We start from the raw sequence: 144,179 nt of genomic DNA on the forward strand, positions 1-144,179 counted from the left end.
AACCTTTAGATCCCTCGGGAGTCTCAGCTCTAGGGGAGTTAAAGGGAACAAAATGTCTATTTCTGGACCTGGTATATAACCTGTCACGGATCCTGTTATCTATATCGATAAGATAGTCAATCAGGTCCTCCAGGGGTACAGGGAGGTCCTTAGCTGCTACCTCATCTAAGATAGTATCAGACAGACCTTCCATAAAGGCAGTAGTAAGGCCATTATTAGTCCAATCTACCTGTGAGGCAAGGGTCCGGAACTGAATAGCATAATCGGCTACAGATTTAGATCCTTGCTTTATTCTCATTAATGCCCTGGCGGCATTTTTTGACCTTTTAGTCGTGTCAAATGTTCTACGGAACGCTGTGAGGAAGCTATTGAAGTCGTGTATCATAGGCCCATTAGCCTCCCAAATAGGATTTGCCCATTCTAGTGCCTTATCCGTAAGCTGGTGCATAAGAAAACCCACCTTAGATCTGTCAGTGGGAAATGAACGTGGGTACATTTCGAAGTGGAATTCCACTTGATTAAGGAATCCCCTACATGTTTTAGCGTCCCCTCCATACCTAGGTGGCGGGGTTAGATGTGCAGAAGCATTAGACATATTAGCTGTGTCCGGTATAGGGTTTACAGGAGGCGTAGGTACAGGTACCGGGACAGATCTGGATAACAGTGTCTGGATGGCTTGAGCCATTTGATCCATACGGTGATCCTGTTCTGCGAATCTAGCCTCATGAGTGGCCATCTGTTGACCTAAACCTGCGGGGTCCATGGCCCTATCGTAATGTCACGGTAATATACCCCAACACGCAGGAATAGTTCACAGTCAAGAGACAAGAAACAGTGTTCGTCTTACCGGACCTTAGAATGGCCGGACTAGGACGAGAGAAAGACAGAGTCAGAACAAGCCGAGGTCAAGGGAACTGAGAGAAAGCGTAACGTAGAACAAGCCGAGGACTGGTACACAGAGGACAAAACAGCGGATAAGCAAGCAAGGATAAGGAGAGAGCGGAGTCAGGAACAAAGCCAAGGTCAAGCACCAAAAAACCAACTGAACGATACAAGCACTAAAGGGAACTGGACAGAAACCACGATAGGGCAAAGAGCAAGGGAAACAGGTGAGTATAAATACCCTTAAGGTTCACTTTGATTGGCCCCTGTCATATCCACGCCCCCAAAACGTGAGTGTATGGGGAATGTGGCCTGACAGGGGCCAATGGGAGACTGATTCTAATTTAGTCTCCCACTGTCCCTTTAAGAGCGCGCCCGAGACGCGCGGCGCGCTCTTAGTGTCGGGCGGGACATGTGACCGCTTCTCGCGGTCACTGCCCGCCTGACTGATCCCATCGTTGGCTGAGCCGCGCGCGGCTCGTGCAGGAGCAGGACCGCGCGCGGCGAGAAGGGAGGACCCCGGCCGGCCCCTGGAGAGGGTAAGTACCGCTACAGTTACATAGGAAATAAGACATAATGCAAAGAATTGTATAACATTGTAAAGACTATAGAAATTCTCTGTATCTATTGCCCACATAAGGTACCAATGACCAATCACCTTGCAAAACAATGCTCCAAGCTAATCCTGATAAAGGTAAGTCAGTTATAAAGCCACGTACTGAAACAAAGGTTGTTTACAGCGAGACTGGATCTTATAAATAGCTACATGGCATTGCAGCTATAGTAACCCAGCTACTCACCGCATTCCAGCTTAATCGACATGCGACATTGAGCCAGTTCAGTTCTTCAGTGTTTTTAAGTCAGAAAGTCTTGAAATCCTGACCTGAACTGACACACAGTGTATACGATGTGCAGTGTCTCCTTTCTCTTATTAAAGGGCCACTCCAGTGCCTGAAAAAAAAATACAAAAAAATTACACCCATTGAAAATAAATGTTTAATTTTGCATATTCCACCCCAATGAAAAAGTGCATGCAGTTAATTGTGTATATATTTATTGGTGTTATATCTAAAACCATCTTGTAAAAGTTGTAGGTCTCTTGTCTGCTGTCTTCTAACCCTGCCCAGACTTTCTGTGGCTGTCCAATCACAGACTTCCCAATGCAGCTCAATGAGAAGTCTTTGCAAGGCAGGTGCTCTGGGCAACTGCTGCCTCTTGACGTTTGCTCCACTGAGCTAAACAAACCAGGAAGTAACAGGATCTGTTGTCTGATTGACAGCCAGGGGGTGTCAATTTCTATTGATATCTGCATTTTTAAAAACATGTAAAAACGAGGACACACTCTTCACACATAAAGCACCACAGCAAACTAAACTGCTATAGTTGTGTGTAGTGTCCCTTTAACCCATTTTTAGGGGGTCACATTAATAATGCATGTGCCCCAGGAGTCCATTATCCATAGGCCTATATATAAGTTGTCATTCGTTTTAGAGTATATTTTGTTCTGCACATTCAACAATCTGCAGTTTTCTATACTTTTATTCTTACAAACTCATTCAAAACCTCATTTGTTCTGTACCTTAAAGTTCTACATCTGCTCATCCTGACATAGACATATTGTTAGCACATGGTAATGCGGCCAAATATGCTGTTTGTGATATAAGATGGTTATTAGCTTTGTCTTGATCTTCGATCACTTATCCTCATTTCCTAAAACTTCCATTAATTTTCCTCTCATTTATAAATGTCTCTGACCCATTAAACTAGTTTCACAAACATTAGTCACCAAACAGAATGGGCAAAATATAGGGTGAGCTCAATGCAGATAGAGGTAGGGGGTCAATGCCAGCTCCACATTGACAACAGAAATCACGTTTCAACAAAATCACTTACAGATTAATTCTCCAAAGTGAAAATTCAAGGTGAATTCAAAGCGAATTTGTTAAATTTAACGGCAAAAAGCCAAACTAGAAAAAGTTCTCTAATTTTAGCTACTCTGGCCTTAAATTAGAAACTCACTTGGAATTAACTTGGACTTATTATTAAATAACTGTGAAATGAAGGAATCCTGCATGTAAACGATCTGATGACTGTCTGTCTAATACAGCCAAATAAGTCTAGAACTATCATCTAAAGGTACATAAATAAAATACAGTATTTAATGTGCGCGTAAATTGGCCAATTGGGATACAAATGTTATTGTTTGTCTAGTATGTGCTTTATTCCCCCTCTTCCAGGAATTACCTTGTTTCTGAATATTTTTTGATAGCGAATCATGGATTTTCTGAGCCACTTTTACTGTTAGTGAGCAAAATCGCCTGAAATTAAACAGCAATATAACCCCCAAACCAATGCACTATTATGGGGTCTAGTGCCGTTCCGTTTAAGATGCGGTTAGATCCTTTATTTAATATAGGATGTAATGGGAAATAAGTTTTAAAGTGTCAAGCTCTTTTCAAATGAAAGTCTTGACTTTTTCAGACTAGTGCAGGCATGCATCGCTAGAGTGTACAGTATACCATGATATATTTGTCTCTCGCAGGCATCCTGAAAGTATGCAGATTTTACCTGACCGCACAAATAAAAATTTAGCTGCATTGTATTATCTGCAGATCGTTTTTAAAAAAAGTGTTAGTTCGAGGGAATATTTGCATACTGCCTTTTTACAAAAATGTTTCTCTGCTCAGTCCAAAAATATGCTGCCAGAAGGTTTTAAATAATGAAGGATAAAACAAGACTCTGAATTAGATGGGACGTATGATAGCCCAAGATACACACAGTCTACTTAACAAAGCAAAGACACACATTAGACCATTTTCTTAAATGTCTCGCAGCCAGCTTTGGAAACCCTTGGTGATTCTGCATTTGATTCGCAGTTATTGTCATAGACTGAAACACTGCACCACTGCTAATTGCTGCAGGCAAAAGTCAAGGAACCAAACACGGTATTCATTAAGATTTGGAAAGCAGCAGAACTTGCTGGGACTCAATGAGCAATACTTGGAAGGAAACAGGTGGCCAACGCAGTAAATAAGATTTTGCCTTCAATAAAATATGGAAGAAGATCCATTATTTCAACAATTCGTTCTGAAAATGAATGAGGCAGGGTGAGCGACTGGGGTGAACAATTCGCAAATCGGAATAGGCAATTTCTGGGCGATGATGAAACAGATGAGATGGTCAGGTATAATAAAGTATCAATGACATGGAACCGGAGAAAAAAATAAATATATTTTTTTTAACAAGATGAACAGGTGGACAAAGAGAAACCGAGGCGTTTGGAAAAAGCCGAAAGTATAAAAAGCTTTGAGGCCACGGAGGTCAGGACATGATGTAAATCACAGAATGGCCAAACTTTTTTATTAAACCGACAGGAAATGACATGGCAGATGTACTCACAGACTCGAAATGTCCTCGTTAGATTGCATTATTTATACTCTGGCTCTTACTAGAATGGAATGTAAATGTTATAACGGGAATTCACAAAAAAAGAATTCATGTGACCTGACTTAAGACCAGCATTTGTAGAAATGTATAATCACCCGAATGATTATGTAGAAATATTAAAATGAAAGGTCAGAGCACATTGCGCACATTTGTTACTGTACCTGTCGCTGTCCCTTTAGGCTTGATCTACAGGAATAGTGCCGGTAAAAGCGCTGAGGGAGGAACTGGTGTCGCTATGGGAAGGGTAATGAAACTTTAATAAAATGAATCAATCCTATCTCTTTCGTCAGAGTAACAGTGACTGCTACATGGACTTCTACAAAATGGCTTAATGAGAGCCCAAACTCTATATGGGGCAAATATTTCCTTATTAGCCCTCGCCTCCATAGCCCGGCTCAATCACTCACTTTCCACAGCTAGGTTCTTCCACATAGAACTTCGTAGCTTATTTCAACACAGGCATCTTATCCATCAATCCCTACTCCTTCTGACTTACTGTTATTTCTCCTGTGTGTCTTTACCCTTCCCCATAGATTGTAAGCTGGATTGAGCAGGGCCTCTTCACCTCTGGTTTCAGTTATATTCTGGATGTAAATTACTTGTTATCAAATTTCCCCATTCTATAAACCTAAAGCGCCACTGAATATATTGGCTCTATATAAATGCTACTAAAAATAAGGCCAAGATAAAAAAAGGTGCCTCAAATAGTATGACGAAATAGCTTCGGAATTAAAACAATTGCCACTTCTCACGGTTTAGTGAATAACCCTCAGTGATTCTTTGTTAACCTGTTTGCAATTCAGACATTCTGTTCGCTAACGATAATCATTGAGCATACAGAGAGATTTGAGGGGCATATGAATATATCAGTCCCACTAATGTCATCATACGTTGCTCTCATAGAGTTAATCCCAGCCCTGCAATGCTTGGAATACCTGCCTGACATGCAAGTGGTGGGTAAAGGCTTTTGTGTAATGCTGGATTGTGGGAACATGCCCAAGCACCACATGTTGTGATTAAAAGACAATAAAGGCCCTCGCTTGGCATTCTTCACTGAGCATCATCGTAGGTCTGTAAGTGGTCGATGCCAGACATGGCAGAGTGCCTGCTTGACCCACTCTTGGCATTTCACCTACGGCTGATTTCTGTAGTCAGAAGCCCAGCGGTGGCCCCATCACAGCTCCTGCTGTGCCCCTGCTGTTGTGGCTGTCAGTTAGCAAAGTCTCGCCTTCTTTGCCTGCTCTGTGTGTTCACAAACTATCCAGAAGTAGCTTTTCTGAGATACCCCTGAGGGACACATCACACTCATGCCGCAGGGCAGTTGCGCTTTTTAAATCAGCACTGCTTCCAAATACGCCACATTTCAACAGGGAATTTAAAGAGCCAGCATTGCGAGCCTCTTACTGTCACAATTTTTCCCAGCCTCTCATAATGAATAGTCTAGAAATAGGACGTTAAAGCCTGGCACAGCACAAGGCAATTAGCTGAATAGTGTAACCGATCGGATTGCCATATCAAGAATTCAAGGTCCCTGTTGCATCGGACTTGGCATATTTTCCTACAAAATATCCTTCATTGTTTTCTTCTTTAATCAGCTATTTGAACCGTGTTTTATTTGTATTCATGTGATAGTGGTCAGTCCAAGGCAATCTCCGTCCTGCAATACATTTGTTCTCATTATCTGCGGCATTAACATGAAGCTCGAAGGGCGTCTAGAGTGATTTCCGAAATATCAACTGAATACAACTCACCAAGGCTAAACTGTTTGTATCAGCAGTAAGTTAGACTAGAAACATGTTATATAACACACAGCTATCTGTCTGTCTATCTACTTTGTCTGTCCATCCGTTTAACATCCTGCATGAAATGTGCCCATCATTATAGAATATCACAATATCATTTTAATCATTTTAAATACCACTTTTGACATAATACAAGCTCTCGCCATCATATAACATTACATTATACTTATATGAAGTGTGACTGTTAATGTCACAATAGTTTTTAATTAATAAATAGTAACATTTTGGTCAGTGTGTTATGGTTTGTATGTGCCCAATTTAGTACCCCCATAATTACCTCCCCCCTCCACAGGCTTTGAATTGGTCCCTAGTGGTCCCGTGGCTTATCTCATAGGTTGTCTGACTTCTACAAGGTACAGCGTTAGGACAGCATGGCAGCAGATCAGTACAAGCACCTCTCCCTTTACAAATCCCCCTCGATGCTGTGCAATGCCTGATACCATTCCCTGGGTCAGACCTAACTAACGGTTACGAGAAGCTGCAGAGTGTCAGCCATCACAAAGTAACAGCCCTACTTCCTGCCAATCACTCTACCCATGGTCGTTCGTGGTGTGGCAGCTCCCCCCTGTGTATACACCCTGCAATTGCACAAGTCGCTCATCCCTAAAGACCAGCATTGCCACCAAGTGCCACATGGGTCTATTGATTTTTTTTCCTCACTACCGTTTGCAGCTATTGTTACCTTAGCTGAGTCGGGTTAGAGCAGACTTGCTCTCTTGCTGACTGGCCGAGACTATATGCATCATGTATTACTGTATATATTGAATTTAGCTTCCAACAATCATGCAAACAACGCGTATAAATTCCTGAATATATATCACAAGATCCATGAAATGCTATGACTGCTACTACTCATTATTGCTAATATTATAGAAGCAACGACACAGTACACATTAGTCTGTAGTAGTTAACAGTGATACAGTATTCGTATTAATACATTTACTTCTAATCTGTGCCTTTTTTATTTTTTTAAAGAAATTGCAAGTATCTTTGCTTTTCTTTTAGCGCCAAGGGTTAAGGGAGCCTATCTCTATATTGCAAAGAGTGTACCGAGAAACCGTCAGAATACCAAGATAATCGCAGGCGAATGCGTAGACACTCCCTGCCCCCCACCACCTACAAAGGCCAGCAGGTAAATCATTTGGGGATGTGACATTTTAGAGATAGCAGAATCAGAAAGGCTTGTTTGATATGACACAAGAAAAAGGTAAGAATATCTCTTGACACATCAAACTTCTCTCCAAACACCATTACTGTTCAAACCTTCAATGATCCAGGTATCAAAATCTTGTGAAGCCTTGCTCTGAATGAGGCAGGAAATCGAGCAGGATGCCCGCTCCGAGTATGGAATGTCACGTTTTTTTCAAAGAGAAGTGATATTGATGTGTTACAGAACCTTGTATCCTGCTACACAAAGCCTCCTATGAATCACAGAGAGACAGAATGCCAGTATAATTACATGCATATCACGGTAACGCATACTGTGCGACAGTTGTGTCGACTCTTACAATGATAGGTGTTTTTAAGGAAAGGTACAGATCAAAATTTAATTACCGTCTCCGAACGAATCTCGATACCTACCAAGAGTGGAGATTGAGATCTCAATTCGGAGACACAAGTAATAAAGGTGGGGATGGTATAGTCTTAATTTTTGGGCTGTTGTTGAGCTTACTGTATTTAGTGCTTGTGTTCCGCTCAGATATTAGGCTGGGATTTAACCTTCTGATCTAACTTCTCACTGTTCAGTGGACACCAAAAGGTCAAATCATTAAAGAATTAAGGGGGTGAAGATCTGTGAATAGGCGGTGGGCAGGAAAGAAAACGGGTCGAGCAGTGAGGAAAAAGGTGTGAATGGCAGTTTGCTGAGAGTAATAGTTTTGCAATTAATTGAATAATCCATCACCTTTATCACAGTGATTCTCAAATCACTAAAACAAAATCTGCATCTCTCTTGATTTATCCTCAATAATTTAAATTAGAAGAACTTCCCTTCTGTCTGGCCATCCGTCTGTTTGTCCAACTGCCTGTCTATCTATTCTATATGCCAGAAATGACCTAATTTTAATCTCGTATTATCTCAAACCACCTGTGCTGGATGATTACTCCATGTATTGTGCTGCAATAATTTCGATTGTTACGGAAATCTGATGCAGACAGATTTGGTAATATTATGTCTGCTCCATAGGTACAACTTTTCAGTTCCAAATATCCCCAAATACGCATATCTGCAATGAAATGCAATTCCAAAATATCTCAACTTTGTTTAATATCAAAGTTGAGATATGTTACGCACCTTACGTCACGCATTTGAGGAAGTCCCTCCCCCCGGAAGTTTTTCTCGGATACAGACGGTAATAACAGCGGCAAACAGAACAGAGGGAACAGTCGACACCCTGATGCTGCATACTACCGAACTTTTGATATTTGAAATTGGATGTGGAGGAAGGTGACTATTCTATGCTGTGCTGGGCAATAAATATTTTGAAGTATCTCCGTCTATGCAGCCCTATATTTGAAGAAGCTGTCAAAGCTAGAGCAGGCTCATTCTGCTCTACGTTTGTGAGTGCAAATTTTGGCATTTATAATTTATATTTTTTAATACGGTTTTACACTATTGTATTTTTTTGTGTCTCTCTTTCCCTTTATGCATATTTTCATTCGAGAGGACATAGGTATGTATAATATTTTATTAATATTACACATTTAAGTGCACTTTATAAACACTTTGCACTTTATTATATAATTTTGCACTAGTTGCACTTTGTAACATTGGGTCTTAAAGACACAGCGCACCTTATTATTTTAGTATATTCACAAGAGTGTTTTGAGGAGTTTTTACACTTATTTTTGGTGCAGCTTCATTATATGGTATATAACATTTATTGGAGACTATTATATTACAAGTGCCTACTTTTTACTTGTTTTCTGTGTATATTTTGTTTAATATCAATCAAAGTGTATTAATGGCCTCCAACAGACCGTCTTTATGATTGGCTTCTGTCTAATTGCAGGCACATAGCTAACAACGCCATGTAATATGTTCCATATAATAATTAATTTTGCATTTCAGAGTCTATAAGTTTCATTTACCTAAACCCTCGTGCTTTTGAAGCCATGGTTACAGAATATGGAATGGTGCAATGCAGTTGCCTTAGCCGAGGGGAAGGTTATATTTTGTGAGGAAGAAATTGTATCTGAAAGACGAATCTAAACATGTTGTCAGTTTCCTACAATTTCTCACAATACTGTACGCACAGGGGGCGAAAGGGGTGGGTTCACGGGGGGAAGATGAAGTGTGCGTGTGAAAAAGAGGATATTGTTAAAGGAAAGATGCTTCGATGAGCCGAGGCTGCATTCTTGAAGATTAGATATTAGGAATTTTTCAGGTGTGATGAGCTGGGAGAGAAGGATTAGTGGATTCCTCTTGCCTTATTGCAAGTCTGATATCCGACTAGTCTGCTTTGCAATAAGAATACGTAACCGATACCTGTCCACTAGCGAGATGTGCTTAACTTATTTGAGTAATTATTATTATTAAAGAGATATGAAAAGTTACCTCTCAGTGTTCCTAAAGGGTATCTTTACTGTATAAAATATATTTTCTCATTTGTATGTAATTGGTCTGTGGCACACTTACATCTGCCCCCCCTAACGATTAAAAATAAAATCTAAATAACCATTTACTAACCTTTTTTCACTCTAGAGTCCGGCTCCTTTTTCGTCAGCAATCATGCAGGTGTCTTCTGTCTTCGTGTCCAATCTGATGCTTATGTAGAGAAACATTGTGGTTGGGAAGTGCATGCTCTGTGGTAACAGCCACTGGAGGTGTGTTTAGACCTGCAATTCAAAGTGCCGTATCTCTAAAACAGCAAGGATTTACATTGCAGAAGGAAGACGCCAGGGGCACTGCACTGGGTGCCTATAACGTCCCTTTAAATGATCCTTTTTCAAAAGTCTTGTGTATTGTTCAGAAAATTACCTTAATGTTTTGTAATGCCTATCATATCAGTCTCGGTGACCAGACTCACTATGTGGGCAGGTTTTAGAGGGCCGATAAAATGTTATTCAGAAATCTAGAATTGTACAATTTTAACCTAATACGCACATTCGGCTTTCCCTGCTGAATTGTGCTGGATGTCCTTATGCATGTGTGAGAGACAACCACGAGAGGCATTCTTAACCCTTTAAAGTAAACATTGCAATTTCTCTGAACTAAAAGGGGGACAGGATCACTGCACCCAGACAACGTCAATGAGATTAAGTATCTTGGTGCCTATGATGTCCCTTTAACAAGGTCCTTCACCTGCAGAGCTGTCATTTACAGAATCGAATCTCCCTCTCTATTGACCTCTGCCCAATCCCAGTAAGGGCTTCTTTCGCAATTCTAGATTTTGTTTTCTATTCCCGAGTCATGAATAACCAGAGTGATCTGTCTGGAGTGTCATGGAGACAGCGCATTCTAGAAGTGGAAGCCTGTATTTCACAGATCATTGGACGAGGTCATGCGTTTACTGCCCACTGTAACAGTTTACTTTATTAGCATGCCAGACTCTGCTCATTGGAAATGGGATCTCATCCGATTAACCTCCTTTATAACGAATCTCCTTCCTGAGCTCACAATGCACATGACATGTGCACAGACGTTATTCGGCATGTGCAAATTCTAAATAAAACACAGACACCGCTTATTCTGTTGGAGTACAACGTCCACAGCTTTATTAATTATAAAATATTTAAATTAACAATTTAGGGTCATTGTCAACAGTAATAACTCCGTTCCTCTCGATCCCAAATACCCCTGACAATGACCCTACCAAAACAATACAAACATAACAATTGATACATAACGAATAATACCTGGCCTACCAAAGAGGCCCCAACATTTGTTTACCTGCAGGGGTGTACCCAGACACCCCTACACCCCTAGGTTTGTCGCCACCTACGGGCTAGAACCTACCAAACACTTTAACTTCCGTCCTACTCCAGACTAGAACTTGGCATAACACATTCATAACCCCCAAATAGCCAGTTTACCCAAGCCCTATTTCCCGCCGCTGTGACCAAACGGGAACTACCACAAAAAACCTAACATAAAGGGAGGGTGGGAGGGACAATTCACAGGTAAGGGCAGCTCAGATTAAGATGGCCTCAACCTAAAATGGCCGCTATTTAAACTACCCCTCTCCTCCCCACACTAGCTAGGCCCACCCCCTGACCTCCAATTCACCTGCCAACTTTCTGGCCCTGTCAAGGCCCACTCCCCCCCTGCGTTGCTCCGTGGGCTACAGGAAACATTTAAATGCCAGAAATTCTTTCAATGCATTTCAGTTATTAGACACATATGGCTAACGTTGGCACTCCAAATATGCACAAACTACATATCCCATGATGCCAAGTCAGTTAGTTCACAAAGTAGTTCACAAGCCTCTGCAGTGCCCAGGCCATCGATCACGAGTTCAGAGATTGTAAAGTGGTTCGGGGAATCATTCATACTTGGTTTAAGCCAAATGAGTAACTAGATTGATGTTTAAATGTAGCAAATTTCCTGTTTCGTTCTGTATTTTGTCAATATCATTATTTAATATTGAATTTCTGCAGCACAAAATGCTGGTAGTCAGAAAGACTCTCTGTGTTCTTTTATGTGGCACACTCAATGAATTGAACAAGCTGCAACCCTTTAGGTTGTAATGTCAGATTGGAAAAGAAGAATTGCTAATTATTCCCAATGCCATAGTTTTGGTGTAAATTTTGCAATCAGTTCACCAGAAAACGTTTATACACTATAGTGTCAGAAATACAAACATATTCCTGACACTGTATGTGTAAAACACGGTTTAGGTTACTTGACCCCCTCGAAAAAAGTATTTTACTAACCTTTTTCCAGCTGAGCCCCACCCTCTATTCACCTCCTTAGCTGAGATAATCAAATTTGAGAATCTTAGCCAATCCAATGCTTTCTTATAGGAAAGCATTGAAAGGCTTTTGTGCATGTGTGGCAAAATACTGCTCCGCACCTATCACCATCTCCTCATAGATCAATGCATCTCTATGGGGAATGTCCAGTGTCTCCATGCAGAGGGTGGAGACGTTGAATGTCAGTGTTGCACACTGTGCAGCACTGACCCAGGAGTCACCTCTAGTGGCCGTCTGAGTGACTGCACCTAGAGGCGTTACTAGCCGGCAATGTAAACAAAATGGCAGAGTTTATATAAAATTTCCAGCAGAGACATACTATTCACACCAGAAGAACTACATTAAATTGTTCTGGTGACTTTAGTGTCCCTTAAAGTGATTACATCTGTTATTGCTCCAAAAATCCATATTTCATAGTTTAACTCAATAGTTTTCTTTTTAATGTTTATGCGACTTTAGCACATTGTTCCATTGCTTTACTAATGGCACGCTTTACCATATGTGTCAAAGGGCAATAAAAATTAAATCTGGAGTTTATCAACTAAAAAAAGGGAAATAGATGAATATGACATTTAAGCCTGGTGCATGGATGAAAATACTGTAAGCAGATTTATGTCCAGAAAATCTGTACATAACATTTACATACCTGTATATTTGTAAAATCTATCCAGAATATTAAGCAATTAATTTCAATTGTTCTTTCTTTAAATAGTGGAAAAAACTGTTATACCACACTTAACACCCAGGTTATTGTGTTATAAAATACCTCCCAAGTGTCCCTATTTAGGAGGGACAGTCCTTATTTTGGGCCAAAATCTCGCTGTCCCTTTGGTCTCTCCTAATGTACCTCTTTTCTAGGAGCTCCATATTGTTAATGTGTCTGAGTGTATAACAGAGCTCCACAGTAATAATACTCCCAGTAGTGTGCCTGAGTGTATAATAGAGATCCACAGCAATAATACTCCCAGTAATGTGTCTGAGTGTATAACAGAGCTCCACAGCAATAATACTCCCAGTAATGTGTTTGAGTGTATAACAGAGCTCCACAGCAATAATACTCCCAGTAATGTGTCTGTGTGTATAGCAGAGCCCCACAGCAATAATACTCTCAGTAATGTGTCTGTGTGTATAACAGAGCTCCACAGCAATAATACTCCCAGTAATGTGTCTGAGTGTATAACAGAGCTCCACAGCAATAATACTCCCAGTAATGTGTCTGAGTGTATAACAGAGCTCCACAGCAATAATACTCTCAGTAATGTGTCTGAGTGTATAACAGAGCTCCACAGTAATAATACTCCCAGTAATGTGTCTGAGTGTATAACAGAGCCCCACAGTAATAATACTCCCAGTAATGTGTCTGAGTGTATAACAGAGCCCCACAGTAATAATACTCCCAGTAATGTGTCTGAGTGTATCACAGAGCCCCACAGCAATAATACTCCCAGTAATGTATCTGAGGGTATAACAGAGCTCCACAGCAATAATACTCCCAGTAATGTGTCAGAGTGTATAACAGAGCTCCACAGCAATAATACTCCCAGTAATGTGTCTGAGTGTATCACAGAGCTCCACAGCAATAATACTCCCAGTAATGTGTCAGAGTGTATAACAGAGCTCCACAGCAATAATACTCCCAGTAATGTGTCTGAGTGTATCACAGAGCCCCACAGCAATAATACTCCCAGTAATGTATCTGAGGGTATAACGGAGCTCCACAGCAATAATACTCCCAGTAATGTGTCAAAGTGTATAACAGAGCTCCACAGCAATAATACTCCCAGTAATGTGTCTGAGTGTATAACAGAGCTCCACGGCAATAATACTCCAGGTGATGTGTCTGAGTGTATAACAGAGCCCCACAGCAATAATACTCCCAGTAATGTGTCTGTGTGTATAACAGAGCTCCACAGCAATAATACTCCCAGTAATGTGTCTGAGTGTATCACAGAGCTCCACAGCAATAATACTCCCAGTAATGTGTCAAAGTGTATAACAGAGCTCCACAGCAATAATACTCCCAGTAATGTGTCTGAGTGTATAACAGAGCTCCACGGCAATAATACTCCAGGTGATGTGTCTGAGTGTATAACAGAGCCCCACAGCAATAATACTCCCAGTAATGTGTCTGTGTGTATAACAGAGCTCCACAGCAATAATACTCCCAGTAATGTGTCTGAGTGTATAACAGAGCTCCACAGCAATAATACTCCCAGTAATGTGTCTGAGTGTATAACAGAGCTCCACAGCAATAATACTCTCAGTAATGTGTCTGAGTGTATAACAGAGCTCCACAGTAATAATACTCCCAGTAATGTGTCTGAGTGTATAACAGAGCCCCACAGTAATAATACTCCCAGTAATGTGTCTGAGTGTATCACAGAGCCCCACAGCAATAATACTCCCAGTAATGTATCTGAGGGTATAACAGAGCTCCACAGCAATAATACTCCCAGTAATGTGTCAGAGTGTATAACAGAGCTCCACAGCAATAATACTCCCAGTAATGTGTCTGAGTGTATCACAGAGCCCCACAGCAATAATACTCCCAGTAATGTATCTGAGGGTATAACAGAGCTCCACAGCAATAATACTCCCAGTAATGTGTCTGAGTGTATAACAGAGCTCCACGGCAATAATACTCCCAGTAATGTGTCTGAGTGTATAACGGAGCTGCACGGCAATAATACTCCCAGTAATGTGTCTGAGTGTATAACAGATCCCCACAGCAATAATACTCCCAGTAATGTGTCTGAGTGTATAACAGAGCTCCACGGCAATAATACTCCCAGTAATGTGTCTGAGTGTATAACGGAGCTCCACGGCAATAATACTCCCAGTAATGTGTCTGAGTGTATAACAGAGCCCCACAGTAATAATACTCCCAGTAATGTGTCTGAGTGTATAACAGAGCCCCACAGTAATAATACTCCCAGTAATGTGTCTGAGTGTATCACAGAGCCCCACAGCAATAATACTCCCAGTAATGTATCTGAGGGTATAACAGAGCTCCACAGCAATAATACTCCCAGTAATGTGTCAGAGTGTATAACAGAGCTCCACAGCAATAATACTCCCAGTAATGTGTCTGAGTGTATCACAGAGCTCCACAGCAATAATACTCCCAGTAATGTGTCAGAGTGTATAACAGAGCTCCACAGCAATAATACTCCCAGTAATGTGTCTGAGTGTATAACAGAGCTCCACAGCAATAATACTCTCAGTAATGTGTCTGAGTGTATAACAGAGCTCCACGGCAATAATACTCCCAGTAATGTGTCTGAGTGTATAACAGAGCCCCACAGCAATAATACTCCCAGTAATGTGTCTGTGTGTATAACAGAGCTCCACAGCAATAATACTCCCAGTAATGTGTCTGAGTGTATAACAGAGCTCCACAGCAATAATACTCCCAGTAATGTGTCTGAGTGTATAACAGAGCTCCACAGCAATAATACTCTCAGTAATGTGTCTGAGTGTATAACAGAGCTCCACAGTAATAATACTCCCAGTAATGTGTTTGAGTGTATAACAGAGCCCCACAGTAATAATACTCCCAGTAATGTGTCTGAGTGTATAACAGAGCCCCACAGTAATAATACTCCCAGTAATGTGTCTGAGTGTATCACAGAGCCCCACAGCAATAATACTCCCAGTAATGTATCTGAGGGTATAACAGAGCTCCACAGCAATAATACTCCCAGTAATGTGTCAGAGTGTGTAACAGAGCTCCACAGCAATAATACTCCCAGTAATGTGTCTGAGTGTATCACAGAGCCCCACAGCAATAATACTCCCAGTAATGTGTCTTTAAACTACAATACATTTGTTTAAAATGCATTTTGTTACATTTTAATTGTTTAACCCCTTAAGGACCAAACTTCTGGAATAAAAGGGAATCATGACATGTCACACATGTCATGTGTCCTTAAGGGGTTAAATCGTTATTAGTAAGTCACCTAGGAATTCTTAGAACAGCCCCGCCAATGACCACATCTCCACTCAGAACATCCCCGTCCCTGGGCAGCACACCTCCACTCAGAACATCCCCTCACCAGGGCACACTCCTACTCAGAACATCCCTGCCCATGGGGCACACCTCCACTCAGAACAACCCCCTCCCTGGGCACTCTCCCACTCAGAACAGCTCGTCCCTGGGCTACACCTTAACTCAGAACATCCTGACCCCTGGGCACACTCCCACTCAGAACATCCCTGACCCTGGGCAACACCTCCACTCAGAACATCCCCACCCCAGGCACACCTCCACTCAGAACATCCCCGCACCAGGGCACACTCCTACTGAGAACATCCCTGCCCATGGGGCACACCTCCACTCAGAACAACCCCCTCCCTGGGCACTCTCCCACTCAGAACAGCTCGTCCCTGGGCTACACCTTAACTCAGAACATCCCGACCCCTGGGCACACTCCCACTCAGAACATCCCTGACCCTGGGCCACACCTCCACTCAGAACATCCCCACCCCGGGCACACCTCCACTCAGATCATCCCCTTCCCTGAGCACACCTCCACTAAGAACATCCCACCCCTGGGCTACGTCTCTATATTTAGAAGATCCCCACCCCTGGGCACACATCCACTCAGAACATCCCACCCCTGGGCTACGTCTCTATATTTAGAAGATCCCCACCCCTGGGCACACATCCACTCAGAACATCCCACCCCTGGGCTACGTCTCTATATTTAGAAGATCTCCACCCCAGGCACACCTCCACTCAGAACATCCCCACCCCTGGGCATGCCCTCACTCACACCACTAAAATTAAAGGAACACTATAGTCACCCTGACTAGTAGGTCCCCATTACATTGGACCACGCTATTACTTTATCTATTACTGGCATTTATAAAACCCCAACATATTCCGCAGCCATGCCTCCTCAATGATGCCACGGGAGGTGGAGAGGTGAGCAGAGCCGATGTAGCTGCAGGAATAGGGAAACGGTAAGTAAATCTTTATTTATTCTAATTTTAGCTAGAGAGAGAGAGAGAGACAGACACTATAGCGTTAGAGTGTTACAGGTTTACATTTCTAATGTTACAGTGTTCCTTTAAACAGTGTCCCTCTTTGTCCATTTGAATTATTGTGAATAACGTATAAAAGGAAAATGTGAGGATGTCAGCTCTACAAATAGGCACAAGCTGAAAGATAAACTTGCATCTGTTATATATAAAAATAACAGAATCAAAACGAATACAAAGAGGGGAGGAAGAGAAATATAATCCCTTTTTACAGCCTCATGTGAGAAAGTGTGTCGTATAAATAGAATTCTTTCTACCTGAGCAGGATGCAGTGATTCAATCCCTGGGGTAAAGGCAGACAATAAATATGCACAATGTAAATAATAACACAAATACACACAATGTATTAAAAATGATATCCTGAAGATATGTTTAAATAAGTATAGTCACCCTGTCTGACTCTGTGTCTGACTCTGTGTCAGCATCGCATCATTTCTAGCTTAAAGTGGTACTGTCATGGCCGAATCCCGTTTTTTTTTTAAACCCTCCTCCCGACTCCACTACATTTAATTGTCCCCCTAGTAACCTCCAAATGCCCCTAAGCCCCCAATATTACCTATTTTTGCATCTTTATTTTGTGCCCGGACCTAGGTCCTGGGCGCAGCCATCTTTGTGTGGGTAGATGAAGGCCTTGTGGGACACGTCATTTGCCCACACTAGATAGCGCTGTGAAATTCCCGCGCATGCCCACTTAAACACTTGGGCATTCGAACAGGAATTTTATCTATTCATTTGTCAGAAAGACGAATAAATGAATAGAAAGACAAATAAATAAATAGAAATTTCAAACGAATGAATGAAGACTTCATCGTTCGGTTGGTTTATTACAAGGAGGGAGCTGCGCAACGGTAGCTTCCTCCTTGTAATAAACCAACTGAATGAAGAGGTCACACAGCTCCCTCCTTGTAATATGTAAAAATAGAAGCGTCAGGGAGCAGTGCTCCCCGCCACTTCCTAAGCCCCCCCCATGTCCTCACTCACTCTATGGGGGTCAGTATGACCCTCATAATAGCATAAGGGAGATTAAAATCTCCCGAATGCCCTTACTCGCTATGCCGCAAGTAGGGGCATGTCTACTAAACAGAATTTTCCCATGCTGTGTATTTTGACTCATAGCATCACTCTGATTGGTTGCTTTCAATCAACCAATCACAGTGTTATGAATCAAATTACACAGCATGGAAAAAATCCAAAGGACTTTCCCACGCTGTGTAAAATGACACAGAGCACTTCCAGACATTCTCCAGGCTTCCAGACATTCTCCTGAAAGTTACACTTTCCTTTGGTCACCTCCAAAATGGTACCTAGAGTGGACGTGTGAGAAATTAAACAGATTATCAAAAGCCAAGTTTAAAAGGTTCAGGTATAAACAGAGAAACTGAAAAACAGAACTGAATTAGAGTTTTTTGTTTTTTTTTACCAGTTTGACTGTTTTGTTAAAAATAAAAATGTACTTTGTATTCCCAAAAAATTACATTCACTCCAACCACGGACTGCTTGATATCACTTTACTGATGTAAGACTATGTCGTCAAGTTGACATGACTTGCAGGGAATCATGGGAAAGGTAAGTACATTTTCCTAATGATCTGAACAAATATATTTAATATTCAGCATGGCAGAACACATTTTAGCTGCATGATGTCGGTGGTGGTTTCACAAAAGACTGTTTTACTGGAAGGGAAACACGGTGGGGTTTATTTAATAAACTGAGTATTATGGAGACAAAACGGCCATGCTTGAAAAAATAGCCGAGCTGTGGAATTTTCGCTTTTCAATTTGAATTTCCCTTTTCAATTTTCCGCTGTTCTTGGTGTAGTAAATAAATCCCAGTGACATGGTGAGGATAGAAGCAGTAAAGATCCCCTTTCAAGTAACTTAAGAAAGTTCTTTCGATACATTTTCCAAATGGTTTCTCCAATCAATATGAACAAACAGAGAGTATGTGTAAAGCGGGTTTATTCATTCCAGACAGATATAAAGTGTGCAGCAGTTCCGTTAATCTACGGTACAATTCAGACCCATCTCATTTCCACTTATCTCCAGCTTCTCGGGTAATGGAAATTATGGATTATGTATCATGACCAACTCACTTCCTCGGATACTAATTTGTTACCTTGTATTCCTCAGGATGGAAGGATCAGTGATATCATGCAAGGGATTAGAAAAATGATCACACAGACAGAGCTGAAGGCAACAGTAATAAATCTGTTTTCCTTGTGGAATCTCTAGTGAGGTAATTATAGCACTAAGATATACTGTAATGAGAAAAAAATACAATTGTGTCCCTGCGTGCCACATTGGGAGACGTCAAGAGCCCAGACGGTGATTCTCTGCCTGGGGTAGACTTCTGTTGTGACCTTGTCTTAATTAGTTTGATATCTATCTGTGAGACAGCGCAGGATGTGATTATAAATGGTTCTTAGCATGAAAGGCCCACCTGGTATATTTGTGGTTATTTACCACTCATTTTATCCTGTCACTGGAATATCTGTGTACTTTTGATGAAGAGAGATGTTTTAAAGTGGTGAATGAAATGTGGGCGCCTACGGGTAACAAGGAAAAACCATATAGGTCTTTGAGGCCATATTTGCTATTTGACAGTGTATGTAGCTGCCCAAAGGCACCTCTCTGGTAAATAAATCACTTGAAAAAATAAAAGTATGCAGGCATGTGTATGTCTGTCTGTCATTGGATGAATGAATGGGTGGATAGATAAATAATAGACAGACAGATAATAGAATTGATAGATAGACAGAGAGAGAGACAGATAGACGAACAGACAGACACATTGAATCGATGTGACCATTTCTGAACCTGAATCTGGAATTATGGATGGACCCTAACCAATGCCAATATCAGGTATGGACTGAGGTTAAACGTGTAATTCTAATGTGTTATAAACTTAATAGGTTGAACTGCAACAATACAATACATTGAAATTAGAACGTTTCCATCTGCACTACAATACAACTTCCCCATTGACACACTGTCCTTAACTGTATATTATCAAAGTTATTCACATTCATTTACTATAAATAGAATTTATTAGCAGTAGCAGTCACACCTTGTCAGCAATGCTGCTCATAATCTGATAATCTCTACATTTGTAAATGTCACTTAATTTATTAATTCCAGGCAGATTCATTTCTATTCGGGTCTATATATATCCCGGTCTTCAGCGGTACGACATGATTACAACACAATTTACATTGAATACTTTTTACCCTTTGGGTTGACACAACCTTCACATTTTAAAAACAAAGTGCATTTTCTATTTCTCCTGACTTGCCTTTGATGCAAGTTTGTAGGAAAGGTCCTCTTAATCTTCTCTGCTTTTTTCTCCATGTCTGTAAATTACTGTAACACAGTACAAAGTGTGGTCAATTTATCAAAGTTGTGGTTGAGTTATTAAAATAGAGCAATTTCCATGGAAACCTGTGGATTATTCCTGTGGATTCCATTCATTTTCATGATGATGGCCTCACTTTTTAGAAATTTGCTCCAGTTTCTAATTGTGATATTTTCGTAAAGTTTCCTAAAGATATTAAACCGCGACTCTGTTCCAAATCTTTTCTTCTTGCAAGATCCAGTCAATATCACTGGTTCTTCATGGTATGGAAATATCTTACATTCTTCATTGTAAACATATGTGAAGGTTGCAAAATGTTCTCACCCATTGCAATGCCAACAATATGTGCTGTCTCAACCCTAAATTCATAAGAGCTCCCCAGAAACACAGATTCTTTAAAGCAGATCTTTCACCACCTGCGGTCTTCGCATAATTTGCATCAACCCCAGAGTTGTCATCGCTGCAGGGGTCCGGTGGCCAGAGGGAAAGACAAAGGTGAGTTTTATTTACCTGAACCTGATTCTCTTCAGCGTTACATCTGCCAGGAGCCGATATCAGTGCTGTCCTTAAATTTGAAATTCACTTCTAACACACTATGTATTTTTGATAATTCTCCCTTAAGTAAATAACCCTGAAAGAGTGGACCAGCCCAGGACCAACACTGCTGTGGAGACCAAAGTTCAGATATCCTTGGTTTCTGGTATTTAGAAACATGACACAAGTCTATTGACAACATTCAGGTCTGAGACAGCATTAAACTATCAGAAATCTTTACAGACTGTTTCAGGTTTCTGTTCTGCTTGTCGTTTGCTTGCTGTGATTCCAAAACCCCTCTATTCTTCAAGGTCTTTGCTGCAAGAGTTTAAATGAATGAACAATAGCATATTCTACTTCCTCACATCACTTTGTTTTATTTTGTTTTCTTTCAGAAAATGTCCTCATTTTTAAAGATAATTACATTTAGATGTTCTCTATTTAAGTGTTGTGCTAGTCTGCTTTCATCAACTAATACATAATATTACATTGTTTCTTCTGTGGACGGAGAGGAGCATATCTGGTACAGAGCTGGAATTGTAAAGAAGGTACAATACGACTCTAGTGAGGTATACGAGGACTAACAAACACAGGCAGTAAAGCAACGTGTCTGTCTGTGAGCATGTAGGGCATTCTTTTAATTATTCATCTTAGAATTCTGGAGGGCGTTATAACATTACGTCCAAGACGATATTTTTATAGACTGATCAACACCTGGACAGATTGGAAAATGCAATGTTAATTTCCTGATCTTTAGCTACAGGTTGGAGGCATTTCATTAAAGTCTGATCCTGGCTTCAAATCAATAGAAAGAGTTAAAGGCACACTAAAGTCACCAGAACAACTACAGCTTATTTGTTGTGAGAATAGTCAGTCCTGCAAGACTTTTTGCAGTAAACACTGTCTTTTCAGAGAAAATGCAGTGTTTACATTACAGCCTAGTGATAACTTCACTGGCCACTCCTCAGATGGCTACTAGAGGCGCTTCCTGGGACAGTGCTGCACAGTGTGACTGACATTCAGTGTCTCCCCACTCTTCATGGAGACATTGAACTTTCCTCATAGAGATGCGTTTATCCAATGCATCTCTATAAGGAGATGCTGATTGGCAAAGGCAGCGTTTGGTTTCACTCCCAGCCCCTTCCTTGGTTGAGATCTTCAGAATTGACAATCTCAGCCAATCCAATGTTTTCCTATTGGAAAGCATTGTGATTGGCTGAGATCATTGCTTCTGATAATGCCAGCCAGGGGGAGGGGTGGGGGGTGGGGGGTGCAGGGGGCTAGATAGTGTTTTTAACGCCATAGGGTGAGGAATACACGTTTGTGTTCCTGACTCTCGAGTGTTACTTTAAAGCTTGCCTGGGAAACCCCAATATGGTAAAACAGAATTGAATTGTAAGTAAAGGGCTATTAGGGGATAAGGGGCTTTATTATTTTAATAAAAAGTGTCATGCTAAGAATGTGGAGAACTTTAACTGAGATCTTAATGAACGAATCCAGAAAGGCACAACGTTTAGCTGAAAAGCTGAACTTCAGATGGTCTTCAGTTAATACAGACCAGAGACTGGTGACCCCTTAACCATTTAGACCCTGTAACGGGACCACGGCTAGATGGAGTACAGCAAATGTGAGCCAAACAAAATTCAGGTTTAGCATTAACAAGCGAATAAAGTAATATAAAACGTGTCGCTGAATTAAGAGTGACTGTCTGCCAGGCTATTGGAACACTCTCATTTCCTCTCTGACATTTTCACAGCGTTTTTTTTCCCTGAATATGTAAATGCAGATGGATGCTGACAAGGTCTGTGAAATGTATGTTCAAATGGCACAGGGATTTAATAAAGAAACCTTTCCTGGGTCAGGTCTTATAATTTAACAAAAAAACCTCTATTGCAGCAATTAATGGCCTTTTCGAGATTCCATTAACCGAGCAGAGAGCTCGTAAGTGAAGGATCATGGGCTGACTCATTGAAATGATCATTTTGTATTAATTTGCCCATTCACCAAGCACTTTTTGTTTTATAATAATAGTGACTGTTTTGTGCCATTGTTCACTTGTTGTTAGAACATAAATCTTTCCTTCCTTAGATTATGCCATCCAGATTTAGTTTAGAATTAATCTTTTTTTTTTAATTTATTCAATGCCAAAGAATCTTAAAAACATTGCCGATCATCTCCCGTCTCCTCTGTCCTGTAATATCGAATAGTGGAATAATTTTCTTAGTTTCCTCTTCTTATGATGTGGGTACCATTCACTGTATAGGAAATCATTCCTGTGGGTGCTCCTGGTGAGATAATGTGTTTCAGTGCCCTGTACCCCTCGCTCAGGCGATGTTCAGGGGGTGAATGCATACAGGGGCGGGTAACCATCGAAATGTGCAACACAGTGACCTTCTCTACCTTTAATGCTTAGATCTATTGACTTGGGGCTATTCTAAAGGCATGAAATGAGACTGACTGGTTTAATTTCAGATAATAACAAAAATCTGATCTATTAATAAGTGTGCGTTTGTATGCAGAGATTGATACATACTTAGATATTAATAATATTAGGGGTAAAACTAGGGGGGTTTGAAAACCAACTTGTTACAACGTATCAAACCCAGGAGAGGTAGGTAGTCATCTTGTGCATTACATGAGGTTATTAAGCTGCCTAGCACAAAGGGGTTCATGACATTCCACAAAGCTAAATGATAGAGAAAGTGATTGCTTTCGTTTGTGTCCGTAATACTTTCTATCTTATTATCAGTTAATTAAATTGGGCAACATATTATTATCATTATTATTATTATTATTATTATTGGGGATCGGGGGAAGAAGTGAAGGAAGGGGTAAACACAGCTACACTTACACAAGCTATGGCTAACATATAATAGATAGACAGACAACAGACAGACAGATAGATAAATAGACAGACATAGATACATAAACAGACATACAGACAGACAGATAGATAGATAGATCTATGATAGATAGATAGATAGATAGATAGATAGATAGATAGATAGGCAGACAGATGGATAGACAGACAAACATATAGATACATTGACAGACAGGCAGACAGATAGGTAGATAAATAGACAGACAGATAGATAGATAGACAGACAGACAGACGGATAGATAGACAGACAGACAGATAGACAGACAGACATATAGATACATAGACAGACAGACATATAGATACATAGACAGACAGACATATAGATACATAGACAGACAGACATATAGATACATAGACAGACAGACAGACAGATAGATAGATAGATAGATAGATAGATAGATAGATAGGCAGACAGACGGATAGACAGACAGACAGACAGCTAGATATATAGATAGATAGATAGAGACAGACAGATAGATACATAGATAGACAGACAGATAGATAGACAGATAGATAGATAGACAGATAGATAGACAGACAGACAGACAGACAGACAGATAGATAGATAGACATACAGACAGACAGATAGATAGATAGATAGATAGATAGATACATAGACAGACAGATAGACCGAGAGAGATAAATAGAGAGATGGAGAGAAAGCGATAGATAGAGAGAGAACATATTTTAGAGGATATATTTCTGCAAAAGGGAAAACAACCGGATAAAGAGAGTGATGTAGGAAAAAAGATGGGAAATAGAAGACGTGAGTCTTTAGTTTTTTTTTTAAAGTCTGTAAGGACGGTGCCTCTCTGATTGCGCATGGTAAGGGGTTCCAGAAGGTCGGGGCAGCGTGGCTGAATGCCCTGGAACCTGAGTCTGTCTTTATTCTGGCCACTGACCGGAGGGATTTGCTGGCTGAGCGAAGTGAACAGGATGGAATGTAGGGTGTCAGGAGGTCTTTCAGGTACTGTGGGCCTTGATTGTTTAAGGCTTTGAAGGTCAGCAGGACAATTTTAAAATCTGTTCGCCAATTAATTGGAAGCGAATGCAGGGAGTGGAGAACAGGTGTTATGTGGCAGGAGCGAGTTTGATTGGTCAGTAGTCTGGCTGCTGCATTTTGTACCGTCTGAAGGCGATGGAGTTCTTTTTCTGGGTGACCCAGTAAAGTACATTGCAGTAATCTAGCCCAGAGGATACAATGCATGGATTAATGTTGGCATATCATCCGGTGGCATTAAATGTTGTATCCTGGATACGTTTTTCAGATGAAAGTAGGCAGATTTTATTACGGAGGAAATCTGCTGTTTAAATGATCCAGAGTCAATCAGCATTCCAAGGTTCTTTATAAATATTATTTTATAACTCTTTCATTCACCAAATTCAGTTATCTAAACCATGCGAATGTGCATATTAAGCGTACTTACAGTACACGTGACGTTATATTATATTATATTTACATTATGCACATATAATGTTGAGATATAGCAGGAAACACAGTAAAAATGGCTGACACTATTAGTTAATGCAGCGTTTCCTTCTGAAAAGGATGCAAATGGAATTCCGTTAAATACCCCCCTTTATTACATTCTCAGGTAAAGCCGGGCTGTTCGCTGTAATTAGCCGGACCACATTATACTGCAAAAAAAGGAAAAAAAAAACGTTTCTTTTTTGTAGAAACTGGCAGATTCAGGTCATAGATAAAGAATTCCTGCCGGCAATTTCTTTTTCAGAAGACATTTCCACATTACTCCTAAGCAGCAGGGGCTTGGTCTGCCCGCAGCCAAAAGAAATCTATTAACATCTCTAAGAATGATAACTATATGCACAGAATGAGATCGAAATAATAGATACCCTGAGTGAGCGCCATTATATGTCGAGATCAGGAAATAAGGACGGCATAGAATGCATATACAGATCAAATGTAACTAGATTTCAAAATCAATTACATGTCAAATTCTCTATGTAATACTTATTTAGCTTTTTTTTCATGTTTTCCAAGAATAAATGAAGGTAACATGCAAATAATGGGTACATTTCAGACGTTTAAAAAGCCCATATGGGTGAGTATTGGTTTACTCTTTGTTTAATCGGTTTGTATTTAATAATTTTAGTCACACAATTCACATTGGGAATCGTCTCTTTCTCTCTTAGTATCTCCCTATTCTCTATGAGAATCTGCCTATTCACTCTGGGAATCTGCCTAATCACTCTGGGAATCTGCCTAATCACTCTGGGAATCTGCCTATTCACTCTGGGAATCTGCCTATTCACTATGAGAATCTGCCTATTCACTCTGAGGATCTTCTCCTTCACTCTGAGAATCTGCCTATTCACTCTGGGAATCTACCTATTCACTATGAGAATCTGCCTATAAACTTTGGGAATCTGCCTAATCACTCTGATAATCTGCCTATTCACTCTGGGAATCTGCATATTCACTCTGAGGATCTTCTCCTTCACTCTGAGAATCTGCCTATTTACTCTGGGAATCTGCCTAATCACTCTGAGAATCTGCCTATAAACTCTGAGAATCTGCCTATAAACTCCGAGAATCTGCCTATTCACTCTGAGGATCCTTTCCTTCACTCTGAGAATCGGCCTATAAACTCTGAGAATCTGCCTATTCACTCTGGGAATCTGCCTATTCACTCTGAGGATCCTCTCCTTCACTCTGAGAATCTTCCTATAAACTTTGAGAATCTGCCTATTCACTCTGGGAATGTTATTTACCAACAGGGTCATCCACTATAGTGAGATTTCAAAGTAAATTTAAAATCAGTTTCAAATTTAAGGTAAAAATAGACAAACTGGAAACATTCTTGCAGTCAGCTCTGCTTTCAGTTTGGCTACTCCGGCATTTAATCAGAAATTGACTTTGAATTGTAACTTTTGTAAATTACTCATTAAAGTGAGACTTGTCGGGTAACTCAGGGTTAACTCAATGTGAACTGCACATCGAAGGACAATGTAACGGATCACCTGGCACCCCGACTGGGTACCTCCGTTGAAGGATGCTCCTAGCGCTTCCTGAGGTCTCCAAGCACTCCAGCCGACACCATAACCACCGTAGACTCCTTCAGAGAGCGCGACAGGAACATGCAGAGCATAGCAATCCCTTGTAGCAGATTCCCCCAATAAGAGACAGGACTCCAAATTGAGGGTGAAGTAGAACTGAAGCTTTTAATCAAACACTCTGCTTTTATGCCCATTTTACAAACATAGTACCGCCAACAGTGTTTTGAAGAACAAACCAATCAATACATTAGAACACAGCTAAACACTCCCATTCATACCAGCAAATCCTCCCCTCTACCGGTGATACAATTTCTGAACACAATGGGCTAACGTAATTATCACAGGCAGGAAAATACACAGTTATACACAATATTCATAACTTTAAAAGTATACATCACATTTACATAAAACATTTTCAGAATCAGCATACTCCAAATACAAACATGTATCAAAATCTGACAAATTGGTCCAGTGGTTCAAAAGTTAGTTGGAAATCCCTTTTTGACCAACTGTAAGCATGGCTTGGGTGTGGTAAGCCAATTATCTCCAGCATACAGAAAATATCTCCATTTACAACAACAGCAAAAATACACAAAAATACATAATTCCTATCATACTGAACAGAACCCCCACATTCAACCTATCCCCAGATGGCTTGGATCTGAGCGCTCAATATATCCAAACAGCGCTCAGATCCCACAAACACAGTCAAATCGCCATGGGGTTTAAGTCTAGCATGAGCTGATGAGAAGGGCCATAGTCATGAGGCAGGAGGCTGGCAATCAGGCTTCTCCATAACCCAAAGGAGAGACAAAAAGAGGTTTTATTGAGAATGTAGAATAAAATGACACAATTGCTACTCAGACATTGGGCAGACTAGATGGGCCGAATGGCTCTTCTCTGCCTTCACATTCTATGTTTCCATGTTTTACAAACATTGATTGATACCTTTCTCTAACGGGCTTTAACTTATGCCATGATCTCGAAACGGTTATCTTTTATATGTGATTGCTTTTTTTCTCAATAAAATAATGTTACACAAAATAACCGGATTGAAGGTAAGGGATATAGGACTGCAGGCGTTACATGGTATTGGGGATTGGCCTTAACAAAGGGTTTATTACATTTTGATATGGGGTAAAGCCCACAGATCTCTATTTCGGGTCCATATCCCCCTGAGCTCCACAGCAATACTTCCAGTAATGTGACTTTAAATTACAATAAATGTGTTTAAAAATCAGTCTGTGTAAATAAGATACATTGTTCTTGTTCTAAATTACATTTTAGGCCTATTAATTATTTGTCACCTAAAATTCTCACAACAACCCTGCCCCTGGCCACACTCCCACTCAAAATCCTAAAATCAAAGTGTCCCTCTTTGTCCATTTGACATGTTGGATGGTATGAAAGTCCACAGAGGTTTGCAACTTAACCCCTGATATAAGCAATGTATCTAATTATAAGGAGTGCTTATGAGTCAAATCATCAATCTTCTTAATCACTTATATTAAAAATCAGCAGTTCCTGTGAAGGGGAGGTCTGAGTGATGTGAGTGAAATTCTGTGTTGGGAGCAAGGCATTTTTTGCTCCACTAATGACAATTTTCATATTGTGGAGTTAAATTAGATTTGTACTTTTTTGTTTTGCATAATTAATTATTCAATTCATCACCTGCTTAGTTTACTTGCTAAATTTCAAAGCCTTAAAACAAACAGTTTGTCCTGCGGAAGCAGCCGAGCACGATAACTTTAATTATGAATGCCCCGTACCACGGCTCAGTTAGCAGAGATAATATTACCAACGCTTGTTTTCCTTTTTAATTATTGTTTTGCTGTGTTTCCGTCTCCACCTTTATTGATAAATTGAACGAGGTGGGGAGAATTAATCCCTATGTGTTCCTCAGATGTAAACGCGGTAGGAGGGAACAAGGAGTTACTGTTATTGTTTTTCTTGTTTGCTCTCCGAGGGAGAAATTCTCCAGAAAAATATCAATCAAGGAAAGTGTATCAGCTAACGCAGCTTATTCTGGCTCAGTGATTGCGAGGTGAGCAAGACTCAGGTCAGACCTCACTGGGACACCAAACTAGGGAGGACAAGCACATGTCTTCATGCCCTCATACTCTTCATACTATAAGTTCTCTTCTACGACTGACAAGTTTGACAATCCTGTCTCAGATATATTTTTTCCGCCTTTACATGTTCACTGTCCCTCACTTGGTGCTATCCTTTGCTAACCAATCACATGTCTTTCTGTCCCTCATCTTTTCCCCATATCATTCTGCCCATATTGTTTTGCATACACGTACTACTAATCACCAGAGATTTTCAAATCTACTATTTGCCTATTGTCCCTCTTTCTCACATGTGCCCTTTCTGGTCCTTTCTACTTCACTTTGTTTTCTAATATCTCAGGATATCCCCTGCCCTCTCTACATCACCTCTACATTGCCCCTCATCCCATGTTCTTTCCGACTCATTATAATAGTAATCATTGATTTATCAATGCTCTCAAGACACTTTGACCTTATCCCCATGCTTTTCCTCTTTCCTTATGGTTCATGTGTTCCTCTCCCACATTCTGTGTGTCCTTTACTTCTTCTGACAATCCTTCCAAACTTCTCCTCATGTCTTTCTTTTCCAAGCTTGTTTATGTCTCACTTCTTCTCCTACTTTGCACTTATCCACATGTCTTCATCAATTCCAGGTGTTCTGCCCCCTTTCTCCTTTTGTAGGTGCAACTCTCCATGTTCCCTTCTTTATTTTATCCAAATGAGATCCTGGTGTGTTGGGTTGTGTTGCTTGTACATAATCTAGGTTACTGTAAGTGAAACAATTTATGCTTCAGTGGTGGGCTGCATGAATGTGATTAGACGTGTGGATACGTTGTGTACTTTATGTGCACAAGAGTCTTAAGCAGCTGGTTAAATAAAGTGTGTGCCTGTGTGGTATAAATTTATAACCGCTTAATTGAGCATCTCTAGTGCCAGGCATGCATGCTTGACTCATGAGTGTGCTATACGAACGAGAATAAAAAGCTTGGTTAACGGTGATGATAAAGTAAATTTTTCAAGCAATGCATATTTCGGTGGCAAGTAAAGTGAACAAATAAACGAGATTAACAACATGCTTTTAAGATACGAGCTGGGGAAGAGAGTAAACCCTTAATGGGGAGCAAGTAATTGCTAGGCAAGCAGGCAGGTGCCCCAACCCCCCCATGCCGGCATCAACACGGCAGTTTTAGAATCATATGGAGGCTACTGTTAGGCATCGCAGGACTATATATAAAGGAGAAGGCCCCCAAATCCATGTGGATATTGTCTTACCACGCAAAACATTGAACCCATACCGTCAGACTACATATTGTATCTAGTTTGTGTTCTTGTTAAGGCCTGCCCCATCTGTTTCTTAGTATAAACAGCTTGGTAAATATTTTCATTCCTCTCTCCACCAGTGTTATCTATTTTTTGCACCTTAACATGAAGCCTCTTTGGCTCCACATGGGTGATGGAAGAGCACTCACTGCAATCAGTCACTTTGACCGGTGAACAGAAAAGTGAAAATTATATCTGCAGATTGCTTTTCAGATATCCCTTTGACATGCAGAAAAAAAGAGAATAACTCTAATTTCCATTAAGCTGGCAGATATGAGCAATGTACCTTTTAGTATTAGCTCAATTTTAAGATCTTTCTCCAGCGAAATCTTTTCTACAAGAAAAAATAAATAAAAAATCCCATTTCAGATGGACAAATACAGAATGCAGGCTGAAGTTGTCCATTTAGTAAGAGCCATTATGAACGGTGATATAGGAGTCCGTTAGTGACAGAAGCGATTTCAATTGCAAAATTCACCAGAGAGCATTTGAGAATTCTCACATGCCTTCAGGGTAATACATGTATATCCATGTACTGCTGTCTTTGGCCAACTTCATCCATTAAAACGCAATATATTTTATATATTTTTACAATATGATATATTAGTCCTGACATTATTAGAGTGGAATAAAACAGGCATTAAATGGTTCGGCTGCAATGAAAGTCGAACTGTTAGCTTATACCATGAAAATGAACATTTTCACCTTTGCAGTATTTGAGAAAATTGATGGATTCCTATCATAATTTGTGGCGTGCGAGGCAAATGCAGATAAACCGCTCTAAGGTGTGTGTTTAGTGTTCATTTTCCAGTCTTTTAACTCACTCGTTGCCCTTCGAATAGGTCTACATTTACCAGGATGCTCAACCAGCCTAGATGTTGACCTTCACAAACCGTTGCAGTAAATGTGGATAATTCTCATTTCATTTACTGATGACAGGGTTTAATTATTTTTTTTTATATTGTCTTATTTTTTTTTTTACTTAACTCTTTCTGAGTTTATTCGCTTTACATTGAACTCCAGTGGATTGACATCATATGTATTAAAAGAGTCAGGGCTGAAAAATTTTACAATTCATTTATTTTGGACTGACATTTTTACACTTCTTTGTTAACTTGCTGAGATTCAACATTTGGTAAATACATTTCTAAATGTAAAAGTTTTTTTTTTATAATTAGTTTATTCTACCAAAGCAGCCGAGCACGAAAACTTTTGCTATAAATGCCCCGTACCACGGCTCAGTTAGCAGAGATAATATTACCAACGTTCGTTTTCTTTTTTAATTATTGTTTTGCTGTGTTTCTGTCTCCACCTTTATTGATAAATTGAACGAGGTGGGAAGAATGAATCCCTATGTGTTCCTTAGATCTAAACACTGTAGGAGTGAACAAGGAGTTACTGTTATTGTTTTTCTTGTTTGTTCTCCGAGGGAGAAATTCTCCAGAAAAATATCAATCATTGGAAGTGTTTTGTATTGGCTAACGCAGCTTATTCTCTCTCAGTGATTTCGAAGTGAGCAAGACACGGGTTAGACCTTACCGGGACATCGAACTAGGAAGGACAAGCACACGTTGTACCAGAATTTCACTATCTTATATTCTTCTGACATGGGTCAGACCTTGCCTGGACATCAAACCAAGGAAAATATGGTCAACCACGTATTGTACCAGAATTTCCTTTGTCATGTATGTGTGTACTTTGGAGATACAGAGGAAGTAATTTGTATTCATACCCCTTTTTCATTGTCCAGTTGTCAACAGCCTTTTCTAACCAAACAATGAAGTACCAGGTACAAAGTGTAAGGTTACATCAAAATTTAGACATATGTCCCAACCATTGTGGTTGTGGCCACACAGATTTTATCTGCAAACCCCTGTATGTTATCCCAGTTTTTCTGTGATGTTTCTGGAAATCACAAAAAATAACCCTGTAAAAATCACAGCAATTATTATTATATTATCACGTGTATAATCTGTAAATATATATAGGAAAATGCTAGCCATTTCAGAGTGCAAGGTTTGGGAGAAAGATGTTTGTACTTTCCAGACTTTGTGTGTCACCAGTGATACACTTTGAGTCATGCCTCTACTCTGTCCCTTTACCCTGTTGTTCCACCATCCTTACACTGTAAGGATGCACTTACTCCAACTAAATAAACGGTACCGTATTTATCGGCGTATAACACGCCCCGGCGTATAACACACACCTCATTTTCAGAAGGAAATTCCAGGAAATTTCCACCCCTCCCATAGTATTCCCCCCCCTCATCCCATAGTGTTCCCCCCCCCTTTCCATAGTATTCTCCCCCCCTCCCATAGTATTCTCCCCCCTCCCATAGTATTCTTCCCCCCCCATAGTATTCTCCCCCCCTCCCATAGTATTCTCCCCCCCTCCCATAGTGTTCCCGCCCTCATCCTATAGTGTTCCCCCCCTTCCATAGTATTCTTCCCCCCCTCCCATAGTATTCTCCCCCCCTCCCATAGTATTCTCCCCCCTCCCATAGTGTTCCCCCCCTCATCCCATAGTGTTCCCCCCCTTCCATAGTATTCTTCCCCTCCCATAGTATTCTCCACCCCCCATAGTATGTCCCCCCCTCCCATAGTGTCCCCCCCTCCCATAGTGTCCCCTAGTGCACTTTCCCTCTGTCCCATATTTACTTACCTGTCTTGAAGCGTGGGCCGGCTTCACAGCGCGCACCGCGGTACTGGAACTTAAATTTCAGGTTCCGGTTTCCGGCAGGACTGAAAGGAAGTGTGCACACAATAGGAAACCGGAACCTGAAATTTAAGTTCCAGTACCGCGGTGCGCGCTGTGAAGCCGGCCCACGCTTCAAGACAGGTAAGTAAATGTGGGATATCGGTGTATAACACGCACCCATGATTTTCTCCCTATTTTCAGGGAGAAAAAGTGCGTGTTATACGCCGATAAATACGGTATTTGAATAAAACCATTTATACTGGTCCCCACCAGAAAAAAATAAATACAAATATTCCTAAAACTTACCTCCGTTCCAGCGACTGTAGCCAAGTTCTCCCCTCAGACTGATCCTCCTTGACTGACGTCACTTGCCTCACCAGGGGGGCACTTGTTGGGGAGACGAGGTTGACATGGATGACATGGATAGCATTGTGGGCTGAGGGATAACTGTGCTGCTGTTGGCAGGGAAATGCTGCACATAAAGACTCCAGGTACCATGACCGCTTCACATAAATGTAGTGGATATGGTCCTTGGAGAAACCTATTAAGGGTAATAAAGCAGGGCAAAGATGGAAGCTGGAGAGCTAGGATTTAAAAAAAATGAACCATCAGAGTTTTAACTCTACAAATATTGCAACACTAACAATGGGACATTTTATGTAGAGAGTTTTCTATTTTTCTAATTCATTATAGAAAAAAAATCACTAAAAATGCATCAACCTCAAAACTGAAAACACGATGGAAAATATATGTTTACCTTTAATGCCTAAATTTTCTGCAATTCTGATATTTCTACAGGAAAAGAGAGGCGGCTGAGATTTTTCAACCTTGGCTGCCGACTATGTTTTTCAAAGAGAAATACATATAGTGTAGTTCAACACTCACCAGTTTTATTAAAAAGACACAAAGTTACAATGAAATCACGCATTTACAGAATAGCTTAATTCATGTTTTTCCCATGTATTTAGCTATTCATGGGTGCCCCTGCATGCAGCTGCTGTGTAGGTGCTCTCATGAGAGAATTTGTGCCAGTTGGAGCATTGCATAAATATAGAAAGCCTTGGCATTCCTTAGGGGAACTGGGAGACGCAGCATTATAAGCCCCTTTTTACGTGGCTGAGTGGCTGCACTGATTTCTGTAGTTTACATTTAACCACAATAGATTCTAGGGTTATTAGATTTCTGTCTGTGAAATTGATCTCTACGCATCTTTAGTTGCTAATTAATTAGTGCCGGATACAAAATAAGGAATTCGATATCCCGTTGTGGTAAAACGCAGAGATTACAGTTTTCCCAGCTGGGCTCTACTGATACTAGGAAGAGATACAATCTAACATAATACATATCCATCGTCCTGTTCATTGTCACGATCAATCACATTTCTGCACTCAATGTATATAATGAAGGAAAGGAAACACGTGAAAATGACTATGTTTAGTCTTTATTAATGTCGAGACATTTGGAATAGAGACAAGCTGATGGACCAGAATTCTCCAACACTCCTGAATCAATCCCCTGACAACGTTTGGACCACCCTCTAGACTTTCTCCATTACAAGACATTGACATTGGCAGTGCATTAAATAGTATAGTGAATTTATAGGTCACAAGAATTAGGCAATAACTGCACTTATCAGAAGTACCTGTAAATGCCACAGAGAGGAAGAGATTAAGTCACATAAATTATATTCTAAAGCCAACTTAAACAAAGAAAAATGCGTATTGGAAACACTTGATATTCTCCTTGGAATTTCTTATCGATGAAAACTAAGAATGATATGAGTTACCAAGTAAACATTTTTAGTGAGCATTTGAGGTAGGTCCAGTGGTTGGTGCACCCTTAGTAGATATTAATCGGGAATGTGGGCCTGATATACTTTATCACTACTGTTTCAGTATAAATGTTATATTGAGCTGATTTGCCACCAGGGTTTGTGCTCAAACTAATTGACACTAAACAGTGCAGCGATTGGCAGAGCAGTCTTATCGTTTATTTATTTGTCCTAATCAACTCTTTGAACTTCAGGGAAATGTTTATGTGAATTTCAGGCCATGAGCAGAAAGTTTTACCTTCAATTTTGAAATGTATTTTTGACAAACGCATCACAGAGCATCAGTTAAAGAAATAACATAAATAATTATGCGAAAATGAAGGGTGATACATAAAAATATCACTTTGCTTGCGAAACAGAGATCAAACTCATTTTCTTGAGCTGAACTTTTATTTCTAGCTTTAACCTCCTTGTCTGCGAACGGTCTGAACGTCTGATTAACGCAAAAACAAATTAATCTAGAAAAACACGCAACTCCTACCTGGAAGCTGTGTGCTGTGAATGTGAAATGAATGGAAGCTATTTATCACTAATCAAAATTTGAAAGAGTTAAAAAGGTTCCCATAAATACTGAAGAAAACACGCTGAATGATATTTCATAACACAGCTATTCTCCGAGGTGCTGGGCATTTAACGACTGCAATTCTGGTCACATGATGTCAAGGGTATTTTAATCCTGGCTCGACTGAATAGAGTTCGGGGACTCCTGAGCTGTTATAGAAATGCTATATTTTGTGCCATATTTAGTTCTTATATATTTGTTTTTAATGGAGCCCTTTATTTTGTTCTGTTTTAACATGTTTATTCAAAGGAAATATTTATCAGGGGATTTTAGAATAATCCTTCCTTTTCTCTCATTTCCCTTTTTTTGCCATTTAATCCTAATTCTCGTTGCTCTCACGCACTGCTAATACATATTTTTGTTCTGTCAGATACCCGCTACCTACTGCCAGTAACCATCTTCCATGACACCTCTTAGCAGTGATAGATGCCAGAAAGATTGAATTGGACTGATCGGTACTATGGTCATTGCTGCTGCTCAGGCGTAGTGGGAGTTTCAACGCAGGGGCTAATTTTGTATGTTTGTATTTGCTTTTGTATTGCACAGCCATGTATTTCTGTAGAATACAAGCAAAGGGGCCTGGTGTAGCGCCTGGGTGGTTCTTATGAGATACATGTAATACTAATAAGAAAAAATAGGAACTGATAGTGTAGTAAGTTGTAATGTCTAAGTGAGGAATGAGATAAATAAAATGTGCACTCACACGTTCATGGAGCTTAAATCCAGCTCCAACTCAATTTCTATTATATATGACAGTCAGTAAGTTATTTTGAAACAAGTAAATTATCCAAACCATGTTTAGGAAATATAATTATAATGCAAAAATATGGAGAACTGTTTCTAATTAAAAAAACAAGACCAATCAAACAAACTAACAAAAAATAAACAGCAAAATAAACTATACATATGCAACAATTTTATAAGCTATTCATCCAAATAAAATTCCTGGTAATTGTCAAAGGCTTTACATGTTGATTTACCTGTGGATAAAATTTTTTGCACAAGGCTAATATAAATGAAACAACACAAAATATATATTAAAAAACAACTATTTTGCTCTTTTGATTATGGGAGAGTTTTTAAAGAGGAAACCAAATTAATAACTGTTGTCGGCAATTTCAAGCTCTCAGAATGTAACTTATTGATTGTGGGCCCATCTATAAATTCATAACGGGCCGAAAGAGAGATTAACCTCTCGCAAAGACCTAATTAAATTTCTACTTAACCTGTAACCCTTTCAATCCATCTTCTATAAATATCCTGTGCTTGGCGAAATAAGTGATCTCTGTCATAAGGACACCTCTCCGAAATTCATCAGAATATCCAGCTAAATCATTTGAAAAGGATTAATTAGTTTATTAATTTTTAACAAGGTGTCTGCAAAGAAATCAAAATGTCTAGTTAACTTTGCAAATTTAGCATGGAGAATGCATAGCTGCTTTTTTTATGGTCTCTTTAATTAAAATATTTATCCATGGCATTCTGGCAGAGTGTAAAATCAATATCTACATGTGATTAAGGAAGGTTTAAAGTATCATTTCAAGGAAAGTAGCTAAGATTCTTTTTGCCTCTTAATTAACTACAAATTCTAGTGATATAATCTGACTTAAATCTAAAACTAAAATCAGGATTTTTCATATGGTGATTGCATTCGACGTTGTGATGATACACATCTAATACAATTATAAACAGTATGGAAATTACCTGTCACACTTTATTACCTGTGATCACCAAGATTGGACTCGGTAAGAATGCTGTGGAATCTGCAGCCTATTTAAATTTTAATGATAATAAAAATCACAAAGAGAAACGTGTGAAAGGCTCAACTTGATAGATGTGAGTCTTTTTGTAGCCTGTATTACCATGTCACTGTGTAATAAAGGGGTATTTGAATTTACCCCCCAAATCTCCTCAGGGATAATTTACTCTCCACAATACCCTCATGTGATAAAATAAAACAATATTCCCCCATAAATCATATTGCCCACACATGTGCTTCTTTATAAACATGTCCCCTATAACTCTTTGGGCCTGCAACACTTTTTCTCCTGGTGGAACCTGCTCCCAATTTCTCTACTGGGCAACCTGCCCACACTTTCTCTCCTGGAGAGCCTTCACGCCACTTTCTCTCATGTAAAATCTGCCTCTACTTTCTCTCCTGGAGAACCATCACCACATATCTACCGGAGAACCTTCGCCATATTTTCTATCCTGGGAATGCTGTCTCCACTTTATCTTCACCCCACTTTCTCTCCCAGAGAACCTTCCCACTTGGGGAACCTGCCTGCAATTTCCTCTCCTGGAGGATTTTGCCCCCATTTTCTCTCCTGCAGGATTCTGCACCACTTTCTCTTCTTGGGGAACCTGCCCTCACTTTTTCTCTTTGTGGAACTTGCCACACTTTCTCTTCTTTTTTCTCCTGGGAGAACCTGTGGCAAAAGTAACCTTGCCACGGGCTCTTGGAGGAGCCTGCTGGCCAGCCTCCAACCTCAGGACTATGACTGTAATAGACCTTGACCCCTACATGTTTAACAGGCTCTGTTCGTGCATTCAGACTACGTGCATTCGTGTTTGTATGGATGAACACGAGGTGGCGGCCACCTTGTTCCCGCGAACACATATAGTGGTGTTTGGTTGTCGAGTGTATGGAACTCAAATCGGACACTCGATGGTGCGAACACCGTATGTTCGGTGGCATTCACATGAGAAGAGCGGCGTTCGGTGGGAACAGATTGAGAGCACGTACGAACAGTTTCATTCGTATATATTGTTGTTTTGGGAACTCTTAAAAGAGACTGACCACACAATCTGATTTCATTGAACTCTTTTGAGCACGAGCCTCGTGTGCGGTCCGTCAAATTATGACCTCCATGGAAATATATCCTGCAGGATTCTGCACCACTTTCTCTCCTTGGGGAACCTGCCCTCACTTTTTCTCTTTGTGGAACTTGCCACACTTTCTCTTCTAAAGGGAGGTCCTTCCACTTTTTGTCTCCTGGGGGAACCTGTGGCAAAAGTAACCTCTCCACGGGCTCTTGGAGGAGCCTGCTGGCCAGCCTCCAACCTCAGGACTATGGCTGCAATAGACCTTGGCCCCTACATGTTTAACAGGCTCTGTTCGTGCATTCAGACTTATATGGTTTGATATATGGGGCTTACCGAACGGATCAGGAGTATTGTGTTTGTATACTGAACCAACTACCGAACAGTTAGACCACCCAGGGGAGTCGTGTGCTGCTTGTTGACGCTTTTGACCCCTATCAACACCTTAACCGCAACGTTCTAAGCGGTCGGCTGGGTGGCCACCGTTTGTATGGACGAACACGCAGTGGCTGCCATCTTGTTCCCGTGAACACATATAGTGGTGTTTGGTTGTCGAGTGTATGGAACTCAAATCGGACACTCGATGGTGCGAACACCGCTAGGACTTCCATCTCTGTGTATGTTCGGTGGCATTCACATGAGAAGAGCGGCGTTTGGTGGGAACAGATTGAGAGCACGTCCGAACAGTTTAATTCGTATATATTGTTGTTGTGAACTCTTAAAAGAGACTGACCACACAATCTGATTTCATGGAACTCTTTTGAGCACGAGCCTTGTGTGCGGTTCGTCAAATTATAACCTCCATGGAAATCCCGAACCCCTGAACGGATCTTGGTGATTTTTTGATATTTTGGTCCCCCAGATCGGGGCTATCAGAGGATGTGACTTTTGTGGTGTTTCTATGTGTTTTGGGGGTACTTTCGGGAGGTTGTTAAAATTTGTGTTTTCTGTGCCTAGAGATAATTGAGTTTAGTACAGTTTCTGACTCAATTATCTCTCATGCACAGGGGAGAGATTACCCTGTTTTGTGTGGGAGTATCCTGGACCTGAAAGGCAGTGTAAGTAAAGTGTGTACTTTGTCAAAGTCCCCTCTCTGGCCCAGTGGGGAATGCCCCTGGAATATGTTGTAAAAACCCCTTGCATGGGGACTTGCATATAAGGCCAGTTGTGGCTCCCATTAAACGAGTTCCTCTTCATTCTCAACATAAAGTCTTGTCTCATGTGTGGAGGGGACAGCTATATTCACTCTGAGGATTGCTATATCACTATACTCCCTTGGATTGCAACGCTAGCTCTTGTAAGAGCTATCCTGCTATACTCTCTGGAGTAGGAGAGGTCTACCCACTGGAAGCTGGATCCCTGACTTGGGTTAAGGGTGGATGGAGAACAGCGATACCCCAGCCAAGCTACGGCGGCTAAGTGTCTACGGTGGTTATGATGCTCCAGTGCGGTGCTTATGGTGCTCACAATTACTAGGAAGCAGCGATTGGGGGAGGCACCTAGTCGGGGTGCCATTAGTCCGTCACAGAACCTGCCCCCACTTTCTCTCATGGAGTAACCTCCTACCACTTTCTCTCCTTTGGAAACTTTCTCCAACTCTCTCTCCTGGTACAACCTGACCCTACTTTCTCCCCTGGCAGAAACCTTCCCGTCCCATATCTATGTTGGCATTGAAGAAAACCAATGTTCCTCTTTTGGATGATGTAAATATCTGCTAAAAGCTCAGTAAATATGAGTTATTAAATAAAAGGGTGTATTTATTTGTCTCAAAGCATCTTCTGCAATGTAATCTTCATAGGCTTTCAAAGTGTGACACATTTTGGTCTTCATCAGCCTCCTCCTGTCTCCCAGGCAGTTTTAAATGATTTGACTGCTTTTCAACTAAAGTTTCCTGGAAAGCTTGTTTTCTGTCTTGTCAGGGCGATACATCTTCCCATATTAAATTGAAATCATTCTTGCCAAATAAACGTTGGATCTCTTTTTTTTTCACACAAAGGTGTAATTAGATTCTAATGAGCCTGGTGTGCTTGTTCTGTGGGGACGTTTGTGCCATCTATCATGTGAAGGTGATGGCGAGTGATTGATTGATTGGATTCTATGTCTGTTTATTCAGAACATCAAATCGTTTATCAAGCTGGAGAAAGACAGATAATCTGCAGCATCTGCAGCGGCGGTTGTTTTACATAACATGTCTACAGATGTCATATACATTAACAGCCTCTAATAAGATTGTATGTAACAAGAGCCCGCCATCTGTCTATTAGGGATGGGGGGAAATTCTCTCCTTTCAACATGAAATGTAGGCAATTTACTTTGTAAACCTTGCCGAGTGAATAGGACAGATTTCCCTCCTGTGGCCTTATGGTTCTTATAATGCAGATTTGTGGCTGTACATAACCAGTGCATTTTTTTTTAGATAAATTAAAATTTTTCAGACTAAATTATTCTGATGTTAGTAAAAAATAGATATATTTTTAAAACTTTTTTACAACATTTACAGAATCATTTTAATGGTATGTTCTAGCGTTCCTATAGATATACCAGTTCCTTCTAGTAATCCTAGTGATATCCCAGTTCCTTCTAGTAATCCTACTGATATCCCAGTTCCTTCTAGTAATCCTAGTGATATCCCAGTTCCTTCTAGTAATCCTACCGATATACCAGTTCCTTCTAGTAATCCTACTGATATACCAGTTCCTTCTAGTAATCCTACCGATATACCAGTTCCTTCTAGTAATCCTACTGATATACCAGTTCCTTCTAGTAATCCTACCGATATACCAGTTCCTTCTAGTAATCCTACTGATATACCAATTCCTTCTAGTAATCCTACTGATATACCAGTTCCTTCTAGTAATCCTACCGATATCCCAGTTCCTTCTAGTAATCCTAGTGATATCCAAGTTCCTTCTAGTAATCCTAGTGATATCCCAGTTCCTTCTTGTAATCCTACTGATATACCAGTTCCTTCTAGTAATCCTATTGATATCCCAGTTCATTCTAGTAATCCTATAGATATACCAGTTCCTTCTAGTAATCCTAGTGATATCCCAGTTCATTCTAGTAATCCTATTGATATACCAATTCCTTCTAGTAATCCTAGTGATATCCCAGTTCCTTCTAGTAATCCTAGTGATATCCCAGTTCCTTCTAGTAATCCTACTAATATACCAATTCCTTCTAGTAATCCTAGTGATATCCCAGTTCCTTCTAGTAATCCTAGTGATATCCCAGTTCCTTCTAGTAATCCTAGTGATATCCCAGTTCCTTCTAGTAATCCTAGTGATATCCCAGTTCCTTCTAGTAATCCTAGTGATATCCCAGTTCCTTCTAGTAATCCTACTAATATACCAGTTCCTTCTAGTAATCCTATTGATATACCAATTCCTTCTAGTAATCCTACTGATATCCCAGTTCCTTCTAGTAATCCTAGTGATATCCCAGTTCCTTCTAGTAATCCTATTGATATACCAATAACTTCTAGTAATCCTAGTGATATCCCAGTTCCTTCTAGTAATCCTAGTGATATCTCAGTTCCTTCTAGTAATCCTAGTGATATCCCAGTTCCTTCTAGTAATCCTACTAATATACCAATTCCTTCTAGTAATCCTATTGATATACCAATTCCTTCTAGTAATCCTAGTGATATCCCAGTTCCTTCTAGTAATCCTACTAATATACCAATTCCTTCTAGTAATCCTAGTGATATCCCAGTTCCTTCTAGTAATCCTAGTGATATCCCAGTTCCTTCTAGTAATCCTACTGATATACCAATGATATGTCCTGTGGATTTGTCTGCTGTAAAGTGTAATAATTAATAAAGGTAAAATGGTAATGAAGACTTTGCATAGTGAAGTGTTGAGCCAAAGGTAGTAATTACAAAAATGCTATTAGAGAATGGCTAATTCAAATCCTGACCCTTCTGTCCCCATCTCTACCCATATACATCACCCCTTCCTGTCCTGTATAAACCCAGCCATGGGAGAGTGAATTTTTCAGGGCAGAAGGACATGTTAATCTTAATGAGGAAGGTTTGCAGAGTCTCCACTTGGCTGAATTTGAAGGATTTTGATAACCTCGGGAAATAGTGAACTTATTGCACTGGTGTTGCTGGGGTCTGTGAGTCCATTCTCCTTGCGATTATCCTAGTTCACCAATTGCTGGCCTTTATGTGACAGTTTGTTGTGACAATGTAACTCATTTTACTATAGTGAAGTAAAAGCTAAACATGACAAAACAAATGCTTGTGCACTACATTCCAGTTGAGCTCAGTAATCATCTAGAACGCTCGAGGTTTATGACCCGGACCCTTCATATAGACATTCATTGTTCTTCCGATCACTCCATGTGGCGGATGATTTGTCCGTCTTGCTTTGCATGATGGGAAACCCTGCTACATGTTACACCTAGAGCCACATACTTAAACTGGCTCATCACATGAGTAATAGTGAGCAACGTCTATGTATTTCTACAAATATTTATTGTTTTATCCTTTATCCAATGCGCCAGTAAGTGCTTTTACTCAGGCAGCTAGATGCATGCTATTCACAAAAACAAACACAATATTCTCCCAAATATACAACAAACTGGAACTGTTTGATAGGAACACATTTTGTTCCAGAATGATATTCACGTATTTAATGCTAAAACAACATCCTAAAACCCCTATGCATTTTTGAGGTATACGGCAGTAAAGAAAGGCACGCAGATCACACAACCAAGCTATTCTCTATTAAGGAAACTTTCTTTGGAACACCTAAGGTCTAAAAGCCAGTAAACTGTGCCAACTCACTCGCTAAATCCAACTAATGTTAGGGAAGGCATACATACAGGGAAGAGAGCACTCCAATCTTTACTGTAGAAACAATGCTGGATTTAAACCTTCACTGGTCAGTATGATCACTGTCGGTGTCCTCTACTTGTATCAAGGTACAAGATACAGAGTCACGACTCTACAAACAGAAATGTCTTGATACAAGGACTTAAAAAAACAGAAAGAAACTAAAAACAAAGGTGGTATCTTTAAATCATTTGTAACATTTAACTAATTGTAGTAGTTAAAATTAATGTGAGTTTCATTCAAGTTTTTACATTGAATTATTACATTTATCTGAATTGTTGATGCATGCAATTAAATAGATTACTAAGACAGACATTCCTAAGAGGTGATACATACTGAAACGACATGCTGCAAATAACTGGTTATTCCTTATTACGTTACGTATGGCAGACTCTAGTCCCACCATTTATGTTTGATATTCTCTGACATATCGCAGTCTAGTTTACATAACAAGAAGGCTCAGACATTGAGAAACATGCAACAAAAAGGGTTAAACAAAACAAACAATGTTACAGGAAAATGTACATAGTTAAATTGTTACACAGACTGAAAAGAGAAATGTGTCCATCAAGTTCAGCCTTTCTCACACCTGTTTTTGCAGTTGATCCAAAAGAAGGTTAAAAAAAACAAAAAACAGTTTGAATCACTTCCAATTTTGCTACAAACAGGGAAAAAATGCTTCTTTGTCCCAGAATGGCAGTCAGTTTTATCCCTGGATCAAGAAGCTATTACCCTACAACTAAAAAATGATATCCTTGATTATTATGTTTTTGCAAGTATGCAAAAAGGAAATATGGCAAGATCACTTATTCCCAGTGTAAGATGTGAGTCTAAAATGTCATTAATATTTAAAATAACTTGGCACAAAATCCCATCTATTTCTAGCTGAGTGCTAACATTTTCAGTTTTTGGTTTTAAGTTTCAGTTCTTCCAAATTAATTTGGGAGAATTTCGGTAAAAAAAAAAGATGTATTTTTGGTTTAAAAATTTGGTTTGGCTTGAAAAGATTTTGCTAAATCTGAATACTGCTGGGTAATCCCTAAAATGAAGGAGGAAAAAACGTGTCTATAGCAGACTTTTAGCAACAAAAAAAAACAAAAATTCTTAAACTGTAAATGAGTGATTTGCTGGTTGTTAAAGGTATACTATAGTGTTTTAAAAAAAAAAAACATGCATTCCTAACACTATCGTGCTGGACTATCTTTTAGGGTCCCTGCCCCCCTCTCTGTGGAGAATTAAGGTAATTAAACTTACCTTTTCTCTCTTGCTGCACTGGTCTTGCCATGGCTAGACCTTTGGGCTCTACCTCAATGGTCGAGATCAATCTCAGCCAATACAATGCTTTCCCATAGGAAAGCATTTGAAGGCTATTGCACATTCACGGCAAAATTCACAGCTACGCTAATCAGCATCCCCTCATGAAGATGCATCTCTATGGAGATCTTTCAGTGTCTCCATGTAGAGCGGGGAGTTGCTAAACGTAGGTGCAGCACCTCTAGTGTCCATCTGAGTGACTGCCACTAGACGTTTTCCTAGGTAGCAATGTAAAGACGGCCTTTTCTATGAAAAGGCAGTGTTTATAGTGCTAACACTGAAGGGACAAACTATAGACACAAATACATAGAGGTGTAGTGGTGCTAGTGACTATAGTGTCTCTGTAAGTTACATAAGTTGAAAAGAGAACTGTGTCCATCAAGTTCAGTATTTCTCACATCTGTTTTTGCTGTTGATCCAAAAGAAGGTAAAACCCCAGCTTTAAGCGTTTTCCCAATTTTGAAACAAACTAGGAAATAAATCCCTTCTTGACCCCAAAATGGCAGTCAGGTCTCTCCTGGTATCAAGATGCTATTTCCCCACCAATTAGAAACACGTTTAAACACATGTGCAGACTCTGATAAAACCACCTCTTCAGGCAGAGAATTCAACATCCTTATGGTTCTCACTGTAAAAAAACCCTTGCATTTGCCCTAAACTAAATCTTTCTTCCTATCTAAATGTGTGATCTTGTGTTTTATGTACAGTTCTGTTTATGAATAGATTTTCAGACATGTATTGGCCCCGAATATATTTGTATAATGTTATCATATCCCCTCTGAGGTAAAATTTTTCTAAACTTACCTTAGATTTGTTAACGTTTCTTCATAACTAATTTGTTCCATTCCTCCATTAATTTTGTAGACAGTCTCTGCACTTTTTCTAGTGCCATAATATCCTTCGTTAGAACAGGTGCCCAAAATTACACAGCATATTCAATATGTGGTCTTACCAGTGATTTATAAAGAGGCAAAATTATATTTTCATCTCTAGAATGAATGTCCATATTTCTATTATTATTGGTAGTTATATAGAGCCAACAACTAATTCCGCAGTGCTTTACCTTATTATTATGGGGGGAGGGAGATTTAAAAATAAATAAGACAATTACACAGTGACACAGGAACAATTAGACAATTAGTAGATGAGGACGCTGCTCAAACAAGTCTAGAGGAGGTGGGGTACAAAAACATAATAGGGCAGTAAGGGTGACAGCCACTAAACAAGGTGGAAAAGTATCAGAATTAGACGGGAGAGAGGAGTGTGGCTCTTTAGGAGAGCAAGAGACAGATATGGGTAAGTAAAGATAAGTTACTCTGGGAGTCCATAAGCATCTCTGAACATATGTGCTTTGAGGGACATTTTAAACAATTAAAGACTAGGGGAGAGTCTGATGGCGGTAGGCAGGCTGTTCCAAAGGAAGGGAGCTGCCCGCGAGAAATCCTGCAAGCGCGAGTTAGCAGTAAGGGTGTGAGAAGGTCACCAGGAGACAATACCTTTCTGGTCTTAGCAACTGCTGATTGACATTGCACAAATGCATGTATTTCTAATATATTTTACCAGGAAAGATACATTGAGATGTCCCGATTTCACAAAACATTGCATTGATACAATAAAATACAAAAACAATATAAATACACAATATATACAACATTTTACATAGAACAGGTAAGAAACATATAATCAACCATGACAGGTGCATTCTGTTTTGAGGTATGTAGAGAGGGATCTCTTAAATTATTTTAGTCTTGAGGAAGATTTGAAAGTGTGCGGGAGGTCATTCCTAATTGCGCTGCTCTGAAGGAGAAGGAGGATTGAGACACTTTCTTTTTTTTTAGAGGAGGTGGGAACAGCCAAGGAGAGCATTCTGCTCAGGTAGGGTGGGAGCTTCCCAGAAAAGCTCTTAAACACAAGGCTGGAAAGATGAAGGGTGCGTCTGGAATCCAGCGACAGCCGGTTTAGTTCTTTTAGCATGTCACAATGGTGGGTCTTGTAATTACATTGTAGCGCAAATCGGCAGAACGAGTTATACAATGTATTGCGTTTATTAATGTGAGATTGCGGTGCCGGTGCATATACTACATCCCCATAATCAGTGATTGGCATCATTATTTGCTGTACAATCTTTTCCTTTACTGTAGGGCTTAGGCAGGATTTGTTTCTCTACAGGGCACCAAGTTTTGGATAAAGTTTTGATGCAAGTTTTTCTAAGTGGAGGCCAAAAGATAGATTGGGGTCTAACAACATACCCAAGTATTTGAAAGAGTGGACTGCGGTCAGTGTACTATTTGATTTTGCTTTGATGAATAGGTGGGAATTTTGTAATTTGTGTAATTTAGGCACTGTTCCAAAGAGCATTGCGACAATTTTGTCAGTGTTTAGGAAGAGTTTGTTTTTTGTGATCCACTTTTCTACCTCTGTAAACTGGTCTTGGAGCACAGCCTCAAGCTGCGGTAGATCGGATTTGCTCGCATAGATTACTGTGTCATCTGCGTACATGTGTATATTTGAGGATTTTCAGATATTAGGCAGATCATTTATAAATAATGTGAATAGTAGGGGGCCGAGAATGGAACCTTGGGGAACACCACACGTGACTGGGAGAGGGAGGGAGTCGCTGTCAGAAATGGACACATATTGCGAGCGATCCGATACATACGATCGAAACCAGTTTAGCGAATGATCACCAATACCTGGGTTTTTGAGTTTGTGCAGTAGAATGTCGTGGTCCGCTGTGTCAAAGGCCTTTGCAAAATCAAGGAAAATAGCTCCAGTTAGGTCTCCTTGTTCCATGCCAGTTTGGATTTCATTGCAAACTTTTAAGAGGGCAGTTGTAGTGGAGTGATTCTGGCAAAAGCCCAATGGATCAGGGGTCAGATAGTTAGATTGTTGGTAATACTCACATAGTTGCGTATGGACACATTTTTCTAAGCTTATTGACAATACTGTGAGCAATGATATTGGAGAATAGTTAGAAACCAAAGTAGTGTCACCACTTTTATGGATAGGCACTACTCTCGCAGTCTTCCAAACTTTGCGTATGTATCCAAACCAAGGATTCGTTAATAAGGGTTGCGGCAGGTTTAGCAATTGCCGGCGCACTGAGCTTCAACAGCATTGCTGGGCTTTGATCAGGTCCAGACTGGTTTTTCATTTTTAGATTATTTAGGTGTTTTTTAATGACACTAACAGGTACAGGTGTAAAAATGAACTTGTCTAAATTGGGTCTTTGCAAATTTAGTGGGGCCTGATCCACATTTGTAGTTCCAAGATGCGTGTCATTTATTAGCTTGGCAATCAGGGTGGTGGAGCATCCACCAAATAATTGTTAAAGGCATTTGCTACATCTAAGGGAAGTTGCAGGGTTTGGTTATCCACTTTGACAGTGGAGGGTTGAGAGTGGATTGGGGGAGTTTGTAAGTGATTTTCCAAAAGTTTCTAGGGTTTGAGATGTTATTGTTCAGATCTTCACTGAAATATTGGGCCTTGGACAATTTTGTTTGTTTTGTGCATATATTTCGCCATTGTCTATATGCAAAGTGATAATTCATAGAGCCAGTACGCTTTAACTTTGACCACAATGAATCCCAAAACTGGTACATTTGAATGAGGTCAGCTGTGATCTAATTCACATGCGCCCCTTTTACTCTCACCTTACACAGCGGGGCATGCAAATTCCAAACTTGTAGTAGTTCAGACTGAAAGAATTAAACTGCGTGGTCTAGAACTGGGATACGGTTTCATCTGTGCCATGGGAGGTTCTTGGTGTCATTTAGAAACAATTCAAGATTACATTTTTTTAAGGACCTGGTGATTTTAACCTTGGGAGAGGATTTAGTAGCCTTTATTTTGCACACGCAGTATACTAAGCAGTGGTCACCTGCCTCCTGGATTCTATCAGGAGAAGTGGAGAGAATCCAATCGAGCAAATCCTACTTGTGTGTTGATGTCTCCAGCATTTATTCACCGTTTATTCACCAGATTCAGCAACCACTAGCAGGGTTTCCTACAAAAGTGGCATTTGTGGATAATCCGAAAGTGTAAACGCCGAATCAAGGAGCGTTATTCCAGTTCTGCCATTTTGGCCATACATTTTAAATTCTCCTGGAATTCCCAACACTTCACACTTCACTGAACCCTGGCAGAGTACAATAATAGAAATAAACTGTTTGTATCTTGCTTTTCACAATGAAACTTGCTGTGGATCCTGGATAAATCAAATGTTGCTGAAAATGTGTCTGAACACATGTCGCCTTGTAAATGATGATACAAAGTATTCTTGTTGTGTTATGTGTTCTCATTTAAACTCTGCTCCTTTAAATCCAGATGCACTGATAAACCACAGTTATCTGATTGAAAGGGTTCATTTCTGTTCAGCTAAACTATAAGACTAACAACCTTGCACATTGCAAGGACGTCACAAGGACGTTAGTTAATATTTGTCAATATTTAAGTGGTAATTAATGATACTCCCCTTTATAGAATTATTATAAAACCTCTGTTCTGTTCAATAAGCATTGGACATTTTCTGAATCAGACTCCTTTGTATGTTCCGTCATTGAGTGTCTCCAAGTACTTGGGTCGTGGCATGGTCTGGATAGATATATACTATAAGTCCATGGCAGTAGGGGTGATCACCTAGGATTAACGAATATAACCATAGATAGTAATCGGATATAACTGGAATATATAATAATCCGTGTATGCTGTAAACAGGGAGTTCTATACATTTACTTTTTTTTCAGGAATAGCCAAAAGAAAAGTAAAGGAATGTAACTAGAATCTCGTTCCCGTTCATGGGACAAATCTCGTGATAGGAAGAATGTAGCAGGAAATCTGTTTATAAGGTGCTATACGCCCATTGCACATCACTGCACAATATGTCTACACTTTAATAATAATAATTATACTACAAATAAAAATAATACTCACAATAATTACTGGCTGATACTTTCTAATAACTGGAAAACATCCAGAACAAAGAGGAGAAATTGCAGTGAAAATTCCCAATATATTTGACAGCTGTATTGCCAGAAAGCCTGGGTTTAAATCTCTGGGCTCTGAGTTACTCTGTAATAAGTGATTCCTTTAATTGTTACCATAGACATCATGCAGGTACAATCCATATCACCTATTGGCTAGCTGTACTGGTAACCAGCCAATGAGAGTGCAGATTCAGTAACACTTGCTTCCATCGACACATTGTATTGCTAATCATTAGGGTCCGGCTGTCGTACAAACTAAACACAAAGTGGAGGAAAGCTCCCAGGGCTCCCAAAATGGGGAGCTTGCCGAAATGGTCACTGGAGTTTGGTTTAACAGGATAAAAAAAAAATGAAAATATGAGAACAAATAAAAAGATAAACTTTATGCTGTGTAAAGAAAATTATTCATGTTTTTGTTGTTTTAACATGAAGATCGCAGTGGTTATTTTTTTATGTAGAACTTACAAGACATGTTTCCAAGACAATATTTAATAAGTAATATTTACATTGGTTCAAGATTTAAAACAAATCAAAATGTACTATATCAAAATGGGTTATTTGAGGTTTTTCTGCCAGCTGTTTTTATGTATCTAATACAAGCATGTCAAACTCAAAGGCTAACCTGGGCCAAATAAACAAGGTTTAAGTTTATATGGCCACAAACGGATTTCAACCCGTAAGTGACAGGAAGCCGCAAGTATCGTTATGACGCTCGCAGAGATATTGTGGTTACTAGGAAACCAGCTAAATCGTGAGACCAAGCCGACGTGGTAACTAGGTGATAAATCAACAAATATGACAAAGTGAAAATGTAATCACGATAAAAACACCAAGCAGGAATGAAATATATATATATATATATATATATATATATATATATTATATCTTATTTAATAATTAAAGCATATTTATTTATTAGGCCCTTTCAATCTTCATTAAAGACTTGAATGGAGTCTAATAGAGCCTGGATGGGGTCTTATTGGGCTGTTGGGCGTGAAAGCGGTGGTGGTGACTGATAACCCGCCTCCCCCCGGTACATTCACAATCTGCTGCCCCCCATCCAATTTCTACAAAACCCCAGCACCCCCCTATAGTAAACCCTAGCACCCCCCTCTACTAAACTCCAGCATCCCCCTCTACTAAACTCCAGCCCCCCTGTACAAAACCCCAGCCCCCCTGTACAAAACCCCAGCCCCCTATACAAAACCCCAACTGCCCTGTACAAAACCCCAGCCCCCTGTACAAAACCCCAGCCCCCTGTACAAAACCCCAACTGCCCTGTACAAAACCCCAGCCCCTTGTACAAAACCCCAGTCCCCTGTACAAAACCCCTGCCCCACTGTACAAAACCCCAGCCCCCTGTACAAAACCCCAACTGCCCTGTACAAAACCCCAGCCCCCTGTACAAAATCCCAGCCCCCTGTACAAAACCCCAGCCCCCTGTACAAAACCCCAACACCTCTGTACAAAACCCCAGCCCTCCTGTACAAAACCCCAGCCACCCTGTACAAAACTCCATTCCCTGTTTAAAAAAAAAAAAAAAAAAAAAAATAGTATCCAGACTCATACTTTACTCACCTTGTGTATCTGGTGGCCTGCGTCTATACCCCCACTGGCACCGTCCGCAGCCTGTGATACAGACAAAGCTCCTTGAAGGTGGAGCCTGTAGACGTCACATCAGGATGTGACGCCTGCCTCCATTTTCTTCTGGACTGCCTCCACCCGCCTCCAATCACTCCTGGACCACCTCTGCGCTTTTCCATTCGCTCCCTGACCGCCTCCGCCCGCCTCCATTCGCTCCTGGACCGCTCCGCCCGCCTACATTCGCTCCTGGGCCGCTCCGCCTGTCTCCATTTGCTCCTTGACCGCCTCCGCCCGCCTCCAGGTGACCGGAGCAATGAATATCTTTTCTGGGCCGCAAAGATATTCATTGTGGGCCACATGCTTTGACATCCATTATCTGATACAATTTAGCTCTCCTATTTAAATGCATCACTAAAATCCTGCATTTATCATTATATTCATTTTTTTTTCATTTTAAGTGGGAATGACATATACAAAGTACAAGGAAGACATGATCATATTTAGATAAAAATCCATTTAATTTATACAAATCTCTAAAATGTGTGTTGAACAATATACAATATTCATAAACAGGGCTATACATAGGACACAAGGTCACAAATTTAGGCTGGAAGAAAGGAGATTTCATCTCAAGCAAAGACAAGGTTTTCTTACAGTAAGAGCAACAAGGATATGGAATTCTTTGCCTGAAGAGGTGGTTTTGTCAGAGTCTATACAGATGTTTAAACTGCAATTGGATAAATACTTCCAATAACATAACATACAGGGATATAATTTCTAATTAGTGGGGTAATAGCTGCTTGATCCAAGGAGACATCTGACTGCTATTTTGGTGTTAAGAAGGATTTTTTTCCTAGTTTGTTGGAAAATTGGAAGCGCTTCAGACTAGGTTTTTTGCCTTCTTTTGGATCAACAGCAAAAACATATGTGAGGAAGGCTGAACTTGATGGACGCAAGTCTCTTTTCTGCTATGTAACTATGTAACTATGTAACTATTTAACTATAGTTAAAGGAACACTATAGGAAAATGTGTATTCCTGACACTATAGTTTTAAGATTGCTGTTTATTTGCCCCTCCTGTTAAAAATGGGATTTAATCCTCTTTTTCCAGTGCCTCACAGGAATCCTTGTGGCTGTCTCCGTCCCCACTCTGCCCCCTTGGCTAATATCATCAAACTTGGCTCCCCTCTCTGTGGCAGAATAAGGTGATTAACCTTACTTTTTCTCCACAGTATTGATAGTCTCCAATCCAATGCTTTCCAATAGAAAAAGCTGTGTTGCCCCAGTCAGCATATCCTCAAAGATATGCATTTACTTTAATTAATTGTTCAGCGCCTTCACGCAGAGTGTGGAGACGTTGAACCTCAGTGCTGCACATTGTGCAGGATTGACCCAGGAAACACCTCTAATGGCCGTCTGAGTGACTGCACTTAGAGGTGTTCCTATGCAGTAATGTATACACACATTTAAAAGCCTGCAGGGAGAGGCAGTAGACACCAGAACAACTACTTTAAGCTGTAGTTGTTCTGGTGACTATAGTGTTCCTTTAAAGAGTAATTCCACCATAACTGCCAGACCACTAACAATGTAAACTACATTCTGTCATTCTTAGTATACAGTTAAAATAGTTCAGAAAAATGCAGTCACATTTTCTCTAGACATAACCTGGAAACTGGGTTACATAATATAGAGATAGAATGCTATTTTATTAAACTGCTTAAACTTCAAGTTTTTGAATCAATTTGTGTAGAAATTGCTGTTCATGGATAAATGATAAAGTGTTAATAATGTAAGTTTGCATATTCCTAATCTTAAGTCTCCCTTAAAAGTAATCATCTTAATCACTAACCCTCCCTACTCTTCTACCCCTAAGCCTATACTACACATGGCACACTGCTGTACCCCACATCATTAAAAGCTCTATGTACTGCAATGCACACAGCACTGCAATGAAGCATCTCACATGACATATGCATAGTCGCCTTTTCGGCATATGTGGTATAAAAAAACAAAAAAAAACAAGGATACTCAGACACCTTATGTTTGGAAAAATTATCACAGCTTTATTAATAAATAAAACATATAAGTAATTAAAGGTCATTGTCAACATATTTAACATAACATCTCAGTCCCAACTCTTTCAACAATTCGACCCTGACAATGACCCCCATAAACAAACAATATTAACATATATTAACATAAATACCATCTAACCACTTAAACCATTGCCACCGAGGGCATGATTTACCATGTTCCACCATATAGGGTTATACCAAGATACACCCTACACACACCGGATTCGGAGCTACCGACGAACTCGAACCAACCAAAATCTATCCAACCTAACAGTTCTCAGCGAACTAAACTATGTTCCATCTGGACAAACAACCTAACAGGTTCCAAACCTACTTAAAGGGAGGGAGGGCGGGACAAAACAGGTAAGTGAGGATCAATTAAGATGGCCCTTTATCTAAAATAGCGGCTATACATACTCCCATAATCCAAAACCCCACTCCTACTTTCCATAGCCAAATCCCCACATGAACACCTCCTATGCCTGTCTCCTAGCCATTCCCCTTAGCTGCTCCATGGGCTACAATAAACATCTCTGTAATAAAGTGATTTTAATATAGTTGCTATAATGACGTTGAATTCTCAGTGTTGACATTTAAAAGTAAACATTTTTTAAAGTGAATGTGATGGGCTAAAATGTTGGACTGTGTATATAAGTTTGGGGTTTGCAAGGGGTTAAATACCATTAAATACATGTCTTATGAAGTGCGTATGTTTAATAATGTTTCTGTAGAAATTCAAATGTAGGAGTCATCATTTTTTTACTCCTTTATGTTACTCTATTGTTCAGATTTAAATTTCACAGTTTAAATTTGGAACATTGTATTAATGATAGCATCAGAGGCGAAGCAGCGACTAACCTTTCTCGTGAAAAAACAGAACCCTCGATAAACTGTAAAGTTAATTAGCAAGATGTTGTGATACTAAGCAACTGTCATGCAGCTATCATGCACAAAATAAGGCTTAGGAACAGACTGAGAGCTTCAGGTGATAAACACTCAACCTCAAACAAGTCTCCAAAGCATTCTTCAGAAACAGTTTTTTTAAATATTATTTTTATTATTTTTAATCATATCAAAAAAACAGGAAAGAAGAATGGCTCCTCATACACCCTCTAGACACATTACTTGTAATTACATTTAGATTCTATCAAATAAACTGTGACCTTGCTCATTATTCTGGAACCGATTACTATCTTGACAGTTTTTTTTACTGAAACCAATGACAGACAGGCCCTGGGCAGCGGCAGTAGATGCTTGTACCATTATCTGTGATCATTTTAATGCACAGTATGGTTTGTATCAAAAACGTCAATGTTAAAAGCCACTCTAAACACCATAACAACTTTGCATGACTCCAAAGGTTATGGTGCAGGGGAAACCCTGTGATATGCAAAAGTTCCTGCAGTTGTAATCTGGGTGCAGAGATGTCAAAAGAAAGAGATTTTACTTCCAAGTCCTGGATGTGCGCTCAATGCTCAGACCTTTCTCTTGACCTCTGTGAGCCATAGATAATGAAGATTAATTATAATTATTAACGATAATGAAGAAAAATAATGTAGATTTTTGTCAGTGATTCCGATGTGACTAGGTGGACTCACAAAGCTGTGAACTGGGCTGTGTACATACAGTGAGGAAAAAACATAAACAAACATACAATCTGCATCCAATATAAACACCGCATACACTTTACTGATGCACTTTGCATCCACTACACACATTCTACAGCCACTATACACACACTGAATTCAGTACACACACACACTTCATCCTTGTGACTCAGGATGGGCCCTGTGGGTGGATCTGGGGGCGGGTCATATGGGCAGACTCAGGAGACAGGTCCCCGGGGGCCCAGACCTTGGTCTGCATCAGGGGCCCCAAAATTTCTGGCGGCAGCCCTGGGAATACAGTACAACTGAGCGAAGAGTGAAGGGTATGTGCAGCTTAAATAGGGAAAGTGGGTGGTCTTGTCTATTGAGGTTCCACCCTGGTCTCCACCTCCTGTACCTTTAAAAGGCTCTGTGTTGGTTCTACCTGCTGTGTGGTCATACGTGGAAGCAGCGGCGTTCTCACAAACAGAGTCCTATCTTGCTGTGTTCGGTAACTGGTGTCCCGTACCAACAGAGTTCTGTCCTCTGTATTGCTGTATTAGATAAGTGGTGTTCTCATGAACAGACTTCTGTTCTTGCTGTGTTCGGGAGTCGGCGTCCGTGCAAATGGAGTTCTGTCCTCTGTATTGGTGAGTGGCGTTTGCACGAATAGAGGTTCTGTTCATATGAACGTGAGCGGTTGGCGTTGGTGGTTGAGCCAACCACGCTGCCTGGGAGGCCGCTTTCCAACATGGCGTCCTTGTGGAGTGTGAGAGAGACGTGGCGTGGGAGCGCGATGTAGGTGAATGTGGGAGCGAGGTCCTGATACTGTTCTTATTCAAATTTTTGCATCTCTATCTCCCTTTTGTGGTCTCTTACCCACTCATTTTTTTCTTGTTCTATCCTTTAGTGTCTCTTATCCCCCTATTGCCCTTCCTGAGCCAATGAACCCTCTTTTTGTCACTTACTCCCACCTTTCTGTCCCCTTCGAGACAATTAATCCCCCCTTTGTCTCTCCTTGAGTTTATCACTTTCCCCTTAGTGACTCTCATCCTGTCTGTAGTGTGGTCTCGTGGAGTGGGGTAGAAGACCTTTTTTTTCTCTTCTACCTGGGTTGACCAGAAGCTTCTCTGTGCTAATTCTCACTCACCTTCCTATCACAATGAGCAGCTCGCTGTCTGACCCGATGGAGCATAATGAAGATCCTCTTACCATTGTCCGTAAGGCCATGCTACAGAGATTGACAGGCAGAAGGGGGACCTCTGTGCATATTCGTCCCACCTGTCATTTGGAAATTGCATCCTAAGGTGGCCACCTGTTGTACAACCTTATTGTCACTCTGGTATTGTGTCAGCATAAGCATATGTTACACATACATTAACTCTGATTCTGCAAATGTGCATGTCATCTCTTTTCAGTGGAAGACAAGATACTCTTGGCAGAAGTCCTGCTTGTTTGTAATGATTTTTAAGTTCCTGAAAACTTCCTGTTGGAAGTAAAAGTTAAAGGGGTGGAGCTACTTTCTTTTCTTAAAATGAATCATGTATCCGTACAAAAAAATAAATATATGATGCACTGATTTTCCGAGTATTTAAAGAAAATGAATTAACCAGTTGTTAACATCCATTTATCACTCAATGGAACCTGAGATCCTGCTTTCAGATTAATTACAGCCATGAAGCAAGCACAGTATCTGAACCGCCTTCTCGCTATCAATGGATTCCTGTGGATTTCTGCATTAATAGATAAAACTGTGTTACCCTCCATTGTCAGTGTTAAAAGATCCTTTACGCCAGCAGAGAATATATGTCTCTGATGCTGAACACTGAGAGCCCATCAGACTGGAGTTATTCATATTCTAATCAATCTAGGAATGATCAATAAACTTAGATGAATACTCTTCAGTTTTTCTCCGTAATTAAGGCAAATGATTCTGCCAATTTGGAAGGAATACATGAAAGCTCTGGTATTCAGCATTCATACTTTCTGAGTTCTTGGCAGTTAAAAGCTTTCTGCAAATCAATGAAATTTGTGTAGGACGTTCAAATCAATTCCTTCAGCTTTTTCCCATCAGAACCTTCTTGGTGAATACTCGCTCCCTAGATAGTGTGTTTCCTTGTATGAAATCCGAGTCTAATGTGACTCTAGTTTTGATACAATGAAGTGACAGCACGGACGATAGAGCTCTCGTTCGAGACGAGTTGCCTCTTTTTTCCAGCGAGCTCATCTTTTCATCTCCTTGACAAACTACATTCGAGACAGTTTTGTTTCCAGCTAAACTAGCTTTTTTTTTTTTTTTTAAGCAGACGCTGCACTTTTTTGGCAGAGAAAGTGTATCAGCAAAGTTGTGAAAGGATAAGGCTGCGTGCAAAAATACTTTTTGTATAAAAATAAAACCATAGACCATTAAATGGTTAGGTCTGTCACGCTGCAAAATGTAATCATGGTTACAAAAATTACAAAAAATCAAACATTTTGTAAGCTCTCCCGACCCTTGAGCAGTAGGGAAATCTCATAGCTCATACCGAATGCACTCATTATAGACTTTCCTCTATTACTGAAAGGGTTATGGACGACTAAAACTCAGCAGAAGGGTACTGGAGCTGGGTTTACCTATAGCATTCCTTGGCTGTCATCCAGAGTCTCCTATAAAACACACCTACGCATTCACTCTGTGTAGGATAGTGTCCCAACAAACACTGGAATATTTACAGGTTCATTATTTTGCAGTTTGCATCAATATGTTTGCTTTTTTTTTTTTAATTATTTAACAAAAGAACATTTTCTGTTTTACAAATTTACTGTAGTTCTGTCTTATATATTTCATACAGATATGTTTATTGATGGATGGATGGACAGATAACTAGACTGGTAGATAGATGGTATATACCACTACCTAAACAATTCAGTCGATCAATACTCATCTTTAAAGAACATAATAAAGTGATATTGGATTTCTCAGTATGTGTATATTGACAGTGTTATAGAAATACATACTAAGAAGAGGAGAAACAAAGCCCAGGAGAAAATAACACAATATTATAAAACTAAACCTGAACGTGAGCAGAATAGTTTTTATTGAATTGTGTGAATTGTCTTTCATGGAATGGAGATCTCATGCTTAGAATACCACTCCAGCTCTGAAACAAGAAAACTAGCTGAAATCGACATTCTAGGTACCGCATCTCATTGAAGTAGTTATGGTGCCTGAAGTTCCATAATGCCATCCCACAGTTCAGGGTTAAATTATTTTTGGTTAGTTTAACATTGATTAAGGGTTCTCAGAATAACATGACTTTGCCTCCTTTTGGACATATGAAGGTGAAGTCTAGCTCTATAATTAAAGCTTCCAAGTCCCTTCGAAGTCGCCAATTGTAACCGCGGCTGGTTCCCTTATTTACCACTATAACGTCTAAAAGCATAGAACTTAGTAGGGCTAACCATACAGATATCTTAGCCATAATTTTATATAGTTAGTGTAAGAGATCCTCTATTTAAAATATATAAATAATTGAGAATACAATATAAAATAAGGATTGTCTTGGAAGCAATAGTTTTGTCTTTTACATATTTATTATATTTATTATATAAAAATATAAATATAGACATATAAAATCCATTATAGCAGAGTTTATAAGATGAAACTAAATGCTTGCAAATATCATTAATAGGTTAACATACCCTTCTGAACATGTCATCATGTCAGCCTCTCTGTCATTTTAAGATGGAGCAGCGTCTGTCTCCAAGTCTCTCCTCCATTTCTTAACATTTAAAAGTACACCTATTTATACCTTAGGTGTCTCCATTTTAGGGTCACCATAGTTCACATATGAAAAAGTAACTTTTTTACTCTTTTTCATTTTAGGACCTCCCTTACCTTGGCAAAAATACAAGGCCATAACTAAAGGGTGTTCACGTCATGGAAATTTTCCTGACTTAGGTCAAGATGCAATCTTAAAGTCTGAACATTATCTACTAAGGTTACCACAGTATATTACATGCTGAAAGAGTCATAGGATAGCTTTGAAGCTTGTTTATGCATTATTGTTATTGTAATTCATCTGGGACAAAATGGCGTTAACATAATATGCACTGAGGTTATTGCTTAAAGAAACATCTATGAAAAACAATATGTTCCATTTCTAACCCCTTGTCAGGTTGCAATATCTCTTAAAGACAAAGTACACATTTTAAGAAATACAAAATTTCATACTAAAACTTGTAATATTTGCATTTGCCCGTAACAATTCCTTAGTACAGGCGGCATTGATTGTTCGCGATCAGCAGACACTATCGGCCAGCCACTGCCACCCATCCCTGGCCAACGCGGAGATGTCAGCCAATGCAGCAGGGCTGCAGGTGCATGGTGACCATCATTTAATTAAAGATTATTTCAAAGACTTCATTAATGGTTACACAATAACAAAAACATATATTGTGGGTTACATATGCATCATGTATCTGTGATTTCGCTCCCCACAGATACCCAAAAATTTGTTTCTTTCTATTAATTTTTTTTTATAACTAAACACTTCTCCTGCAGGGAATCGCAGTGTGCAAAAAAAAAAAATACAAAAAATGTGAAACTACCTCTTTAAGATTTAGCGCCCAGCCTGCGTGTCCTTAATGTCTTCCTATAAAGGATAATGACATGTCTCTTGACTTAATAACCCCATCTTGATCTACCGGGCGCAATCTCATCTACAGACATCGTTGGCCTGACATTAGGTCCCCGTGTCCTGTCTCAGCCATATATTAAGTTACAGTATGACCACGTCTTTTCTAAGAATTTCCAGGAGCCTTATCTCTGTCCATGGGGATTCGCGCCATCGTTTATTGGCATTATGGACAGAATGTATCTTCATTTGAGGACTGAGAAGCAAGGAATAAAGGAATCATGTTACATAGAGCTGATTTTTATCTGTGAGGTTTTTACAATCCAATTTTCTCAAAGCATTCTCTGCTCCGCTGGGGCTTTTTATGACAAAGATTCTGAGGAATAACACTTCAATCCATTTGTATCACATAAAACTCCAATTAGCATTCATGTTCTCGGTACGTCTGTACCTGTTTAATGAACTTTCATCCACTCCTGCTTTTTATTTTAAGATTAATTAACTGAAATGAACTTTGTAGCTTGGAATTAAACACTGTCAATTTCATTTTTTTTTTCTTTCAGTGTGAAAATAAGTAAATACATGGATAGATAATGATGTTTCTTGATGAAGTTAACAATATATTTGAATATGAAGTGGTGCACAAGCTGAGGATTTTCAAAAGGGAACACAAATCAAATCAAAATACCTCTTTCTGTTCTTTAAATCCTCTACTCGGAGTTAAATCCCATTACAAATGCTGTTCCATTAACTGAGAGGTCTAACATGTTAAGCAAATAATATTAAACAGATTGGCAAATAAACCGTTTTGTCAAGTTGAAATTACAAAGCTAGCACATGAGACTTTTTTTCTCGCTGCCTAGGCAACAAAGCTTTCACTCTATCAGCTGTCCTCTCATTGCAAAACATGACCAGGTGCCAAAATTAATCCTTCCCGAAACAATGAGATTGAGCAAGCAGAATTTAGTGAATTTCTGAATTTTTAGACAAAAAGGTGATAAACAGGCAAACATATTGAAACCTATATCTTGGTCCAAGAATTCTGCCTGTTTTGCTCTTTCAAAGTTCCGCAATGGCAGCTACTGTTACACTGGAGAGACATGAAATGTAGGGAGAATATATAAACTTAATCCTAAGATTGTACAAACAGCATTTAGTTGAGGAAATGTTTAGATGATTGTGTATATACATTGAGCTCTCTCTCGATACACTGATCAGCCACAATAATAAAACCACCAATCATAAATAGTGTAGATCCCCTTCTGCTGCCAGAACAGCTCTGATGAGTCATGGCATGGACTCTACAAGACCTCTAGGGAATTTGGAGGCAAGGCAACACATAGACCTCTTTGTTTTGTTCCTCAAACCATTATTAAACATGTTTTAATGAGGCAGGCTGCATTATCCTGCTGAAGGAGGCCACTACCGTCCTAAAACACCACCGAAGGTTCCTCAGCACAACATTTTCCAGAGCATACCACTGCTTCTGCTGGTTTGCCGTTTTCCTACAGCATATCCTGCTGCCATTACTTACCCAGGCAATGAGCCTTGGACACCCAGGACCATGATGTCTTTCTTTGAACCACTTTTAGTTGGTACTAACCCCTGCATACCAGCAATATCCCACATTGTAGTGGCCAAACTCTGCTGGAGCTTTAACTAAAGATCCAGCTCTGTTGGCACCCTACCATTGACGGTAAATTTAGACTATGAGTGCTTGGCTTGTGCAGCCTCATTGTCCTCATTGTCCTCATTGTCAAGGTTAAATGGCTTGCACAAGTAATGCATAACCAGGCTGTAAGCTCTCTCCATGGTAAGTTCTTTTGAGCATGGTCTTCATCAATCAACTGTAAAACATTATAATTGTTTAATTTATTGTTAAATTTTGCCCCTTAAAATATTGTAAAGCTCAGTTAAATACGTTGGTGCTAATGCCAATAATAATAATTGAAACTCCTGCATTATCTGTATGGCTGCATTGAGACATCCTTTGGGCCAAGGTATTCAAAATACATCGACAAATGCAATTTTTTGTAGAAGATAATTAGGTCTCCGATTAAGTATTAGAAACCTTACGGAAAAGATCAGTCTGAGAGAAGATGAGAATTACTTCTGTTCCCACTGAATTTTGGATGATCAGTTATCCAACATGCTTTGTAGGTGGAACACCACTTTTAAAAGTTAGCACAAATTCACTGCTTCCTACTAGTCCTTATAGGTTGCAATCTATTCTTCTACCAGCTCGAATCCTGCTTGTTCTTAATAAGGGTTTTAAAATAATCATAACTAAATTGTGTCCTGTAAATTTTAATTAAGCTCTCTCAATTCTCACTTCCTGTGATTTCTGCTGCCCAGAGCCTTCAGAGTAATGGGACATTGAATGTAAAGTAAACACAGTTTTCGTTCTCTTGGATTATGTTTACATTAATAATTTATTTTTCATTAACATTGTTCAGTAATCATTTAGTTTCAGGTGACATTACTTATATGGAAGAGAAAAAAATCTCTTTATTTTACCACAATCTATTTTCTGTGACTCTTGTTTGGAGTACGTTGTCATCTACAATTAACAAGTCTTACGGTAAGGGTTATAATTTGTCATTTTATAACTGATTGTAAAAGTTTTCACATATCAAAGTAGGTCATAGGTTTTGTCACACATAGGACATCATTAAATGCCAATAAATGGCTCCTCTATCTTGTAAAATGACAAATAATATCAGTGGAATTTAAAGAGAGAATGAGAGAGGAGAACGTAAAATGGTGTATTTTTTTGCAACCAATCAAAAAAGCAAAAAATTGTTAAAAAGCAAATTGCTTACATACATGCAAGTGTCACGTATACAGACATGGTGTATCTAAGTCTGGGTATATGGGAGAACTTTGGCACAATGATAAGATATAGCCTTGATTTAATATTTTTAATATTTTCGGATAAGCGTTTCAAGTAATTTAATTTTATTGGACAAGCTTTTAAAATTACGTTTTTATCTTGAGAAATTGTTTAGTTTAACGTTTTAATTCTTTTTTATATATTGATATTATTTATATATGATACATTTTATGCTATAAAATATTTTGAGTAAAAAAACTTTTTTAAAGTTGATCCAAAAATATAAAATCATTTAAAAAGCATATCAAACAATCAAGGTCAACATTAGGGGTTGGGCCATGGGATTTTTTTTTTTTGTCATGAAAATGTATTTTTTTCATCAGACAAAGCCATCGTTACTTTTGTAAAACTTAATGCTGATAAATTTTTACTAATAAATAGCAAAGATAAAAAATGAAACACAAAATAAAAACTCTAGCTAGACAACTAATATTTTTATAATATATATATAAATAACCACATATAGCAAATCAGCCTTACATTTTGTTATACCTGGGCACACCTGGCTGGTACACCCCTTGTTCGTGTCAATGATACCTTCTGGAAGGTTTATAGTTTCCATTAACAAACAAAACAAATTCCTGGGATTCATCAAGACAAATGGAAAGTGGGTAATGATGGGTGGAAGCAAATTAACCACAGAGAGGGGGGAAATCTCTAGTAGTTCCCAAAATACTTTTTTTTCTTTTGAATTTGCTGTGACCTCTTTACCAATTTCCTATTGGATGAGAATGTTAGAAGAACCTACGATTAACAGGTTTGTTCTTAGAATTAATTAAAGGATCTTAAAAAAAAAAAAAAAAAAAATCAAAAATCAAAATGGCACTAACACAACGTTGATCTTTTTATTTGTAGACATGATATTCACAAAATCAAACAATCAATATTTTAGGAAAGTCTTTATGTATACCTAGGGCATTTGCTTGGCTTAACGTGATGGCATATGTAGATCCACGTCTGTTAGAGGGATGCATGTAGTCACGTTCTATGTTAGTCACAACTTTTCCATGTTGGTCTGCGGTTTGCTTAGAATAATACGATTCGTAGACTAACGTCTTCATGTAGGGTGCAAGCAGCTGGTGTTCCGGTTTTAATTACGTGGTTAAGATAATACCTTACATGCTTTCCACAGAAATCCATTCTGGATTCAGACAGAGACATTGCATAGATTGCTTTGATCTTTCTATAGGAAAATTTCAGCTTTACTCCAAACCCTGAATCAAACCTCGACGGCTCGCAAAAGACAGTCCCGGTGGGAGCTAATGTTCGATGCAAGTCCAGGTTTCTGTAAGGGTGTAGCTGTATTTACAATTAGTTTAGTCAATACAACATGGAGCAAGCCTACATTCCTTATTGACTTTCTATCTTACAACAGTCTATAAAACATGGAGTCCCTAAAGACTACAAACCCTTTTTGATTTTTAAAAACATTTTTACTTTAGTAAGAAAGAAAATTACAGAAAAGTGAATGGCTATTTTTAGCTGTAGACACAAAGTCTCTCTGTAAAAAAAAAAAAACTCATATTCTTCTTTAAATGTTTCAAATGGACCTGGTAAACCATACTAGAATACTAAAATATACAGTTTGGAGACAAAAAGCATAAATAAAATATTGTTTAACATAATTCATAGCTAAAATGACTATCTATCTATCTATCTATCTATCTATCTATCTATCTATCTATCTATCTTGACCATTATTCCATTAAGGTCTCAAATGGATACCGATTTATGTATTTATTTTAATTCCACTAGTCAGCTGTTTATTAATAGTGAGTGGGCTGATACACTACACTGTTTGGTCAATTCACGTTATGCTTTGGTTACAAAGATACACATATTTAATGGAATTCTGATAGTCAAAAACATACAAATTGGGATTAACATTAGAAACCGATACTGTTTGGTTCTTCAAGCTGAGCATTTTGGGTCAGGTACACCTGATGTCCTAGCTTATAGAACCAGCCTTGACAATTACCCACTGATAGAATCAAGTTTTCATCAAGCAAATTAATTATACAAACTAATTCAGCACTGACTCCAGCACCATTTTCTGCATCCCCCAGCATAAAGTGATAGCTCCCACATTCTTTGGTTGTTGGGATGTAGTGTAAGTTCTGGGTCCATAAAACTCCATATGAATCCTGTACTCTGGGTTTACTATATTAGGTGTAGTATCATTCCCTGGAGATCTGACCAACTCACTCGCCTTTGTATTTGACCCACAATACCTACTGGTTTCCAGCTCAGCCTTGGAACACTGTTGTAGATTGGAATTCTGATATAGCTCTGCAGAACACAGTGTTTTATACAACGTGTTTTATTCTTAAATAGTTTTAAATGAAAAGAGTTATGGAATACAATATTAATGACACATTAAAGGTATCGCATTGAACCATAAGTATCTAAAACACAATACAATTGTATATGTTGAACAACGTCATGCCACTCAAACAAAAGTGAATCTACTTCATGTCCTCTCTCCTTCCTAATTTATTTAAAGTTTTTCTTAAAAGAACTAAACCACCGCTATCCGTGTTGAACATTTTTAAATAGACAAAAGCAATAATAATACTTAAGAGAAATAACTTTATAAAAATTAAAAACATACACGAGTAGATAAAACTAAACAAAAGCCTTACAGACAACACATACACCGACATACTTATCTGACTCAGTCCTGTTATAGTCTATATTGATTGGATTTTCAGCAAGAGTATCATTTGGCGAGAATTTGGAATAGCAATATTAAGTATCTAACCTCAAATATCTCATTTAGCATATCTCCTGTGAAGGCAGCTGTTATACTGTATACAATATAAAGGTAGCTCAATTCTTTTAAAATTGGTGATGTTCCAATATCTCTAATCATTTTTTACCAGTCTCCGTGGTTACATTATCCTGTAGCAACTTCAGCATCTGAAACATATTTACGCCCTTGGACCAGCTGTAAATTATTTGAATTTATCGCACCTTTATGTAAATATTTAGAGTTTTGTTTTATTTTTAATTTCGTCCTCCTGGGCAATGTGTGTTTTTTTTTCTGCAGATATTATCAGCTTTTATATTCCGAGTACTGCGGCAAAATTCATATTAACAGTAAAGCAAACGACTCAGCTCTTCATAACAAAGCAGACAATTATACGGCAAGATAAGGTAACCCAACATAAAACTTTTATTAACCAAACACGAGAAGTAAAAAAAAGCAGAGTATTCGAACTTCAAATTTTAGGATAGACATTATAAAACTGCTTATGTTGATATGCCAATTTTATTTGAAGTCTAAAAGTGGTGTCTCATCTGTCTTAGAATAATCAAACTTACGTTGTGCCAGTCATCCATCGATGATTTAGTTTATTTAAAGCAGATTTATCCTTTTTATCCTATAATAAATGTGGATACTGTTATAGATATTGCTGTGTACATGTAAGTGCTGTTTAAAAGCACAGGTTTTGTTTTGTGTATTTTTTTTGTATGTGACGTTACTATTATTGGCTACCAAACCCTTGTGACTGAATTGATGTCTAATGTCAGCCAACAGTCAAGCTAGAGACAGTACAAAAATTAATATAGCCATTAATTGCTTCCAGGGAGAGGAGCCATAAGATAACATAGTCCTTACATTTATACTATAACATCTAAACATTTAAAATAAATAAACATAGCATGCATTAGGAATCTGATAAATAATTAGGTTTTACAAAACGAACAATAAATAAGAACTTCTTTACGATGAACACTATCTCACTTTGCTGTTATAGTTATGACGTCATGATGTGCGCACCCAAAATGAATTATTTTTAGTTCCCACAAAGTGTGAAGGTGTGAAAGGCGTTTGTGACTGGGTACCATGCTCTATCCAAAAGGGACGGAGACAACTACACCTTTAATACTAATAAGCAAATATAGTGAAAGACAATTATCCAGCTGTCGTGGAATTCCCCCATGATGTTTAAAGGCATCATAGGAGTTGCATTTTGATAGCATCCCCCTCTATTAACAGAAATATGAATTTAATGTTCATCATTAAGATCTTCAAAAAAGTATGTATCCTGTCTTAGAGCAGGATTGCACTAATTACTCCGAATCCCTGGTAAATGGGCTGAGGGCCACTAAGATAGTAATTAAAGTTGCCCAGATCACTTCATCTCCTTAAATGGTCTGGGTGCAGAAGCCCTTCAATCTAAAACATTGTCGTTTAGCATATACAGTAATGTTTTGATTTTAGGGATAAACATGTCTCTACTGTTATCTTTCTGAAAAACAATAGAGGTGCTTCCTCAGCAATGACTGAGTTTCACTCATTCGTTTGATGTTCATGTTGAACAACGTTGATTCCCTAAAAGAAGCATTTGATTGGAAACGTGCATGTGCATCTCCACCTTTTACATTGCACATTACATTGTTGTATTCCTAATGCCATAGTCTTCCTATGATCCTGAAATATAATACTTCTATAGGGAGTAAATTAACAAGTTATCTTGGCAGTCATCATTGGGATGACCTTGTAAGTTGCCTACATTCCGCTCCATAGATTGCAAGCTCCACTGCACTGATAGCGAACTGCTGGCTCTCCTTTGTTGATCTGGCTTTCCTATCGGTCAAAACTGGCCAAATGGCTGAATGTGCACCATGGAGATGTTAATCCAGAGCACCTGAAGGTTAGCCACGGCAATTCTACTCTCTAGATTGAAAAAGTGAAACAATTTGACTCTCTCATTTTATTCCACCAGATGTGGGAACCATGTAAAAGCAATGTAAATTATGACTAACTTATTATCGAGCCATCTGCCTTTTAATGAAATATATGCATCTGCAATAAAAATAGAGTTCCATTGGAAAAGTAAAGATTTTTTTTGTTTTGTAAATCCGACATGCAGGCGAGTAGAGTGGACAATATTTTTAGTGCAAACCATCCTTTTTTTGCCAGCAGTAAGCTAATAATATCTCTGTGGTTGAATGTGCTGAATTTATTGGAAATACAAATGTCTCAGGAGGCTGGAATGAATTAGCATGTAATTAATATGTGGATGGAACATAGTCACAATTGATTATTAGCCATGAGATAAGATGCTGATGAACAAGTTAGATCAGATTAATCCTTCATCAACTTCAGACCAATACAATTCTAACTTGTCCATCCCGAAACACAAACAGCAAACACACCCTGCTGTGAGGGAGTCCGTATTCTAGCTTATTATTTAATGAAGGTAATCAAGGAACCTTAATAACAGCAATAGCAGCAGGCCAACAGTACAGCTTCCAATCAAATTATTCAGAGATGGTAAAATGTTTTATAATTAAATAAATAATATTGTGATATATAACCACTAAACGGGCCAGTAAGTACTACAAAGGACAGTTAAAATACATGCAAAGCAGATTCTGACGATTTTAGTGAAGTATTATTAAATGTTCTAATTTTGTGGAATAATACAATTATTTAAACGTTACTGGATATATGTCATGCAAATAGTTTTTCAATTTGTTCCCTGTTTTCAACTTATTGTTATGGTTATCTAAAATATTGAGCTTCACTTTAAGTTTGGAATATCAGACAGTTATTGTGTAACTTGCTTGAAGGAAGAGGTTTAATTTACATTCTGAATGGGTCCTAGGCAACCTTCAGAAAGAAGGGCCATGAGATGAAATAGTAACTACATTCACACAACTGTATGAACAACATTTTATAAAGAATTCTACTGTGGGAAAAGGTGATAGATCTTTTTGTTTTACTAGATGTAGATGAAAGATCATGAGTGAGATTTAGAGAGTGAATGAGAGGGGCACTCAGTATAAGAAAGGAACCAAATTAAAAAGATTAAATGGTTACTTCAACATTAATGACAACACATGCTTTTTGAAGTGGTTGTGGGGGTAGGAGTCTATCTGTGCAGCTTGGGACATTACAAATCCAGAGTAATTTGCACTTGTGTGCCAGGGGATAGTTACAACCCTGACACATGGGATATTGGCACCTGGGAACTCTGTTCTGGGCTGCCTAATGTCAATTCTGTGCATATTTCATATCTGCCATCAGCCCTCTGCATTCTGGCAACATACGCAATGTGATTATCTCCATGCAGGCAGAGTTTTCAAGGGGAGTCTAATGTGCCCCCTCCCCTCATTTGTTCATTCATTTATTTATTAAATCCCTCTCTCCAGGGCCGGCGCTACAATAGGCCACATGAGGCCACCATAGAGCGCACTTATCCGAGGGGTGCAAAGACGCCCGAATGACCGTTGGGAGGTGGGAGCACAGAGAACCCCTCTCCTGCCAGTCACACAATGTAGCAATGCCCTACTTACCCTGCTGGCTATGTGATGAGAAAAAAAAGGTGCAGCCACGCGGAAAAGTTCCAGCAATGGGAACAGCAAGCAACAGCCCCACACAGGCCTTTTTTCTGTGTAGACAAAAATCACTGCCCACCTCCACACTACCTCTCTACCTCCTCTTGCCAGCTCAGAGCATGCGTATTTGCTCTGAGTCGGTTAAATAATACAATTACAAAATGTTCTCCGAGAAGTGTTGTCATTTATTATGTCAGGAAGGGCCGTGGAAAGCAGCGAAAGGTAGCTTTGCACAAGTGATGAACTATTTAGGAATTGTGTTCACGCCATTGACCAGCAAAGGCTCCAGATATGAATGAATTAGTGTGTCTTTGAGACAAGATAGAAAAGCACATTGAAAGCAAGACTGTGTGGTTGAACAATCTGTCAGACCTGCTGAGTGCTAGACTTGTTTGATGTGAAAACTAGATGTTTGTTACAAACTGCAATCCATCCGGATTTGGGCCGTTTGGTGTTCGCTCGAATTCCTGAACTCCGAGTCAGAATGTAGCGAATTATAAACCAAACCAAATGAGCAATTCCCGAGCTGTTTGTTTGGATTCATGATTTGGAATTCCATCTATGGCACCAAAAAAAGCAATGATTGATGGGAAAAAAAGATGATTGATGGCTACGGGGAACAGTCACTAAATGTCAGATCAAGCGAGAAACAAGGAAAAAAAACATATAAATACATCTTTATTACTGCGCCTCCTTTTTTTTTCGTCACTTGATCTGTAACCAAATGGTAGGTAATGACTCCTATAAGTGTACTGCAATGATACATCATTATATGTATCTTACATTTTAATATTTATATATTTTGCAGTACACTGATTTGTCCATTTGTCAGCCATTTGCTTTGAGTGATTCATTTCCCCAAATCTTTCTTATTACAATGCCAAACTGTCATATGGCAGAAATTCGTCTATCCCATATTCTTTTTTTATTTTCCAAAAAAGTGATTTGCCCAAATTCTTTTTGCCTACGTGCACAATTCTACTTAATGCTCCAATGCTCCATAGGAAAAAGGAATCCGCATTCTTCTCGCTTAGTGATAGGTGGAAAACCCTACCTGAGGCTGGTTACCCCAATACACAAGTAGGAAAAATTAATATGATCCAGGCAGTCAATATACAAATGGTAGCAGATTTATAGGAGAATCGGAACATGAGCCGCTACATTTTGACCTTCGATGAGGTCTTTGTCACATGCCTGGATCATATTATTTGTTCCTACTTAATGCTCTGAATCCAGAATGGATCAGAATCACAATGGGATATTTCAGAACCTCAATTCGTCCACACAGAGCAGAACCTAAGCTGTAGTAGAGGCTAAAGGATGTAATTACATTGTGCTAAATTACTCTACCTAATAAAGAAACCGTTGAGAATACATAGACAGCCCCCGAAACACCACACTTTTCAGTGCTTTATATTCATTAAAACTTTACCCAGCTATTTAAAAAAAAAAAAGATGAAGTCTGCTTCCATTTGCATTTTAATTAATATTTCAAATAAATTCCTTCATGCTTTTTATTTTTTCCCAAGAAAACATAGTAGTGATTCTATCAAGGTCTTAGAATGAGCAGTTTTCTGCCTGGCTGAGAATAGCCGGCTCCTGTAACATCCGTTCAAGAAGAGCCTTTGGCAAAGTCTTCTCACTACGGATGTTAATGAGAAGACTTAAGGCGATGTTTCCTTGTTATCAGCTCCTACCTGTGGGACAGCTGTGAGATATTCAGGCTCGTTTCAAATCAGAACAGCAAGGCACATCCAGGTAAAAAGGAGACAAAAAGTTAAAATAAGCAAGATATTTAAAAAAAAAAAAAAAAGAACGAAAGAAAAGGAATATACGGCTGTGAACTCATTGAAGTGAATCTTAAAACAAGTTACCGTTCTGGGTTCACTTCTGAGGCTTCAAAAGAGCTTTGTTCTAAAATGTTGGGTTTGCATTAACCATTGCATTCTGGGAACCTGGGGGGACAGCGCTCACCATAATTCTTTGCAGTATTCCAAACTGCTACTCCTTCTAAGCTGCACAATAGCATTTACTGTAACTATGAACTCACTCCTATTGCAGATCTTCAAACCCAAGACCCAGAGTGAATATACCTCCCTGGAAGTTGCACAGAGACGGATTAAGATCATGGTAATAACACTCATGTTTTAATGGTCTCTGCTGCTTTGGCAGTCTGGACTTTCCACATTTAATAATAAATGAACATTTTTCTCTTTCCTGCATCGCCAAACACTATCTTCCCCTCCGGATCCAATCAACTGGCAACTACATCAGGAAATTCTCTATAATTGGATTCAATGGAAAAATTTTACCTGCACTAAATAGAAAAACAGAAAGATGTTGCAATGTTGACAAGGTCACAATTTCCATGTAAAACAGTCCAGTGAAGTCTGAGTGCAAATTAGAGCATAAAGCTTATCTTGTTTGTCATCACAGCAGAGAATGTATGCTTTTGTATATGCTAACAGCGTCATTGAAATGCAATTTCAGTTTTCCTTTCTTGCTCTCTCTGTCAATCGGATTGATTGGATGAAGCTTTGAAAAACATTACAAGGACATCTGTGAATGCAGATCCAGCACAGTCGCACTCTCTAAACTTTCCCTTACAAAAATATCAAGAAACAACCCGAAATAATCAAACCAGACAGGAGCGTAGACTGATGGACTACACTGAAATATTCTCTGACTGTTCTTTATATACCTGAGATATGTTTGTATCTTGTATCATCCTATCCAATAAATGTCTTGCTAACCTCTTACTTTAGATTCTTCAATGTGAACCAAGAGCCAGCACCATGCTGGCGGGGTCCAAAATGTCAATATAGTTGTTATTAATAAAATTTCTACTTTGAAACTGATTTAACCCCACACCTTGATCTGACTGTGTATAAATTAGGGAATCCACAGAAATGACTTCGGTGTACTGCAAGGCATTCTGGGAACGCAAAGCAATATCGTAATATTGTCAATAAGCAGATTATGCTGATAAATAATTATATACTCAAACACAGACACACACACAAAGACACACACACAGAGAGGGCCAGAGACATAGACAAAGACAGATATAGGTACACACCGGTAGATGGGAATAGACAGGCAAAGAAGAAAGTGAACCTTAGACTATTCCGTAGAATTTTCTACCTCTGCAAACCCTGCATTCTGTCAATTACCAAGACGATCTAATCAGGAGAGTTTTAATTTAATGAAATTAGTTACGTTTTTCTTCATTGGGTTTTGATTTTGCAGAGGAATAATGCGGCATATTAAAAAGCAGATCAGTGCAGGTGTCTGGATCACTAAACAGATGCAAAGTTCACCCTGTACAAAAAAAAAAAAAATGTTGGATTCTTACCGACCAAGTTTGTATAAATTCAGGGAATATGAGATGTATTGTTTACATATAAAGCTAAAATGTCTGTGTGTCTCTCAACATTAAAAAAAAACACATCATATCAACCTCAATGTTGTTTTGTAGAGACTTCAGCAATACTTCACATAAATAAACTAAAAGCTTTCACGAAGTGCAGCCAATTTGCATTTTTGTTTTAGAGAAAATCGGACAATTTCGTAATGAACCATTTTGTACTTGACTCCGAGTTCTGGATGAATTGGTACAAAAATGCAAATGGTATACAGAGGACTCTCGTGTTTCTTTCTCTCCAGCCAAAATGACTGTGATGATCACCAGGAAATGGTTTAAGCTGAATTTTCAAGTTTTACACCCTAAATTGGTTGGGGAGACACTGTTTGATTGCAGCTCGTCACCAGCTGAGAAAATCACAGATTTGCATTTTTATGGGAATAACATGGCAGATTTAAACCATCAGAGAACCAGTCACCCGTCAGCTCTGTACATGACCGGTGTGTCAGTGTTTTCAAGTTGACATTTGGCTTCGCAAGCGCATTAGCCCAGTGCAGCAGATGCTTAATCTGTGCCGAATAAAATATCCAGAAGGCAATGCTGATAGTTTGACCCTGGGCACAGAATTTCTGGATGGCGTCTCACTGGCACTATGCTAGAGGCAATTTAAGGCTTGATGCAGCGATAGAAGTGCTGATGGTGGCTCACACAGATAATACGCAGTAACCAGTGATACAATGTAACTGTTACCAGCTTCTGCAACTGCTGTTTCGCACTATTTTCAAGCTGTTGCATTACTTTGCAAGCCACCTTAACAATCTCAGCATAATCGCACATTACTGGAGCCCAGCCAAAAGGCAAGCGCGTGGAATGGAGTCATATAATTTTACAGCGGAGAAAAGTCGTTAGGAAAGGTAACTAGATAGCAATCATTATTAAGCTTTGTGAGTCCTTTTACCACGCTGAACAGAGCCAAAATCTGTGTAACGCGCAGCAATGTGCAGCAACACCTGATACTGGCAGCTTCCTAGTCTTCTGAAGTATTTATTTCTAAACCACGAATACCTTTTATAATGTTGTATAACAGAAAAGAAAAAAATAAACGTAAACAAATGCAACGTATAGGAGCTATCTCCTGTATTATGCATTGTGCTATGTACAGCTAACCAAGGAAGAGAAGGGATTTAATAAAACGTAGGTGTACCGGCTTCTCTTGGTCTGTCCTTTACACAGGCTGCGCAGGTTCATTTCATCAGAATGTTGGGTGACTGCTTTCTCTCATTCTATCAGTACTGGTAGTATGGTTGCTTACTCTCATTCTTCAGCTGAGGAAAAAAACAAACATTAGCTAAAATAATACAATGTATTGTATTAATACAATGAGCTGTAATAATACAATGAGCTGTATTAATACAATACGCTATAATACTACAATGAGCTGTAATAATACAATAAGCTGTAATAATACAATGAGCTGTATTAATACAATATGCTATAATACTACAATGAGCTGTAATAATACAATAAGCTGTAATAATACAATAAGCTGTAATAATACAATGAGTTGTAATACTACAATGAGCTGTAATAATACAATAAGCTGTAATAATACAATGAGCTGTAATAACACAGTAAGCTGTAATGATACAATGAGATGTAATTATACAACAAGCTGTAATAATACAATGAGCTGTATTAATACAATAAGCTATAATACTACAATGAGCTGTAATAATACAATAAGCTGTAATAACACAATGAGTTATAATACTAAAATGAGCTGTAATAATACAATAAGCTGTAATAATACAATGAGCTGTAATAATGCAATGAGCTGTATTAATACAATATGCTATAATACTACAATGAGCTGTAATAATACTATAAGCTGTAATAATACAATGAGTTGTAATACTACAATGAGCTGTAATAATACAATAAGCTGTAATAATACAATGAGCTGTAATAACACAGTAAGCTGTAATGATACAATGAGATGTAATTATACAACAAGCTGTAATAATACAATGAGCTGTATTAATACAATAAGCTATAATACTACAATGAGCTGTAATAATACAATAAGCTGTAATAATACAATGAGTTATAATACTACAATGAGCTGTAATAATACAATAAGCTGTAATAATACAATGAGCTGTAATAATACAATGAGCTGTATTAATACAATATGCTATAATACTACAATGAGCTGTAATAATACTATAAGCTGTAATAATACAATGAGTTGTAATACTACAATGAGCTGTAATAATACAATAAGCTGTAATAATACAATGAGCTGTAATAACACAGTAAGCTGTAATGATACAATGAGATGTAATTATACAACAAGCTGTAATAATACAATGAGCTGTATTAATACAATACGCTATAATACTACAATGAGCTGTAATAATACAATAAGATGTAATAATACAATGAGCTGTAATAATACAATAAGCTGTAATGATACAATGAGCTGTATTAATACAATTAGCTGTACATACAATGAGCTGTAATAGCACAATAAGCTGCAATATTACAAGTTGTAATAATCTATAAACAACTGTAATAATACAAGAAAGCTGTAATAATTAAGTGTTACGTAATGGACATTGCTCTTAGATTGTTCCTTTAACATATCCCTGTTCTCTTTTCAGGCAAGTTTCTGTCAGTGTCAGAGAATATGTTCAATGTGTCCTATAAGCATTAACGAATAGTAGACACCTGTTTGTTATTGTGTAAAATGTAAATACAGAAACTAAACAACGGCAATGTACAGCGCATTGTAAAGCAAACATGTTTGATTGACATTAGCCATCTTTAAAAAAAACCCGTCCCTTACCAGGATTTTATTATTATTAAAAATAAAATAAATATTGAAATCAACACCTTTTATCCTGTAACTGGGCGTCTCCATCTTAGCTCCCTGTCAATCATTGTCATAAGCCCCGCCCTTTACACCTGGCAGTCAGTATAGAGAGAGCCACCTCCATCTTAGCTCCATGTCAATCATTGTTATTAGCTCCGCCCTTTACACCTGGCAGTCAGTATAGAGAGAGCCACCTCCATCTTAGCTCCCTGTCAGTCATTGTTATAAGCTCCGCCCTTTACACCTGGCAGTCAGTATAGAGAGAGCCACCTCCATCTTAGCTCCCTGTCAATCATTGTTATAAGCTCCGCCCTTTACACCTGGCAGTCAGTATAGAGAGAGCCACCTCCATCTTAGCTCCCTGTCAATCATTGTTATAAGCTCCACCCTTTACACCTGGCAGTCAGTATAGAGAGAGCCACCTCCATCTTAGCTCCCTGTCAGTCATTGTTATAAGCTCCGCCCTTTACACCTTGCAGTCAGTATAGAGAGAGCCACCTCCAGCTTAGCTCCCTGTCAGTCATTGTTATAAGCTCCACCCATTAGACCTGGCAGTCAGTATAGAGAGAGCCACCTCCATCTTAGCTCCCTGTCAATCATTGTTATAAGCCCCGCCCTTTACACCTGGCAGTCAGTATAGAGAGAGCCACCTCCATCTTAGCTCCCTGTCAATCATTGTTATAAGCTCCGCCCTTTACACCTGGCAGTCAGTATAGAGAGAGCCACCTCCATCTTAGCTCCCTGTCAATCATTGTTATAAGCTCCACCCTTTACTCCGGGCAGTCAGTATAGAGAGAGCCACCTCCATCTTAGCTCCCTGTCAATCATTGTTATAAGCTCCGCCCTTTACACCTGGCAGTCAGTATAGAGAGAGCCACCTCCATCTTAGCTCCCTGTCAATCATTATTATAAGCTCCGCCCTTTACACCCGGCAGTCAGTATAGAGAGAGCCGCCTCCATCTTAGCTCCCTGTCAGTCATTGTTATAAGCTCCGCCCTTTACACCTGGCAGTCAACATAGAGGGAGCAGACAGAGAGGAGGAGACATGAAACATATTTTTTTTATTTCTCTTCCTCTGCAATGTTTGCCCTGACTGTGCCTTGATTGAACTATTGTGATGGTAATTTCAAAGTCTATAAATTAAATTTAAAGAAATTGGTGCATCACATTATAAAATGTTAAAACAAGTTGCTGACTATTTTCAGAAACTTGTTATGGAAGCATTGCAAATAAAGTGTAGTGATGTGGACATTTATCAAATATGCATTGGCCCCAATCTCAGATTTTAGCAAAGAGATTTTGAAGAGAAAATGGTTAGAAATGTTAAAAAATTACTAATGAAACCAGGTGACGTCCGTGATGCCCCTCAATATGATCATATATATGGTTTCCTGGAGTTCTGCAGGACGTTTGTGACACTTTTCTATAAATATGTATTTAATTGATTTAATTGTAGCTATTTACATTCTGACTGGAAAGGTTTTACCATTTAATAATTATGTGAATTTTCCAGGAAGGAATACTCACACAATCCATAGAATGTGAAACATAGAATGTGATAAGAACAATTCGGCCCATCTGGCCTTATCTTATAGTTAGGATAGCCTTATGCCTATCCCACGCATGCTTAAACTCCTTTACTGTGTTAACCTCTACCACTTCAGCTGGAAGGCTATTCCATGCATCTACGTGATTGATCCATGCATCCGTGATTGTTTCTGATGGACTTCAGTTAGAAGTTAATTGGAAGTTAATTCTGCAGCGGTTTCATAAAATGGCAAAACCAGCATTTTTTTCGAATGGATTTTTATGTGTCCTGTGACTTGAGGAAGCCGCTTTGCTCACCAAATGCATCATCACTGTTGCTATGAACAACGGTGGCGAACACGGCGTACACAAATTTGTACAATGATCTTGTTAACCTGTTATAATTGGACTCCAGCAGTCAGGTGACGAGAAGGTGGTTTATAATTTTATCCATTTGTGTGTTTAAAATGATACATAAATATATCTCTTTGGTCCTTGCATTTGATGAATAGGATTGAAGCTGGAAGTTGTGGCCTATTGATTCATGCTGTTAAACTGCTGCTGTTGCTGCTAACGTTATAGTGCTCAGTCACTGTTTAGGTGACCGGGTACCCACTGCCTGGGTAAAAAATGTGAATTTACTTCCCATTTCTCCTCACTGAGCTGGTCTGCGGTGTTCAGTTCCTCCTCTTTGGCTAAGATCATCTAGATCAGGGGTAGGCAACCTTTTAGCAGCACTGTGCCGATATAGGATTGTGATGTCCCGTAGCGTGCCGGTCCTATTTTTTAAAATTGAGGTGTGTATGCTGCCGTATTCTGCTTGTGTTATTTATACTGCAGTTGCTTTGTATCGTTGTATTTGTGCGTATATTAGCTATTATATTGTATATGTTCAGGAGTAGTTTGTGGTATCGTGTACCTATGAATGTGGGCTGTGTATGGGGGCTACTTGTGAAATTGTGTGTGTGGATAGATATGCCACATTGTGTGTTTGGTAGTGTGTGTATGTGTGGGGGCTGTTTGGGGTATTGCATGTGAGAGGCTGCATGTGGGGTTGTGTGCATGTATGTGGATTGTTAGTGGTGTTGCGTTTGTGCGGATTGTGTGTATGTTTGTTTGTGGGCTGTTTGTATTATTTGTATGAGGGGAGGGCTATTGTGCATTTATGTGTATCTAGCAGTGTGGGTTGGTTCCCTAGGTTCCAGTGGAGATCAGGCTGGCCAGGTACAGGTGAAGGGCAGGAGCTGCAATATCCGCTGTGGGCTGCTCTACCATAGTGTGGATTCCCTTTCACAAGTGCTGGGAGGAAGTGATCTGAGGTCACTTCTTCTACGTGCTGCAATATATAAATTACGGATTGTCCTTCACCACCTTTTCGTATTAGCAGATATCTGAAGTTTCACCGGGACTCCTGATAGGCCAGAGCCTGTTTGGCTCTAGCAGCCTTGAGTGCCGTGCAAAGACACCTTGAGTGCCGTAGGTTGCCTACCCCTGATCTAGATCAATGCACGTGCGTAAGCACAGCCAAACGCCATGCTGCGCAATCAGATGGTCTCAGAGTTTAACTCCACTATTTTGCAGAAACGCCTCTATATGACAGGCACAAGATTCCGGTTAACCTGACAATTAATATATTGCCATTCATGAAAAACAGCAATGTTTCAGCTAAAGGGTTAATATTGGGATGGGGTGGGCATGACCCCCAGACCTTTTTATTGAAGGTGCCTATAAAGCAGACATTCTAGGCTGCCTATAAAGTCCCTTTAAATTGAGAGCAGCACCAATTCTTTAATTAGTTGAGTGTGCTTGTTTCCATCTTTGGAAGTGGCCTGACATATTACACTAATATAAATGTGTTTATTATTATTTTTTTTAAATGTATTTATTAATGTATTGAAAAGGTCTAAAACATCCTGCATCATGATGATTTAAGCACTAATGTTTATTTTGGATCAGTTTGCTTACCATTTTTCCTTTGGTCTTTGACGTCTACCATAAAAATGATGTCGAAATGCTTCAGTTTGTTTTGTGCCTTTAAGATAAGCAAGTTAGACCTGTTAAATAACTTAAATGGTCTCAGATATAAATGTAATTCCTGTTCATAGAATTTGTGTGTTTGTATAAATCTTATCGTAACAAAGAAACACGGGGTGTTCCATCTTTAAATTAATAGAGTAATTATATTCTAAAACAAATTATCTGTAACTCAGTAATGTTATCTGATTAAACTATATATTAACGAAATTGAGAAACGTGTATTATTTTCAAATAATGTTTCTTAAACATTTTTTTTTTCAATATATAGGTTTTTATTGATTACATAAGGAAGTACAAATAGAACATACACTTCACAAATTGCATACATATTGCAATAATAGAAAACGTACAGAATACATTCAAGTTGATTGTAGATGGTCCTTCTTCTTCTTGCGTAATCGAGCAACCGTTCATGTACAATAGATAATCGTTGTTGAAGAAAATTACCTTACACAGTCTTGCAATATGTACTGTGAGTACCTGGAGTGTCTAGTTGCAATTTGCCCTAATGTGCACCGATGTACATAACGCTAACCTGTCAATCGTCATAACTGTATAGATAAATAAGTAGTACAGAGCATCGGGTATAGGCACTGCACGATGCGCCAACGCAGTGAGCATTAAGAAAAATGGACATTTTACCAGCACTGCATACATGAACCGCTGTAGCGGCCAATGAGATCATACTGCTTCTGCCGATAGTGCGTCTCAATTTCAACATGGCAATGGTGCACAGCATCATGTGTTGGGACATCAAGCTCCTCGGATTTAAGTGTCTCTAGTGTGTAACATTTGCACACAGGAGCTGGTTGTCCTTAAGATGTTATTTAATCGCTGTGGGCACCACCGTTGTCATATGTCTCATGGGGTTGCCTGATGACAGGATAAAGTGGAAATGTGGAAGCGTGTAGGCATTGCCCTACAGGTGCCCGAATTTAGGATGTGGACTCATGCCGGCTTGCCCCAACCCAGTGCTCTGCACCACAGTCACACGACTCCCACAAAGTTGCAAGATAAAGGCACACAATTCCACAATCATATGTATGTTCCAACAGAAATAATATTACAATACAAAACAAATTGGGATGGGGAGGGAGGGAAAGAAGGGATGGGGATGCGATGATATTCATCTGAACCTGCAGGGGGATCTACAGTGAAATATACAGTCCGCCCATGAACCTTGAGACTTGTAAAAAAGAAGAAAAATTTTCCATTCCAACCATCCTAATCCCAATTCTGGCGACCAGTTGTGGGATATGGTCACACGTAGCCAACCTAGGAGATGATAGGTTGATAGGTAAGATATCTAGGGTGCATGTAAGTATAGAGTAGTGAGTAAATTTATTACATTACGGAGTATGATTCCATGAGTGATTCCCAATTCTGCCATCGGTTTAGGAAGGCCTGTTGTCAGGGTACCTGTGGTCTCTACCTCCGAAAGAGGTAGAGACTTAGCTGTTCCTCCATCCAGACGGTCTGATGGCTCCCTTCCCCGCGGTCTATCCGGTCATGCTAGGCCGGCCGCGAAGGAGTGACTGCCTTTTACAGCATCTAGGCAGGAAGTAGTCATCAGGACACTCCCCCGGAACAACCTGTCAGTCAATGGCTGCAGGACCAATCAGGACGCCTTGGAGGCGTGGTTACTGCTCTGAACAGGGTATTTAACAGAGCTTCTTTCATTAGCTCATTGCCCTGTCGTGGTTCTAGCTTGTTCTAGTCACTCAGTGCTTGTGTATTCTATTATCCCTTTTGGTTTTGACCTGGCTTGTTTACCTTACTCTGCTTATCTCTGTTACCCTTGATTTGGCTTGTCTCTCGCTTACCTGTCTTCTGTTACCCTCGACCTCGGCTTGTCTTTGACCATTCTATACTGTACTACTTACGTTAGTCCGGCCATTCTAAGGTCCGGTATACGTATCTGGCTACTGTTTGTACTCTGCGTGTTGGATCCCTGTCCCGATCCTGACATTACGACAGGGCCAATGGATCCTGCAAGTACAAACAGTCAGCTGGCTGCTCCTGATCCTAGGTTTGAAGCCATGGATCACAGAATGGATCAGATGGCGCTTGCGCTACAGGCTCTATTAGCTTGTGCCAATAACCCACCAGAGGAGATACGGAATACCCCTGTTTCTCCTGTCGGTTCAGGTCTAGAGGTAGCCACAGTGGGTGCTTCTTCTCACATTACCCCCCCAGTACGCTATGGTGGGGCTCCTGAGAAGTGTCGTGGTTTTTTAAACCAAATTAGTATCCACTTTGAATTGCAACCTCGCTCTTATCCTACAGATAGGGCAAAAGTAGGATTTATTATCACCCTACTCATTGAGAAAGCACTGAGATGGGCCAACCCACTATGGGAGAACGATAATCCATTAGTTTATAACTATAACGCATTTGTAGCTGCTTTTAGAAGAACATTTGACCCTCCAGGTAGAAAGGTTAATGCAGCCAGATTACTGTTGCGCCTGAGACAGGAGAACCAAACACTGGTGGATTATGCACTAGAGTTCAGGTCTCTGGCGGCAGAAATCAAGTGGAATGAGCAGGCGTATATGGATGTATTTTTGAATGGCCTATCTGATGTAATCCTTGATGAGGTTGCTACCAGAGAACTCCCTGAGAATTTAGAGGATTTAATTTCGTTCATCTCTCGTATAGATGAACGTCTAAGAGAGAGACAGAACACTCGAGAGAGGAACCAGAGACCTTCTTTTAGGTTTGCTCCCGCTGTTCCAAGTCCTGACTCCACGATATCTTTGCTTACTGAACCTATGCAGATAGGGTATACCCGCCTCTCTGAGGAGGAAAGACAGCACAGGAGAAGAGAGGGTTTGTGTATGTATTGTGGAGCCAAGGGTCATTTACTCTCGAACTGTTCTAACCGCCCGGGAAACGCTCGCACCTAAGTCTCTCTAGAGGACAGGCCTTGGGTGTTTCTATTTTGTCCTCTACTCCTGATTATAAAGATCACAGGCTTCTGCTACCAGTTTCCTTAACTTGGGGGAAGGAAGTAGTAAGGGCTATGGCATTGATAGATTCCGGTGCTGCTGAGAATTTTATCGACCAAGCCTTTGCTAGTAAGAACAATTTCCCATCCCAGCTAAGGGAGACACCTTTGGCCGTTGAGGCCATAGATGGTAGACCACTACTAGACCCTGTTATCTTTCGTGAGACCATACCCATTAATCTAAATGTGGGTATCCTACACGTGGAGAATTTATCTCTTCTGCTCATTTCGTCTCCTTCCGTTCCCATAGTTCTGGGGTACCCATGGTTGAAAAAACATAACCCTATTATCGATTGGGAGTTAGGAGAGATACTCTCGTGGGGCCAGGGCTGCCAGGATCGGTGTTTGTGCAAGGTTTCTCCATTAGCTAATATTAACATACCGGAGAATCCTACTCAGTCCACAGAAAGACAAATACCAGACCTTTACCTAGACTTAAGGGCAGTGTTTGACAAGAAGAATGCCGATTCTTTGCCTCCACACAGGTCATTTGACTGTAAGATTAAGCTTCTACCCGGCACTATGCCTCCGAGGGGCCATGTATATCCTTTGTCTGTTCAGGAAAACTCGGTTCTAGAGGAGTATATTCGGGAGAATTTAGAAAAGGGATTCATCAGGAGGTCTTCTTCTCCGGCCGGGGCTGGGTTCTTTTTCATTAAGAAGAAGGATGGCACGCTGAGACCTTGTATCGATTACCGAGGCTTGAATAAAATAACTGTCAGAAATGCCTATCCTATCCCACTGATTACCGAGTTATTTGATCGTCTTAAGGGCTCCAAAATCTTCACCAAGTTAGATCTCAGAGGGGCTTACAATTTGGTGAGAATCCAGCAAGGTCACGAGTGGATGACGGCATTCAATACCCGGTATGGCCATTACGAATACACTGTTATGCCATTTGGACTATGCAATGCTCCTGCAGTATTTCAAGATTTGATTAATGAGGTACTTAGGGAGTTTCAGCATGATTGTGTTATTGTTTACCTGGACGACATACTAATACACTCTAAGGAGATTGAGACTCACCATAGACAGGTCAGAAAGGTATTACACAAGCTGCTGCAACATGGTCTATATTGCAAATTGGAGAAGTGCAGTTTTGATCAGTCTCAGGTAGACTTTCTTGGATACGTGATTTCTGGGGAGGGTTTTAAAATGGATCCTGTAAAACTTCAATCTATTTTAGACTGGCCCTTGCCCAAAGGACTCAAGGCTATCCAAAGGTTTATTGGTTTTTCCAACTACTATAGGCGCTTCATTAAAGGATACTCCTCTATCATTGCGCCTATTACCAATATGACCAAACAAGGGGCTGATACTAAGTTCTGGTCTAAGGAAGCTCTGGGTGCTTTCAAGACTCTCAAGGAACTTTTTGCCTCGGCTCCCATTCTAGTTCATCCTGATACGACTCTGCCTTTCTTGCTCGAGGTCGATGCCTCTGAGACAGCAGTTGGGGCTGTTCTGTCTCAAAGGTTAGGGGTGGATAAACCGTTACACCCTTGTGGTTTCTTCTCTAAGAAATTTTCTGGGCCTGAGAGCAGATATGACATCGGGGAAAGGGAACTGTTAGCAGTCATTAAAGCCTTAAAGGAGTGGAGACATTTGTTGGAGGGGACCCTACACCCTATTACGATTTTGACGGACCACAAAAACTTGTCCTATATTGGGGAGGCTAAGCGCTTATCCTCTAGACAAGCTCGTTGGTCCTTATTCCTGACTCACTTCAATTATGTACTGACTTACAGACCTGGTTCTAAAAACTCTAAAGCCGATGCATTATCTCGCCAATATGAACCTTCTACTGTACCTGAACCAGTTCTTTCTTCTATAGTTCCGAAATGCAATATCATTGCTAATACGAATCTCAGGATTCATTCTCCATTACTGGCCGAGATCATTAAGTTGCAACATCTAGCACCTAAACGGACTCCTGCGGGCCGTCATTTCGTTCCTCCTGCTCTTCAACTGGAACTTTTACAGTGTTTACATAATAGCAAGATGGCGGGACATCCTGGTATTCGCAAAACTTACGCGTTGATCTCTAAGGACTTCTGGTGGCCTGCTTTACGGAGGGATACTGAGGAGTTCATCGCTGCATGTGAAGTTTGTACTAAAACCAAACAACCCCATACGCTTCCATGTGGATTCCTGCAACCCTTGGAGGTTCCAGAAAAACCATGGTCCTGTTTGGCCATGGACTTTATTGTCGATCTACCCATCTCTAAAAGACAGACTGTTATCCTCACCGTGGTTGACAGGTTTACTAAGATGGCACACTTCATTCCCCTGCCTAAACTCCCGTCTTCTCCCGAATTGGCAGAGATATTCGCTAAGGAGATTTTTCGCCTACATGGGATACCCTCTCAAATTGTATCGGACAGAGGCTCCCAATTTGTTTCCCGCTTTTGGAGGTCCTTCTGCTCTCAACTTGGTATTAAATTAAACTTTTCTTCTGCCTATCATCCTCAGTCTAACGGAGCTGCTGAACGTACCAACCAGAAAATTGAACAATATTTACGATGCTTTGTTTCTGAACACCAGGATGATTGGGTCGGTTTGATTCCTTGGGCGGAGTTTGCACACAACAATCTCGTTTGCGATTCTACTCATTCAAGCCCCTTCTTCATGAATTATGGTTTTCATCCATCTATTCTTCCTTCGGATTCCCCTTCCCAGGGGGTGCCGTCGGTTGATGTTCATGTTGCCAATTTGAGGAAGTTGTGGGATCAAACTCGACAAATCCTTGTGCACAACTCTATGTTGGTCAAGAAACACGCTGATAAACGTAGAAGGGCGGCTCCGGTCTTTGTTCCAGGTGATAGGGTATGGCTGAGCACGAGGAACATCCGTTTAAAAGTGCCCTCCATGAAGTTCGCTCCTCGTTATATTGGACCCTACAGGGTGCTGACCCGTATCAATCCAGTTGCGTATCGTTTAGCTCTTCCTAATACCTTACGCATCCCGAACTCGTTTCACGTTTCATTGCTGAAACCACTCATATGTAACAGATTTTCCTCCACAATAGCCCCTCCTCGCCCCGTTCAGGTGGAGGGTCAGGAGGAGTATGAGGTTAACTCTATTATTGATTCTCGAATCTCCCGGGGGAGAGTACAATATCTGGTTGATTGGAAGGGATATGGTCCTGAGGAGAGGAGTTGGGTACCTCAGGAGGATGTTCATGCTCCCCGTCTCCGCAGGGCGTATCACTCTCGCTTCCCATCTCGTCCCGGTTCATTCCGCCCGGTGGGCGTATCTGAGAGGGGGGGTACTGTCAGGGTACCTGTGGTCTCTACCTCCGAAAGAGGTAGAGACTTAGCTGTTCCTCCATCCAGACGGTCTGATGGCTCCCTTCCCCGCGGTCTATCCGGTCATGCTAGGCCGGCCGCGAAGGAGTGACTGCCTTTTACAGCATCTAGGCAGGAAGTAGTCATCAGGACACTCCCCCGGAACAACCTGTCAGTCAATGGCTGCAGGACCAATCAGGACGCCTTGGAGGCGTGGTTACTGCTCTGAACAGGGTATTTAACAGAGCTTCTTTCATTAGCTCATTGCCCTGTCGTGGTTCTAGCTTGTTCTAGTCACTCAGTGCTTGTGTATTCTATTATCCCTTTTGGTTTTGACCTGGCTTGTTTACCTTACTCTGCTTATCTCTGTTACCCTTGATTTGGCTTGTCTCTCGCTTACCTGTCTTCTGTTACCCTCGACCTCGGCTTGTCTTTGACCATTCTATACTGTACTACTTACGTTAGTCCGGCCATTCTAAGGTCCGGTATACGTATCTGGCTACTGTTTGTACTCTGCGTGTTGGATCCCTGTCCCGATCCTGACACCTGTGTGTTACCACCTTTTGCCCATTCCCACTCATGATGGTATGTTAGGTCTACCTTGCGCATAACCTCCATTACTGAGGGGGAGGTGACACTATTCCAATGTGAGGCTATACTCGACTTTGCTGCTACCAGTATATTTAATACTGCATCTCTAGAAGGTAAATCGTGTAAGTTCGGGATGAGGTGGAGAAGACAAAAGTTCCGGGCGCAGCGGTAAAGAAGTCTTACAGAGGGCCTGGATGCTTTTCTGAATGAGTTGCCAAAAATTTGTCAGTTTGGGACAGTACCAGAACATATGCTCCAACGAGCCCAGATCCGCCTCACAGCGCCAACAATTAGGAGATGATGATGGGAAAATTTTGTGGATTCTACTTGGCACTAGGTACCATCTCGCTATTACTTTAAAATAGGCCTCCCAAATCGTGACACAGTTTGAAGATTTTTTAGTATACCTGAGGGATTGTTCCCATTCCTCGAGAGATGGGGTAATACCTAGAGAGAGTTCCCATTTCTGCATATACGGTAATCTGGAGGGCTCGTGATGTTCCATTAATTCCCTATAACATAAGGATAATAATTTGCATGATGGACGAGGTATTTTCGCAGTATACCGTTGCGTTCCAATGTAACTAAAGGCGAGCGGATTTATGTACCGTATATACTCGAGTATAAGCCGACCCGAATATAAGCCGAGGCCCCTAATTTTACCCCAAAAAACTGGGAAAACTTATTGACTCGAGTATAAGACTAGGGTGGGAAATGCAGCAGCTACTGGTAAATTTCTAAATAAAATTAGATCCTAAAAAAAATATATTAATTGAATATTTATTTACAGTGTGTGTATAATGAATGCAGTGTGTGTATAATGAATGCAGTGTGTGTGTATGAATGCAGTGTGTGTATGAATGCAGCGTGTGTATGAGTGCAGCGTGTGTATGAGTGCAGCGTGTGTATGAGTGCAGTGTGTGTGTGTGCAGTGTGTGTGTGTGCAGTGTGTGTGTGTGCAGTGTGTGTGTATGTGTGCAGTGTGTGTGTGTGTGTGTGTGTTGCAGTGGTGGGGGGGTGGGCAATTTTATTATTTTATTTATTATTATTTTTTATTATTTTAATATATATTTTTTCATTATTATTTCTTATTATTATTTTTTATTTAATTATTATTTTTATTTTCGTCCCCCCTCCCTGCTTGATACATGGCAGGGAGGGGGGCTCCTTCCCTGGTGGTCCAGCATTGGCAGTTCAGTGGGGGGGAGAGGGGGCTGGCAGAGATCTTACTTACCCGTCCTGCAGCTCCTGTCAGCTCTCTCCTCCTCCGCGCCGTCCGGTCAGTTCTTCTGTCAGCTCACAGTGTAAATCTCGCGAGAGCCGCGGCTCTCGCGAGATTTACACTGTGAGCTGACAGAAGAACTGACCGGACGGCGCGGAGGAGGAGAGAGCTGACAGGAGCTGCAGGACGGGTAAGTAAGATCTCTGCCAGCCCCCTCTCCCCCAGTCTGTATTATGGCAATGCAAATTGCCATAATACAGACTATTGACTCGAGTATAAGCCGAGTTCCGGTTTTTCCGCACAAAAAATGTGCTGAAAAACTCGGCTTATACTCGAGTATATACGGTACTTAATATTTTGAGATAATAGGATATGTTTAATGCGTAAGTACAGGAACAAATCCCTCGGTTGCAGGTTGAATTTGTTCTGCAGTATAGGAAAGGGGAGAATACTGTCTCTATGGAATAGTTTGTGGACATGAGTTACACCTAGGTGATGTAGAATTATTAAAAATCTTTATTGAACTTGTATTGAATTATTGTACTAACTCCATTTTAACTGCATACTGTGAATCCTCCATTTTGTCCTCCTAACCTGACTTCTTCAATCCTCCATTTTGTCCTCATAACCTAACTTGTTCATTTTAAAACTACATTACATGACAGAATTTCCCAGCACATCTAATACAATAGACAAAGACTGTATTCTCTATAAAGACATGATTAACTCAGGAACTGCTGACTTTACTGACTTTCCCCTAACTTGCAACATAGTATAATTTGAAGGCCACGAGAACACAGTAGTAATGAAATGTTCTATTCATAAGAGACCTTGCACCTGGACATGAGGCCCGATATCACTGACTGTGTAAAATGACGCTCAAGCCCCCCTTTCCACCGAGTAAACCTCATGCTGGGAAAGATGGCGCCTGAGCCTTCTGTCCACACCCTTGTCCAGAACAATACCACCTCCCGGTGGGAGGACACCTAGCTGGTCACTCAAATCCCTGAGCCAATTAATAATATTGATGGGTGGACACTGATATAGTCACATAACGTTTAATCCAATTAATGATGTTTATTTGTTATTATCTGATATTCAATGATGATGTCATTTTGCTTTTAAAAAGATCTACACAACTGTTTTCCAACCAGATTGTATTAAATTTTCTGAAGTGCTTTTAACCTGAACTCCATGTGTCAGTGTGAGCTTACTTCTGCGTATACGCAATTTAATCATCTCAGATTTGGACAGGAACAGATAGACATTTAAACATATTTGTTTATTTCTAAATTAATCTACATCAATTTGGCGCATCCAACGTGGGGCATCGGGCTATGTCTGGCCGGTGAGCCGTCCTAAGGAAGATGCTGTTGGACGGGGGAATCCTGGGGGTAGGAAGGGAGACTGATCACCTCCAAGTACACGGTAGAGACTTCTGCAGAGCCACCGGTATGTTCCGGCCCCTTTGATTGACCCGTCCACGTGTCTGTGACTGCTTCCCGGGAGGACATCAAAGACAGGTAATATCTTGCCCGGTGTCTCGTTACTCATTTGTTTACCTGCATTTTAGTCTATCTGTTGCCTGGGTGTGTTTGAATTGTGTTTGAATTGTTTGCCTGTTTCCCCATTTTGAGATAAAGGGGGGGTGGACCTGCAGGGGATTTGCCTGGGGTTCTGTCTTGCTTGTTTTCCCCTTTTTGGGATAAAGGGGGGTGGACCTGAGGGGATTTGCCTGGGTCTTCAGTGTGTCTGTCTATCTGTTTGTATTTTACCCCTTTTGGGATAAAGGGGGGTGGACCTGTGGATTCGTTCCTGGGGGTCTTCTGTTGCCTGTTTTACCTCTTTTAGGAACCACGGTGCTGTGGTTGTAGGGAAAAAGGGGGGTTGACCTGTGGATGCGTTCCTGGGGGTCTTCTTTGCCTGTTTACCTCTTTTAGGAGCCTCGTGGCTGTGGCTGTAAGGAAAAAGGGGATTGTTGGAACTGTGGATTTTGTGTAGACTCATAATTTCCTGTGATCCTTCTTGTGACACTTTGAGAGCCCAGCTAGCCTCATTGTGCACGTGGTAACCCACAGTTTCGAGTACTGGGGCTAGTGGAATTCCAAGTTTGGTAACCATTGCCCCGAGTGCTGAGGCTGGGGGGTATTCCAGTTTTGGTAAACCTCAGCTTCGGCTGGGGGGATTCCAGTTTTCTTTTGGTAACCACAACCCTGAGCGCTGGGGCTGGTGGAATTCCAGTTTTCTGTTTATTTGTGGTAGGGGACTTAGTCTTGTGGCAGGGGACTCTGTTTCCTGGGGGGATTCAAGTAGGCATTGCTTGTTTTCCGCATCACGTGGTAGTGAGACTTATAAGTGGGTTTTATAGGGGCACTACGGGAGTGAGGATAGAGGTGGCCACATTCTTGTGGACTGCTGTGCAGAGGGAGGCTGACGGAACTCGGACCGGTGTCAGTTGTTTTCCGTGGCCGCTGGTAGTGAGACTTATGAAAGTCATTCTCCGAGCGGGGACACTACGAGGTTGAGGGAGGTGACTTTGGAGTAAGCACACGAGTAAAGGAAAGGGATTACTGTTGATTTCATTTGAACTGTGATGCATGCACTGTATTTCAACTGTATTGTTGTCTTGTCTGTTTAATTAGGAGTCTCATGAACTCCTGTGTCTGTCCCTAAGGATTTTTCCTTACTCTTTACCTTTTCTATACTTCCTATATTATTATTCTATCCTCTCCTATTTCTATTGTGAGAGAAGTGATTGGTCACACACTTCTCACCTCCAATTAGTGACTAGTCTACGTTTTGGGAAGACGCACTGGGGGGGGACCCACCCCTCTCGAGTGTCAGTCCACCATTGTAGACACTGTTTAAAACCTTTTCCCCCTATATCTGGGACGCCTGTATAGGAGGGGAATGGAACAGGGTTAGAAAAGCCCAATAAGGGCTGGCTAGCGCGTGTGATCTAGTTGAAGATAGAGATTGCTAAAGTGTGTAAAATTGCTGTGCCTTCATGTGGTAGATAACTAACAGAGAAGAAAGCAAGCTTACTGGTACAGAGTAACAATGCTATTCAGCAGGAAGGTAGGGTTGAGGAAGAACTAGATCACAAAGGGTTAAGAATGTATGTATATTATAATAATTGTTTTTGTATTTTGTGTTAGCCATTACCCTGGTAGAGGGTGGGGGTTTTGTATTGAGTTTCACTGAAGAGTATTAAATGTTGTGTTTTTGTGTCTCTTTGCTTGCAATAATTGTAACGTAACTGTCCTTCCAGCGCTGACATGGTTAAAAAAACTTCATGCTGGCTCTCTCCTTGCCTTCTGTGAGACGCGAGGGGGGAGAGGGAGGGGTGACATTCCTGGTTTTTTAGTTCTGCGTTCAGTAAAATTATTCAGAAACTAATAAGATTTAGCAATGGAACAAAGTATTTTCTCCAAGACTGTTGTATAAGATAAGGAGTCAGGGATGTAGCTCAATGTTTATTACGAAGGTTAGGAAAGTGAATCTGATGCAGGAATAGAGAATTATTTGGACGAGTTAAAAATGTAAAGGCAAGTGTGATTTGTTGCATTGCTATGCAATGTGGATAGAGGGAATATGCAAAGTTGTTAAGCTAGATTGTGAAGAGGAAAAGTGATTAATGGCTGTAGGTATATTGTTTGCATTCCGTGAGTTTATTTATTTATTTTATTTATTTATTTATTTTCCGCCCGTGTATTGTGTCATGCTCATCCTATCTTAAAGACATGCTGTCTTCCTTAATTCCCATATATTATGAACAAAAAGGTTACGGTTACTAGAATTATCCTACTATTAGTTTCCCTATATCAGGAAAGTGTCTGTGACAAGTAATGGTTAATATGTAGATAGAATATATATGTCTATCGTTTCACGTATAAGTAACAAGTGTGTTTTAGCTTTGTGTACAAAGATTGATAACATGCTGAAAGAAGGGTTATCTTAAAGAACATTTACTAAAAGAAAGTTCTAATAAACCAAGATTTCTTGAACAAATGGTAATACAATTAGGGATTGGTTTCAAAATGTTTTTACTGGATAATGTTTGCCTCCAGATTAAAAGACTGACTAATATAATTTTTTTGTTGTAAACCCAGATATTTTATTATTGCATATGCATAGGAATTGAGACTTTGGGCATTATAGTATATTAATTCTAGATCTGTTACTAGCAGCAAGTGCTTAGCCTTATGCCTATCCCACGCATGCTTAAACACTTCTACTGAGTTAACCTCTACCACTACAGTTGGAAGGCTATTCCATGTATCCACTACCCTCTCAGTAATGTAATGCTTCCTGATATCATTTTTAAACCTTTGTCCCTCTATTTTTGAGACTATGCCCTCTTGTTATGGTAGTTTTCCTTCTTTTAAATATAGTCTCCACTTTTACTGTGTTGTTTCCCTTTATGTATTTAAAATGCTTTTATCATCTTTTCACCAAGCTATACCTGTCAAGATCCTTTCACCTTTCCTGGTGAATTTTACCCTGCAATCCATGAACCAGTTTAATAGCCCTTCTTTGAACTCTCTCTAAGGTATCCATATCCTTCTGAAGATATGGTCTCCAGTACTGTATCCAGTACTCTGCACTTCCCTCTTCCTACTGCTAATACCTCTCCCTATGCAACCAAGCATTCTGCTAGCATTCCCTGCTGCTCTATTACATTGTACATTGTCATTAACAGCCAGAAACTGGAGTACAAGAAGTGTGAATTAATGTATAGCCATTTATAAGCTTAACAAAATCTCCATTATCTTTTCCATTTATTTTGCAGAAGGCAATGTTATTTGTCTATTTTGTATGTTTTAAAAATACATTATCAGTAAAGAGTAGAATAAATTTTATCCCATTTACGAGACATAAAATTGTGATAATGTATATTTGTGATATAAGTAGAAATTACATTTTGAGATGTTAGATATAAATTATTAAATTAAGAACGAGAGTCAGGGATAGCGTCTGTCTCCGCGGGCACAAGACCCCGTGTGGAGAAGTGGTGGGCAAGCCATCATGGGCCACCCATGGGAGTGAAACGTTCGAGGCTTGTGGAGACGAGATGAGCATGTTAGCCTTTTATTATTTTTCTCTAGGGAAAGCTTAGGGCCAGTTAAAAGTTGTTGTACATGGGCTATTTGCAGCCTCCATTGCATTTCTACCTAGTCTTGATTTCTGATGTCTCCTCCATTGCTACATCACCTGTCTGCTCCCTTACCTGCCCACCCCCGCTTATTCCTCCCACCGATCCCTCCCCTTCATCTGCAGTCCCCCACTTTCCCCTACTGCCCCTCCCTCTACTCCACCTTCTCCTCCTCCTACTCCTTCTTCCTGCTCTTACTCCTCCCTCCTCTTCCTACTCCTCCCTCTACTCCACCTTCTCCTCTCTCCTCCTACTTCTCCTCTTCTCCTCCTCCTACTCCTCCCTCTACTCCACCTTCTCCTCTCTCCTCCTACTTCTCCTCTACTCCTCCTCCTACTCCTCCCTCTACTCCACCTTCTCCTCTCTCCTCCTACTTCTCCTCTACTCCTCCTCCTACTCCTCCCTCTACTCCACTTTCTCCTCCTCCTACTCCTTCTTCCTGCTCTTACTCCTCCTTCTTCTTCTTCCTACTCCTCCCTCTACTCCACTTTCTCCTCCTACTCCTCCCTCTACTCCACCTTCTCCTCTCTCCTCCTACTTCCCCTCTACTCCTCCTCCTACTCCTCCCTCTACTCCACTTTCTCCTTCCACTCCACCTTCTCCTCTCTCCTCCTACTTCTCCTCTATTCCTCCTCCTCCTCCTCCTACTCCTTCCTCTTCTCCTTCTCCTACTCCACCTTCTTCCCTCTCACTCTATCCACTACTCATTCTTCCATCTCCCCACCACCATATCTATATCCCTTATATGCTTCCTCCCTTCTTATTCCTTACCAATTTCCTCCACCCATAGACAACTCTGCCTCTACCTGACGACATTATATTTTTGAAGAGATGTTGCTCTGGCCACTCTTCCGCCACTTCCCAGGGGGGAATACCACACTAACGAAAAATTATTCAGACATGAAAGAATTGTTTTGGGCACTCTCAAGGAAATAGTGCGGCCCTGACCCAGATTCCCATGGAAGTAAGGGAGGTGGCTGTCCCTCATGTTTTTTCTTCACTAAGTCCCCAGAAATCTCATGAAAGGAACTTGACTCATTAGAACAAAACATGAACATTCAATTTACAAATCTCTACAGAGGGGGGTCAGCAAGAGAACAGTGAATAGAAAGACAAAGTAGCTTTACCAGATCCTGACTCCACTCTGTTTGCGGATAAAGAGGAAAGGTACCATACTGGATTTGCTGTTGCTACAGAAGATCAGGTACGTCAAGCACCTTCACTTTCCTCACTCACATCTGCTCAAGACGCTGAATTGACAGCCTTCTCAGTGGCATACAAAATGCCTGAAGGAAGACATGCCAATATCTACACTGACTCAAGACATGCCCTGGGTGCAGCACATTATTTTGGATCAATCTGGAAGATAAGAAGCACCACTCAGCTGACTAAAAGCTGCCAACCAAGCCACAAGTGCACCAAGGGAAGTGGACAGAATGGTGTCCGCTAAAGAAACTTCCATACTCACCATGTAGATCCTACCTACAGATCTCAAGCTTCTGAAAGAATGACAAGCAGCTACTGACCCTGAAGAAATACAAAGCTGGAAAAACAGAAAGGGGCAACCCTTGAAGACGGGCTGTACTCCAACGCTCTTAAGCTCTGTTTACCCAAAAACATGTACTGGGCAGTGAGCCCATGGAACTTTATACCTATCCAAGACCCTCATGAACTCTTTGATCTCTAAAATACCCCTAAGCACCTAGCTAACTCTCAATATCCCTTTCAAGAATCCAGATGACAAAGAGCTACTGGGTCAAATATGCACTAGTTATCATAGACATTTTGTCAGGATGGCCAGAAGCCTAGCCGGTCATCAATGTGACAACCAAGACCATATACCCAATAGTGCATTGTGAAAGTTGCAGAGATCACTCAGTGGATTCATTGTTCCAGATTCAAGACTCTCTCTGCAACATGAGAAGTGACATTTGTTGATTTTGACACACTTTTGACTCTAAAGAAAAAAATGACTTGTTAAATAAAAAGATACCAGCAAGTAGGTGTTTGATGGCCATAATAATGCCTGACCACCTGCCATCGATGGAAAGCCGAGGACCCCAAAAGGAGACCTCGTGAAGCTGAAGGGATCCAAATGCCAAGCTTCCTCAGGATTATTTGCCCATCCTGAGTTTGTGGTGATATTAATATTGACTAAATGATCCGAGTCCACCTACGCTGATGTAGCGTGGGACAGGTTTAATACTACACCCTAGCCAAGGTTATTATGTCAATACACATAATACATGACAAGGTACTCTTGACACACCACATTCATGCTTCAGAACATAAAAAGGAGCACCCCTCTAAAGGGAAAGTTTGATTGATATATATATATATATATATTGATGCCATAGGTGTGCCAAGGGGGGTACCAGATGATTTTGCAGTAAAAGGAAAGTTTGAGTCCATTTTCCCAACCGTCACTGCTAATAATAATAATAATATTTTGATTTGCATTTATTATACCTATTGCAACCAACAACGTTTACCTGTCACCATGACTACTTGTGCCTATATTCCAGATAACACAAGTCCATATGGTAATGTAAGCTTGTCTATTTATGATGTCCCTCTGAAGAACTAAGAAGACTTTAAGAACCGTACTTCATAGGGTTTCTGTGCCTTGGGTTAACACGTCTTCCTGATACTAACTTAATAAAGTTTTTATCTCTTAGAATATTAACATTTCATAGGGGGGACTGATGTAGAATTATTAAAAATCTTTATTGAACTTGTATTGAATTATTGTACTAACTCCATTTTAACTGCATACTGTGAATCCTCCATTTTGTCCTCCTAACCTGACTTCTTCAATCCTCCATTTTGTCCTCATAACCTAACTTGTTCATTTTAAAACTACATTACATGACAGAATTTCCCAGCACATCTAATACAATAGACAAAGACTGTATTCTCTATAAAGACATGATTAACTCAGGAACTGCTGACTTTACTGACTTTCCCCTAACTTGCAACATAGTATAATTTGAAGGCCACGAGAACACAGTAGTAATGAAATGTTCTATTCATAAGAGACCTTGCACCTGGACATGAGGCCCGATATCACTGACTGTGTAAAATGACGCTCAAGCCCCCCTTTCCACCGAGTAAACCTCATGCTGGGAAAGATGGCGCCTGAGCCTTCTGTCCACACCCTTGTCCAGAACAATACCACCTCCCGGTGGGAGGACACCTAGCTGGTCACTCAAATCCCTGAGCCAATTAATAATATTGATGGGTGGACACTGATATAGTCACATAACGTTTAATCCAATTAATGATGTTTATTTGTTATTATCTGATATTCAATGATGATGTCATTTTGCTTTTAAAAAGATCTACACAACTGTTTTCCAACCAGATTGTATTAAATTTTCTGAAGTGCTTTTAACCTGAACTCCATGTGTCAGTGTGAGCTTACTTCTGCGTATACGCAATTTAATCATCTCAGATTTGGACAGGAACAGATAGACATTTAAACATATTTGTTTATTTCTAAATTAATCTACATCATAGGGACGCCCATTTGGACGTTTGGAGATTAGGAGATATTGAGGAAAGGGCTGATATGGGAGCGAGATACAATGTTTCCGGCTTAGACACTAAAGATGAGCTCCAAGCGGCCCATGATTTCGTTAGGAAACGGGTAGCTGGGAGAACGGATGGTGAAGTAAGATTGAGGGACGCCCACAGGGTTCCTGGTAGGGTGTGTGTGCCCCCACAGGCCGCTTCTAAGTCTACCCATACCGGTTTTTGCGTACCCATCATAAGACCCATGCCCTGCGATAGCAGAGTCGCCTTGTAATAGAGAAGAATATTAGGAACGTTGAGACCACCTTTTTTGAATGGGCGCCATAAGGTGCGAAATGGGACCCTTGGAGGTTTTTTTCTCCATATATGGGCGTTGATGACCCTCTGAAATCGTTTAATTAGTGAGATCGGCAATTCAATGGGCAATGTTCTGAACAGATAGAGTATGTGTGGCAAAATCATCATCTTAATCGTACTTATACGACCAAACCAAGATGTAAAAAGTTTGTCCCAAGACTCCATCTGTCCAGATATTTTGGATAGTACTGCTATGTGGTTGGTTTTAATGGTTTGGGGCCTCGAAAGGGCCAGTTTTATCCCCAGATACGAAATCGCCGTTTTTTGCCATACAAAGGGGTACTCCTTTTCTAAGTCTTTTATTAATTGCGTATTGAGTCGTATGGGAAGGATCTGGGTCTTATTGATATTGTTCTTGTAATATGAGATATTTCCATATGTAGATAATGTGTTTACGAGACGAGGGATGGATTTGCTAAAAATAGGATAACGTCATCGGCAAATAGTGCTATCTTTTTTTCTCCAGCCGGAGTAAGTAGGCCAGGTAATTGTTTATCAAGTTTTATTGTTCTAACTAGGGGTTCCAAACATAAAATAAAGATCAAGGGTGACAGTGGGCACCCTTGCCTTGTGCCATTAGTTATGCGAAAGCTCCTTGAAGTGAAGCCTGAGTTGAACACCTTAGCAGAAGGAGCGGAGTAGAGGGCTTAAATGCTTGTTATAAAGGATTTGGTCAAACCAAAGGCCGATAGGGTGCTGGACATATATTCCCAATTTAGGCGATCGAAAGCCTTCTCCGCGTCTAAGGCCACCAGAACACCCGATTTGTCGTTCGCTTTGGCCCAGTCGATCAAATCCATGCAATATCTGGTGTTATCCCCAACTTGTTTGCCGGGCACAAAACCAGCCTGTTCTTCCGAAACTAATTCGGTCAACAAGGGTCGGAGTCTATTGGCAAGTAATTTGGCATACAATTTGACGTCGGCGTTAAGTAATGAAATCGGCCTTAGGTTTCCACAAAGTGTTGGTGATTTATTTGGTTTCGGCAATGTAATAATGTAGGCTTCTAACATTTCTTGTGGGAATACACCAGTTTGTTTAATCTTGTTAAATAGTTTAGTGATATGGGGGATTAATCGTGAAGCCAATTGGATATAGTATAAATTTGAGAGACCATCAGGCCCTGGTGCTTTATGTTTAGGGAGAGTACTGATCGTGGAAGCTACTTCCTGTTCCGTGAAAGGGGCATCTAAAAGGTTGTTATGGTTAGCCGAAATTTGAGGGAGCGAAATTCGAGAAAGATATTGTTCTATGTCAGAGGGAGCTGGATTGGTTGTGTTCACGTCGTCGCGGAGGTTATAAAGTTCTTCATAAAAGTGGGCTAATTCGTCCACTATATTAGTCGGATTGAATATTTTAACCTTGTCTTTTGAGTATATATACGGAATTTTGGTTTGTAAATATTTCGTCTTAAGCTGAGCAGCCAATAGCTTACCCGCTTTGTTCCCTGAGATGTAGTAGGTCTGTCGGGTTTTGCGTGCTTGGAGTGTGTATTTTTGCAATTGAAGTATGTGAATTTCGTTTTGTATTTTAGTGATCTGCCGGGAGAGTGCTTTAGACGGGGAGCGTTTATTTGAGTCTTCTAGTGTGTGTAGTGTGGAATGCAGCGAGGCTTCCTTAGAAGTATACGTTCTTTTTGCTAACGAACCTAATTTAATGAAATGACCCCTAATCACAGCCTTATGTGCTAACCATTGAGTCTCGACTGTTGTGTCCTCTGTCGTGTTGGCAGTAAAATAATTGTCTAGTTCCTTAGATATGTATTGAATGTCAAGAGAATTCTCAAGAAGAGATTCATTCAATCACCATTTACCTCTTCCCGTTGTGGGATATGGCACCGTCAGAGTGGTTAGGACAGGGTCATGATCGGACCAATTCCGGAGGCCAATAGATTGGTCTTTAAGGTGGGGCAGAGTTTTTTTATCAACTAAGCAAAGGTCAATGCGCGTGTATGTCGTGTGGACTTGCGAGAAGTAAGTATAGTCTTGAGCTGTGGGGTATAAGTTCCTCCAGGCGTCATAAAGGTTTTGCTCATGCAGAAGCTTGGAAAACAGTTTCCCATTGTGAATGGAAATTTTGCTGGGATACTTATTATCGGCGCGTTTTATATCCAAGGATGGTGTAAGAGTGCAATTGCAATCCCCACAGATAATTACATGACCTCGTTTGATGGAATTTATTTTTTTAATCGACTTGTTAAGAAAGGAGAATTGCGCCTCATTAGGTGCATAGAGTGACACTATCGTCATTTGTAAGCCGTTTAGGTCGCCCACCAGTATGGCCGGATCCACGTACTGTGTATTGACTGTGTATTGACTGTGTATTGACTGTGAAGACCCAGTCTTTGTGAAAGAAAATTGCGACTCCTCTAGATTTATTTGGGGAGTATGCGTGGTAAGCTGCTGGATATTTCAGGGAGCAAATCTGAGGCGGGTTGCATATTGCAAAATGAGTCTCCTGAACACAGACTACTGCTGCCTCCGCTTTGTGCATATCTTTGAGTAATTGCTTATGTAATTGCTTATGTTTATAGGGGCTGTAAAGGCCTTTCGCATTTATCGACAAGATTTGCAATGTGTGGGGTGTCATGGAGTTACTTTATGAAGAAGCGCGCAAACAGTGTGGCGTTTGAACATATGGCCCGCGGTATGTTATATTGATACCTGTGAGTTGGGTAGTATCGAGCCCCGGAAAGCATTTTGGCGGCCCACAAGTCCTGATATTTATTGGTAATTTTGGGGGGAAAGGGGACCAAGCGGGGAGGGGATACACGGGTAAAAAGAGAAAAACAATAACCATAACAATAACATAAGTATATACATAAGGAACCTTGGCCAAGGTTCACACTATCTACCATCTGATGGGTTCTAGAATACATAACCCTAGATGGATTGAGGAGGGATAATGGGGCTCCTCCCGACCAATGTTACATATAGGTCATTAAATCGAAGTATACATAGAATGAACCACATAATGCACTTGATAATCCTGACCTAGGATAATAGGAAGGTACATTCTATTCCCATTGAGGATGAACGTCCCCTGGATATAGCATACTCGTTTTGTTACCTATGGGACGAACTAGGTGAACACTAAAAGGAACAAAATAGTGCTACAACAAAAACGCGCTGCTGAAACATGGGTTAACTGCTAATGAGAGTGAGAGTCCGCACTCTTCGTGCAGAGCTATTGTTAGTAAATACTGTGTAAGGTAGAATCGCGAGATTCAGAATACAGATTCCTACTATATGTGGCTCGCTAATATCTAATATACCCCGTAGATTTGTTGGGGGGCATGTTCCCCGCAGGGGATGTTTAAGGAAGCTGTAAGTAATACATGATAAACCTTGTGCGACACACGGTCTAAACTAGTAGTATTTCATGACGGGAATGAATACTCACGTGGGCACACTGTGATACAGTCAGCCACGTGAACGGGTTTTAAAGTATGAACATGGCTTTCTGATATTCATAAAAGGTGTCAATGGGAAAAGGCACCATTATACATAAAATCTGTCAGATTTGACTGTCACACAACTGTGGTGCCGTGGCACAGATTTGAATACTTCAACTACGTTATGAGACGTACCTAAAGGGGAATTCTCTGCAAGCTAACATATACATGGAGAATACGGTTCATTGAATCATAACTAACACATAACAATAACGCTAGCGGTGCACATAACAGATTAGACTAATAGTCTTTTGCAGGGTACATTAAATAGTCGGCTGATGCTAGGCGACACACAGAGAAATAGTGAGACCCTTGCTACAGCCACTATACGGGATACTTATCGATTTGTCCGATGGGTGAATGAGCAGACCCATAAGGTATCACGGTTTGCCATTTGGTGAGTTCGCCATTTGCCAATCCACCTGCAATCGTTTCGGGGAGTCATTATTAGTGGCCACGTGTTGGGTAGGTGCACCGGTCCAAAGGCCCCAAGTTGAGATCAATTTCATTCCCTCAGTCGGATCTGCTACAATATGGTTACGGCCTTGCCGCCAAATGACGAGTTTGGTGGGGTAACCCCACTTGTACATCACGTTATGGTTCCTCAGGGTTTTTGTGATCGATATAAAGCCTCTTCTCTTCTCCATCGTAGCCGCCGACAAGTCTGCGAAGAGTGCGACCGTTTGATGAGGTTCTGGCATCGAAGGGGATTTCCTTGCTGCTGCCATCAGGGCCTCCTTATGTGCATAGTAGTGGAATCGCACTATGACATCCTTAGGGACATCCGCCGGCAGGCGAGCAGGCCGCGGAAGCCTGTGCATGCGGTCATAGGCCCAAGCGGAGTCGGGCAAGCCTGGGACCAGAGCTTTGCAGATAGATAGAATATGGCCCGGTAATGCTTCTCGAGTAATATCGTCCGGAATCCCTCTGAACCGCACATTCTGTCTTCGGGATCTATCCTCCATATCAGCAAGCTTGTCCCTCAATGTAGAGTTGTCCTCGGATAACTTCTGGACTCTGTCCACCATTTCGTTGTGCGCCACGCAGAGCTCGTCGGTTTTATTTTCCAGATGGTCTGTCCTGTCGCCAATAGCCGACAGTTCTTTCCTCAGATCGCCATCAATTTTGTGGAAATCGGCTGTTATTGTAGCCCTCAGCTCCTGTAGCATCCTATGAAGGCTGCGCTCTGTAACCGGCATATCGGAGTATTTCGCCGATCCGGATTCAAGATCAGATACGCCGTCGGATAGCTGAGACATATCGTCGCCATCTTGGATTTCCCTCCGACGCTCCGATCTCTTTGATTTCGGCATGTCGGACAGCTTCAACTGTTTGGGCGCAGGCATGATCCTCTTCAGTGGGACTAGGAATAGAAGGTTGGTCGAAATATAATCGATCAGGCTTGAAATGCTGTGTATATAGTCGCCGTCGGATAGCTGAGACATATCGTCGCCATCTTGGATTTCCCTCCGACGCTCTGATCTCTTTGATTTCGGCATGTCGGACAGCTTCAACTGTTTGGGCGCAGGCATGATCCTCTTCAGTGGGACTAGGAATAGAAGGTTGGTCGAAATATAATCGATCAGGCTTGAAATGCTGTGTATATAGTCGCTCTAGGTCGGGATAACGGCGGAGCTCCTATTCCATGCGACTGCTCTCGCCGGAAGCCAGTCACGCCCCCCTCTTAAACATTTTTAAAAACATTTTTGAGATAGAAATAAAGGAAATGCCACAGGTACAAACATTTGGTTGATCTTGTAAAGTTCTAATAATAATAAAAAGAAATATTCAACCCCCATAGAAAATCAGGTTTATTGTCAAAATGTACAGCCTTTCAGCTGTTTGCAATAAACAAAACAAACAAAAGTAATTGAAATAACTCAACACAATGAATGCTTCAAGTCAATTTCAACTGAAAATGCAACTTCTACAGACTTCTCCAGTCTCACAAGTATTCAACCTCCTGAATAGAATCCCTCACAACAGCACAAATATGCAAAACAGGTATTTTCTCAAGCATGCCTGAAGCAACTAATCAAGGGCTTCATTAGTTGCACCAGGTGTGCTTCAGATGAAACACTTGAAATACCTGAACAGGCCAGGGGTTTGTGGAGTGTCACGTTTGACAATGAGGTAAAAGAATAGTCCACAAAATTAAGAGAAGAGATCACTGCCCACTTACAAACAAGGAAAAGGATACAAAAAGATAGAGAAGGCACTGAATGTGAGACACGGTTGAAAGCATAGTTCGCAAGTTCAAAGTTAAAGGAACAGTGGTTACACTACCTGTACGGGGCAGAAAATGGAAGCTACCAATGCCTACCACCATATTTATGAGAAGGCAGGTTGTGAAAATCCTTGAGTTACTTGCCTTTAGCAAGACTTGGTGGCAACAGGCACTGAGGTTTCAGTGAGCACAGTAAGGTGCGTACTAATCACAGAGGTTTCTATGCCAAAACTCCAAGACATACACCAGTATTGACCCAAAAGCGCAAGAAAAGTCAGTTCCACTATGCTTAAAATCATATAAATAAGGCACAGAAGTTACGAAATTCTGTTCTGTGGAGGATAAAACAAAACTGGAATTAGATGATGGTAGCATACACTGACATGAACACTCTGCATACAATTAAGCATAGTGGTGGCTCGGTGATGCTTTGGGGCTGGTTTGCATCCTCTGGCACAGGAAACCTGCAGTGGAAGGCAAGATGGCTTCATTGAAGTATCAGGAAATCCTAGGAGAACACATCATGCTGTTTGTGAGGAAACTGAAGCTTCGGCGTCATTGGACCTTCCAACAAGACAAGCATACCTCAAATTCCATCAAGGCTTGGTTGCAGAAGAAGTTCTGGAAAATTCTACAGTGGCCATCACAGTCACCTGACTTGAACCTCATAGAAAATCTCTGGTGGGATTTGAAGAAGGTAGTTGCTGCACACAAACCCAAGAATATTACTGGAGGCCATTTTCCATTAACAATGGGCTAATATGCCTTAGACGCTGCCAGAAGCTGGTGTCTGGTTATGCATCTAGTTTGCAGCAGGTCATAACAGCAAAAGGGTGCTCTGCTAAGTACTAAAGATGTTTGCAATTAATGGGTTGAATAAATTTGAGATTGTAAAGTCATTGTAAGTTGCATTTTCAGTGTAATTTGGGGAAAGCACCTGAAGCACTCGTTGTGTTGAGCTATTGCAAGTGCTTTTATTTGTTCTGCTCATTGTGAACAGCTGAAAGTCTGTACATTTTGTCACTAAATCTGATTTTCGATGGGGGTTGAAATATTTTGATTGCAACTGGATATGACACCCATTATAACCTGAAATCAAATTTATAAAAGTTTTATTTTAATTTACAATGAATACGGTTTAAATGGCCAGTTTAGAGGCACAGTACATTTGGAACGAGGTGGCCTTTGGTTTTGACAACTAGCTGACATTGGTTAAACAATTAAGTAAATGTAGCCAGCTCGTTGAAGATATAGCATAGATTGCAAGCTTTTAGTAAGAAGTGTCCTCGTGTTAGTGATTAACAGTGTACAATGTACCCCTTTATAAAAAACTGCAAAATCCTCTTTGTGTTATAATTTAATAATTATAATTTCTGCTGGGGTTGACTGGTGGAGCCGATCCATTCCTAAATCATTAAGCTCAGCTTGCCCCTGGGCTGAAACCTGACAGCCGGCTCCTGCAGGTCATGAGAAATGAGAAATTAGTTTTATTGCAGAGAGCAGATTTGGCGTTTGATGGGTTAATTGAATGAACCGTGTAATTCTGAAGGTGCCAATCTCATGTGCTCTGGGGGTGCAGCATCTTCCATGAAAATGCAGATGGAGGAATATGATGACAATATACAGCTACACGCACAGAGGATACAGGCAGACTCAGATAAACGACTTGCTGTAGCCCTCTGCAGTATTTATTGTAGCCATTTCTCCATTTCATACCCCTTCTCCAAGATCCCCTTTTTATATTCTTCTCGCTCATTTACTTATATTTCATTTTAATACCATAGATTATTTCTCACCCTTATAATGTATATTCCTTCCAAATGACTCAATACGTACTCCTCCCTCTAATTTACATTTCATTTACCGACCTTTCCAAAACGTATATTCTTATCCTTCATTTTGACTTCATATCACATCTCATTTTATTACATACATCACATGTGATCCCCATTACACTCAGAGCAGGAATAACTGTAAGGTAATATTTGGGTGGAGGCTGACAAGCAGCCAGGGGCTAGACAAGGGCCCTGAAACATGAAAGAGGGAACCCAAACTGTTTGATAACCTGCCTGGGATATTTGTTTTGACAATCTTTATTTACGAGTTCCTTTTTTTTCACATTTGGTAGGTAGAGACAGTGTAAAAAATGTGGTGAACATAAAGAGCAACATTTTGTCATTGTTTGAGCATGCATATACATAGAACCAACGTATACAAAATTCCAACAGGGCTAAACTGTGCACACAGTATGTGGATATTTGTCATATAGCGTATCGGTTTTGGGGTTCGCAGGTATGCATGGTGCCCATCTCAGAAGAGGGAGGCAAAGAGCAAGAAAGAAGAGAGGAAGTGAGCAAGAAAAGGAGAGGGAGAGAAATGAAAAGAAAAAATAAATAAAAGGGGGAGGCGGGCACATGGGACATTAAAGAAGCACTATAGGGTCAGGGACACAAACATGTATAGTGTTAGAACACCACATACCTCTTCTGCCATTCATTTATTCCCCACTCTGAATTCTTATTTCGTATACCATTTATGACTTCTTCTCTTTTTTCCTATACCGGACCATTCTTATTTTCTATCCCTGTCTTTCACATGTATTTTCCCCCCATTCCAATTTTATATCTGTTTATCATTTCCTGTACCCCCCTTTATGTTAGTCTCTGCCCCTACGTCATATCCTCACTCCATCAACGCAAGTTCAATAAGGAACCTTGTTTACACATTGTTGGGGTTTGGCTGCCAGGCTTGCATGCAGTATGTGTAAATATCTTATTATTAATGAATATTTCTGGGGAACAAAGGAAACGATAGCTAGACTAGCTTAGCATTCTGGGAAATATAGCATCCACACAACCTATGTACTAAGAAGTCACCATGAAATGTATATTATTCAGAATATAAAATGTCACTTAAGTAACTACATTTCATATTTTTCTTAGCAGCAGAAAGAGAGAAGGCCAGACATGTTTTTCTCTCATTGTTGTTGTGAGTTCTATATATTTTCAAAGATGAGAAATTCAAGAAATAGATTTTATCATTATCACATGTTATCTAAACTACATAATAATTAAACCGATTGTAAACTTAACATCAAGTAAGGTAATATTAACAGCTCTTCTTAAAGGACACTATGGTGCCAGAAAACCAAACTCCTTTTCCTGGCACTATAGGATCTTTGGGACCCCCACCCTCTGGGCGCCCCTCCCACTAAGCTCTAGGGGGCTGAAGGTGCTGGGGACTCTCCTCCCTCTTCCGACATCAGCACTGAATGCGCATGCACGGCATGCATTCTCTGAAACTGCTATGTTTACAGCTACAGGGTTAACCCTAGATGGACCTGGCACCCAGACCACTTCATTGAGCTGTCCTTTAACCCCTTAAGGACACATGACATGTGTGACATGTCATGATTCCCTTTTATTCCAGAAGTTTGGTCCTTAAGGGGTTAAAGGACACTACAATCTCCAAAACAACTAAAGCTTAATGAAGCAGTTTTGGTGTACAGATCACACACCTGCAGTCTCACTGCTCAATTATCTGCATTTTAGGAGTTAAATCACTTTGTTTATACAACCCTATCCACACCTCCCTGTATGTGACTCATGCAGCCTTCCTAAACACTTCCTGTAAAGAGAAATCTAATGTTTACACTTTCTTTATTGCACAGTCTGTTTACTTTAAATTGTCTTATATGCTGCTCTGTTAATAGCTTGCTAGTCCCTGCAGGAACCTCCTGTAGGTAATTAAAGTTCAATTTACAGAGCAGGGAATAAAAACTTTTAAAGTAAGTTACCATCTGATTGAAATTGAAACCATTTTTACATGCAGGATGTGTCACTCACAACCAGGTGAATATACATTTATTTATATACCATTATTCTTGTGTTCCTGGTTAATAGGTCCCACTGAACAGAGAATATATTCTTATTTCACCACATGTCTAGCAGCTGACATACAAATGGACTTTAAGCAAAACATGTCTTATTTAACCCCTTAAGGACTGGACTTTTTTTGCGATGTTGTACATTTGCGACCAGGCATCTTTTTACACTTTTGTGGTGTTTGTGTTTAGCTGTAATTTTCCGCTCTCTCATTTACTGTTCATATACAAATTATATATTGTTTTTTTCAGGACAAAAGGGGCTTTCTTTACATACCATTATTTATATAATCTCATGTAATTTAATTTTTAAAAAATGAAAAAATATGATGAAAAATTGAAAAAAATACATGTTTTTTTACTTTTATGTGAAAAATCTTTTATTCATCTACAAAAGTGAATGAAAAAAACTGCTAAATAGATTCAAAATTTTGTCCTGAGTTTAAAAATACCCAGTGTTTACATGCTTTTTGCTATTTTTTTGCATGTTATAGGGCTATAAGTACAAGTAGGATATTGCGGTTTCAAAACATATATTTTTAAAATGTATCAATAGTGACATTGTAACACTATTATCTGTCATAAATCGCTGAATAACACCCCACATGTACATATTTTTTTTAAAGTAGACAACCCAGGGTATTCAATATGGGGTATGTCCAGACTTTTTTAGTAGCCACTTAGTCGCAAACACTGGCCAAAGTTAGCGTTCATATTTGTTTGTGTGTGAAAAAAGTAAAAAACTAAATTGAACGCTAATTTTGGCCAGTGTTTGTGACCAAGTGGTTACTAAAAAAGACTGGTCATACCCCATTTGCAATACCTTGGGTTGTCTTCTTTCGCAAATGGTATGCCATCATGGGGGTAATTCTCATTCCTGGGCTACCATACGCTCTCAAAGGCAACGTAACCAACCTGGCCATTTTCAATGTAAAAATATTTGACCCATATATTTGACCCTGTAACTTTCAAAAACGCTATAAAACCTGTACATGGGGGGTACTGTTATACTCAGGAGACTTTGCTGAACACAAATATTAGTGTTTCAAAACTGGAAAATGTATCACAACAATTATATCATCAGTAAACGTGCTGTTTATGTGTGAAAAATGCAAAAAAAGTCACTTTCACTGACAATATCATCGCTGTGATATGTTTTACTGTTTTGAATCACTAATATTTGTGTTCAGCAAAGTCTCCCGAGTAAAACAGTACCCCCCATGTACAGGTTTTAGGGTGTCGTAGAACGTTACAGGGTAAAATACAGTGCTAGCAAATTAAATTCTCTAGACTTTTGGCCTGGGTTGGCAGGCAGGTCCCTTAAATTGCAATCAATAAAATAACTTAATTATGTAAAAATATTACATAAATACGCACGTAGAATTTAAATATATATGCATATTTATATATTTGAAGTCTACGTGTATATTTATATAATTATTTATGTCATTTTGTATATGGACATATGAATAGTTCGTATTCTTTTATTTATTTATATATACATAGATATATATACAATTTCATTCTAAGTGTATTTTGATATAAATATATATATATTAATATCAAAATACAGTTAGAATAACATTTCGTATAGATATATAATTTTTTTTAATTTTTATTATTATTTTTAATTTTTTTAATTTAATTTAAATTATTTATTATTCGTATTTTATAATAATATATATATATACAATATATATATAGTTATTATATATATTATATATATACGTGTGTAAATTAATTATAAGTGTATTTTTATATTAATATATGTACATATTAATATAAAAATACACTTAGCATGACATTATATATATGATATATAGACATATATTATATAGGTATAATATATGTCTATATATCATATATATATACACATATATAATAATATTTTTTTTTTATTACCTTTCACTTTAAATTTTTTTATGATTTTACAGTTGCAGGGAGACTGCCTGTCAGCACAGACAGTCCCCCTGCAGGCAGAGACTAGGACACCTATTGTGACCATGTGGTCGCCCTGATGGGCGATCACATGGCCCCAGGGGTCCTAATCCGCCATGGGGAGACTGTCTGGGCTGCAGGCAGTCTCCCCACACCGGGAGCACCGCCGATCGCCGCCGGGGGAACGACGGCGATCGGGTAAGTACATTTTAAATTTAGGACGGTTCAGGACCGTCGTCGGTCGGCAACGCAAAAATGCCGATGACGGTCCTGAACCGTCTTGCGTCCTTAAGGGGTTAAGCAGCATCCCCTGTAATTATTAGACTAACACAGTGTTTCAGTGTTTCCCATAGTTTGTAGGGTTCCTTACCAAATACCCCACCTGTCATTCCTAAGTATCTCATCAAGTACCCCGAGTATTCTACAAGTGCTGCTATCGAATCAAACACTTTGTGCTACTTATAATTCTCAGAGGAAATATACACGCCTCAAGCTTTAGTGAAGGTTTGGATCCTCTTTAATATTTGTAGATAGAAATGGAAAACCTTTATAATAAAGTATGTGAGTGGAATTTCCGTTTAGTGAATATTTCATCACCTAATTATTTTTACACAAATCAACAGAACATAAAGTGATCTGTGTTTCAGCTATTTTTGCAATATTAACATATTTGTTCTTATGTTCTAGATCTAAGGTGCTTAGAATTCACTTGTTTCCAGTCGTGCACTTCTTTTTTTCTATCTGGGTTATTTACTGAAGTGAGAATTCAAGGTGAATTCAAGGTGAATTTCAAATTCAAGGTCAGACTAACTGAACTGTAGACTTAAAGGGACAGTCACCAAAACTACTTTAGTTTGATATAGCAGTTTTGGTGTACAGGTCATGCCCCTGCAGTCTCATTTCTCTGCCATATAGGAGTTAAATCCCTTTGTTTATGAACCCTAGTCACACCTCCCTGCACGTGACTTGCACAGCCTTCCTAAACACTTCATGTAAAGAGTCATCTAATGTTTACACTTCCTTTATTACACATTCTGTTTAATCTAGAATGTCTTATCTTCTGTAGTAGCATTCTGCGTGGGATTAAAGTTCAATTTACAGAGCAAGATATACAAACTTTTAAAGTAAGTTAACATCTGAATAATCCTGCATATTTTGTAAGAGGGTAAGATGGTGTTCCTGAATCATCCATGAAAGGTGGAATGAAATGTATTTGCCTATATTTATATATATATTATATAACTATCATAAAAATGTTAACACAACACAAAGACACATTTCAATGTGCAGTTGATAATAATGTTTTAAGGTACCAATATGGCATTAAGGTAACTGCACACAAATTGAAAATTTGGCCAAAACATACAAATATCACAGAGTCTCTAGGGTTTCACAGGGTCTATACACACAGACATGGCTCTCCCATGAGAGGTGTATATCAAACACTCACCATTAACCATTGCTGAGACATTCAAGGTTAGGGAGGTAAATGTAACTGGGTTAGGGAGATGAGTGTGAGAGTTGGGGGATGATAAGTGTGACAGGGTTAGGGAAGTAAGTGTGGAAGTTGGGGTTGGTGAATGTAACAGAGATAGGAAGGTAAGTGTGACAGGGTTAGGGAGCTGAGTGTAAGATTTGGAGGGTGGTGAGTGTTACAGGGTTAGGGAGATGAGAGTTGGAGGTGATGAGTATGACAGGGTAAGGAATCTGAGTGTGAGATTTGGAGGGTCATGAGTGTGACAGGGTTAGGGAGGGGAGAGTTGGGGGTGATGAGTGTGACAGGGTTAGGACGGTGAGGGTGATGGTTTAGGGGTGGTGAGTGTGACAGGATTAGGGAGGTAAGTGTGAAAGTTAAGGGGTGGCGAGTGTGACAGGGTTATAGGGCAAATCTGAGAGCTGGAGGGTGGTGAGTGTGACAGAGTTAGGGAGGTAGTAAGTGTGAGTGTGACAGGGTTAGGGGGTGAGTGTGAGATTTGTACGATGGTGAGTGTGAGTGTGAGGGATGGTGGGTAACAGTAACAGAGTGATGAGTGGGACAATGGAAGAGTGACAGTATGTGAGGTCGCTGGGTTAAACATTACACTGAGTAATAATACCCTTTTCTGATATATATTTAACTTATATATTTATATGATTTTCCTCCTCCTTCGTACCTCCTATGCAGAAAGGCAGCAAGTATTCATCCCCTGGTGTAGTGGTGTTTCTGGTGCTTCAGTGGTAGTTCTGGGTGTTCACTGGTATTTCTGGTGGTACTGTGGTATTTCTGGGTGTTCACTGGTATTTCTGGTGATTCGGTGGTATTTCTGGTGGTTCAGTGATGTCCCTGTGTCCCAGCGGGCTGCTGCCGATGCAGATGGGAATCCCAGTGCCTCCCTGCTGCCTTCCTCACAGAGGAGACATTAATAGGCATCATTTTGGGCGTCCGGATCTGGTGATGGTGCCCAGCTCCATGTGGTGCCCAAGGCCCTTGCACTCACAGTCCTCCCCCCACTTTCACCAAAGGACTGAACCTCCACAGGACTCTGGTTTGCTCCTGAGTGGAAGCTCTATAAGGTTACCTGGATTGGGCTTGTGTATATATATCAGGAAAGACTGGGTTGTACGTTTAACATGCTGGATTGCATGTTTGATCCTATCTAAAAACGTGTCCTACAGAAAATGTTTCATGGACAGCAATGAAACATGGAACATGGAATAGTAAAAAAGGCGTTGCCAGAGTTAGTGTCTTGCTTTTTGAGATTTGGTGAAAACTGACATCGAGGGAAATACTTGGCATCTCTCGTGCACTGTGAACCTCTTCACTTGCTTTGTTTTAATTGCCCGTGGCACTAGTTCTATTAATTACTATCAGTTAAACCTGCAAACCTTATTTGCAAAGAAGATGTGCCACGTGTGACGTTTCTGCACATCCTTTTACTGTTACTGCAATTTTATGGGTTTCTGCTGACTTTATGACTGCGAATGGTCCTCAGAAGGATTGTACACTTAATGACTGACTGCTTTTTTAATGTGCTTTCCCTATTTTATGTTAGTAACAATTTATAGAGGAAGTGGAAAACATTAACAAAAATAGTCTGGAGCGAAGGTTTACTAAATATCATGGATCCCAGCGATTAAAATTTTCTTTTCACGAACGCGTTTCAATTTCTTCTCTCCGAGGACTTGCACGAAGTATGTAGAGCGTCTGCCTTATTTGGGAGGATGTTTTCTCTCTGTACTTCACTGATACGCAAATTCTCAAACATGCGGGTGTTATCTATTCTTTGCCAGTGAGCAGAATATTGACTGTGAAGCAAAACCACTTTCCTTTAAAGTTTTTTTTCCTATTGATAAGTAAATAACCATAAACCATTAATGTGTTTTTGTGGTAATTAGCTGGGATGATGGCATTCCTTGCTGCTTGTAACCCAGATGTAATATACCACTTCGAGGCCAAATACATTTATAAGCAGAATCGATTACTTCAATATTCCAGGACTATTTTGGCTCAATCTATTTGAACATACCGGTTACTGAGGTTGAAATAATTTGCTAAATTTGGGCTTGATTTTACTAATTGGACGTACAGTGGTGATACAGTATTTTTACCCCAAAGAATATTTTACAATACTGGCTAATATTTATCATTTGCACTGCCAGAGAAAAACAACCTTCGACCCCGAACAAACCTTTCCTGATCAGAAACAATACATATTGCTATGACATTACATGTTCAGTAGGTTGTGTGATTTTCTGGTGTAAATATTAGGAATTATATCAATTATATTTATAGTATTTATTTAAAATATATTTTTAATGGTATTTTTGTGGCTGCATTCTTCTATGAACAAGTGGAATTGTTGTTGTGAAACTATAATTGTTCCCGTGTTATTCTCCATACTTTGTAAACCGAGATTTTATATATGTGCAATATACGTGAATGCTGATGTATATTTTGATTTAATCTGTGTCAATGTTTGTGTATATTTTTGTATAACCTGTGTGAATGCATTTGTATATGTTTGTACTGTCTAAGTCTGTGTGAATGCAGGTGTGTATCTCTATGTAGTTTGTGTAAATGCAGGTGTGTATTTCTATGTAGGCGGTATGTGTATTTCTGTATGATGTGAATGTCTGTGTGCTTTCTGTCTAGTCTGTCTGCATGCAGGTGTGTATTTCTAAATAATCTGTGTGAATGCATGTGTGTATTTTGTATTGTGTGTGAATGTTGGTGCGTATAAGTGCATATGGAAGCAGGATTATATTTGTGTGTGTGCGATGTCTTTATGTGTGATTGTAGCTAATCATTGGGAATCCAAGGATTATTAAAACACAACAACACCTAGTTTCTGAGATTACATGGAGGTGGATTAGATGTCTTTTACTTTTTTAATTCATATTTTAATGCATTATGTGAACTATGGATTTACAAAAAAAATGGTCTGGAGTGCCCATCTAACTTTCGGTAACAAAATCCTTTAGTAATAGACAACCCTAATGTAAAGACGATTCTGGATTTTCAGATGAAATTATATTTTAACTGGTGTATACCTTTAATATTTCGTACTATTAATGTATTTATGAGAATTTCTGTAAACGAACATTTCTGCAATGTATTAATCTAATTAATACATGTATGATTCTGCTTGCTCTGTCTTTGTCTAAAGGGGAATATAAGTGATATTTGCGGCTAAGAAATCAGCATGCTTTATACATTCAATACGTCTGATCTTCAAAGCTCTGTTATTTCACACTGAGATCCAGAGAATTGCTGCATTGTGTGGAGTTTCTTTTTGAACCGATCTGCACAAAGTGATTCTGGGCTGGGATGTTGATATAATAGGGATATCTCCCACTGCCCTCGATATCCTATTAACAAGTCATATATAATCATTATTATTATATAGTCAATGGATGCTGAGTTCTTACATGTTGGTGATTTGGCAATAGTGAGAGTGATTGCTGTGAAAGAATATTATTTTATTACTCTGGATCTTTTTTAGGTCTTTCCTAAAATTAAATTTTAGTAATAGCCAATTTTGCATACTCCAGGTAAACACATGGATCTTGCAATTCTACTGATGAAGGTTTAAATCGTCATTATTGTTTTTTACACTCTATTTCTATCCTTGTCCTACTTTACTCCCTATATTCTTCCTTACTTCTCTATTTTAACTTAATTTCAATATCCAATCCTTATTCTCTGACCATTTATGACATTAAATTCTCTACTCAATCTTCATTTATCGACTCTTTCCTACATTAAGTTCTCTACTCAATCTTCATTCATCCACCCTTTCCTACATTAAGTTTTTTAATCAGTCTTCATTCTCCCACCCTTTGCTACATTAAGTTCTTTACTCAATCTTCATTCTTCCACCCTTTCCTACATTAAGGAATCTACTCAATCTTCATCCTCCCACCATTTTCTACATTAAGTTATCTATCCAATCTTCATCCTCCCACCATTTTCTACATTAAGTTATCTATCCAATCTTCATTCTCCCACCATTTTCTACATTAAGTTATCTACCCAATCTTCATTCTCCCACCATTTCCTACATTAAGTTCTATATCCAATCTTCATTCTCCCACCCTTTGCTACATTAAGTTCTTTACTCAATCTTCATTCTTCCACCCTTTCCTACATTAAGGAATCTACTCAATCTTCATCCTCCCACCATTTTCTACATTAAGTTATCTATCCAATCTTCATTCTCCCACCATTTTCTACATTAAGTTATCTATGCAATCTTCATTCTTCCACCATTTTCTACATTAAGTTCTATATCCAACCTTCATTCTCCCACCATTTCCCACATTAAGTTCTCTACCCAATCTTCATTCTCCCACCATTTCCCACATTAAGTTCTCTACCCAATCTTCATGCTTAAATCCAGCTCTATCAAAACCTTACTTTCTTTACATGATCCATGCTCCTCCACTCTGCTGTGCCCTGCTTTACTTCCTAAACCTGATCCATATTCTTCCACCCTCTCTGATGCACCTTATTTTCCATACTCAAACTTTATTCTATCATTCTAACCAGCTCCCCCTTAATTCCGATGTTGAGCATCATTCCCCACCTTGCTATTTCATCTGGAAAAGCCAGCCTTACATTATCTGGTTAGTTATCCTTTAGTGCATTCCTAATGACTTGTCTCATTTCCCTCACATTCATTCATACTGTACTGCATCCCATGTCTGCTGTAACTAGAATCTAATTGTAGGACTGAAATCTAATCCATTATATTACTACGTCTCCCAGGAAATACTTGACACATGTTTTTTAGATTTACAGCTCAGTTAGTTAAAGGGACTCTATAGCCTACTTCATCTCAATTTCAGAGAGGGGGACTGGTAACTTAAGTAGTTAGAAGGTCATAATAGCGTTAGGAACATCCTTTTGAATTCCTAACGTTATAGTGTTCCTTTAAGTGTTTTGTAACTCTGAGACATTGTGACATTTTTGTGAGATAATTAGCCAAAGTATAGGTTTGACCTCTGCCCTACACCTTTAAATATTACCTTCTAGATTTTTTTTATTTAGTTTTTGTATCCAGGTATTCAAAGAATGTGGACACAATTGCAGCGTTTTATTTTTTTTGTTTTCATTTTATTACTTTATAGAATTGAAGTGGGTTTAGTTTCTGGAATAATATCAACTCTCTAAACTCTATACAACACTCAAGCTGATTGCAGAGTCATACTTTTAATCAAACAAGAGGATTTGACATAAAACCCAGAACAGAAACAATTCATTTTCGAAAGATAATATTTCCTTTTCATAATAAGAATGATATATTTATTTAACAAAGAATTATAATTTTTTTTTTTATTCAAAAAAACATTTTCTCTGTGCTGGTAATTTGATATAATCATGGCCTTTGCAAGCTTTGTAGAATAATATATCCTAATAAAACACAAAAAATATATATAAAGTTAAATAAAATGTGATTAAAAAAAAAAAAAAAAACAATATACATAGAAAAATAACTCTCAAGCAGCTAAGACACACAGTCTGAACCCTCCCACTGGGTTTAAAAGCATACAACAATCCCAAAGTAGTTTTCTTACGGTTGAATACATAAAATGCCCAGATGTGTTCATAACCAGTGCTTAAATATATAATTTATAATGGGACTAAAAGTATCTTTAGAATAGTATATTTCATAAGCAATCTCATTCTATAAGGAATCATGCTGAAATAGGGAATATTATATGAATGCCGGAAACGGCAGAGTTGTATTGTATAGGTTTAGTTATGTAGAGTGACCCACTTAGAAAGCTAACTATTTGAAGAATTTAAATCTAGTCACTTGTCACACGAGCCTTTTACACAGCATTTATTGTCTGCCCAATGTGTTTTCCTGGACAAGCTGCCACTGCTATAATCAGGAAACTTTTAGGACATAAATAAAAGTCTACAAACTATAGACTTGTACTAATCAGAGTCCTGTGTTTCAGCAAACCCTGAAAATCTGTAAATAAGATTTGTTTTTGTTCCTAAGGATATGACGTGTAAGCTCTCCAGCCAAAGTCAAGGCAATCATTTTAGATGAATCCTATGATGACATTTACCCTGGCTACATCATTGTAAGGGAATATCTTTAATGATGTAGATTTTTTTATTTTATTTGTTATTGCTTTGTTGATGTATGTTCTGTTTTGTAACATTCCACTATATGTCTCTTTTCTTGATCCAGAGTTACATTGTACCTAAATTCAGGGTCACTTAGTAAAGAGCAGGGAATGGTTTAATAATTCTATGTTTTTATATTTTCCCAAATCAAGAGCAAGATTTATTTTCTGCCTTAGAGCAAAAATGATTTAATTTCCATACTGCCTTAGGAATTATTAATTATTTCCTTTCTTATAATTATCATACATAGATATTTGAATATGAAATTACGAGATGCTGAATCAGATCTCTGATATCTATGCATTTGATTCTAAATTTAAAGTATCCTACTCAGACCCCTCAAACATGAAGTATTCAGTACAGGTAATTGTATGTTCTTTCAATTTCTCTAAATGTACTGGCACATGACAGGGATAGCCCTTTTCCCCATAATTGTTTGCCATATACATTGCACTGTTGATGACTTAGTCACAAAAGACTAATTTATAGTATAATGAAAATGTAATCAAAACATTTATGCTGATTTTAACAATTTCACAATTACAGCTAAAGTCACAGCTTCACTATTTTAGCATAAATGATGCAATTCAGTTTTCTGCAATGTGTTTACTAATGTGAACTCTGAAGGAACACCCCATTGAATAATAAAAAAAAACGTTTGGTAGGTATACCCCCAAATAAAACATGCATATATTTTTGTCTGCATGTTTTATTTTGGGATATGTGAAAAACAGATTTACACTGTTGCAGATCTGCGGTCTAAAGCCTTTTGCCATCCCTCCCAGACTTCCAGTCTGTGTGGGGAATACACCAATCAGAGGCATCTCATTTAGAAGCCTCTGTGCTGGAGCTGTAAGTGTCTGCACGCAGATGATCACAGCTTTCCTATGCTCCTCCGTGACTGAAGTACTGCTCATTGAGAAGAGGGGAAGGCAGGTGCTCTCTATTTTAGCACGGCTGCCTCTCCTGTTAGCTCTGTGGAGGTAACAGAAGGAGAAGCAAAGGCATTTGGATGTTCGGCTCTAAATTCCTCTAAATGTAGTGGTGCATAGCAAAGATTGCTATCCCTTTCTGCTCCAAAATATGAAAGTGTCAATTTCTATTAAAAATTACTCTTTTCTAAACTTATATTTTTCACAAATACGACAGAGTCCAGGAACAGAAAGCAAGCTGAAATGTATTATGTGTCTGGATTGTTCCTTTAAACTCACAAATTAAAGGGATAACTACCACCCCTCAATCTGAACTCAAAGAGGACAGGAGTCCTACAGGTTCATGCCAATAATCTTGATAAATAGTGTCTTGGTTCAATTCTATGTATCTGTCTCCCATACAGGTAACTTGAACATAGGCGTGCGCACGGGGTGTGCCAGGTGTGCCTGGGCACACCCTAATCCCTGCGGCACGCGCTATGTGCCTCCATCAAAGATCTCCCTCACCGGCCCACAGGCGGGGGGAGGCAAGAGAGGACCCAGGGAGCTCTAGCCTGCAGTTCCGCCACGTTCCTCTTGCGAGAGTGAACTCTAGCCCTGCAGGCTAGAGTTCACTCACCACTGGACCACCAGGGATGGCACCCCCCCACAGTCCCTCCAAACAAATACACAAACAGCATCCTCACACACAGCACCCACACACATACAGGACCCTCACACACAACGCCCACACACACACACACACACAGCACCCACACACACACATATATATATATATATATATATATAGTAAGTAGAAAAGAGATGCACTCTCTGGTCTTTGAAAGAAATCACTGGTATTTAATATCCAATATCATTGCATAAATACGATCGCCGTTTCGACCTCTTCAGGTCTTCCTCAAGGTTACTATGTTTCTGATTACCATTTCAAACAGTATAATCCATATGAAATCTTTCCGCTATTCAGTGTCCCAAGATCTTGAGATCTTGAGGAAGACCTGAAGAGGTCGAAACGTCGATCGTATTTATGCAATGATATTGGATATTAAATACTGAGTGCCACTATATCTGTATATATTTATATAAATATATATCTATGTATATATACGCTGCGTGTGTGTTTGTGCTTTAGGGTGCACACCCTTATGCAATAGGCTGTGCACGCCTATGAACTTGAAACCAAATGTAGTAACATATAGGAAAAAACGCTTTATTCCCAGTATTTTAAGTATATTCCTTTTCCAACTACAGATGAAGATTTTGGCCAGAAAAGACTACAGATAATGTTGTATTAAAACAATATGTGGCACATTATCTTACAATCCATTTGATATATTATCCAAATATAAATGTCAGTTTATATTACTAACCCAGGGGAATTCCCAAACTGATTTTTCGATAAATGTAGCTTAGGTATTTTTTTCTCTTGCCATTATCTAGATTTCTGCATTTTGAAAGGACACGGCTGTTTTTGAAGTAAGGCGCAGTGTCCGATGCTAGGCTTACAGTCTAATTAAAGCCTTTGGAGCTTTTCAGAAGTTAGTGAGGCTCACGGCGTTCCCAGCTCAATTAAATACAAATAAAGTACTTTTTTTTTAATGAGCATTGCATGCGATTTAATTTTTTTCCCCTTTCCCTTACTTTTTGTTGCTGACATATTTTATAGCCACTTTCAGAAATATATTTTAAATTTAAAAAAAAATATATATATATTTTCTGAAAACTATGGCACTTATCATTTTATGTTTATTTCTACATCATCTTCTAATTAACAAAATGTATTCAGATCTAGCTCATACACAATAAAAGTTTAATTCCCTCAACATATAACAGGAAACAGAATCATAGATGGCATTGAAAGAAATTGTCAGTGATTTGCAGAAGATGTGTCTTATTAATTAAGATTTATAAGACAGTCCATGGCTTTATTTACCTGATTTGCTACTGAGTTGCCTGTTCCTTCACTTGAAATATTAAGGAGGTTCAATCTCTGGGGACACTCCAATTCTGAGAGTGCGTACATAAACAAGCAAATTGCAACATTAATCAAGAGATGTATGTAAGGCATTCAAATGGTTGTAATTGGTAATTAAAATATTGATCTGAGCTGCATGAGTGAGAAACAAGAACGTCTAAAATTAATGATGAATCTAATATAGTGTGATTAGACTAAACAAATATCAAAACAAGATACAGCAAGCAATTCTGTGGTTTATTGATCTCTAAACACATATTTCTGGCAACTCATTGATGTTATACTGACTTACTGGACCTCTGTAAGATTTGGTAGTGCTGGGTATTTAAATGGGTTGAAAAAATGTACTTTAAAAATGTTGATTTAAATTGTTGCCATGTTAAAAGAACACATCTCTAGTAGAATGCAATTTATGATGCATTGCTGAGTCAAACGCTGTGATGGCCATGTGCAGTGACACAAAAGTTAAGGATAGTATTAGTTACTATTACTAATGACAGTTGCAAGAGAGGAGTCAGTCGGGAGCTATTAACAGTTTAATTGATACGCTTTTATGAAGAAGTGGGTTTTAAATGATTTTTTGAAGCAGTGGAGACTGGGTGAGTATCTAAAGGAGGAGGGAAGTGAGTTCCACAGGAACGGTGCAGCCCTCGAGAAATCTTGAAGGCGAGCTGTTCAACCAGTCGTTTTGGTCCAATTAGTTCATCCCGATCTGTAGATCAGTATATACTGGAGTGGGGCAGAGAAACAACGTTTGTATTTGATAAAAACATTTACAGAAGGAAAATATACTGTTTGAAATGGTAATCAGAAACATAGTAACCTTTATTACAATATGGTACAAGTAGATTTTCCTCTATTTACAGGTATGTACAATTGCAGCAATTTGCAGAGATCATACATTCATAAGCCCACAATCAGTCTTGAGATATTACATTGAATAGAACCGGAATAGCATGTGTTAGTTAGGAAGGAACTCATATTATACAACCCATCACTACAGGGTGGCTAGGATTGGCTGACAGGTGTCATCTACTTCCTGGTCCATGTTTCCTTGTATATAATTTATAATTTGTATATAATAGGGGGCTATAACTGGATGACAGGTGTAATCTACTTCCTGGTTTGTCTCTCATTATATATAATTTGTATATAATAGGGGGCTACATTGGATGACAGGTGTCACCTACTTCCTGGTCTGTCTCTTCTTGTATATAATAGAGACTATAACTGGATGGCAGGTGTCATCTACGTCCGGGTCTGTCTCTCCTTGTATATAATAGTGGCTATAACTGGATGACAGGTGTCATCTACTTCCTGGTCTGTCTCTTCTTGTTTATAATAGGGGCTATAACTGGATGACAGGTGTCATCTACTTCCTGGTCTGTCTCTCCTTGTATATAATAGGGGCTATAACTGGATAACAGGTGTCATCTACTTCCTGGTCTGTCTCTTCTTGTATATAATAGGGGCTATAACTGGATGACAGGTGTCATCTACTTCCTGGTCTGTCTCTCCTTGTATAAAATAGGGGCTATAACTGGATGACAGGTGTCATCTACTTCCTGGTCTGTCTCTCCTTGTATATAATAGGGGCTATAACTGGATGGCAGGTGTCATCTACTTCCTGGTCTGTCTCGTGTCATCTACTTCCTGGTCTGTCTCTTCTTGTATATAATAGAAGCTATAACTGGATGGCAGGTGTCATCTACGTCCAGGTCTCTCTCCTTGTATATAATAGGGGCTATAACTGGATGACAGGTGTCATCTACTTCCTGGTCTGTCTCTTCTTGTATATAATAGGGGCTATAACGGGATGGCAGGTGTCATCTACGTCCAGGTCTGTCTCTCCTTGTATATAGTAAAGGGGCTTTGACTGGTTGACAGGTGGCAGCTGGTTCACAGTTTGTGCAAAGAAAATTTCAGTGAGTAATGTTTTCATTATTATAATTATTTTTTAAAATATGCTTGTTTAGTTCTACACATTAATGTATTGCATTATAAATTGGGGTCATCCCAAACCCGCAGCATGTATTAAATGAACACTAAGTTCAGGGAGTAGTTTTTTCCTTGATTTATATAAATTCATATAGGTGATAGATTTGTTATAGGTTTGCGTTAACTCGTCTACTGTGTGACCAACAAGGCATGTTCTCTTTCCAATCGAATTATATTTTCAGTTAGTGGAGTCTACATGTATATAACGTTTCTTGTCTAATCCATATGAAATCTTTCCACTATTCAGTGTCCCATGACACCTTCTTTTCCTCGTTCTTTGTTGGCCCACAGCCACGTCCGTGGAGATACTATCTTGGAGACCAGAAGCCATATTAGTGAAAGTTTCTATCAGAGACTGTGTTTTCTGCTCCCTTTAGAAGGATGTGTTTTCATATTACACCCAAACTGGAAGTGGATGTCAGACAGAAACACTGGGCAAAGTACCTGCACTTCACTCATTGGCAATTATGCCGTTCTACTGAGATCGGATGTTTCAATATTCCGATATCTGATCTTGAAAACATGTCAGTATCTGATTTAGCTGACAGATAATTTAAGAAAATCTACTTGAAATCCTGCATAGAATCAAGGTCATCTGAATGGTATCAGGAAGCTGTACGACTGAGTGAGGACAGCCAGGGACATTGAAGACTGATTTCTAACCAAACAACAAAATCAGTCAGATTACATAGTAATTTGTTACATAGTTCCGTACATAGCGCAAAAGAGACATGCATCCATCAAATTCAGTCTTTCTCACATCAGTTTTTTGCTGTTAATCCATAATAAGGCAAAAAAATAAAAATAAATACAGTTTGAAGCGCTTTCCAATTTTGCAACAAACTAGGAAAACATTCATTCTGGCTCCCAAATGGCAGTCAGATCTCTCCTTGGCTCAAGAAGTTATTTTGCAAGTATTCATCCAGTTGCTGTTTAAACATCTGTACATAAAGCCACCTCTTTAGACAGAGAATTCTACATTCGTATTGTTCTTCTTCAAAGGAAAATCTATTTTCTTTGCCTTAGACTAAATCTCCTTTCTTCCACTCTAAATGTGTTACCTCCTATGTAAAGTCCTATTTATAAATACATTTACAGACAATAGTTTGCATGTGCTCTGAATATATTTGAATAATGTTATCATATCCCTATTAAGTTGTCGTTTTGTTCAAACTAAACATATTAATATGTGTAAACCTTTCTTCATAACTACAATGTTCCATTCCTTTTATTAATTTTGTAGCCCGTCTCTGCACTTTTTCTAGTGCCATGATATCCTTCTATAGAACAGGTTCCCAGAATAGCACAGCATATTCAATATGTGGTCTTACCAGCGATATATAAAGAGGCAAAATTATATTCTCATCCCGAGAATGAATGCCCCTTTCTGAGACCATTTAATTGAAATTGGGTTTTACTCTGCTATTTCTATGGAAATGCCTCTATTGGCTGTCTGAGTGACAGGGACTAGAAGCATTTAAACCCTGCAATGTAAACATTGTCATTCTGCAAAATAAGCCATGTTTTCACTTGCGGGGTTAAAATGTGTTTGTGTGTGTGGGGGTGGGGGAGTGGGGGAGGCATGGCAACTAGACCACTTTATAGAGATGAAGTGGTTTTAGTCCCTTTAGTATTCCTTTAAGCAATAAAACAATGCTCACATATCACTTTGACCATTTACCTCAATGAGGTTTAGCTTTATTTTTAACAATGATCCAAAAAATAAAAGAGAAATGAAACCTCCCTAAAGAATCCATCGACTTTAATCCCTTAAGCTAAGTGAGAACATGCGTTGGCGTAACAAGACAACTTAGCATTTTGGATTTTTACATCTCCTAGTTGTCACTTGTAGTTTGTCAGTCTCGGATTTTGAAACGATCGTATCACTGGATAGAACATGCCAGTGTCATCCTTGAATCTGTAAGACATACTGGCAATGATGGTTATGCTAGGTGATTGTGCTAGTAGTCCTGATTGTCTTTTCTCTTTAACAATGACATGGTTCTGTCTATCCTCAAGCTTTGCTTTTTTTATTTCATGCTTTTATAAGTTAATTTTATCGAACCCTCAACTCCAGCAGATTGATAGCAAGGGTGTTAGTTATTTTCTGAAATAATCACATCAGCATGACTTATTTTACTCTGATGGAATTAAAATAAACTGTTACCTGTTGTCATTTTATTCAGAATAACACTCTCCCCGAAATCTAGATAAACTGAAGATAGGTCTACCTGAGGAGGTCCTTTTTTGTTGCTATGATGAATTCCATATGAGAATACATGGATTCATATATTTGGGTTTCTAGAACTGCATTTATATGCTCTTTGTGTGTTTATTTTTTTTTACCCGTATGTGTGGTCCCACGCCTTCCTCAATGACAATGACTATATCTAACTATAACCGATCATAAGCTCCCACTCCTGGGTATCTCAACACAAATTATACATAAATAAATACCATTGGTCTCCTATTAACAAATGCCTCCTATTACCACTTTACTGTACTTTCATGAAAACCAGTCCCTGACAGTCCTCGATTCAAATGACCTCAAGAAAAGGGAGATCGAATACATTGTTACAGGTACTGTTCCAAGGTAACTCCCTTCTACAAAACAGTACATCCATTTATCCTGTATCTTTTCAGACACCGGCAAGGCAAGGAAGCCAACATTTCAGCATTGCACGGAAGGTTTGCTCAGTTTGGGTAAGTGTTCACAAGCATGACAAATCAATAAAGAGATCAGGGGGTTGCTGGGGCAGACTGGAGGTGGGGTTCACGTGATGATTAAAACCAACAAAATCATGGAAATGGCGGTGCTGTATTGGAGGTATGGTGAGTAATATCTCGATATTATACATTGAATACATCATGTATCTCTGTGAGACATAATGTATTCAATGCATTTTGGGGAGGCTTAAGTCTAAGTTTATGAACTGGTGACAGGTTCGCTTTTAAAAAAAAAAAGGAAGTATGCAAAATATGAAAAGGTTCAGAGTCTAAAATGTTCACATCTAGAAATAAAACAATGGAAAAGTGCACTCCCATGATATGAATATTGAGTGGAGGTCCTCTCTGTGGAACCCACATTGTGAAAATCTCAAATTATAAAATTGGGGAATTCACCATCTTATTACAATGCACAGATCCTATACTCTCTAACTCCAATTATATAATGGAGGGCTGGGACCAAATAATCCATAGGCCACCTCAATGGTTCACTGACACATCCTGCCTGGCCATGTAGAGCTGGCACTATCCAAGCTCCAGCCCTGTTTTGTGCCCTGACCGGCTGGTGGGGAGATCAAAGCGACAATTTTTTTTCCCAGTCTGGTCCTGGTGAGTAGTAGTTATTTTTTTAGGTTAAATGAGCAAATCCCAGAGTCCAAGGGTAAATGGACAAAGTCTGAGGGTAAAAGGGTTAACTTTGAGCCATAGTGAATAGAAAATACTTTCAAGGTGAAATTTAAGGTAAAATAGCAAATTATCAGGTTCTTGCAGTTAATTGACTGGGTATCAGGATCACTGGGCCAATAGGCTAATACTTAGCACGTCTTGGAGAGAAATTAACTTTTAAGGCAATAATCAATGATATATTTTTTATTTGATAAAGTTTTGATTAAATATCCTGTTTTGTTATATAAGTCTCATATGTAGTAGTTTTAGTTTAATTTAAACTATTTAAATTTCAGCATGAAGACGGTGGTTTAATTAAGATTAGATCTAACATATATGACAGTGATTACATAAGAACCACTGAAGAATTTATCATCATCTAATAAAGACACCATGTGAGCCATTATATATAATCTTGGGCATGGGCTGTTTAAGAGGATATTATGTTACTCTTATTGCTATTATTATTATGTTTGAAGATTCACATATAATGTACTGTAATACCACCTCCAAATCTCAGTCTGTCCAAACTGCTGTAGTTCAAACCAGAAATACATTGTATTGTAGATTGGTCTGTTGCAAAACACCATGTATGGAAAAACTAAAAGCAAAAACAAAATGAAAAAAAAAAAAGAAATAAAACACAAGCAGGTCAAGTGGTAATATCTTGAGGGTGGAAAGCAAGAGTGATGGATTTAGGAAATCAAGTCATGAAGCTATAGGATTTTCAGTAAACCGCTTCATATCTTTAGGACCGTGAGCAAAGTTCTCGAGGTCATACAAAGAATGATGGAGAAGTTACACACAACCTACGAGCCTGAGGTTCCCTGTGAAGCTGTAAAGACGTATATGTGACAGCTTAGAAAACACACCAAAGCCATGTATTTTCCAACATTCTAATTAAACATTTCTGAGAATAGAAGCTCCAGGAAAAAAAAACAATAGATAAATTCATGTAGGTGCTGTATAATGCATAATAAACAGAATGCCTTCAAAACATCTCTATATATATATTGCTCCTTAAAGTGAAAATAAAGCATACAGGTTAAAAATAAAAAATAGAAAAATAAATGCAAAAAAATAAAATAAAATAAAAATGCAAATATGTGTCTAATATCACAGCCATAAATAATAATGTTTTTAGACTCAAGATCTTGAGTCTAAAAAAACAACATTAATAAAGTGCTTATGGTGTGCTAACAAGTAGTACAAATTATAAAACAATCTCTACTCAATGATGCACTCTCAGTGGAAATACCCTCACACTGGTTAAGTATTACGTCTCCTCCAGTTATCCCGATAAGTTAAGATCTTTCTTCCTGATTTAAATACATATATAATAACTTTAATACAAGTTGTACATGATGTTATCATCAGTAAGTTTCACCTCCTGGATGTGGCTTGCTCAAACTGTGGGCATGGAACCGCACAGGTGACCTAAAACTGTCGGAACCTCTAGAACAGGCCTGTCCAACCTGCAGCCCCCCAGATGTTGCTGAACTACAACTTCCATGATTCTTTCAATGAAACAGATAGCCAGGGAATCGTGGGAGTTGTAGTTCAGCAACATCTGGGGGGGCCACAGGTTGGACAGCCCTGCTCTAGAACATGCAGAGACAACTCTCAGCACCGAGTACTGTATTATTTGGACACATTTTTGCACAATATAAAACTAACCCTTTGGAAAGAAATCTCTAGTGAGTCTTCTAAAGCAAACAAAACATTCTTGAGAAATGTAAATGTCTGTTAGAATTGAATGGACTACTGTATTCCGTAAGTTGTTATAATAAACGTATTTAGAAAAAAGGCTAATGTGCAGGATTCTGATCATTCGTAAAACGGTCTCGTGAATCTACTTCCCCCATGTCCAACATTGCCAGCTCTCCCCTTTCCATCACATCCCTTTATTGAGAATGCTAATTAGAAGAATTAGGGAGCACACAATGAGATAACACATACAGAACCTCATCATATGCTGATTTTATTGGCCTTTACTCTGTTGGCTATTTCAGTGACCCTGAGTCCTTTCTATGCCTCGGAGCTGTGATTGTTTGAAAGAAAAATGTGGCAATCTGTCGATGAACTATTAGAATTACGATACTGGCTATGAAGCTCTAAAGCTACCCCAAGAGTGCACTATGTCTAACAACTGGAAGCAACACTCTGACCCAAAGCTAGAGTTAAGGATTTCATTTATAGTGTGATGAAATCAGGATTTATCCTCATCACCCCGAGGCATGCAATGTCTGTCTGCTCTTTCTGATGTCTGTCAGAAGAAGAGTTATTGTTGTGTGTGTATATACAGTGTTATTCACATCATTTTGAAGTTATCTAACTTAGTTGTTTATAAATGTGAAAGTATTTTCTAGGGAGAATTTAAACCCAGTTAGTGCAACTATGTTACTCTACTCAGAAAATAATTGGGGGCACACCTAGAACGTGTATTTCTTAGCAGGGGTGCTGCTGCACGTTTTGCTGTATTTTGTTTGTTTGTGCACAGTTTCTAAATCTATATTATGTTACACTATTCTCTCCACACATTCAGAATGCCTGAGAGGCCAAACACATACCTGCCAAATGTCCTGGATGTGATGCGATAGTCACTACGCTCTCTGGTTTAACGTATTCTGAATATAAATTTAGACCCTTTGAAAACAATATTTCTAACAGAATACAAAACAATATTTAATTGAACACAGCGTAGAGATTTACTGCAGAATGATTCAGTTTGAGAATCGTTGTCTTCTAATCTGCAGTACAAATGGAATCCCTAAGTTTCTGGAGCTGTCATGCTATGATGGCCTGTTATTTATCAGAAAAGGATAAGAGGTCATGCACTGAGCCTTGAAAAAAGGAGTTTTCACCTACACCAGCAAAAGTTATTTTATCAAATTCTATAAATATCTTAAACAAAACAAAAATAAACACAGAATACTCAGGACTTTAATAGTTACTATGGACATTGTGAATACAAGACAAAATCTGAATGCCGCTTAGTGTTTGAGCAGTGTTTTACCTTCTTTTTACACAGCTGGAAGTCGCTTCAAGTTCGGAGTTTTCATCTCATTTGGATCTACAGATGCAGTGATGTTGGTATACCTTGATTGACTTGACTGTTTTCCACCCTTGGTCCTATGTCACAATGTAACAGTGTTTAGATTATTTAAACTATAAAACTCCAAAATTCATGCCATTCATTTACAAAACATCCTGGTCACTCACGGCTCCCACAAAGTTATTTTCTTTATTATTTACTTTTTTCAAAGTTAGTAGGAAGATGTTCGTTGGCATTTTCATTAACTGATCCAAGATTATTATTATAAGTCCTCAGGCTCCAGAGTAGAGGATTTTTTATTTTTTTGGTAATAGAGTAAGAAAGAACAGACAGTATCTCTACAAACAAGCGACATATTGTTTGTTTTTAATATTATACGTGTTGTTATACGTGGCCTTCTGCATGCCAATGACGTGCAGTGCTTACCTTGTCCTGCAAGCAATGGATTTAATTCATAAATCTTCTGATGTCACTAATTTGACACTTATTTTGACAGTTTTCCTATAGCTTAAAGGTTCTCGGAAGCTGGCAGTATTTCCAGGTCATTCATTCTGAATGATTGCATTTGTGTCTCTGGGCATTTTATTGACTGTCAGGTAAACATACGTCCTGAATCCCGAAGAGAATCCTTCAATTCCTAAGCGCCTCAAATAAAAGATAGACTTTAAAATACCCCTTGGCTAGCACTGTTCTGCCATGCAATATATTAGCTTTTATCTGCTAGCACTCGATTTGCTGTCCTTCTCCGTATAATGATATTTTCCTTCCCTCCACTTTTTCCCATGTACAAAAAAATAAAAAAAATAAAAAAATAATACAATTAATTGAAGAAACAAAAACATGGGGCAGCAAAAGTTCATGTTTGGAAACCTTTTTGTTTTCAAGAGTGATCCAATGCTTTGGCCTGTCGGCTACTTCATGGAAGGAATTGCAATATATCTGGATGAAAGGTCTGCCAGTAAATTATATTTAACTTATTTAGGTTGCTATTAAAGGGAGAGACCAGCTTGATCGATTTCATGTAGTTTTTATTGTGGAATTAGTGCATTAAATAGGAAAACGTATCCCAATGTATACGTTTCCTATATTATTTATTTACCAACATATTTTCCATGGCTGGACAAGGCTTATGAGAAAATTCAATACAGGTTTTACTAAGCACAAGAGTGACTAAGTTCCCTGTACAAATGAGCTCCCAGACTATAGGAATGGGGTTAAAACAGCATTCTATTCAATATAAAAATGTATTGCAGGTAAAGTGATAGCGTGGTCTTCACTATGTTAGGAGGAAGGAAAGTCAGGGGTCAATGAGTTTCAATGGAATAGTTTGGTTGAAGTGAAATAAGGTAGGCCACAATTTAATATTGATTGATAAACTTTAAAAATGATTTAATATTTTTGCATAAACATTAAAATGAATTAAATAGTATTAAAAAAAAAGTTTTTTTGTATTAATATATTATTTATATATTATTTATTTTTAATATATTTTTCATATTTTAATAAGTTGGAAGTTTTACAGGCATATCTTATTTCAATATATTTTAAATGAAAGTTTTTAATGTTTAGAACTTGGTTTTTCTATCAATGTTTATATCGGACATCGGATTAACCTATTTAATTTATAAAGATTAAGTCACAGTGTGTTAAAAAATATTTTCTTATCCACTAATTAAAGGTAAATTATCACTTCTCTGGAATTTACTCCAAAAAACGAAACATTGAAATTCACCTAGAACTTTTATTCTTTTTTTACCATGAGATGCACTTTTTTTCCTTTTAAATGTAAAGATTTAGCAAATTACAAAGCTCTCTCTATACTGACTGCCAGGTGTAAAGGGCGGAGCTTATAGCAATGACTGACAGGGAGCTAAGATGGAGGTGGCTCTCTCTATACTGACTGCCAGGTGTAAAGGGCGGAGCTTATAACAATGACTGACAGGGAGCTAAGATGGAGGTCGCTCTCTCTATACTGACTGCCAGGTGTAAAGGGCGGAGCTTATAACAATGATTGACAGGGAGCTAAGGTGGAAGTGGCTCTCTCTATACTGACTGCCAGGTGTAAAGGGCGGAGCTTATAACAATGACTGACAGGGAGCTAAGATGGAGGTGGCTCTCTCTATACTGACTGCTAGGTGTAAAGGGCGGAGCTTATAACAATGATTGACAGGGAGCTAAGATGGAGGTGGCTCTCTCTATACTGACTGCCAGGTGTAAAGGGCGGAGCTTATAACAATGACTGACAGGGAGCTAAGATGGAGGTGGTTCTCTCTATACTGACTGCCAGGTGTAAAGGGCGGAGCTTATAACAATGACTGACAGGGAGCTAAGATGGAGGTGGCTCTCTCTATACTGACTGCCAGGTGTAAAGGGCGGAGCTTATAACAATGACTGACAGAGAGCTAAGATGGAGGTGGCTCTCTCTATACTGACTGCCAGGTGTAAAGGGCGGAGCTTATAACAATGATTGACAGGGAGCTAAGATGGAGGTGGCTCGCTCTATACTGACTGCCAGGTGTAAAGGGCGGAGCTTATAACAATGATTGACAGGGAGCTAAGATGGAGGTGTCTCTCTCTATACTGACTGCCAGGTGTAAAGGGAGGAGCTTATAACAATGATTGACAGGGAGCTAAGATGGAGGTGGCTCTCTCTATACTGACTGCCAGGTGTAATGGGCGGAGCTTATAACAATGATTGACAGGGAGCTAAGATGGAGGCGGCTCTCTCTATACTGACTGCCAGGTGTAAAGGGCGGAGCTTATAACAATGCTTGACAGGGAGCTAAGATGGAGGTGGCTCTCTCTATACTGACTGCCAGGTGTAAAGGGTGGAGCTTATGACAATGACTGACAGGGAGCTAAGATGGAGGTGGCTCTCTCTATACTGACTGCCAGGTGTAAAGGGCAGAGCTTATAACAATGATTGACAGGGAGCTAAGATGGAGGTGGCTCTCTCTATACTGACTGCCAGGTGTAAAGGGCGGAGCTTATAACAATGACTGACAGGGAGCTAAGATGGAGGTGGCTCTCTCTATACTGACTGCCAGGTGTAAAGGGCGGAGCTTATAACAATGATTGACAGGGAGCTAAGATGGAGGTGACTCTCTCTATACTGACTGCCAGGTGTAAAGGGCGGAGCTTATAACAATGATTGACAGGGAGCTAAGATGGAGGTGTCTCTCTCTATACTGACTGCCAGGTGTAAAGGGAGGAGCTTATAACAATGATTGACAGGGAGCTAAGATGGAGGTGGCTCTCTCTATACTGACTGCCAGGTGTAATGGGCGGAGCTTATAACAATGATTGACAGGGAGCTAAGATGGAGGCGGCTCTCTCTATACTGACTGCCAGGTGTAAAGGGCGGAGCTTATAACAATGATTGACAGGGAGATAAGATGGAGGTGGCTCTCTATATACTGACTGCCAGGTGTAAAGGGCGGAGCTGATAACAATGACTGACAGGGAGCTAAGATGGAGGCGGCTCTCTCTATACTGACTGCCAGGTGTAAAAGGCGGAGCTTATAACAATGATTGACAGGGAGCTAAGATGGAGATGGCTCTCTCTATACTGACTGCCAGGTGTAAAGGGCAGAGTTTATAACAATGACTGACAGGGAGCTAAGATGGAGGTGGCTCTCTCTATACTGACTGCCAGGTGTAAAGGGTGGAGCTTATAACAATGATTGACAGGGAGCTAAGATGGAGGTGGCTCTCTCTATACTGACTGCCAGGTGTAAAGGGCGGAGCTTATAACAATGATTGACAGGGAGCTAAGATGGAGGTGGCTCTCTCTATACTGACTGCCAGGTGTAAAGGGTGGAGCTTATAACAATGATTGACAGGGAGCTAAGATGGAGGTGGCTCTCTCTATACTGACTGCCAGGTGTAAAGGGCGGAGCTTATAACAATGATTGACAGGGAGCTAAGATGGAGGCGGCTCTCTCTATACTGACTGCCAGGTGTAAAGGGTGGAGCTTATAACAATGACTGACAGGGAGCTAAGATGGTGGCGGCTCTCTCTATACTGACTGCCAGGTGTAAAGGGCGGAGCTTATAACAATGACTGACAGGGAGCTAAGATGGAGGTGGCTCTCTCTATACTGACTGCCAGGTGTAAAGGGCGGAGCTTATAACAATGATTGACAGGTAGCTAAGATGGAGGTGGCTCTCTCTATACTGACTGCCAGGTGTAAAGGGCGGAGCTTATAACAATGATTGACAGGGAGCTAAGATGGAGGTGTCTCACTCTATACTGACTGCCAGGTGTAAAGGGAGGAGCTTATAACAATGATTGACAGGGAGCTAAGATGGAGGTGGCTCTCTCTATACTGACTGCCAGGTGTAATGGGCGGAGCTTATAACAATGATTGACAGGGAGCTAAGATGGAGGCGGCTCTCTCTATACTGACTGCAAGGTGTAAAGGGCGGAGCTTATAACAATGCTTGACAGGGAGCTAAGATGGAGGTGGCTCTCTCTATACTGACTGCCAGGTGTAAAGGGTGGAGCTTATGACAATGACTGACAGGGAGCTAAGATGGAGGTGGCTCTCTCTATACTGACTGCCAGGTGTAAAGGGCAGAGCTTATAACAATGATTGACAGGGAGCTAAGATGGAGGTGGCTCTCTCTATACTGACTGCCAGGTGTAAAGGGCGGAGCTTATAACAATGACTGACAGGGAGCTAAGATGGAGGTGGCTCTCTCTATACTGACTGCCAGGTGTAAAGGGCGGAGCTTATAACAATGATTGACAGGGAGCTAAGATGGAGGTGACTCTCTCTATACTGACTGCCAGGTGTAAAGGGCGGAGCTTATAACAATGATTGACAGGGAGCTAAGATGGAGGTGTCTCTCTCTATACTGACTGCCAGGTGTAAAGGGAGGAGCTTATAACAATGATTGACAGGGAGCTAAGATGGAGGTGGTTTTCTCTATACTGACTGCCAGGTGTAATGGGCGGAGCTTATAACAATGATTGACAGGGAGCTAAGATGGAGGCGGCTCTCTCTATACTGACTGCCAGGTGTAAAGGGCGGAGCTTATAACAATGATTGACAGGGAGCTAAGATGGAGGTGGCTCTCTATATACTGACTGCCAGGTGTAAAGGGCGGAGCTTATAACAATGACTGACAGAGAGCTAAGATGGAGGTGGCTCTCTCTATACTGACTGCCAGGTGTAAAGGGCGGAGCTTATAACAATGATTGACAGGGAGCTAAGATGGAGGTGGCTCTCTCTATACTGACTGCCAGGTGTAAAGGGCGGAGCTTATAACAATGATTGACAGGGAGCTAAGATGGAGGTGTCTCTCTCTATACTGACTGCCAGGTGTAAAGGGAGGAGCTTATAACAATGATTGACAGGGAGCTAAGATGGAGGTGGCTCTCTCTATACTGACTGCCAGGTGTAATGGGCGGAGCTTATAACAATGATTGACAGGGAGCTAAGATGGAGGCGGCTCTCTCTATACTGACTGCCAGGTGTAAAGGGCGGAGCTTATAACAATGCTTGACAGGGAGCTAAGATGGAGGTGGCTCTCTCTATACTGACTGCCAGGTGTAAAGGGTGGAGCTTATGACAATGACTGACAGGGAGCTAAGATGGAGGTAGCTCTCTCTATACTGACTGCCAGGTGTAAAGGGCAGAGCTTATAACAATGATTGACAGGGAGCTAAGATGGAGGTGGCTCTCTCTATACTGACTGCCAGGTGTAAAGGGCGGAGCTTATAACAATGATTGACAGGGAGCTAAGATGGAGGAGACTCTCTCTATACTGACTGCCAGGTGTAAAGGGCGGAGCTTATAACAATGATTGACAGGGAGCTAAGATGGAGGTTTCTCTCTCTATACTGACTGCCAGGTGTAAAGGGAGGAGCTTATAACAATGATTGACAGGGAGCTAAGATGGAGGTGGCTCTCTCTATACTGACTGCCAGGTGTAATGGGCGGAGCTTATAACAATGATTGACAGGGAGCTAAGATGGAGGCGGCTCTCTCTATACTGACTGCCAGGTGTAAAGGGCGGAGCTTATAACAATGATTGACAGGGAGATAAGATGGAGGTGGCTCTCTATATACTGACTGCCAGGTGTAAAGGGCGGAGCTGATAACAATGACTGACAGGGAGCTAAGATGGAGGCGGCTCTCTCTATACTGACTGCCAGGTGTAAAAGGCGGAGCTTATAACAATGATTGACAGGGAGCTAAGATGGAGATGGCTCTCTCTATACTGACTGCCAGGTGTAAAGGGCAGAGCTTATAACAATGACTGACAGGGAGCTAAGATGGAGGTGGCTCTCTCTATACTGACTGCCAGGTGTAAAGGGTGGAGCTTATAACAATGATTGACAGGGAGCTAAGATGGAGGTGGCTCTCTCTATACTGACTGCCAGGTGTAAAGGGCGGAGCTTATAACAATGATTGACAGGGAGCTAAGATGGAGGTGGCTCTCTCTATACTGACTGCCAGGTTTAAAGGGTGGAGCTTATAACAATGATTGACAGGGAGCTAAGATGGAGGTGGCTCTCTCTATACTGACTGCCAGGTGTAAAGGGCGGAGCTTATAACAATGATTGACAGGGAGCTAAGATGGAGGCGGCTCTCTCTATACTGACTGCCAGGTGTAAAGGGTGGAGCTTATAACAATGACTGACAGGGAGTTAAGATGGTGGCGGCTCTCTCTATACTGACTGCCAGGTGTAAAGGGCGGAGCTTATAACAATGACTGACAGGGAGCTAAGATGGAGGTGTCTCTCTCTATACTGACTGCCAGGTGTAAAGGGAGGAGCTTATAACAATGATTGACAGGGAGCTAAGATGGAGGTGGCTCTCTCTATACTGACTGCCAGGTGTAATGGGCGGAGCTTATAACAATGATTGACAGGGAGCTAAGATGGAGGCGGCTCTCTCTATACTGACTGCCAGGTGTAAAGGGCGGAGCTTATAACAATGCTTGACAGGGAGCTAAGATGGAGGTGGCTCTCTCTATACTGACTGCCAGGTGTAAAGGGTGGAGCTTATGACAATGACTGACAGGGAGCTAAGATGGAGGTGGCTCTCTCTATACTGACTGCCAGGTGTAAAGGGCAGAGCTTATAACAATGATTGACAGGGAACTAAGATGGAGGTGGCTCTCTCTATACTGACTGCCAGGTGTAAAGGGCGGAGCTTATAACAATGACTGACAGGGAGCTAAGATGGAGGTGGCTCTCTCTATACTGACTGCCAGGTGTAAAGGGCGGAGCTTATAACAATGATTGACAGGGAGCTAAGATGGAGGTGACTCTCTCTATACTGACTGCCAGGTGTAAAGGGCGGAGCTTATAACAATGATTGACAGGGAGCTAAGATGGAGGTGTCTCTCTCTATACTGACTGCCAGGTGTAAAGGGAGGAGCTTATAACAATGATTGACAGGGAGCTAAGATGGACGTGGCTCTCTCTATACTGACTGCCAGGTGTAATGGGCGGAGCTTATAACAATGATTGACAGGGAGCTAAGATGGAGGCGGCTCTCTCTATACTGACTGCCAGGTGTAAAGGGCGGAGCTTATAACAATGATTGACAGGGAGCTAAGATGGAGGTGGCTCTCTATATACTGACTGCCAGGTGTAAAGGGCGGAGCTGATAACAATGACTGACAGGGAGCTAAGATGGAGGCGGCTCTCTCTATACTGACTGCCAGGTGTAAAAGGCGGAGCTTATAACAATGATTGACAGGGAGCTAAGATGGAGGTGGCTCTCTATATACTGACTGCCAGGTGTAAAGGGCGGAGCTGATAACAATGACTGACAGGGAGCTAAGATGGAGACGGCTCTCTCTATACTGACTGCCAGGTGTAAAGGGCGGAGCTTATAACAATGATTGACAGGGAGCTAAGATGGAGGTGGCTCTCTCTATACTGACTGCCAGGTGTAAAGGGCGGAGCTGATAACAATGACTGACAGGGAGCTAAGATGGAGGCGGCTCTCTCTATACTGACTGCCAGGTGTAAAAGGCGGAGCTTATAACAATGATTGACAGGGAGCTAAGATGGAGGTGGCTCTCTATATACTGACTGCCAGGTGTAAAGGGCGGAGCTGATAACAATGACTGACAGGGAGCTAAGATGGAGGCGGCTCTCTCTATACTGACTGCCAGGTGTAAAAGGCGGAGCTTATAACAATGATTGACAGGGAGCTAAGATGGAGGTGGCTCTCTATATACTGATTGCCAGGTGTAAAGGGCGGAGCTGATAACAATGACTGACAGGGAGCTAAGATGGAGACGGCTCTCTCTATACTGACTGCCAGGTGTAAAGGGCGGAGCTTATAACAATGATTGACAGGGAGCTAAGATGGAGGTGGCTCTCTCTATACTGACTGCCAGGTGTAAAGGGCGGAGCTGATAACAATGACTGACAGGGAGCTAAGATGGAGGCGGCTCTCTCTATACTGACTGCCAGGTGTAAAGGGCGGAGCTTATAACAATGATTGACAGGGAGGTAAGATGGAGGTGGCTCTCTCTATACTGACTGCCAGGCCCAGAACACGTTAACCCTGAACTGGAAGCTTAGCTGAATTAGAGAATCTTACCAGTTCGGCTTTTTGTGACCTTAAGCTTGAAATTCACTCTCAATTCATTTTGAATTCTCACTTTATTGAATGACCATTGCTTCCAAATGGGATTTCAATCGGCAGACGTTATTAACATATGTTGATAAAATAACAAAATTGCATGTAGAATTCTACTTGTTACAAATAAGAGATTCATAGTTAAGAAACAGAACTCCACATAACACGTGTCCTGTAACATTAACACTAGACAGGAATTTAACTTTGTTTTTCCTGCTAATTAATTGACAAAGTAATGTATTTTTATCACAGCAAAGGGTGCTAATGTATTAAAACGTCTAAAAAAAACCCCACAAGGACAAGGAATTCTTGTGATCAAAAAGTCACTGTGACTAATGTGATCAAGAATGGTATAAACAAGCATCGCTAAGCGAGACAGCTCCAAGGCTAGAGTGTCGCTGGTAAGAAACTGACAGACGGATCCTTAAAAAGGAGTTTAGATATTAACATCAAGAGACATAATAGAAGAAGGATATTACTAAGTGGAGATGGCTTTTCATTTGGTATTTTGTTTAATGAGGACTGTACTTTGATGGTGTGTATGCCTGCTTTCTTTCTTACCTATCATCACCTGCGTAGACGTACAGTTACTTTGTAGCACAGCTCTTTGTTCACTAAAAATTCTCTATTCCATATATGATTGTAAGAATCCTAGTGCAGGCGCCTTGTGCCCAACTGAGAGCGGCTCTAGAGCTACACTCCTGTATAATGAGGCTCCTTGGGATCTTGTCCTTATATACGTCTCAAAGTTTCCTTACTAATTAGTGAAAGAGTATCTTTGCATAAACTTTTATTTTGAACAATTATTTCAATAGGAAAACAATTAATGCATAAATTAGTTAAACAGCTCCATAGTTACCTGACAGCTAGTGAGAATCTGACACCCTTTCGATTTCTACCTGATGGAAAACGTGGTTCCTACACGTGGTTCCAAAGGAAGAAGGTTGTACAGTGGGGTTAATATAATTTAGACAGGGCCATTTAGGGGGTGAGGATTTGGTTTGACTGAGTCACTTAGCCTGGAAACAATGTTTAGTTCAGGAAATCTGACCAGCTTGTAGAGTCCATACAAAATATTTAGGAAAATTATTTGGGTGAACTAAATTAGAGTGAAAATGGGCCAATTAGTGCACTGCAATATATATATATATATATAATATAAATACTGGATATATTTTGCAGTACACTGATAGGTACATATTTGCACATTTGGTTCACAGATCAACTGAGAAAAAATAACCAGTAGAGGGAAAAGGATGAGGAGCACTAAAAAAGTCTATATTCATATTTATAATTGATATATATTATATAGCTTGCTCCTGGACCCCATGATGAAGCTACTGGCTAGAGGAGGTGAGTACTTAAAATAGCCAAAACTAGCACCTCCCACAACTGCAGGCTCCAGCCTTTTATATATACTATATATGACTTTAAATCAGTTCGCCACTCCCCAAGCCTTTGTAGGTAATGATTCCTTTTCCAATAGCGACTTAGCTGTCAAGTAGTAGCACCACTGTGACCAAGGACGTTTTAGCCACGAGGCAAACAAGGCATTTGCCTTGGGCGGCATTTTCCAGGGGGCGGCATAAAACGCCACCCCCAAACACCCAGGGCAATTGCCTTGTTAGCCTTGCGGCTAACCGGCATGCTGGGCTGCTGTGTGCTGGCTGCTGGGCGGTCGGTGGCGGGCGGCTGGCGAGGGAGCACTTCCTCTGAGCTCTCTGCTCAGCTCCCTTGCGCGCCGCCCGCAGAGTGAGGCTGGGAGGCGGAGCCGGAATATGACGTCATCTTCCGGCTCCCAGCCTCACTCTGCGGGCGGGGCGCGAGGGAGCTGAGCAGAGAGCTCAGAGGAAGTGCTCCCTCGCCAGCCGCCCGCCCACGCACAGCAGCCGCTGGACCACCAGGAAGAAAGAGACCCCTCCCAGCATTCCCGAAGGTAAGTAGGCTGGGGGGGGAGGTAAAATAAAAAAATGTATATGTGTGTTTATGTGTGTGTGTATGACTGTGTGTGTCTCTGACTGTGTGTGTGTTTGCCTGTTAGTGTGTCTGCTAGTGAGTGTGTCTGTTAGTGTGTGTGTGTGTCTGCTAGTGAGTGAGTATGTGTGTGTCTGTTAGTGTGTGTGTGTCTGTTAGTGAGTGAGTGTGTGTCTGTTGGTGTGTGTGTCTGTTAATGTGTGTGTGTCTGTTAGTGTGTGTGTGTCTGTTAGTGAGTGAGTGTGTGTCTGTTGGTGTGTGTGTCTGTTAATGTGTGTGTGTCTGTTAATGTGTGTGTGTGTCTGTTAGTGTGTGTGTGTGTGTGTGTGTGTCTGACTGTGTGTGTGTTTGCCTGTTAGTGTGAGTGTGTGTGTCTGTTAGTGAGTGTGTGTGTCTGCTAGTGAGTGAGTGTGTCTGTTAGTGTGTCTGTTAGTGTGTGTGTGTGTGTGTTAGTAAGTGTGTGTCTGTTAGTGTGTGTGTGTCTGTTAATGTGTGTGTGTGTGTCTGTTAGTGTCTGACTGTGTGTGTGTTTGCCTGTTAGTGTGAGTGTGTGTGTCTGTTAGTGAGTGTGTGTCTGCTAGTGAGTGAGTGTGTGTCTGTAAGTGTGAGTGTGTTTGCCTGTGAGTGTGTGTGTCTGTTAGTGAGTGTGTGTTTTGTTAGCTAGTGTATGCGTATCTGTCAGTGAATGTGTGTGTGTGTGTGTGTATTTAGAAGGCGGGGCGGGGGGAAGGGTTGGGTGAGGGTGGCGCAGGGGGGGGCGCCCGAGTTTTGTCCTGCCTAGGGCAGCACAAAACCAGGATACACCACTGACTGTGACACAACAAGAAAGAAAAACAAATTTAAAGCAAATAGCATTGGATGAGAGAACATGGGAGGGAATAATAGACCAGCCTCACTCAATCGACTGGCAAGTCCCACCCAGTAACCCCTATTTATTTACTGCTTGCAACATTGTAACAATCTTTCCCTCTCTAACCAATCGCTGAAAGTTAGCAGTATGTGCAGCATCTCCCAAAGGGTCCAGCAGGAAGTCTTTGCTGGTGCAGAAATAACATTGTTTCTTGTTACGAGTACCCACCACTTTACGAGTGAAATGCTTTAAGATCTCTGGGTGCTGGCAAATCACTATTTGTAGTCCTGTAATATGAATTTTAATCTGAATCATAATAAAAATTATGTATCACATTATTACAATAGAGAACTCTTTTAATAGTGAGTACTTCAAGAAATAGGTTTGCATTTCTAATACTCTGAACATTTTGACCCGCAGAAAGAATGTCTTCTTATAATAATTATATATTAGGGTAAATATTGGAGAAGACGTTAAGAAGAGGGAACCAGACTAGACGAAAATACCTGAAGGACAGGCAGCCGTCATAGTCCTGGATAGACTTGTACGTGAGTAGCAGGGGTTTAGTGGGTGGAAATTGTGAGGAGGGGGTTGTATGGGTTATATTAGGGCATCCGGGAGTAAGAATGTGCTCTGAAAATGTATGATGTATCGATGGAGTGTGGACAGAGCTCATATATAGCGTGCCACAGACATGCAAGTTCTTAGTAATATAGCACGATGGAGCTCACTACAAAGATTTTCTTACGTTCACTTAAGTCTGTCATTGTAAAGGAGTTTTGCCATAAACATTGCTGTTATTTCTTTCTTAGCCAGTCCTGCTTTTGCAGAATACATTGTATTTCTGGACTGCAGCGCTCTGATTACCCGCGTCCTTTGACTTTTAGCGTATCAGCAAAAGATTTGTAGATCTATAGTGGTTACTAAACAAAGCTAAAGTTGGTGTAAATATGCCGAGCTGACAGCTCTCAGCACTTCTCAAATGCAGAGCTGGATAATTAGCGGAGACACCGAATGGTTCTCGCCCATGAGTCAAATGAGACATTAATGGCATTGAAAGTCTGTCCTCAACGTGTAGGCCAAGCTGAGCTGTAATAGGCTGCATTAATGTGAGGCTCACTGACAGGGAATTGAAACCATTACTTCGGAGAGACTGAAACTTACTATTTATTAACAGCACTAAAAACATCTAAACTGCTTAAATGGGAGCTTTAAATATGCTTCCAGAGCCGACTTCTTCCATAGACAGAACAAATGTCAGGTTTACATATAGTAACTAGCCGTCTGAGAAAATCATTATCTCCTCCGTTTAACTACTGCAATTTCAACAAAGTACAAGGGAAATGTATTATTTTATATGACTAAGTATGAATTGGAATGATTACAGTGTACATCAGATTACAGTTACGCTAATAAAAATAGAAACTAAAAATGGCAATTTATCATTATTTCATAACTAGAACTGCACCACACTAAATTAATTCAAACAACTGACGCAGTGGCACAGAGGAAGCCCTGCTTCTATTTAGTTAAATTGGTACACTGCTAGAAAGGAGTCTACAAGGGGATCAATTAAGCATCTTCTAATATATTGAAGGTCAATGCAAGTGTGACTTTATGGAGATATTTCTCAGTAGGGCTATGTAGAGGACAAATAGTTTGTTTCGAGATATATAGGAGGGAATGTTTCATTACTTAGAAAGCAGTAAAGACATAGGATTTATTGCCAGGAGAGCTTGCTTTGGTGGATACAATAAACGCAAGGATGTGCTGGAAGCTATTTTAGGATGTAGAGATGTATAGAGCCCTAACAAATAATATGAAAATGCAGAGAATATTCAGATAGGTACATATGTGAATGTTCTCTCACTTGTATACACAAGTTCGGATAATGTTCAGATGGAAACCCAAGAGTAGCTGTATTTTTATATTCTACAGTAATGCGTTGACCATTACCCAAACACTGAAGTATGTTTTTTCTTTGTGAGTGCTGCCAAAGTTGAAGGATTAGTAAAGGCACCCAGACCACTTCATCTCATTGAAGTGATCTGGGTGAAGTGGCCCTACGGTTTAAGCTCCTCAATGCAAAACATTGCCCTTTGGTATATACAACAAAGTTGTGATTAAAGGGTTAACCATGCCTCTAGTGGCTGTAGATTTGTTCCTGATAGACTAGAAGTGTTTCCTCTGCAACGTCCGAGTGTGACTTGGTCATATGTCGTTCGACGTCCATGAGGATTTCAAACTTTATCAAATGCAGCTTAGAGAGAAGCATTGGATTCAATGTCTCCCTATGAGAAGTATTGTATTGGACACATTGTATAACTGGAGCACAAACGTGTTTAAAGGGACACTGTAGACACCAGAACTACTACAGTTTATTGAATTTGTTCTGGTGAGTAGAATCATTACCTTCAGGCTTTTTGTTGTAAACACTGTCTTTTCAGAGAAAATGCAGTGTTTACATTACATCCTAGTGATAACTTTACTGGCCACTCATCAGATGGCTGTTAGAGATCCTTCCTGGGTCATGGCTGCCTAAAATGCATCCAAACATTCAGTATCTCCTTCATCTGCATGCAGACACTGAACTTTCCTCATAGAGATTCATTGATTCAATTCCTCTCTATAAAGGAGATGCTGATTGGCCAGGGCCATGTTTGAATTGTGCTGGCTCTGCCCCTGATCTGCCTCTTTGTCAGTCTCAGCCAAACCTATGGGAAGCATTGTGATTGGATCAGGTTACCACTTCTGATGATGTCAGCAGGCAGTGGGCAGGTCTAAAAGATACAGGGACAAAGCATGCAGCTGCAGACTTGAATACAAGTAAGAATTTACTATATTTAGTGAGGCAATAGGGGACCAGGGGGGCTAGATGGTGATTTTAAGCCTATAGGGTCAGGAATACATGTTTGTGTTCCTGACCCTATAGTGCTCATTTAAAGTGGGTGTCCACTGAGTTTATAATTTGTCCAAGGCCGCACAGAATTCAGAAGGAGACTCAGCATGCCCTTAAAGGAGCACTATCATCATTTCTTCTTTATCTTAATATAACCCTTATTATATAATATACCTATTTTTTTTTTTTTTTTTAACCATGGGAAATCCTTTACCAACTTGTTCCATTCTTCCTTTCTGACAGCCATCTGTAAGCACCTCCCTTCACACTGTATCTGACATAATGCTCACTATATGGCAATGATCCATTGCTTTTTATAAATTGTGCACTCACAAAATTCCATAAATATTGAATAAAACGAAAATGAATACATTGGTACAGTGTGGCATTTTTATAAAAATTACATTCAAATATTGAAAAATTATGACAGTGTTCCTTTAATATGTGAACAGTCACAAATACATTAGAGAGGGGTTGAATATAATTCCATCCAAATAGACCCTGTGCCCCTTCGCAACATTAAAAATGAATAAGTCATAAAATGAAAGACTTTATGGGTGGTGTATGGACAACACAGAACATATAATAAATAAACCTTGATGCAATATGAAACATTTTATTGAAGTATTAGCGGTAAAGTGCTGCGGTTTGTCCCTTGTTCCAGCTAGGAAGCGGTGCTTTGGCGGAGGTACCCAGTCGGGGTACAGGGAGCTCCGTTACACATACATATTAACAATATATCCCAAGTTTCAGATCTGATACACAGATATCTCTATTGTATATTTTTTTTCCAATAAAAATGAAGTGACATAAATAGTACGTGTCTATTTTCAGACCAGCAAAAAGGCTAATTAAATACATGTACATAAAATATTGCCGTGAGGATGATATTGTCATTCTGTTGCTTTGCGCTTAATTAAAAACCAGTGTAATCCCCCCTTAGATTGTCACTATATGAAAAATGAGTCTAGATCAAGTTACAATTACGGTAATACAAAATATTCGTGCTTGCCAACACTTACAAATGTATTGATCTGTTTTTTTCACTTGTACCAAAACAACATTACATTTAAGTGTCCTTCAATTTATTATCTTAAGCATGAAATTAAACAGAAACTGCAAGCATTCTTCGGTTTGATAACAAATGAAAACTGTACTGGGGAGAAAAAAAAATGTTATTAAATGGCACAGCGGTCTGCGGCAAACCATTTTTAACTAAAATTCAAATTTATTTTATGCTGGAGTTTTGCAATATTTCTTTTGTTTTTTATTTGCAATTAGTCATAAGCCCTGTCTTTGGTAATATGTTCCTGAGATAAATATGTCTGTTTGATTCATAAAGCAACGACCCTGAGCTATGATTGGTTTTATTATTTCTATGGGTGTTTGTCTTTTTTATTAGTTGAAACTGCTTAAGAGTCATTATTATAAGATAGGAGTTCATATATTTGGAAGAATTGCTGTATGTTGGGCCAGCGATGTGGGATTAACCTATTGTTTTCTAGATTGGCCTGACCATTGAGGCTTACAGCAACAGAATTACTGCCAGCTCTCAGTACGAAGAAAAATAATATTATTGTTTTAAGTCATAATTAATGCTCTTAGATATTAAACATATGAAATATTAAAACAGAGAGAAAATAGATAAAAACATAAATAAACATAATTGGATGCGCAAACGTATTAACTGTTTTAACAATTTTTTTGTGTATTTTTTAGTTCATCTAATCTGGCTTTAAGTGTGCAATACTTTTGTTGTTGTCCAATAATCCTCATTTAGTGGATATTTAGGTCTAGCATTGAAAATATGGTTTGGGCTGAATTTGGGCCGTTAGGGTGATTGTTCGAATTTCCGAAGTCCGAGTCAAAATACGCCTGAATTACAGACTAACCGAACCAAGCAATGGCAAACAAATTCGGGGGTGCGCGCGTGTTTGTCAATATTCTGGATTCCTGCTGTGACCCCAAAAAAGGAGATGATTGGTGGGAAAAAGATGATGGATGACTAGACGACAGTCACTAAATGTTGATTGTATTCACAGATCATGTAAGAAGTGTCCAATAGAGAGGAAAGTAAGGGGAGCAGTTACACAAAATAATCTATTTTTACATATCTAATGACTATATAATATTTAATATTTGTTTTACTGCTGATCCTCTTTTTCACTCTATTAGTTACTTTTACTCACTTGATCTGTGAACCAAATAGGGGCAAATGCTCCTATAGAGGTACTGCAAAATAGTTACATCATATATTTTGGTGCCTGTTTGTTTTGTTTTTCTGATTTGGTTCCCAAATTGACATTTGGCTGAGCTGACCCAACAAAAAATGTTGCATCTTCAGAAAAAAGTGATTCGGCAGAACCCTGCTAACGTCTACATAATATTCAGGGATCTCATATTGTATCTGTGGGGTGATAGCTCCTTGATCGATGGAGATATCTGACTGGCATTCTGGGGTCACAAGGACTTTTTCCTGGGTTCTTGCAAAATTGTAAAGTCTTCCTATCGAGAGATCACCAAGATCCATATTTTTCCCTTTGTGCAAAATTTGTTCTTTTTTTTCACATGGCCATAAATGGGACCTGAGTGAGGTGCACTTTTTCGGTGACTTATCTCTGTGCTTTATTATTAATATTATTTATAAAGTTCCAACACATTCAGCAGCGCTGTACAATAGGTGGAATTAACAAACAAGTAATTGCAATGAGACCATCTGGATTTACAGGGACCACAGGCACTGCTCACATGAGGTTACAGGTTACATTAAAGTATTTCATACCTGTCATAAAATAAGACAGGTCTTCCTGATTTTTGTATCTCTCCAGAGCCCTCGTGGGAGGTCCTACCCTACTGAATGGACAGATACAGTGTCTCTATATAATGCTCCATCAAGCACCGCTATGCTTAGTTAATAGAGAGACACAAGTAGCACAAATTACAGGCTGTTTGCTGTTTAGGTTCTGTTTCCTCTAATTCCAGCATGCTGCCTTGGCCAATTAGGCTGGCATGATGGATTTTGATGGCCTCGTTCCCGGGTCAGGACTGCTATTTTGCCGTAACTGCTTGCCACCAGCTGCATGCAAGGATGGAAAACCTGTACAGCAGTTTGTAAATTCTAGACACCGTCTAATCTCGCTGTGTATCTTTAAACCACTTGCTGTTTCCAGTATGGAATGCTCGCTCTAAGTGAATTTCCATGTAGTTTGCTAGCAGATTTTAGATCAATGATTGGTAACAATCGATTTCTCTCGGTCTGTGGAAAATGTGCAGCTCAGCATGAATGACCGGCAAACAATGCCCTTCACCTGTCCCTCAGCTTGGAAATGGGGCATTTAATAACACTGCAGGGGCTACCGTACCCCCCACACCCAAAGCTAGCCTGGCAGAGGGAAATTACATATAATGTCCAGAGAGCAGATCTCTGCATTCTTTGCAAAATTCTACTTTCTTTATAACATTCAGAGTGTTAATAGTAAGCAGCAACACTTTTCAAATGAACTTTATGTCGATAACCAGCTACATGGCTGCAGCCTCCTGTAATAGGGATTTATATAATGCAAATAATATCGCCTTAACAAACATAATAATATCGCCTTAACGGCCTACACCAATCCATTGTAACCTCTGGGTTGCACCCACAAATGAGGGTCACCAATGGTTGGAACAGAAATATAACATATTCCTTCACAAACCTTCTTTTATGAATTTATTAAGACACAACTTCATATCTGCTGATTTCATGCCCCACACATTTTTTGTTTTTTCTTCTGTAGGCTTCAATCCAACAGTTACAACACCTTTAAACTTAGTGCTATGTATGACCTCATGTGAGCTTACAATCTAAAAGGAAGATACACCTCACTTCCTCTAGATTGTCAGCTTGTTTGCCCCTGTTATCATTTGTAATAGTGTGCCTGTTATTTGCAGTTTTATCCCCTCTGTAAAATTGTAAAGCATTGCAGAATACGTTGGCACTCTCTAAATCAGTGGCAACGTGTCTTTAGAATCCCCTT

This window comes from Pelobates fuscus, chromosome 8 (genome assembly GCF_036172605.1).
Source record: "Pelobates fuscus isolate aPelFus1 chromosome 8, aPelFus1.pri, whole genome shotgun sequence".
In the NCBI taxonomy this organism is placed as follows: domain Eukaryota; kingdom Metazoa; phylum Chordata; class Amphibia; order Anura; family Pelobatidae; genus Pelobates; species Pelobates fuscus.